Source organism: Neurospora crassa, linkage group III (assembly GCF_000182925.2).
Source record: "Neurospora crassa OR74A linkage group III, whole genome shotgun sequence".
Taxonomy (NCBI): Eukaryota; Fungi; Ascomycota; class Sordariomycetes; order Sordariales; family Sordariaceae; genus Neurospora; species Neurospora crassa.
The window spans coordinates 940854-1042377 of record NC_026503.1 but is presented as its reverse complement, the minus strand read 5'-3'; the positions used below and the strand labels follow the sequence as shown (position 1 = coordinate 1042377).

General features: G+C 46.0%; 24 protein-coding genes and 1 non-coding gene across 27 annotated transcripts; 7 read left to right on the top strand and 18 right to left on the bottom strand.

Moving 5' to 3' along the window:
* Positions 1-856: 856 nt before the first annotated feature.
* Positions 857-4909, bottom strand: NCU07839 (ATP-dependent RNA helicase dbp-2). Its single transcript, XM_957867.3, has 5 exons — positions 4090-4909; positions 2732-3951; positions 2083-2211; positions 1870-2019; positions 857-1812 (listed from the first exon to the last, which is right to left on the bottom strand). Exons 1-5 carry the CDS (start codon positions 4203-4205, stop codon positions 1739-1741), a joined length of 1689 nt encoding a protein of 562 aa, XP_962960.3. The 5' UTR covers positions 4206-4909; the 3' UTR covers positions 857-1738.
* A 329-nt stretch (positions 4910-5238) lies between these two features.
* Positions 5239-6109, bottom strand: NCU07838 (hypothetical protein; the record flags this gene model as incomplete). Its single annotated transcript, XM_957866.3, has 2 exons — positions 5627-6109; positions 5239-5290 (listed from the first exon to the last, which is right to left on the bottom strand). The coding sequence occupies exons 1-2, from the start codon at positions 5800-5802 to the stop codon at positions 5239-5241; spliced, it is 228 nt and encodes a 75-aa protein (XP_962959.3). The 5' UTR covers positions 5803-6109.
* A 491-nt stretch (positions 6110-6600) lies between these two features.
* Positions 6601-10919, bottom strand: csb (Cockayne syndrome B ortholog). The gene is made up of 2 exons (XM_957865.2): positions 9164-10919; positions 6601-9105 (listed from the first exon to the last, which is right to left on the bottom strand). The coding sequence occupies exons 1-2, from the start codon at positions 10440-10442 to the stop codon at positions 6863-6865; spliced, it is 3522 nt and encodes a 1173-aa protein (XP_962958.2). The 5' UTR covers positions 10443-10919; the 3' UTR covers positions 6601-6862.
* Positions 10920-11081: 162 nt separating this feature from the next.
* On the top strand, positions 11082-12857 carry pan-3 (pantotheic acid-3). 2 transcript variants are annotated; one of them, XM_011395642.1, is made up of 2 exons: positions 11082-11138; positions 11360-12857. In XM_011395642.1, exon 2 carries the CDS (start codon positions 11365-11367, stop codon positions 12691-12693), a length of 1329 nt encoding a protein of 442 aa, XP_011393944.1. In that variant the 5' UTR covers positions 11082-11138; positions 11360-11364; the 3' UTR covers positions 12694-12857. The 2 variants fall into 2 exon arrangements, with proteins under 2 accessions (XP_011393944.1, XP_011393943.1); XM_011395641.1 differs by having other exon boundaries at positions 11082-12857.
* Positions 12858-20957: 8100 nt separating this feature from the next.
* On the bottom strand, positions 20958-22225 carry NCU07834 (MYB DNA-binding domain-containing protein; the record flags this gene model as incomplete). The annotated part of the gene is made up of 3 exons (XM_957862.3): positions 20958-21092; positions 21180-22058; positions 22199-22225. The coding sequence occupies 3 exons, from the start codon at positions 22223-22225 to the stop codon at positions 20958-20960; spliced, it is 1041 nt and encodes a 346-aa protein (XP_962955.3).
* A 3151-nt stretch (positions 22226-25376) lies between these two features.
* NCU07833 (hypothetical protein) lies at positions 25377-25990 on the top strand (the record flags this gene model as incomplete). Its single annotated transcript, XM_957861.2, has 2 exons — positions 25377-25647; positions 25755-25990. Exons 1-2 carry the CDS (start codon positions 25578-25580, stop codon positions 25988-25990), a joined length of 306 nt encoding a protein of 101 aa, XP_962954.1. The 5' UTR covers positions 25377-25577.
* Positions 25991-27291: 1301 nt separating this feature from the next.
* NCU07832 (pre-mRNA processing splicing factor 8) lies at positions 27292-35291 on the bottom strand. The gene is made up of 2 exons (XM_957860.2): positions 30124-35291; positions 27292-30046 (listed from the first exon to the last, which is right to left on the bottom strand). The coding sequence occupies exons 1-2, from the start codon at positions 34808-34810 to the stop codon at positions 27609-27611; spliced, it is 7125 nt and encodes a 2374-aa protein (XP_962953.1). The 5' UTR covers positions 34811-35291; the 3' UTR covers positions 27292-27608.
* A 571-nt stretch (positions 35292-35862) lies between these two features.
* NCU07831 (eukaryotic translation initiation factor 3) lies at positions 35863-39353 on the top strand. The gene is made up of 3 exons (XM_957859.3): positions 35863-36542; positions 36617-37599; positions 37658-39353. Exons 1-3 carry the CDS (start codon positions 36170-36172, stop codon positions 38918-38920), a joined length of 2619 nt encoding a protein of 872 aa, XP_962952.1. The 5' UTR covers positions 35863-36169; the 3' UTR covers positions 38921-39353.
* Positions 39354-40260: 907 nt separating this feature from the next.
* Positions 40261-41697, bottom strand: crp-2 (cytoplasmic ribosomal protein-2). The gene is made up of 4 exons (XM_957858.3): positions 41467-41697; positions 41338-41392; positions 40962-41122; positions 40261-40906 (listed from the first exon to the last, which is right to left on the bottom strand). Exons 1-4 carry the CDS (start codon positions 41549-41551, stop codon positions 40755-40757), a joined length of 453 nt encoding a protein of 150 aa, XP_962951.1. The 5' UTR covers positions 41552-41697; the 3' UTR covers positions 40261-40754.
* A 55-nt stretch (positions 41698-41752) lies between these two features.
* NCU07829 (60S ribosomal protein L7) lies at positions 41753-43777 on the top strand. The gene is made up of 3 exons (XM_957857.3): positions 41753-41905; positions 42436-42547; positions 42734-43777. The coding sequence occupies exons 1-3, from the start codon at positions 41898-41900 to the stop codon at positions 43358-43360; spliced, it is 747 nt and encodes a 248-aa protein (XP_962950.2). The 5' UTR covers positions 41753-41897; the 3' UTR covers positions 43361-43777.
* Positions 42830-44805, bottom strand: NCU07828 (hypothetical protein). Its single transcript, XM_957856.2, has 2 exons — positions 44230-44805; positions 42830-44144 (listed from the first exon to the last, which is right to left on the bottom strand). Exons 1-2 carry the CDS (start codon positions 44566-44568, stop codon positions 43749-43751), a joined length of 735 nt encoding a protein of 244 aa, XP_962949.2. The 5' UTR covers positions 44569-44805; the 3' UTR covers positions 42830-43748.
* A 497-nt stretch (positions 44806-45302) lies between these two features.
* Positions 45303-48462, bottom strand: NCU07827. Of its 2 annotated transcripts, XM_011395639.1 has the most exons (6): positions 48273-48462; positions 47057-48215; positions 46749-47004; positions 45982-46688; positions 45832-45916; positions 45303-45773 (listed from the first exon to the last, which is right to left on the bottom strand). In XM_011395639.1, exons 2-6 carry the CDS (start codon positions 47213-47215, stop codon positions 45610-45612), a joined length of 1371 nt encoding a protein of 456 aa, XP_011393941.1. In that variant the 5' UTR covers positions 47216-48215; positions 48273-48462; the 3' UTR covers positions 45303-45609. The 2 variants fall into 2 exon arrangements, with proteins under 2 accessions (XP_011393941.1, XP_011393942.1); XM_011395640.1 differs by lacking the exon at positions 48273-48462 and having other exon boundaries at positions 45832-46688; positions 47057-47351.
* Positions 48463-49078: 616 nt separating this feature from the next.
* Positions 49079-50743, top strand: NCU07826 (40S ribosomal protein S19). Its single transcript, XM_957854.3, has 4 exons — positions 49079-49232; positions 49521-49584; positions 49649-49954; positions 50013-50743. The coding sequence occupies exons 1-4, from the start codon at positions 49200-49202 to the stop codon at positions 50057-50059; spliced, it is 450 nt and encodes a 149-aa protein (XP_962947.1). The 5' UTR covers positions 49079-49199; the 3' UTR covers positions 50060-50743.
* Positions 50744-50932: 189 nt separating this feature from the next.
* Positions 50933-53633, top strand: NCU07825 (hypothetical protein; the record flags this gene model as incomplete). The annotated part of the gene is made up of 4 exons (XM_957853.3): positions 50933-51672; positions 51731-51886; positions 51959-52828; positions 53351-53633. 4 exons carry the CDS (start codon positions 50933-50935, stop codon positions 53631-53633), a joined length of 2049 nt encoding a protein of 682 aa, XP_962946.3.
* Positions 53341-55475, bottom strand: mdm10 (MDM complex subunit 10). The gene is made up of 2 exons (XM_957852.3): positions 55206-55475; positions 53341-55133 (listed from the first exon to the last, which is right to left on the bottom strand). The coding sequence occupies exons 1-2, from the start codon at positions 55300-55302 to the stop codon at positions 53788-53790; spliced, it is 1443 nt and encodes a 480-aa protein (XP_962945.3). The 5' UTR covers positions 55303-55475; the 3' UTR covers positions 53341-53787.
* A 230-nt stretch (positions 55476-55705) lies between these two features.
* Positions 55706-56649, bottom strand: NCU07823 (scytalone dehydratase). The gene is made up of 3 exons (XM_957851.2): positions 56363-56649; positions 56211-56308; positions 55706-56156 (listed from the first exon to the last, which is right to left on the bottom strand). The coding sequence occupies exons 1-3, from the start codon at positions 56403-56405 to the stop codon at positions 55773-55775; spliced, it is 525 nt and encodes a 174-aa protein (XP_962944.1). The 5' UTR covers positions 56406-56649; the 3' UTR covers positions 55706-55772.
* Positions 56650-56799: 150 nt separating this feature from the next.
* Positions 56800-58567, bottom strand: NCU07822 (hypothetical protein). Its single transcript, XM_957850.2, has one exon. It carries the CDS (start codon positions 58188-58190, stop codon positions 57165-57167), a length of 1026 nt encoding a protein of 341 aa, XP_962943.1. The 5' UTR covers positions 58191-58567; the 3' UTR covers positions 56800-57164.
* Positions 58568-58990: 423 nt separating this feature from the next.
* Positions 58991-60759, bottom strand: NCU07821 (dimethylaniline monooxygenase; the record flags this gene model as incomplete). Its single annotated transcript, XM_957849.2, has 1 exon — positions 58991-60759. The coding sequence occupies exon 1, from the start codon at positions 60650-60652 to the stop codon at positions 58991-58993; it is 1662 nt and encodes a 553-aa protein (XP_962942.1). The 5' UTR covers positions 60653-60759.
* Positions 60760-61486: 727 nt separating this feature from the next.
* NCU07820 (pantothenate transporter) lies at positions 61487-63182 on the bottom strand (the record flags this gene model as incomplete). The annotated part of the gene is made up of 2 exons (XM_957848.2): positions 61487-62736; positions 62803-63182. The coding sequence occupies 2 exons, from the start codon at positions 63180-63182 to the stop codon at positions 61614-61616; spliced, it is 1503 nt and encodes a 500-aa protein (XP_962941.1). The 3' UTR covers positions 61487-61613.
* A 1025-nt stretch (positions 63183-64207) lies between these two features.
* On the top strand, positions 64208-65650 carry NCU07819 (alpha-ketoglutarate-dependent taurine dioxygenase). Its single transcript, XM_957847.2, has 2 exons — positions 64208-65323; positions 65386-65650. The coding sequence occupies exons 1-2, from the start codon at positions 64338-64340 to the stop codon at positions 65555-65557; spliced, it is 1158 nt and encodes a 385-aa protein (XP_962940.2). The 5' UTR covers positions 64208-64337; the 3' UTR covers positions 65558-65650.
* Positions 65651-65708: 58 nt separating this feature from the next.
* NCU07818 (hypothetical protein) lies at positions 65709-67017 on the bottom strand (the record flags this gene model as incomplete). The annotated part of the gene is made up of 2 exons (XM_957846.1): positions 65709-66518; positions 66697-67017. 2 exons carry the CDS (start codon positions 67015-67017, stop codon positions 65709-65711), a joined length of 1131 nt encoding a protein of 376 aa, XP_962939.1.
* A 983-nt stretch (positions 67018-68000) lies between these two features.
* On the bottom strand, positions 68001-69898 carry ncw-3 (non-anchored cell wall protein-3). The gene is made up of 2 exons (XM_957845.3): positions 69064-69898; positions 68001-68998 (listed from the first exon to the last, which is right to left on the bottom strand). The coding sequence occupies exons 1-2, from the start codon at positions 69214-69216 to the stop codon at positions 68351-68353; spliced, it is 801 nt and encodes a 266-aa protein (XP_962938.3). The 5' UTR covers positions 69217-69898; the 3' UTR covers positions 68001-68350.
* A 1663-nt stretch (positions 69899-71561) lies between these two features.
* NCU07816 (magnesium and cobalt transporter CorA) lies at positions 71562-74480 on the bottom strand. Its single transcript, XM_957844.3, has 4 exons — positions 73617-74480; positions 73251-73557; positions 72119-73192; positions 71562-72058 (listed from the first exon to the last, which is right to left on the bottom strand). The coding sequence occupies exons 1-4, from the start codon at positions 74035-74037 to the stop codon at positions 71908-71910; spliced, it is 1953 nt and encodes a 650-aa protein (XP_962937.3). The 5' UTR covers positions 74038-74480; the 3' UTR covers positions 71562-71907.
* A 66-nt stretch (positions 74481-74546) lies between these two features.
* Positions 74547-74636, bottom strand: NCU15220. Its single transcript has one exon. It is a non-coding gene; the product is annotated as a tRNA-Pro (tRNA).
* A 395-nt stretch (positions 74637-75031) lies between these two features.
* On the bottom strand, positions 75032-76927 carry NCU07815 (hypothetical protein). The gene is made up of 2 exons (XM_957843.2): positions 75595-76927; positions 75032-75461 (listed from the first exon to the last, which is right to left on the bottom strand). The coding sequence occupies exons 1-2, from the start codon at positions 76528-76530 to the stop codon at positions 75228-75230; spliced, it is 1170 nt and encodes a 389-aa protein (XP_962936.1). The 5' UTR covers positions 76531-76927; the 3' UTR covers positions 75032-75227.
* Positions 76928-101524: the final 24597 nt, after the last annotated feature.

Here is a 101524-nt window from a genome sequence, read left to right as displayed (position 1 = left end):
CTTTAAGGATACGCTCGTTAAATACAATTACAAGGAAGGTTAGAGAGGGCTCATAACCTATAGGATCACCAACGAAATCAAGCGGTTGGATACAATTAATTAAGTACTATAGAGAAGAAAGAGGAAGAGGGAGACTGGCCGAATCTGGAAGGCTAGATATGGTGCGGTCTGGGCAGGGCACAGAGTGGGGACTGGGGCTGTGCCCAGTGCTGTGCCCAGTGAATGCCAGAGACCCACCAACATCAAGTCGTTCTCTCCTTACCTCGAATCGCTCCTTCCTCATCATCATTAGTTACTTGACGATCGGACCTCAGCAGACACTCGAGCCCATATGTTAACCTGATGGCCATTCAGCAAAATCAACACCGGAATCATAAGACTATAGTAGTCGTGACGCTGAAGCCCGCAAAACGTGGTTGGAGGTTGCTCATTTTTCTCACCTAATCACAAGACTAACATATCAAAGCACACAATTCATACTAACCTTGGAACGCAGCACAAATCGTGCCAAGCGGCTTCTCTACAGTCAATCAGTACCTCAGAGTGAGAGAGTAGAACAGGAAATACTCTGCGAACATAAAGTACAGAGCATTAAGTCGAATGTTACGAGACACATATATCAGAAAGATGTTCATACTGATCTTCTATATGGAAGTGAAGGACTAACCTCGTAGAGAAGACTCATCGACGTGAAACCTACAGCTTTATCGCGAGCACTCCATAATCAAATCGTTGAATTACCCTAGGAATTCTGGGAAATCGTCACAGGTACACACTTGAGCGAGACATCTACTTGAGCGTAGACCTCAAAACATTCAACCTCAATCACTTAGACAGCGAGCTAGGACAGAGACCTCTAGCGTAAATGTTCTTTTCCATCTAAGCATAAAGGGTATCTGTATCTTTCTTTGGAGACCTACCCAGTTCATTTCTACTACCCTCTCTCGGTGACAATTACCGTAAACATCCCACCCAGCTGGTGAGCAGTAGTCTTGCAGCGCCCAAGGGCGCAAACAAAGCGCGTGTTTATCTCTGACTCTCTTGGTGACTAGACAGATCCTTCGAAAATCTTTCAAGCCGTGATGCTTTGAAAAGGATCCTCTTCCTATTGTACAACACAAAAAGCAGAGGATAGTACCTATCGACTGCTACCACAAGTCTGCGGTAAGATCATCACTAATCAACGAGGATGAGAGGCGAGAAGCCTGCGCCCGTCCTGTTAGGGAAGCAAGAGAGTTGAAATCTCTTGTTCACACCTCGACTGATAAGCCGTCGTCATAAGTCATATAATGCCTTGACGGAGCAATGGCATGACGAGATATGGTGAAGGGTATAAAACCCGGCCATCTTGACCTGGACAGTTTGATGATCTGCAAGTGCAGTTGTGGTGCAACATGACCTGTAGATGAGACTTTCCGAAAAAATGAAGGAAAATTTTGGAACCCCGGCTGACCTCAGTGAAAATAGTAACCCGCAAGCATGACAATAAGGGAATACGAGAAAAAAAGAACAAAGCCACACCCATACCACCTAGACGTCAAGGTGAAAACAGACACCAGTGAGCGTCTGAAAGCAATAAACCAACCTCTAGACCGTATCCTCTACTAAAACGCCGTGATCATGTTCGAGGTCGAAATTGTCGCTGTAATGGGCCATTCGTCGTGTGGAATGACCATGGCGACAATGGATTGGACCAGGAAGGTCAATTGATATGTGCTGATTCGCTTCAAGTGGTGCTTTACCACCGGCGGTTGTTAAGCGGAAGAGCATTAGCACCACCGACGGAGCCGCCGCCACCACCGCCGCCACGGCCTAATGAGGGTTATTAGGATTGGAACTGCCAAATTCACCTGCGTGAAAATGACTTACCACCGCGCCATCCACCGCCGCCACGGCCGCGATAGCCACCGAAGCGGCCACCTCCACCACCACTGTAGCGAGCCATCTCGGCAAGTCTAGGGTCAATCTGCTGCTTAGCTTCTTGAAGCACACCGACGAGCTCACGAGCCTGCTTGGAGTCTGTGGAGAGATAACATTAGAATTTCGTTCGGCTAAGGATGGGCAGATTCAGGTGACACTTACTGTCAGTGGTGAAGAAAGTAATGGCAGTACCCTTCGCACCGGCACGACCAGTTCGGCCGATACGATGGATGTAATCCTCGGAGTTGTTGGGGTAGTCATAGTTGAGCACGTGAGTAATGTTGCGCACATCTTTTTTTAAAGGACCGTGGTTAGCAATAGCAGGGTTTGGAATAACGACATTCCAGAACGGACGGAGAACACGAATATCTAGGTATGTTCTGTGATCCTCTGGTAGTACTTCTCTCCTTGGCAGGTGGGCTGTCCATTGCGAAAAATATGCCGGGTTGGGATCCAAGGTTCCAGAGATCCTTGGGCCATGCATGCAAATCCCCTTGGGAATCTTGGAGACAAGCTTGACGGGAATCAAGAAATGCCTACTCCTCGCTTGTACCACAACTGGGATAAAAAGGTACAATTGAAGAATCACGCGGGCGTAGCATAGTCCACTGTTTCTGCTACGTCACGAACCCAAGACTCCACTCAGATAGACCAAGTCGACACGAGGTCAGGCAAGTTCGCGCAATCAAGAGAGCCCCTAGACATAAGAGTAAAGCACAAGCACGTACGTATGCTGGAAGTCGCCTGAGATGGGGGAGAGAAGAAGGGGGGAGGGGTTTGGGCAGGGCGGAGGGGTAAGATGGATACATACCGATACCACGAGAAGCCACGTCGGTGGCAACCATGATAGGGCTCTTGCCAGTCTTGAACTGGTCCAAAACCCAGTCACGCTCGTTCTGTTGCTTGTCGCCGTGGATGGAAAGAGCGGGCCAGCCGTCCTGGCGGAGGAAGCGGGTGATGTCGTCGGCGACACGCTTGGTGCCGGTGAAGATGAGGATCTTGTTCTGGTTCTCGCGGCCCTCCATAATCTTCTCAAGATGCTTGATCATGCGATCACGCTTCTCGGACTCGGAAACAACCTCGACGATCTGGGTGATACGGTGGTTGGCAGCCAAATCCATGGAACCGATGTTGACCTGGATGAAGTCGGTCAAGAAGTCGGCGGCCAAGTTGCGGACCTCCTTGGGCCAGGTAGCAGACCACATGAGAGTCTGACGATCAGGGCGAATCTGGCCGATGATCTTGCGAATTTGGGGCTCGAAACCCATGTCCAACATGCGATCAGCCTCATCGAGGACAAGGTAGGTGACACGACGGAGGTTGGTCTTGCCAGACTCGAGCATATCGATCAAACGGCCGGGGGTGGCGATACAGACCTCGACTCCCCTGGAAAGATCGCGAATCTGGGGACCCTTGGGGACACCACCGTAGACGCAGGTGTTGCGAATGCGGGACGACTTGCCGAACTTGGAGATTTCTTGCTGAATCTGGACAGCCAACTCACGGGTAGGGGCGAGGATGAGGACGATAGGGCCATCGCCGGGAGCGAGGAGAGGCTGAGCGTTGATGTGAACGATGGCGGGAAGGCAGTAGGTGAGCGTCTTTCCGGAACCGGTCTCGGCAATACCGACGACATCGCGACCAGAAAGGGCCATGGGCCAGCCCTGCGACTGAATGGCAGTAGGAGCAGGGAAACCCTGAGCCTTGACCTCGTCCATAACGTAGCGAGGGAAACCAGCCTCGTCGAAGGTCTCGACAGGCTTGGGAACGTTGTTACCGAAGACGGCAATGGAGTGGTCTGCGCGGAACTTGTCGACCTCAGCAGGAGATCGGTTGGCGACGCTAGGATGCTCTTGGTAGAAGGACTTCTCGAACTTGGGAAGAGCGCTCATGTCCCAGTTCTGCTTCTGCAGACCAGCACCGAGAGCAGACATCCTATCACCGCCGCCACCACCACCGTAGCCGCCGCCTCCGTAGCCACCACCACCGCCGCCATATCCTCCGCCGCCGCCTCCGTAGCCATTCGAGCCACTGTTGAACCAGATGTTAGCAATTTGATCTTGAAATGCAAAGAGAGAGAGAGAGAGAGAGAGAGAGAGAGAGAGAGAGAGAGAGAGAGAGAGAGAGAGAGAGAGAGGAAATGAGCAGGTTCGCGCTAAAACATCATACCCGTGTGAGGAGTAGTTGTTAGAGTAGCCGCCGCCATTGCGATCGTACCCGTTAGAATATCCACCACCACCGCCACCGCGGCCACCGTAGCCGCCGCCGCCGTAAGATCCGGACATGTTTGCTGGTTGTTTAAGAAAAGGTTGAAAATTGAAGATCGGTTGTTATTGGGGTTGCTGAAGGGTAGACCGAAACGACGAGCAAACAAGGCCTAGAGGCGCAAGGGTATCGATTGTCGGGAAAAGAAGACGTCGGAAAAGACAGACGTCTAGAGACAAGAACCAAACGACACGCGTGAAGTGGTTACAAGTAAGCAGTCCGACTGGTTAAAGAAGGATCGCGGATGAAGAATCTTGCAGAATCGCAAGAAGTAGGCGGGAAGGGATATTGGAGATGGAGGGTGGGTGGAAGGAAGGAAGAAAAGGGCTGCTGCGAAGGGTGAAGTGCAAGTTTTTCTGGACGGAAGTCGAAACGAAAAAAACTCTGGGGGCACTGGACAAGGACCCGTCACGTAAGGTTAGTATGGGAAAAGAACCTGACCAAAGGGAGATGTCGATGGAGGATTGGTGGGTTCCGCTGTGCAGTGCTAGTGGATGTGAGATGCGGATCCTGTGCCAGACCCGACTCGCCTCCAAGCGGGAAGAAAAAGTCTTTCTTTTTGTTGGAGGCGGAAGGCGCAACGCGTCCCTTGCGTGCAAGTGCCCCAGAAAAATATTTTTTTTTTCTTCCCTTCCCTTCAGTTCACTGCAGTCGTTACAGCGAAGGCGGATTTGAGGGGACCGGGCATTGCCGTACCTGTCCCCCAGACTTCCATGTAGGGGCGGTCTGGCACCAGAGAAAAAAAAAACTGGACCCGACTGGCAACACTTGGCGGGCCTGCATTCTTTCACTGTTGACAAGCACAGATAAGCACAGATAAAGCGCCGATAAGGCATGTGTGGCCTTATCAATCAGGCAGAAGTCCACCTTTGCGGGAATTGGCGTCACCTGGTTCACCGACTCCGCTTTGCCAGAAGGGTTCTCGTTCTTGCTTCACTGGCGGATTATGCTTGGCAGTCTTTGCTGCGCGTCGCGGTTGTTGGGCAATCATCCGTCGTCGCTCACCTCAGCTGTCAGGGAACGGAAAAGAGAATCTGTAATCTTGACCACATTCTATAGGAGTTGCCTGTTCACATACATGTCCATGCTCGATGCTAGCATGTTTCTACACGTGTATACAGCCGTACTTAGGCCTCATATTGCCATCCATCTCCCACCTCATCTGAAGACTTTGGGAGCAGCAACTTCCAGTCCGTTCCGCAGCCGACCAGGATGTACACTACTGCGTACACAAAGAGTGGCAATAAATCCATCACCACCGCCTGGTCTAGTCCACCACCATCAGCCACATTCTCTCAACACAAACCACCACTTCCATGTCCTGAAACATTTTTCGATCACTACACTACTCACGACCTTCAAGCCCCTTCCCTGACTTGCCCTCTTGGTTTCTTTCGGACAACAGCAATCTCTCCGTCCCCTCCAAACTCCCAAAACTTACTCATCTTCTCCTCTCCGCCCCAACTCCTCCACCTCCTGATCCAAACGCTCCAGCACCAGCAGACTAAACGCTTTCTCTTTGCTCCTGCAATTCTTCAGGTCCTTTTCGAACTGCTCCATGCCCAAGTGAATGGTACGGTGTTGCTGGATTAAATCATGGTTCGCTGCTTCTTCCATGTCCTCCTTTGGCCCCCCCTGATACTCTTCTTCCGTTTCGCTTACGATGCTGATGCTGCTGCTGATAATGATGACGACGTTGACGATTATGGGCCTTGATGGCAGCTCTCAATTGAGGCATTTGCTTTGCTATAAGGAAACCATGCAAGTCTTTGATGGATTGGTGAGCTTTTAGGTAGCGAGTGACGGAGCCCGCATTCTATGGGTTGTCGCTCAGTCAGTGCTGCTGTGCCTTGACTACCGTTGTCACAGGTACAAGCTGTGTCGAGCGTATTCCACACCGAGCGACAGTGATTGTACTTCAATCTGATATCGAGGAATAGAGTGCAGGAAAGGATGAGCACAGACAAAGTAGTCCATTCGCTCGTCTAGTCGGTTGTACACTGTATAGTCTCCTGGTGAGAGCGGTGGTGGCGCCCGATCGGTTGCATTGCCGGCATTGGAAACTGCATCCGGAGTGACAACATTGCCGAGTCTCAGTCCGGCTCCGGCTCCAGTCTCTTGGGCTTGCACATCGCTGTCAGACGTGCTCGATATCATGTTCAAGTTGAGGTTTGTGCATTTGATAAAGGCAGCGAAAAGTCACTATTAATACTGGAGCGTGAAGAGCACCTTAAGTCTGTTGGTTACCAAATCTTTACAGCCATTTATTCACGCGATTGATTAAGCAGGCAAGACTGGACATGAATAAAGCCGACGCTTGGTTTTCGTTTTGTTTTGTTTTCTTTTTGTGTTTTCTTTCTTTTGTTTTTTTTTTTGGTTTTTTTTTTTTTGTTTTTTTAAAAAAAAAAAAAAAAAAAAGTTACATACGTTGGTATCATAAACGCAACGAAAAGGCGACGCGATAACCCATCCACTCTCTTCCAAGGAGGTGTAAGCTCCCAGACATACATACCCCAATAGTGTCCTCCATAATCTTTTCAGACCACCATCTAGATCTTGTACAAATCCATTGATGTAATTCAGGGTTCCAGTCCGTCTTGGCAATTTCGAGATCAAAACCGCCCTTATACCTCTGGCTGCCAATGTGAACGTTATCTGTGTATCGTCCGAAAGAACATCAATGATACTCCGGACGAACAGTCCAAATGCCCCGCATGCTCGACCCCTTCTTCTCCAACTTGGCCACCTTCTCCAGAGCAATTTTGAACATATCTGCCTGCCTCGCTCCCGTGCAATAGTGATTGAAGTGGTCGACGAGCGACTTCGATGGGACCCTGCCACCATGTCGTTTAATGAACGCCGGAATCATTCTTTCAAAGTCCTCTGCTTTCAGGTTCCTTTTATCAGACGGTGTTGCCGGTCTCGATGCTCTCGACGGACCTGCACCGCCTGCTGCACCGCGAACACCTACTGAGCTGAAACCTCCGCGTTCATGACGGGGCGCCGGACGACCAGCTTCGCCGTACTCGCCCGTCCAAGTGACCGTGCCGATGGGCACATTTCTGGCTTCCTCACCCGCACGGCGGAGAGCCAAGGCCGCTTGAGCAGCAACTCGATCCGCTTCTGCTTGGAGAATTCTGCGGTCTGCCTTAACCGTTGGCTTTTTGCCGTTCATGATCTCGTCGTGTTCAAGAGCGCTGTGAATAGAACGTGCAAAGATACCCTCCATCAAACGGTCCTCCTCGTTCGGTGCAGGGGCCGGTCCATCGTCGTTGAATGTTTCCAATCCTGCAACTCCTTCAAGATGACGGAGGTTGCTTGTCTCGTCCTCACTTGTGGATTCGTCCTTGACTTCCACTGGTTTGCTGGCTCCAGGGGCCCGGAGAACCGGCGTGTCGTTACCAGGCAAGACTATCTCCGTGGGTCCTGAAGGCAGGCGTTTGACTTCACTGCCCTTAAATAGCTCTGCTGTCTCGGTCTTCCCGTCTTCATACGAGCTTAGACTGAACAGGTCATGAAGGTCATTTAAGTTGAATGAGGTCTGCTGCTTCGGGTCCTTCAACACCTTGTTTGACAGGAACTGCTTGAAGATCTGGCGGTGGTAGATTTTTTCTTCGATGGTTCCAGCTGTCATAAGCCGGTAGATAGTGACTTCCTTCTTTTGTCCCAACCGCCATGCACGTTCTCTGGCCTGGACATCGGTTGATGGGTTCCAGTCTGGGTCAAAGATGATGACCCGGTTAGCTCCCGTCAGGTTGGTGCCAAGTCCGCCCACTTTGGTGGTTAAAAGGAAGAGATGTAAGTCCGGGTCATTGTTGAACTGGTCGACAAGCGTCTGCCGATCTTTGACGGGCGTCTTGCCATCCATACGTAGGTAGTTGATGCCATCCTGGCGCCTCACAAATGCCTCGATGATGTCCAGCATTTGAGTACCCTGGCAGAACAGCAGCGTTTTATGGCCTAGACGTTTCCACATGGGAAGTAATGACTTCACCACTGCCATTTTCCCCGACTTGCTGGTACTGCCCCACTTGTAAGAGGGATCATCTTTGAGCCGCGGATCAAGCAAATCGGGATGATTACATATTTTACGCAAGATATCAATACCGTAGAGGGACTGGCGCGTCCTGTTGAGAATAGCAGTCATGTCATCCGACTTGAGGAATAGCTCGTACGCCTCGCGCTGGGGCTTGGACAGCTTACAAAATAGGACCTGTTCGCTTTTCTTGGGTAAATCGGCAGCCACGTCTACTTTGAGCCGCTGAAGTAGGTAGGGGCTGATGGTCTCTTTCAACGTCTCTGCACATTTCTGAGCAGTCATGATCTGAAGGTTGGTTGCGTTGGCATAACCGCCAAGTTTGATCGGGATCTCGAACTGATTTCGAAAGGCAACCAAGGTGCCGAGTCGCATGGGGTAGATGAAATCAAAGAGAGACCATAGCTCTGTCAAGTTGTTCTGCATTGGCGTGCCGGAAAGAATCACACGGTTGGGCGTCCGAAGTTCCTTGCAGTAAATGGTGATTGCTGTGTTTGGATTTCGGATTTTATGTCCTTCGTCCAGAACAGCATAGCCCCAGTCGACCGGGATCAATATATCGCCGTACGTTTGCAAACCGGCATAAGTTGTCACCAGCACATGGCCATGCTTAACAACGCGATCGACGATCTTCTTTGCAGCCTGGCTGGACTTTTTAGGCTTTCTCTTGCCGTAGTCATCCTCTCTGTCATCAAGCGCTCCTTCGTTGCGGACATTGAGCATGCCACTGCCAGACGAGTGAAGGATGGATACTCGAAGTGGTGGCCACCAGCGGTGAAACTCGTTTACCCATTGACGCAAAACTGTTGCCGGGGCTACAACAATGACGGGTTTGTCGAGCTTTTGACTGTAGTGTAACGCAGCCACGAAAGAAATCAGTTGCACTACATCCCGTCAGCAACGTTCCGTGGATTCCCAGGGGGGACATCGGAGAGAACATACCAGTCTTTCCTAAACCCATCTCATCTCCAACTATACCTCCAACTTGCTGCGCGTACAGCTCAGCTAGCCACTGTACGCTGGTCTTCTGATAGTCGAAGAGAGCTGGGTAAATGTCACCTGGCAATTTCAGCCCGTTTTCGAACTGGTGGTCAGGCTGGTCAGGCGCTGGCTTGAACCATTCCTCTGTTCCATCATCATCCTTATCAATTGGCTGGCCGAGCCTCTGCTGACGAGCCCGTCGTGCATTGCTCCTACGCGTTACCCAGCCTTTCAGTCTTGCTTGATAGACTTTTTCGTTGCCATCATCGATCCCAGTCAGATCGACCTTGTCATCACCATCGGCTTCTCTGACTGCTTTCTTCCGCTTCTTGAGTGTAGTGCCCGCCATTTCATAATCATCGTAATCGTCGGATGCGTCGGCCTCAGGAGAAGCCGCTTCAGATCCAGACTCTCCCAGCACAAACTCATCGTCGGATTCGGGCGGCGGCTGGACCCTACGCCTCTTTCGGGGACGTAGAGAAAAATCGTCTGCGACAGCTACGGTAGCGACCTCATTTTCGTCGGCAAAGCCAGGGAGACGAAGATTCTGATGGGATCGAGGGCCGTCGTTTTCCTTTTCTTCCAACTCTTCAGCGACAGCCTCGTCTTCTGCATCGACAATGGCGTTGGCGAGATCACCCTCAACCTCGGCAGGTCTGGGTCCACCAAATTTAGCAAACGGCGTGATCTTGCCCGTTCGGATGAGATATTCTCGTTGGGTCTCGTTAGGGAGTATTTTGCCGGTGGCCGGGGCCAGTGTACCCGTCTCGCCCTGCTGGTTGCGCTGTTCGATGCGGGCACGGAAATCGGCAATGTCTTTGTCGCAAAGTTCGATTTCGGCATCAATTCGCGCTATCTCCTGTTGTATGCGTAATCGTGCGGTTGGATTGGTGATACCAGGCCGCAGTTTCTGTTGCTGTGTTTTCTTCTGGTTCTCGAGTCTCGTACGAGTGGCCTCAGCCTTTTCGATGCGTTTCTGATCTCGTTTGTCTTCGGCTTCGATCAAGGCACGGCTGGCTTGCAGGGTGATATCACGTTCCAAATCGTCTTGGTCTCGAACATTTTCAGTAAGTTTCTTGAGCGCAGCCTCTTCGTCGAGCTCGTCAGCATTTGGCGCACTTTGTGTATCAGCGGCCGAGTTTTTGTTGTCGAGTGTCATTGCTTCTGTGTGTTCGACATTGGGCGTCAACTCGGGCAAGGCCTCGGTTGTCTTCGATAATTGAGTTGTATCAGGGTCCATGATGGAAGAAAGAATGCAATGCCATTGACTAAAGCAAGCAAAATGGAGGAAGGAATGGCAAACAGGTATAGATAGCACTTGTGATCGTCGACTGTCTAGTCTAAGATCTCAGCGTTGGCTGGAAATCCTGGCTGGTCCCAAGTGACAAAGAAGCGAGGGACGATGGACAGTGTGGTCAAATACTGCAATGGACGGGATGAATAGGGTAGATGAGCTCTTTCTGGTGGAAGTAGTACAACTTCAGGCGGAATTCAACGAGTGGCATTAGAGAAGCGACGGATTGTAGCGGAGTCTTCCGAACTGGAGGCAAACGGAATGATGGATTGTTGCGATGAAAAGTCAGAAGCCGCAGTTTACGGATCGAAGCTGCAGTGCTGTTGCCTGTTTTCTGCTTTTTGCGCCCGCTTTTGCTCACTGCGGGTGATAGGCATTACTTGCGCAAGTGGCAGGCGCAACAATATTCAACCCTGGCCCCCGATGACGCACTGCAAGTTCAGGGTTCGCGGAAGCGTTGGAGATCCTCTGCTTTTGGCGACGTACTTGTACCGACACGTCGTCATGTGACCTGGGCAAAGTGATTACTAAGCATCCCGATATCGCGACTGCGCGCATTGCATCGATGTTCGACCAAGTCAACAACACATATCGCGGACTCAGGGGCTCGTAGTGCTTGCTCTGTTTCCACTCAGGCTCACGGTATGTAGGTTACAAAGGCGTAGCATATACTTTGTCATTTATCGCGAGCATCTCCTCCGCTTCGATTTCTCTTTTCCGGTTCCCTTATGCTATCACATGAGTTTAGCTGAATCCTTTTCATCATCTCTTCCTTCGGCTCACAACTTTGGTTCCATTTCTTCTCTACCACCACGAGAATCCCTAAAAGACCCATCTTCCTGGCTCTAATCAGGTGCTTTTAGCTGGTATGGCTCGATTCGTCACAAACATGTCGACGACAACACGCCTACTCGCACAATCAGTCCCTAAAAACGGTGTGACACTACCACCATGGCTTCACAACATCACTCAAAGTATTTCAGCTGCGCCCAAGCTCTATGCCTGGACTCCCCAAAACCTACCAAATAGCCGAAACAATGGACAATTCCAGTCGGCAACGCCAAAGGACCTTCAAAGGCGCATCTTTATTCTTGGCATTGGTAATCTCGGTAGGCTCTATGCCAACTCCCTGGGAAAACTGGGTGAAGAAGTCCCGGTGACACTCGTCCTTCACCGGAAAAGTTTGTTAGAGCACTGGGTTTCCGAGCCGGGTATTGAGCTGACACGACACGGCGTTACCGAAAAAATATTATCTTTCGACGTAGAGTGGTGGACAGAGGAAGCACCAGCACATGGGCCTGTGAGGGAGGTCTGTGACGGGCACAAGATCGCTAACCTTTTGGTCGCCACCAAGGCTCCAGACGCTCTGCCTCAGGTAGACAGACTGCGGCGCTATCTCGATGGGAACTCAACTGTCGGGTTTGTTCAGAATGGCATGAACAAGTTGTGGCCGCCTTTCGGCGCCATATATAGTGAGCATCGCTTCCCGCCTAGACAACACCCGAACTGGCTGGTCTGTGTGACGACCCACGGCGTGTTTTCTCTGGGTACCTTCAAGAGTGTTCATGCCGCTCCCGCTGATATCGCCATGGGCTTGGTGTTGCCCAACCCAAACACGGCACACGCAGCAGACTACCTTATGGAACAAATTGGGAGGGCGCCCGAGCTGGAGGCTCGTAAAGTGCCACGGAATGCACTCTGGGTTCTTCAACTGGAAAAGCTCATCATCAACTCACTTATCAACCCCTTGACAGCTGTCATCCGTTGCATGAACGGTCATCTTTTTGACCAGCCAGCACCTGAGCTGAAGAAGCTCATGGACATTTTGGTAGATGAGGCTAGTCAAATACTCCAGGCTTTGGCTCAACACCCGAGTAGCAAAGATATTCTCTCTGGTGCTGACTCGGCCCCGGATGCCGACTTGAGCAAGGAAGCTCTCGTAGAGCGTTTCTCGGCTGTGCGGCTTAACGCAATGCTGCAACGAGTTGGAGAAAAGGTGAAAAACAACAGGAGCTCCATGTGTCAGGATGTTATGGCTGGGAAACAAACCGAAGTTCGAGAGTTCAACGGCTGGTTGGTACAGATGGCGGAATATCTTGGCTTGGAAGCGCCCAACCATAAAAAACTCTGCGAGCTTGTGGAAGGCGGTGTTATCGGGGAAACAAGCCTCCTGGAGGCTTACTTTGGCAAGAAGTAGATGCCTTATATCAAGGAGAAGGTCGTCCTGTGCCGAATGTACCATGATGTCGATGAAGTGCCAAGCAACGACATCTGGCCTTTGTTGTCGAGTACAAACCACAATCGCCCATTGGAAGGCTCTCGGTAGCCACAGGGACGGTGCGCCGACTTGAGGCACTGACAGATGCCAGCGTTCTCAGGAACCGAAACACCATTCACCAAGCTGAGGTGCTTGGTTCACCAAGCGGTGCCAGTCGCCTTGTCCAGCAATAGGGTGCTTCTACGGAGGAAGTCCCGCTCGGTCCTGCCTACCCACTGCCCCTCCATTCCTGAATCACTGCTTTTCCGTATCTGACACTGCTCCAGGAGCTCTGCGTCACTTCTTCCACCGTCTCATACTTGTCACCACCACGCCCCCCCTACTCTACTCTCACACCCTCCTTCACATACATGAGTCCCAGCGAGCGGGCATACAATTCCTTACTGGATTGTTTGTTAGCTTGGTTCTTCAAGCATGATTGAACAGGGAAGTTTTGGAGCTCTCATTGGCCTTTCAAGAGAGGTACTGTCTTCCGTTCGAAGCGACATGGGATAACGGCAAGGGTTTTGGGACGCCACAAAGCCTCTGATGGCTGTCCTTTTATACTTGTCTCCATCTCCTTCAAGGCCTTCAGGATTGAAGATATAAATCGTACAGCGTTCACCTTTTCGAAAGCCGAACACTTTCCTTTGTCCAGGAAAGCTTTGGTTTTCTTGTACTAGGGTTCACACACAAACTAGAGCTGGATTGTACTGCGTGGTGAGAAGTTGCGGAAAGCGGGGAGGAAGCGGGACCACCACTTCCCAAGCATCCCACAGACCTGGTTTGCCCTGTCACGCATGCTTTTCATGCCAACTTTCCGAATTGGAGCCAAGCCTGTGACCCTCGGGCGGTGCGAAGGTATCCTCCTTTTTTCTCTTCCATCGAATCGAATACTTTTTCCCAGCTCATCCTATCCTTTCCTGGAGCGTGTCTCCGTGTGTCCCTGTCGTCTGTACGTGCGTCTCGGACTGGAGGGTGGGTGGACGGCGGAGCCTTAAAGCAGGGCCGATATACCATATTAGAATGGTTGATATAAGCCGGGTTTTGCGCAGTATAAAACATACCATTATTGCAGAACTGGACAGCGAGTTAGCGAGTAGCAAGTGCGGAATCATCATCCATCATCACACAGCCATCGCATTCCCGATTATTCTTCCCGTTCCCTCCACCATGACTCCAGCCTGGCTCGTCGCCTCTCTCTTCCCCCCTTCGCTGATTTCTTTCGTTCGATATGATGTGCTTTCCCTGCTCTCTTTCCATTATGTCTCCCTCGTCCGGACCTTCCGTTGTTCGATTTTGTTCTTCTCCACCCCATCGTGGCCGAAGGCCAGAGGTAGTCGTCATTCGAGGCTGTGTTGGGGCAAGAAGCTCATAGGCAGGTAGTCGCATCATCTCGTCATCGTTTCTTTTCGCTTGATTGTCCTCAGGCTAGTGGCCTAGGGTTCTGCAATGTGTCGTGCGTCTCTAGCGTGCTTTCTCGAGAGGCGGCCGAAGGTAACAACAAACCTGCCATGTGAGTCATGCAGGTCATTCTCCTAGTGTTCATCCCCGCGTCGGTGGCTTCGTCTCTTCACCGATAGTGACCTGTATCTGTCAAGAACCGCACTATCGTACAGTCCACCCCGTGCCTTCCTTCCCGGAGGGCAAACACCATCAGACACAATCTGAAGCACCTGTGCCGCCGTGCTTGCCCTACCAACCTGAATCCAAGCCAAATTTGCAGGATCTCCTCGAGGCCACATGACTCAACTGATCTCATTGAGGGTCTCTTCGGTGTGCCGTACCCCGCTCCACGGTCCGGCGTTCGATCCAATTGCACGTCACGATTTCGCATCGAGCAAAGCTGGGATCTCAATTGTCGACACATCCCCCGTAGCCGTTGCTGAGGAAAATAGTAGTGCCCTACTACTGTGGATCTTGTTTTCTGTTTGATTCATTTTCTGTTTACCACCCTTGGTGAGAGGAGGTGAAGGCGAGAAAGGAGCTGAGCTGGTAGTGAAAAGTGACGTCCCTGCTGCCAAACTGTGACAACAGCAAACGATCGATGGTCTGAACAATCATCACCACCAAGAAAAGGAAGAAGGTGTGCACGACGGAGCGAAGCATAGGATCAAAGTAGGGAAGAATGCATTGAAGAGGCAAGAGCCAATAAATTGTCTTGATTCGGACATTTCATTTCCGATTTCGTCCATCGTCCGTGTGAGGTCCCCTCGGACTGCCTCGCTTCTTGTAAGTGCCGGTCTTTCCCGGACATGCAATCAAGACCTAGCGGGAAAAGCTCCGGGCTGGCATCATTGCCTTTTTGGGGACCGCCTTCTTCTTCGAGACAAGAGAGGGACAGACCGAGACTGTATTTGTGGATAGAGACGAGACATTTGGAGATCCTCGACCGCAGTATACGTGGGTACTAGCCTCGTTCGGAGAATCTGTCCATCTGGGTGGCATTCGGCTGCGGAGGGCAGAGTAACAGTCGAGTCATTTCGGGCTGGATGGTCGATCTCGCAAACACCTTTCGCAAGAAACATCTCTTTCCAGACAGTCTTTTGATCCACTCTCTACTTTGGTGTTATTCAAGCCATACATCTTGTAGCGGAGGGTGTTAATCCCATGTGGACTGCAGGGAACTCAGCTTATTAGTTGGGATAGGTACAGGTAAGGTAAGCAAAGGTTATCCATAATGAAAGTGGCTTCCGTATATGTCAGGCTCGTAGAGATTCCTCTTTCACGCCTCATCTACTTATCACCATCTACTAATCTCGCAAAGAAAGTCGTGTCAAACAAATCAGGTAAGCACGCTTTCTGCCAGGAACCGCTGGATCGACGTGACACGAAGTAGGGCTTACTCGGCGAGAAACTTCATACAGGCGCCAAACTTCTTTGTTTCAGATGTAACCACAAAAGCTAGAGGCATGATTCCTGCCCTGCCCTGCCCTGCCCTGTCTCCAGATGTCATCACTCACCCAAGGCTGGCAAGACGCCCACAGAATGTTACTTGGGGGAAAAAAAAAGGGATAGGCTTGTGCTCATTTCTGTTTCCGCCTCACGGTCAAGACTACATGTAGCATCATGTTTAGTGTTGCGTGACACAACGAGATGTGATTACCGAGAGGGCATCCTACGCTACACTGCTTCTTTACAACATCACAGCACGACATCACTACCCGTTGCGGGGCGCACAAGCCGAAAGAAGGGCAGAATCCTCGCTTTCTCGCTCGCTTCACTTCCTACAACGGCTAACGAGCGACGAAATGGGCGAGACGGGCAGGCAGGCACGCAGATAGGTTCCGTTATGTAGGTAGGTAGCGTGACGTGAGATCAACGAGTACTACACGGCAGGGCAGTAAGGCAGGGCATGATACGGTGTACCGTTTCACCGTCCATCTCCCCGCAAGATCCTGGCCCTTGTTCATTCACATCGAGGGTCAAACTACCTAGTTACCTACCTATGTTCACTTTAGTCGCTCAGTGACGACTCTGGAGAGTATTGAGTAAGTACCTGTTAAGAGATGTCTGTTGGATGAGAGCTACCATAGCAGGAAGACTGGCCTAAAAAAATGCGACAGGGGAGCGAAGCCTCACTGTCCAGTTCATCAACTTTACACTAGTAGTCTCGCAGTATCGGCTATGGATGGTAGACGATACGTCATCATGGAAGAAAAGAGCACGACTTCCCTGCGTCAATGTAAAGACCAGACTGGAGACGAAGGGCTTCAATCCCAGCGACAACCCTGCCTAGGTAACGAGAGTAGGAAAGGAACCAAGCTATTGGATACTGGACGTGTTTCAGAAAACGCCGTTGGTTTGAGAAACAGCAACTTAGTCTGTGTAAGGCATGAAAGACGGGAAGTCGAAAACATATCAGATTACTCTTTGCACTTGGCACATACAAGTCGGTACTCGGAAGTTTCGTCATCGTCAAGACCTAGGTATTGTTGGTTGGCCTTTCCATGTCTCCACCCCTGCCTCTCTGTCCAACATTGACTCCCACAGGTGGGTGGTCTTTAGTTCCTACATGTACCTGATGGGGCGGGTTAGATGTTCGAATCTCATTGACTGATTGATCAGTAATGTACCTCTACGTATAAATTGAAGTACCGATGATGTTCCCTTTGATGTTCTTGCACGGTGCTATTCCTGGTACACCGGATCATCTGTCCTGGATCATGGACAGAACAAGGTTGCTGGATACGAACAGAGTGATAAGAGGGATGAACTGTGAAGGACCGACATCAATAGTGGAGCAGTAGTAACCTTATTACCATACTGCGCAGGGACTTTGTTTTCCAAGATGACGCTAACGTTAATTTCCGAAGAACCGTTGAGAAATCGCCTCATTCGGTATGCATTGCAGCTCGGCTCAAGAGACTCGTCTGGATCGTCTAAGCGCAATGCCAGGGGAAAGCGAAGGGCCGACTTGGCGATCGCCGTTCATTACACTAGTCCCCAGAGCCCCCGCTTACACCGCAAACTTACAGCGCTAGTTTAGTGCAGCCTCTTGTAGCGTGCTGTGACGGGTCGTTTGTCTCGATCCGAAACCTCGCTCGCCGTGATTCCGAACGCCTCAACGACCCCCACGGTAGGCAGATTCGTTCCTTTTTCATCGAGTGATACAATGCGCAGTGGAGGAAGACAGACGTGAGGAGGGAAAAAGCAATAACTCACAAAGGGCTGTTTCAAGCTCCGGCGAGCAGGATGGGCCGGAGCATACCAGAGAAGGCAACGTGTCAATAAAAATCCCAATGTTGTGCCTGAAGTACAGTGGTCCGGAGTGAGTGATCATGCAAGGTAGGGTATTTGATCTCAGGAAGCATAGTCAAGTCTACGAGGAGGAGGGGACTAGAGAATCAAAGAGGGAATTGAGCGATTTGATTGACAGACAAGTACCGAAATGTCCGCTAGATCAAAGGTTTCATGACTTTCATCGACATGGCAACTGTATGGGAAAGCGGTAATGTCTTGGCAGTGAGTCGCTCCTCTGGTCTGATATCGAACGCAGAACATGATCTCCACTCGTATGTTAAACACTCGGTGAGAGTGTATCAGGAAAACTTTATTTTTGGCTCTCGTCCCCAGCGTGCCAATCGGTGAGCGGTTGAGGAGGCTGAATACATAGCGCAGGCTTCCTTCAAAAACCGCAGGATAAACATTGTTTGGCCCGATTTAGTGGAGGCGAATTACAAAACTGACCATGGCGCTAAACAGATGTTGTTCGCTTCGCGGCAAACTAACAAAAGATCCCCTGTCCACTCTAGTTGCTGGTGTAGGCAGTTTCGTCTGGCGGCTGGAGAGAACCGAACGAGATGATATGGAACGAAATATAGTAGAGAAACACAACTTGTAAGAGAATGTTTGGAATTATGCAAAGATCAAGCAATCGCAGGTTTCGTATTCACTGAGAAAGGATTACTATCAATCCACATCCTTCTAGCCTTGACGCAACGGGAACCCAGCACGTTGGTTTAAACCACTTTCAGCACGCGGATCTGCGACCGTTTTAGACGACCCTACCGAACCGAACCGAACAACCGAGCGAAATCACAACCAATCGAGCCGAGGGGAGGGGACTGACTAACGGACAGACTGCCGGACCCTTTCAAGGTCCTGGATCGATGCTAACGTTGTACCTTATAGTGGGTAACACAAACAAACGCAACACTGGTCATTTCCTCGTAGAACTCGTACGAACTTATTAGGTCGTTGAACAATAATACGATCGAGGTTCAATCAATAGTCTTGGTGTATCAAACATTTTACTGATACACCAAAATAAGGAATTTGACTGGCATTTTGCTTGAGTACCTAGTGCGCAACTCACAAGGCACCTAACAAGGTTAATATTGAAAGGAGAAGCCAGTTTCCTAACCATGACGAGTCTCTATAAGCCCGCTGTAACTGACATGCCAAGCTAGATACCCTTGGATGATACCACTCTTTCGCCACCATAGACCACCAAGATTGCACGAAACCCTCATGGACATACAAGGGTTTACAGAATATAAACCTGAGAAAATACCTACTTTTGTTTTTAAATATGGTGCTGTGGTCAAATTGAGGAGTGACGAAGGCGACCTTTTTAGCCATTTTGGCGGGAAAATTCCAAGTTGTGCGTTTATTCATGGTGCCCACTGTAACTACCATGTATGACCGTTATTGATATGACCGATCATCGTCAACGGTCGATGCTGGAACATCGGACATGGGGCACGGTGCTTAACTTCTGGGGACAGGGAGGGCATCGTCAATCTCCGTGCTCCTAGACTCCCAACAATGGCGTCAACGGCACATGACAGCCATTCAAACGGTAGCGTACCTCGAGCGTACCTACACTAGGGCCACCCGTCGACGGGCGATGTAACGGTGCCTGTGTTTAGTTCCAAGAATGAAATAAATATCAGACCATTTTTTCACAGTCGCGTTCCTGTTTTGCTGGGTAGGGGACATCACTGCCCAGAGACCTGACAGGCTGACATTGGAACCGGCTAAGATGAACACAATCTTGTGGTTCAAGATAGCGGTCTACTATGTAGTCATTTATCCAACGCCTTTCAAGACGCCTCGTCGCCGAATAGGAAGGTGGCAAAGTGACAGGTTTGGCAGCCAAGAAATCAACCGCACAATGTCAATTGTTGATTGGGATCCCATCTTCCCAGCGGACGGTCAGTTACGCACCGTGAGAATAGCGTCCACTTGGCGTCTTCCTCATTTTCACCTTCATTCTCAAACAGCCCGCTGTATGATGCATCATTGTGTTACACTTGGAGTATCTGCGGTGAGACGCAGCATGCCTCAGGTAGTTCCCCATTCCAACCACACCGTAGAGTACATTGAGCTCGCTTAAGTGGAGGACAAATCGAAAAGACCAGCCCAGTTAAACATTAAACACAACGGTCCGAGACCAAGAAAAAACCTAAGGTTTACATACAAATTATGTGAGGGGAAGCAGCAAGTGTTCTGAAAACCAACGACATAGGGAAAATATGAAACCATATTGTACTGAGTGCTGCACTGTGCTGGGTATCGCGGAATGTGATAGACAAAGGAAAGATAGGTTGAAGTTCGACGATGTGTGCTTGTAATGGTGGTTGGTATGCACGCCCTCTCGAAGGAAAAAAGAAAGCCTTCCGCAACCCAACCAAGTTTCCAGCGTGAAGTGAAGTACCCAACCAACTCCAAGGGACAAGCGGACTAGTGTTTGCCGGTGCTGTTCCTGACATGTTCCGCCCAAGCAACTATTGACCCGCCCAGGTGTTCATATTGCTGTTCTTCGAGTCTTGTCTTCCAAATCCTGCCTCCGCTCTGGCGTCGAAGGGACTATCCCATTGCCTCTTTGACATTTTTGCCTGAATCGATCACCAATTCCTCTTGGGCTCCAAATCAATGCCAGAGTTGTGGGCTTTTCTCGAATCAACAGACGTATAAACCATCCACCAAGCCCTGTTCCACCATGACCGCACGTCGGAGACCGATCTGAATCTTGTGTATATCGTCATCATCCATTTCGGTCGTGAAAGCCTGTATGGTAGCGAAGTGGCTGAGTATCGTTGTATAATGGTCATCCTTTTCCAATCTCATCAAGCCGCCTCCTATGGAAAACCTGAAAAAAAAAAAGAAAAAAAAAAAACACCAGCGCAAGACCCAGCACACCGCAATAGGAAATAAGGAAAGAAAAGGTTACTAAACGTGAATGTCAGATATAATACTTGTTGTGTATGGGGTATCTAGGTGTATAATGCCGCCTTCTCAAAGAATGATATCTCACCAAATGATGATACAACTGATGAATTAAGCCAACAAGAAACTAAAGATTAAAAGAAGGTAGAGAGAGAAGAAATGGAGTAATAAGGGCAAACAAATAGGGAGAGGGGGTAAGGACGACAGATAACTCCTGTGCACCTTCCTATCCCTGAGTGTCTCTGAATTTTGGTAGCCACGAAATCGGCTCCTAACCTGGTCGTTCGCTCTCCACGAACGGAAAGCTTCGCGCGGTTGGTGTATTCGTTTGATTCGAGTCGACCGCGTTTGACTCAATTTTTACCCCGTCAAATCGATTGCCATCGGACATTGGCCGAGTCTTTGACGTTGCGCATGGGGTATTGACGTGGTAGATCTCGTGCACTGCGGTGTGCTGCTCACTGGAGTTGTGAGGAATAGACGGTGTCCCCAGACACAGAAGCCGAAACTCCTGGTGGGGACATTGATTGCTATAAGTCCTCTCCCATCAACTCCGCCGCTCTCTCACGACATGCTACTGGGGTGAATCCTGTCCCAACTTTGTTGGCAATAATCCTCCACTTCTCGTTTTCGTAGTCTTGCAGCGCCGTCTTGAGCTTTTGGTCCTGCATGTAAGAATTAGTCAGAAAGCAAGTTATGTGGATAGCTAAGTCATTTATCTGATAGAAAGAAATACGGCTGATCAGACTTACCGTTTCATCCGTCCATTGTGTTGTTTTCGCCTTCAACTTTGTACAGTATCGCACCTGAAGAGTTCCTGAAGATCGCCCAGGGAAAAAGTCGGCAATCTGCTTCCAGGTTAAGCTCTTGTTTTCCTTCAGGTCGATCAGCAGCTGGTCGTCCTCTGGCGTAAACTTGAGCTTGGGGCCTCTTGGTCTCGGGGCTGGAGGTGGCATTCCTGCTTGTCCAACGACACTGGGAGCTCCACCACCGCCGCTACCTTCCCCTTCCCGTCTTAAAAGCTTGTTTGGGGGGCCGGTGTCTGGTAGGCGGTGATGGTGATGCTGAGGCGGAGCCGCTGCTGCTTGTGCGTACGCTGCTCCCAACGACGTATGTTGCATGGAGTCCAGGTCATTTTGCTCAAGGTCCGATATTCCAGGCATCGTGAGATCGAGATCTTCAGGCCGTTGTCGTTTTAACCCACCGCCATGTCCGTGGTTATGCGTCAAAGGCGGGTAAAGCGGCGCAACTACAGTGTGTGGCGAAGGACCCGGTCCGCCAAAGTGAGGTGGTCCGGAATGGCCCATGTGTCGTGCGCCAGGATGTCCGCCCATGTGGCCCGGATCTGTGAGGATCGGAAGAGGATGATGGGCTTGGGCATAATGTTGGGACAGGCCATGATGGGGTTGGTGAGTGGGCGGCTCGTGCAAGCTTGGCAGGCCGGCATGTTGGAGAGACGGTCGGTGGTGGTGCGCTTCATAGGAGTGCGGAGCCTGGCTCTGCTCGGCCGTATGCGGCTCCTGTGACGAATAGTCGACATGGTAGTCCGGACCTACTCGGTAATTGCCCGCCAGCGTGACCGCTATGCATGAGGTCCGCCAGAGCGGACCGCTCTGGCTGGTCGCCGGGCTCTGAATTGCGAGAATTTGGAAAGATTGAGCCCCGCAGGGCTACTTTGGAAACGAGAGTGGCGTATAATCTGATCTGAGGAGGGCCTCAGATGCTGCGAGTTGATTTTTTGAGGGGTATTTGAGCTCAGTTGAGAAGAGACAGGTGTCGGTATGAACCCAGAGCACATATACCCAAGCGAAGTTTTCGCAAACGAGTCGGTGGCGGTAGAAAGGCGACCGATGGTGATGTGGGGGTATATGATCTTCAGAGGTACGAGACGGTAGGTTGATTCTCGGATAGGCTGGCTGGACGATGACGGCACTCTTAACGATTCCTCCTTCGTAAGCTCATTGCGTGCTGAACCTGGCTGGTATGACCGTTTTCTGTGGATACTGGTACTTGGTGTATAGTTTGTCGACACTCCAGTTCAGCCTAGCTTCCAAAACGAACGGTTTCTTCTTCGTTGGTGAACTTAACGATAAAGCCAAAGTAGAATTAGAGCAGAGGAAAGGAAGCAGCGGGTAACGACCGTGATATATCTTGTGGTGTTTGATACTGAGCAGAGAAGCAAGTGATAGCTGCTTTGGAGGGACGGGGACGGAATGGATATATGGATTTGACCCGCCTACTAATCCAAGGAATAAGCATACAAGCAATGATAAGTACGAGCCGTATTTGTAGCTTGAAATGTGGAGTTCAAGTCGGGTTCGACGACCGATGACGGTGGCATAATTTGAGGATCTTATGCCATGGACTGTCTTCCGGATATAGAACAGAACCCCGGCTTCAGGTAGTGATGCACCGAGCGGGCATGACAGCTCGTAGCTCAGATTGCTGGACAGGGTTGCCGCAGAACTAATTATCGAGGTCCAAGAAATTCCGGGCGCTCTAACTCGATTCAGATATTCAGTGAACTTGACGATCTAAAGAAAACGAAGCTGCGAAAACGCAAAGACAGAGTCAAAACATCAAGCTCGACAATGTATGGGATGAAACAAGCCCTGCCATGCGGCTGGGCCGCAGCATGGCAAGAAGCGAATTAGGAGGTGCTCGTAGCATTGTTCTTCTCTACAGACAACCAAGGACAGCAGCGGCACCCGACTCACAAGGAAAGCCGGTAACGAGAGTCTTACAATTGCAAGGCAGAGGGAGACAGGCAGAAGATGGCGAGCGGGAGGGGAGCTTGCCGGGAGGGGTGGCAATCTGGCCGAGTCCATCTCCGTACACAGCCAGGAAGGTGGATGTAAGTCCCCGCAGTGAACAGTGTGCGGTCAAGCAAGGTACCCGGCCTTTCCAGGAGAGCCAGAAGAAGTCACTCGGAAGTACTAAAGCAGGAACATGATAGCGACAGCATACCTTGGCTGCTGCTGGGGGGGGTGTCCAGTTCTGGGTGTGGTGGAGTGTCGTAGGTGGCAAGCGGAGAGGGCATTGAGGAGTGGGAAATTCCATGGTCTCTGAAAAGGGAAAGATATTAAGACGGGGGGAGCTATAACAGGTGCCCGGAAACAGATCGATGCCCTGACATACGATAGGGTCCCGGGGCTTAAGCCGCCTTGGAGAAGGGGTAGCATCCACCCGTGATGAAGGTAGGAATGCTGGATTGCCGAGCAGGGGCGAAAGAGAGGTTATAGAGTGAGGATACCATGCAGTGACCCTGCCCGCGTGAAATCTGAACCATATCATCTGAGATGTCTGATGTGACCCCAATCCCAACGAGACCAGAGAGCTGCCGCAGGCGGTCTGGCAGGGCTCTCGAACTGAACAGGATGGTTTTGACAGGGTATCAAGTAGTCCAAGGTAGGTACGGTCTGTGCCTGTTCGGCCCGTCGATATATGGCGTCTGTGAAAGTGGGAAAGGTTTGACGAAGCTGCCGCCAGAAATGTAGCCGCATCATGGGGGAGAAAAGGCACACCTTCAACCCGGAAAGAGGCACTAGCCCGCCAAAGGCAGGCATTGAAGCGAGCGTATTTGGGAGACGAAGATAGTTTGGCAGACCGGGTCTAGGTTCTGTCCACTCGGTGACCTTGCTGAGCCTGGTCACCGCATGCCATCATGACGGTCATATGGATGGGTTCCAGACGCGCCAGACGCACAACTTGACGTGATGTCTCGGGCTAGGCCTTGCGAGGAGATGCCGTTCGGATACGGTGAAATTTCGTGGCTACCACTTGGATTATGCCATGGCGATGATTGTCTTCCATATGGTCAGGTGAAGAGGTTGACGTTCGGCAACTCCAAAATTGCGCTTGTTGGGTGTCAATGTGGCTGACGAATCGAGGCTGGAAGCTGTCGCAAAATAGCCCATTACAATTGTCAGCTTCCTGTTAAGCATAGTAAGGCCGAAGTGAGAAGAGCTGCAATGAACAGGGCAAGGCAGCAAGCAGTATGCAGGCCGGAAAAGAGCGATACTCGGCACGACGGTCGTGATGGTGTTGGAGTGAGGGGCAGATGCCGTGGGGAGATGCCGTGAAGGAGTGGACGGTGTAGAATGTAGACCGAAGGAGTGTGGCCAAGATGTGCGCATGAAGGAAAAGTGTTTCATTCAAACCTTGCAATTAAAGGCTGCATTATGCTCCGCGCAAAGGCAGGATGGGCGTGATTTCGGAAGTTTTCTAGAAGGAGACAAAGCTGCTTCTAGCGCAGACCGGGGTAAGCTCTACTACCTAGTGTGTTCTAGTGAGTGTAGTGGCAGTCAGAGGATATCGCCGTGGACATTGATGATCCCTCAATGGGCTGATGCCGCTGACGTTGATATTCCGGTGTCCAAAGACTGTTGGGCACTTGACTGTGGTTGTTACAGGCGAGCAACTTCACGGTGGTAGCGTGCAATTGGTGGTAGTAGTGGTAGTGATGATGCGGTGAAGCAAGGTGAAGGGTAGAACTAGATTGGTGACGGCGGTGAGAGCCACAAGGGTCTAGGGCATTTCGATACAACCTGACCTAACTATTCCCAGCTTGGCGACTGTCGCTAACAAAGCTTGACGCCCAGAGGTTTCGAATGGGTGGGTAGAGACTATGTTGCTGTTAGTGACAAACCTTCAGCTGGGGTTATGGAGATATTATCAAGCAGTTGTGAACAAGGAAAAATGAACAAAACAACACAACACAACACAACACGCAATGCTTCGGTCCAGTGAGCTGTGTTGTGGTACTTGGTGTGGAACTGAAGAGGGACTCAACGAACTGAAGATTTTTCACATCGTTCGATTCTGACCAGTTGTGCCCTGTGACTGGACACCTAGTGTCGTTAAAAATACTAGGGAAAGTGTCGAGGGGCTCCCAAGATCGTCGTCGATGCTGCTTTTGATCTCAGCTGCCTACCATAGTTCTTTCCTTCCCAAAGGCGCAAACCAACCAAACTACCTGAAACTAACCCCCCCCTTCCACACAAACGATGTGGATGAAAGTCGTAGCCGCAGTCGCAGCCGAACAGCTCCTTCCCCTTGAAACTGCGTCATTGTCTCAACAGGGTGAATTTTCAGTCATGATGCCCCTCCCAGTGCGACTCCAGCTCTCCAAAGCGCTCTGACTCTGCACAATGTCACCGCGGCGTCGTCTTCACCTGGGACTTAACCATCCAACTCTCAACCCATCACCAGGGTATGACCGTATGTTGCTATATTGATCACATCAAAATGACAACAGCAACAACGACAACAACAACACCACCACCACCACCGTGTTTCAAACGATCGACACAACGGTATTGATACAGCTGCTAATCCGGGACCGATACAATACCACGCCTTCTTTCGCGCTTCCATCATGCTTCCAAACATGGCAAGCGAAAGTCACCAGATAAAACTTGACAAGCTGAGGCTGCTAAGCTGGATGCCCAATGGAAGGAAGGGTAGCTTGGGGTGGGTTGCAGACATCATGTCATTCTGCATTGACATCTCGTACCTGCGTGAACATGAACTTGCTAAAGCGTATAGGCCCAAGAGGTTGTAGGTAGGTAGGTAGGTAGGTAGGTAGGTAGGTAGGTAGGTAGGTACCTCTAGGTAGGTACCGTAGGTAGTGTAGAGAACGACCGACATTGTGCAATGGCCATGTCCGGGTCTTCAAAACTAAAGTGGTCAGTCAGTTCACAATCCTTTTCGCAGCCTCCACTTCCTTTGCTCAGTCGAGCCAAGAACCGCGGCTTAGAGGTACCTCTACCAAAGTGGGCCAAGGTTAGATTAGGTTGTCATCCGTTATAACGTATTTCCACATCGTGGGGAAGCGAGCAACGTTCGGCTAACTGTGCCACGGAGAGATATCCGGGACTATCCGGTCCTCCCGCGCGGAAGTTACCCGATTCTTCTCCGGCATCCGGACCGATCGCAAGCTTAATCTTGAGGACCGATGACAAGACAGTAGAGGAGTTCCGCAGCCTCCTGTGGGACCGCTGGAATGAGGCTGGAATGTGCCGTGACAATTTCGGATCACGGACGACGTTTCTAGACATAGTCAGGCCTAGTCTTGGCAGCCGTTGCTAGTCTGTCGTTCTTTCAATGCAAAAACCGATGCATGGAAGTCGGGACTCTGCGTCGGCCCATTCTGATCGGCCCCCGTGATTTGGGACTGTGGACTTTCCGAGTTGGGCCAGGTGTGTCCAAGGCCAGCACCCCCATCCGTGATCCATCCCATCCCATCTCATCCCGAAGCAGAGCTACCTCAGGGTTTTTGACCAGCTCCCCCGGCTTATCCGCTTCCCAGTATGACCTTCCTTCCCGGCGATACCCTCCCATGCCATCCCCTTCCCACATCCCACATCTGGAAAGCAGACAGGGTATGTTGTCTTTACTATTCATAGCTAATCTGCCAGTTCCATGTTACCAGGTGATGTCCCTTGCTTGACCCGACACTTCCTCCTACCTAGGTACCCCTCCATCCGAATACACACCATCGCGCCAGCCTCGGAGATATGTCCGCGCTTAGCTTTACAATAAACCCAAGCCACATCGCCTAAAGCATAGATGCATGAAGCGTAATCTCTCGCCAACACCGTCATCACTTTGAATAGCGTAACATGGTTTAGCCTCCAGCATGTCTGGTGGGGGAACAACATGACGTACTCAGGAAGAATCTCCAGCACGGTTATTCCGCTTCCCGATGCTCGGGAAAACCTGAACGGGATGCCATCTTGCATTGACCGTTCCCGGGGGTTCCCGTCGTGTCCAGATACATGGGGGGTCCCAAAAGGTTTGGGTAACCTCCCACACACGTGTCGAAGCTGTTGTCACACTGCTACCTCTACATATCCACAGATTCCACATGTCAACACACGGTGCGTACCAGGAAATACATGCTCATTTTTTATAAAAACTAACCACTATTGCCGAGTCCAAACCAGACAACATCCTGCCTTTATCCATGTCGTAGACTGTAAAACACGTTTTTGTGTCCAATACATATATTGGTGAGACGGCCTAGCCTCAAATGCAAAACGCCGTGCGAAAACATGGATGATAGATAAATGGTACACTCTCGTTATACACTCTGCCCTTTAGTCATAAACTTTAACCAGCACATTCTTCTGCTTGCCTTCTCTCTCACACACACATATACACACACCGTACTGCCTCTTTTAGGCAAAGTTATCCTGCCTATCAACCCAGATATCCTCTAACTCGTTGAAGCTCGAGAAGTGAATAGGTCTGTGCTGGTCGCTGTAAAAGGGCAGCGGCGTATCCAGCTTGACATGCACCGGCTTTTTCTCCAGGCCTCCAAACGCGCTGCCCATGAAGCTGTAGTTCCACTTGCCGCCATCCGGCACCAGGAAAAAGCCCCGGAACTTCTCGCTGAGGAGGAGCTGGCGCTTTTCGCCCATGCTGGTTGTGAACCCCTGCGGCTGGTCGCTGGCTATGTCCTTGTTCTCCACGCCCCACTTGAAGCCCTGAGGCGTGAGCGCCCAGGCCGACAGCGACACGCTACCGGGCGTAAAGGAGACGGCGACGGTGAGTGTGTTTTGCTTGTCCCAATTCGGGTGGGCATCAAGCAGGCGTGCGTGCTCCGTAACGTCCATGGCGGACATGTACGGCAGCTCGTTGCCCGACTGTGTGTGAATGATGCCGAGTGGCTCCATGTCCTTGAGGTACTCGTGCTGGGGAAGCTGGTGAGGCAACTGAACGTTGCGCAGACCACCGATCTGAGGCACCATGACGATGCACTTGATCTCCTTGACCTGGTCGTTGTCGGCGGGCGAGGCACCGTAGAGGTAACCGGCGACTTGGACACGGAGATCGGCAATGGCGATGAAGCGCTTGAGGATGTTCTTGGGCATGACATAGGTCACGTCGTCCAGGTCACTATCCACGGGCGACACGTACATGTTGTTAGCCCTGGTGCGTAGGTTCGAGGTGGCGATGGCTCTGGTGCGCCACTCGGTCTTGGAGGCGAACGTCTGCTGTTCGAACTGCGAAGTGGTCGTCACAATGATCTCCTCGCCGTGCACGTTCTGCGTCTTGGTAGTGACGGCGGTGAGCTGCTGCTGCTCTTGCTGCTGCTTCTCAATCTCCGCCGCCTGCTGCCTCTGCAGCGAGGGGGCTGAGATCTCCATACCAAGAATGATATCACGGACTTCACTGCTAGTTAAACTGGACACATTGACATTGTTCTTCTTGCCGTAGTCGTTGAGGATAAGATCGCGGAGCTGCGTTTCAACCTTGATCCAGTCTTCATCGGAGAGCGAGGGCCAGATGTGATGATCCTGCGTGATGACGGTCTTGTCGGGGCGCAAGATGAGCTTCGTCTTATCCTGGTTAACGTGCAGGGCACGCAGGATGAGAATGAGACGGGAGAAGGCAGTGTAGGAAGAGATGCTCTTCAGCCACTCGTCGTAGAGATTGAACAAGACCATCTGCGGCTCGGTGGCACGCAAGATCATGTCACCCAGTTTTTCGACCTTCATGGCGGCCTGGAAGGGAAGCTGCAACTCGGACGCGCGGATGGAGATGTTGGGGAAATCAAGCAAATTGACTTCCAAAGGATCCAACAGACCCTTTCTGGTGACGATCAGTTGCTTTGGCTGCTCTTCGACGGGTAGCGATCTGATAAGGGCTGCGACTTCTTCGGCAGTCTTCCACTTGGCCAACTGTCCCAAACGCTTCTGACCCGCCCAAACGCTGGTGTGGATAATCTTCAAGAACAACTGACCGGTACGCGGGTTGAAGATGAAGATGGCACCGTTGATCGGCTTGGTCGTCAAGTTACCTTCGAAGGTCTTGTGGATGGTAACACGGTAGACGTTAGTATCATCGATAAAGAGCTGAGTCTGGTTGCTGAACAGCTCCGAGTAGTTCTGCGAATTCAGGAACTCCTGGTTGCTCTCGGAGGCGTAGAGCTGCAGACCCTTGCGGATACGCTCACGAAGAACGTAGAGCGCAGGGTTTGCCTTCATGATCTTGCCCATAGCCTGCTGGATCAAGAGCTTCAAGCCTGGGAAGTATTGACCGTAGGCAGAGTACAAGTTGTAAGCCAGATCGATGCCAATCATGAGACCGGTAGGAGATGGGTAAAGACTCATGCTGTCGGTGGTGTAGTCCAGATACTTGGCCCTGACGTATCTCTCAATATCGTGAGAGTCGTAGTCACCATAGCGAAGCTGAACATCAATCCAAAACTTGTTCGTCGTAGTAGACTCGATGACATCCTTGGTATCGAAAAGGAGCGATGGGCGAGTAACGTTCCATTTGTGGCTGGCAAAGAGCTGGATATCCGCGCAGGAGCTGTTCATCTTGTAAGATTTTCTGGGATGAATGGTTTCCTTTTGAACCGATTCGATGCTTAGAGCCTCAAGCTCCTGATCGAAGACCTGGCAAAGATCCATGACCACTGACTCGTGGATCTTCTGCCACAGATGAGCTCGGAAGATCTGGATCAGGGAGATCTTGAGAGTAGGAATCTTGCCGTGCAAGAAGATACCAGTTAGATCCAACTGCACTTGGAAACCGACGTAGACATTGGCTCTGTTGATGGTAGGCGACCACCAAAGCGTGAAACGACGATTAGGAATCTGGTTGAGACCTGCGTATTTCAAAGTCAGTATTTGTGCGTGCATATGATGATGAATTCATGCTAGAGAAATGGTATGTTGAACTTACCGCTCCTCTGGGCATTTGTCAACTTCTTGAACTTCATCGACTCCTCGAAACCACTGGCCTTCTCCCAGAAGAGACCTTCCCAAGACGGGAAACCAGTTGCCTTGAACAAGGTATGCTCCAAGATGGTTTCGACACCACCAAGCGCCTGGATGACATCGGTACGGTATGCGTTAAGGTTCCAAAGTTTACCGTCATGCCTCTGGCTTGTCCACCAGAAGGGATTGCTCTTCATCAACTGATAGATCTTGAACTCGGAACGGGCACGGAAACCCTTGTCGAAGCTTAACGTGCTACGGTCCTTTTGAAAAAGAGTGTTTATACGGGGCAGACCGCGATCCCAGCTGTCCTCCAGATCCTCTAGGGTCAATCTGCGGTTCTGCTGGTTGGCCTCGAGACGCTTCTGCGAGTATTCCGTCCACACACGCTGGGAGTCGATAAACTCAGCTTCCCACGGGATGATGTAGCGGAAGATGTTGGGGATCAGCGTTTCCTCATCGTGCGACATGCCCGCACGGTAATGAGTAACTCCGAGATCTGTCTGTTTAGACCAGCGCTTGTCGCTAGTAGGGATAAGGATGTGTGATCCGGAAATCATACCCAAGCCACCAAGCTCCTTGGGAGTGTAGAAAACGGCAGGAGGGAAACGGGAAGGCATCTTGGAGTTGAGACCAATTTTGACACGAGTCTGGATTTTGGTTTCACACTTGACAATCGTGTCAAGCAGGTTCACGGTCGAAACAGCAGCCTCGCGGTAGTAAGTAAAGAGGGCAATCAGCGCCGTGTTCCACTTGTTAGCAATCTTGGTGAATGTGGTCGAGCCAGACGACATGAGAATCTGACGGATCCTGTTATTGAATTTCTGAATGTCCTCTTCGGTAACTTGTAGGAAAGCGTGAGCGGTGCGTTCCTTGGTCGTGTTGTCCACTAGTGACCAGACACTGTCTTTCACAGGGAACTCATCGTTCTGGTTGCGGATCTTGGGCAAGATGCGCACTTCGAAGCCGCACATGGAGAACAGGAGGTTCGGGTTATCCCTGCTGTACACGCTGGCGAAGGTGTCTTCCCATTCAATCGTCGTCACGGATCTTGGGAGGCGGTTCTTGAGATCCCAGAACACAGCTCTGCCGAGGTTGACGTCGTGCCTCATGAGACGCATACGCGAATCTCTGGGCCAGCACTTCTTGCTCTTGTAACCAATCACGTTCTCGAAGTTGGGATCAGGCTGCTCTGTCAAGAATCGCTGGATCAGGTCGCGAGATTCATCCGCGGTGAACCTCAAGAACACCCAGATCTTGTCGATGTACCTGGTGTACAACCTAATCGGGTGTCTTGTTTCAGTCTCCCGGTCCTTGAACTGAAGGAAGTCATTGGGTGCGTGGGGAGGACCGGCAATCTCGCTGGCACGCTGCGGGCCAAGCAACAGCAAATCGAGAATGAGACCATAGTACTGGAAAACGAAGGCTGAGAACTGCAGGCCACGAATCATACCATAGCTGTTGACATGGTTCATGTCCTTGTAAGTTAGGGTAACGTTATTCTTGGCCGTGATGTAGTCCGCAAGGTTGTGGTCCATTATCAACCGAAGAAGCGAGTTGAGCAAGGTCAGCTCAATCTTCTCGTAGACCTTGGAGAGCTGCGTCTCGATCATGACATTGCACTCGCCATTCGCGGTCTCCCAAACCCTGTCGAGGTTGTTAATGCCTTGAGCCCACTTGTACACAAGCAAAGGTGGCACCTCCGAATCGGAAGGCTTAATCCAAGCGGGGAACAGATGGCGCTGGTCAGCTTGATACCACAAGTACTGGTCGAGATAAGCATCGCTAATCTTCTCGATCGGTTCAATATCATAGACCGGGTTGATGGTGCTGTAGTTGTCGTTCATATCGATGCCGACTTCCTTGAAAGCTCTTTGAGTGAGTAGGAAGCGTTTGATACGCTCGAGGGTAGTGCCTGGACTGTCATATGCCTGCTCAATCAAGGCCAACTCCTCACGCTGACTCTGGTTCAATCTTCCCTTGGTCGAGTAAGCCTCACGTAGGCGCTCCAGCGCCAAGATAAGGATCTTGGTGTCATGCTTGTAAGACACACTGGGGAAGGGGATGGGAGAGAATTTTCTCGATTCAAGCCAGTGCACCGTAGTAGTGTAAATGGCAACAGCCTCCTCAGAAGAGACGTAGGGACCATCCTTCATGTGGTTGTGCTGGCGTTCTTGCTCGGCCTTGAGCCACAGACGCGTTAGGCGGCCAACGTTCTTCTTAGCAACGGTCTTATCGACGGTGGCACCCCGACGAATACGCTCCCGGTTGTAATGAGCAACCGAAATCCACCAATCGGCCTTGGACTTGACGTAACGCAGAATGATGTTCTCAATAGCTGCGGGAAGTCCAGGAACCTTCCAAGGAATGTTACTCTTCCAGCATCTCCAGGCCTCAGAAAGATGTTGAAGAACCGTGTTGACCTTGCTCTGCTTGATACCTTCCGGCATCATGTCCAGCAGATCAGCCATGACGGAAGCACGAAGCTCGAGATCGAAGTGAGATTCAACACGCTGCTTGGTAACGGTCTTGGCAACTCCCTTGCTGTGGCGACCTTCGAACTGACGGGAAAGGAGGTTGCCAAGCCATCTTTCAAGAAGGGGAATGATACCGCGCATGAAGAAGAGCCACACACGCCATGCCGGCGCCCAGAAACCGCAGCCTGGACCCTTGCCAACCGGGCCGGCGTTGAAGCGATAGTAGATGAGATGCTTGAGATCCTTGCAGGAACGGATCTGGTGCATCAACTTGTACTTGTAACGATACATACCGGTCAACTGTCCGACATGGTTGAAGGCATACAGAATACCATCGGCAAGCTGGAAGGCGTCAATGTTGCCAAGACGGTACTGTACCTGGGCATCGACAATGAGCTTGGTCAAGCGCAGAATTTCACGCATAAGATGGAAGGCATTTCCGAATCTAGACTTCTTTCGCTCCTTGGTTGTCAGCGTCTTGACGGGCTTCAGGTTGAAGTTGTAGTCCAAATGGAGATATGTGAGGTTCTTGCGGTGGATAAGCAGGTTGAGCATGTTAAAGCCCTGTCGGCAGACTTGCAAGCCGGCTTCAACCCAATCGATCGTTGTCTGCTGGAAGAACTTTGTTTGTTTCAAAGTCCGCAGCAAGTTTTGCTTCTGAAGAGATTTTGGATGCTTCTTGTGCAGCTCATTGAGGACGTAGTTCTTGAGAAGCTTCTGGTACGAGACGCGCACCTTAACGGGCTGCTTCGGCGGGCAGTGCTCCAAGTACCAATGCTTTACGAGAGGTACATCCTGGGCACGAACCGTACGTCCAGAGCGGCGGTCGAAGGGGAACGGCGCCCACCAAAGCTCGATGGCCGATGCCGTCTCATCCGTATACAGCGATTCCTCGGCCATGAAAGACTCGACACCAGCGGGCAGCTCAAACGCATCTTCTTCCGGCTCCTCGATATTGCCAGGTCCAAAGATCTCATCTTCATGGCTGACTGTAAGGTTCTTGGGGGCAACAGCCCGCGAAGAAATCGGGTTGATGCTCGTGTCAAAGTAAAAAGCGGGAAGGTTGTAGTCTTCTGTGCGCGTATAGACAACTTGCGGGTATGAGTGGACTGACAACTGGACGCTTCTCGGAAGTGCATTATAAAGATGGGGGTAAGCTACACGGCACTCTGTTCGGATAGGGTTCCTGAAGATGATGCGATCCATAGCATTGAACTCGCCAAAATCCTCATCATTGGGGTCAATGTCCTTGTAAAGTGGCTCGAAGCGAGGCCCGCCTGGTAAAGCCGCATTCAGGGCCTTTGCTGTGAGGAAACTCTTGAGCTCAAAGAGGTAGTAGTAGTTCTTGTCGACAACCTCAGACACCAACGGTCGGCTTAGACGGTATAAACTCGCCATTTGCGGCAGGGTGAGATTCCACTTCTTGTAACTGGGCCCGTTGACGTGGGGCGTGTCGAGAAGCGGCTTGTGGTCATAGAACCACTCATAGATTGCTGCTTCTTCGTCCTCATCCAACTCCATCTGAATGGGTTCAAGTGGCTCGACGTCCTCGATGTTCTCGGACCAGGACAGGGGCGGTTCTTCGTCGTCGAAAGGTGGAAATCGCATGCGCTTGAATAGCCGGCGGTCGCTCTTTTCCTTGCGCATTACCGTCCACATACTGGCCCACTGTGCAAAGAAGACGGGCTCAATGACTCTCGGGATCTCATTCACAAGGGTCAGACAGCCGTTGACGTGATAGAGAACCTTGACCTCTCTGGCAGCCTCCCAAGGCATGGGCATGTTCTCGAGCAGCTTCAGCACAGCATGGGGCATGAACTTGAGCGCCCCAAGATAGCTGCGCTTGTCACTGGTGTACTTTTTCTGCGAAACATCCCCAATATCCTTGACGATCTTCCGCAAGTGCTCTGGTGGCATGTCGGCCTTTTCCGTCTCAACAAATCCGCCCTTCCTCTTCTCGCCGAAGCGATTTCTCTGCATGCGAAGCCATTCCTTCTTCTTCTGGGCGAACTTGGCAACATGAGGGTCGGTTGGTGGAAAGAACCCAGGCGGCGGCGGTGCTGGGAGGGCAGGAGGAGGTGGGAGAGAGGACGGAGGCGGCGGCGGCGGAGGTGCTGATGGCGGCGGAGGAGCGCCCCAGCCGGGGGGAGGAGGTGGTGGTGGCGGATAGGACATTTTTTCGATTTCTGCTTGATGAAGCTTTGTTGACGTTTATGTGGTTGTTTCGTTGTAATCGTCTTCGTCAGAAGCGTGTACCAGTCGGCGTTGGCGACGAGATGGATAGAAGGCTGGATACCGTGAAGTCGCCTGTCCGCGCGATGGCGGTTTGCAGTCCGCGTGCGTCGTTCCAAGGCCTGTCTCGCTGAGGAAGAGAAAAAAGGACTGGCAAATATTAGATTCCCATTGGTTTTAGATGGAAATGGGCGTAGGTCGACCTCGCACCAAATCGCGGCGATGGTCGATCAAGCTGAGAATGGAGAGGTGGATGTTGTATTCGTGAAAGTGTGGTTTGGTGGCGCCAGGATGCTGGCGTTGACGTTGGCAGGTTGGCCTCGTTACGAAAAACTTGAACAGCCTCGCGACAGCTGCGTGGGCGGTCGATAAAGTTCAGAGGTCAGGGCGGGCGGTCCAGGTCCTGGCGCGCAAAACGGGAAACCTGGCAGCGGGATTCTTCGCTGTGCAGGTGCTTGTTGGCAGCTGCAGCCCGGTAGCGTCCCCGCCACTCCAGTTAGTGAAAGAGGGCCTGGGGTTGGTTGCCTGCAGCGACTGGGCAGGCTGGGCTGTCACTTCTCGACTTCGTGGCGAAACGTCTCCTGTTACGTACTGTAACTTTCGATACGCAATCCCCGTTACGTGGTAGATCTGGCTTGACAAGCTCACAGCACGTCTCAGATGCATGTAACCGAGTATAGTGATACATTATCAGTTCAGGTAGCTGATACATTGAAGGTGGGGCATCAGCTGGCTGGCTGTTTGCGCCCAAGTACCCAGACGACAGGTGTTGAATCTCATAGTGAAGGCCTGACAAAGCAATGCTTGATATTGTTCCCTCGCTCCGCTCGCCAAAGTATACACAAAAACCCGTTCCTCTGACAGATCCCTCATGCGAACATCTGCAAGGTTCAGACCTTATCTTCATCTTCTAGGAATCCCGTCCTGCGATCTCCAAGCGGAAGCAGGTACATTCAGCTCATAAGTTCAGCCTCCCCCCCGCGGAGCAAGTATCCTCTCCCCCCACACCCCTTGCTCGGATTAAGTCATACCCAATCATTACAGCGCTCGAGGCCCAAACAGCTCCGCTCGATTCGCTAAGCCCCAAATCGCCCCCACCAAAACGGCCTTTCAGTGAAAATTAATTCTTTGACCCCTCTGTCCGCCTCGCCGCAGCCGGGTTTTGCTTTGCCAACCATCCGGACCATCACCACTTCCGTCCACCACTCCAAGTACCCATACCGGTAACCCGGACTTCTGCATCGCGCCCATACCCCCGGAACCCGCATATTTATTCCGAGTCTATCGAAAGAGACCGCAACCATGTCTCGTTTCTTCCGCGGCGGTGACGACAGCTCCACCGACAGCAGCTCCGAGGAGGAGGAGGTCTACACTTCGGAGGAGGAGGAGGAGAAGGTTCAGGCCGAGGACGAGTCTTCGTCTGAGGAGGAGTCTGACGAGGAGGAGAGCGACGAGGAGTCCAGCAGCGACGAGGAAGAAGGAACCAAGAAGAAGGGTGCCTCCCGTTTCTTGCAGAGCGACGACGAGTCCGAGGAGGAGGAGGAAGAGCAGAGCGACGATGAAGCCACCACCAAGGTCAAGAGCGCCAAGGACAAGCGCTTCGACGAACTCGAGTCCACCATCAGCCAGATCCAGAACGGCCAGAAGATCAACGACTGGAGTCTTATCGCCAACGGTTCGTATATCTTTCATGCATGCATACACCCTCGATATGTCCTGCACCGATACTTACTCCCCTCCCCGCTTTAGAATTCGACAAGCTCAACCGTCAGGTCGTCAAGCTCCAAGATGGCAGCAAGGCGCCCAAGTCCTACATCAAGGCCATTGCCGATCTTGAGGACTTCATGAACGAGACTCTCGCCAAGCAAAAGGTCACTCCCAAGAAGATGAACGCGACAAATGCCCGTGGTCTCAACGCCGTCAAGCAGCGCATCCGCAAGAACAATAAGGAGTACCAGACCCAGATCGATGCCTACAGGAAGGATGCGGACGCTTTCATGGAGTCGGATGATGAGGTTGCCGCGCCCAAGGTTGTTTCCAAGGTCCGGTTCGAGGCTCCCGTCGTCAGTGCTGAGCAGCAGGAAGAGGACGACAAGGGCTTCTCTACGGTCGATTCGCGCGGCAAGGTTGTTCAGTACACCCCCGAGAGCATCCTCAAGCACCTCCGCGCCATTATCGAGTCTCGCGGCAAGAAGAACACCGACCGCCTCGAGCAGATCAAGGTTATGGAGACCCTCAACAAGGTCGTCCCCATTACCCCTTACCAGAAGATCCGTGTCCTCCAGACCCTTATTTCTGCCCGCTTCGATCTTGGTGCTGGTGGCGCCGCCCAGATGCCTTTGGACCAGTGGAAGGCCGCTGAGCGTGACCTTGCCTCTCTCTTGGAGATCCTCGAGAAGGAGAAGGACCATGTTGTTGTTGAGGGCGCTGAGGAGTGGGATGATGATGACAAGCTCCCCACCATCCCCGAGGGTGAGAAGTACCTCAAGGTTCCCGGCAGCGTTGTCTCGCTCATTGAGCGTCTCGATGACGAGCTCACCCGCTCCCTCCAAGCCATCGATCCTCACACCTCTGAGTACATCGACAGGCTAACCGATGAGGGCTCTCTTTACAACACCATCTTCCGTGGTCTTCTTTACTACGAGCACCTCCGCAAGGATGCTTCCCTCGAGGTTCCCCAGGAGAGCTTGAACCGCATCATCCAGAGGCGTCTGGACCATGTTTACTACAAGGTATGTATAGAGCTAATGCTGGAATACTCAGCCGTCTTTGCTAATCATCTTCTTTCAGCCCGCCCAAGTCGTCAAGATCCTCGAGGAGAACGCGTGGAAGCAGGTTTCTGCTGAGGCCGATTCTGAAATTACCCCCCGCAGCCAATCCGGCGATGCTGGCAAGCTCATCAACATCCTTTCTAACTACCTGTTCGAGAACAGCGAGGGCATCATCCGCGCCCGTGCCATGCTTTGCCAGATCTACTTCTTGGCTCTGCACGATGAGTACTACAAGTCTCGCGACCTGATGCTCACTTCCCATCTTCAGGAGACTATCGCCAACTTCGACATCGCCACCCAGATTCTCTACAACCGCACCCTCGTTCAGGTCGGCCTTTGCGCTTTCCGCAAGGGTCTCGTCTACGACGCCCAGAACACCCTCCAGGAGATCTGCGGCAGTGGCCGTCAAAAGGAGCTTCTTGCTCAGGGCGTCATGATCCAGCGTTACAGCCAGGTCACCCCTGAGCAGGAGCGCCTCGAGAAGCAGCGCCAGCTTCCCTTCCACATGCACATCAACCTCGAGCTCCTTGAGTGCGTCTACCTTACCTGCAGCATGCTCCTCGAGATTCCTCTGCTCGCCCAAACCGGTTCTTCGCCCGATGTCAAGAAGAGGATCATCAGCAAGACCTACCGCCGTATGCTCGAGTACCATGAACGCCAGATCTTTACCGGGCCTCCGGAGAACACCAGGGATCACGTCATGCAGGCCTCCAAGGCCCTTGCTGCTGGTGAGTGGAAGAAGGCCACCGACTTCATTCACAGCATCAAGATCTGGGACTTGATGCCGAACACCGAGGGTATCAAGACCATGCTCGCCAAGCAGATCCAGGAGGAGGGTCTCCGTACCTACCTCTTCACCTATGCTCCTTTCTACGACACTCTCGCCATTGCTACCCTCAGCTCCATGTTTGAGCTCGACTCTCGCAAGGTCTCTGCTGTCGTCAGCAAGATGATCAGCCACGAGGAGCTCGCGGCTGCTCTTGACCAGGTCACCGAGACCGTCATCTTCCGCAAGGGTGTTGAGCTCAGCCGTCTCCAGAGCTTGGCTCTCACTCTCTCCGACAAGGCCAGCTCCCTTATTGAGACCAACGAGCGTACGCTCGAGCAGAAGACACAGGGCTCCGCCAACGCCTTCTCCAGGAAGGACAACCGTGGCGGTGGCCAGCGTGGTGGTGGCCAGCGTGGTGGCAGAGGTGGCGCGAGGACGGGCGGCAACCCTCAACGGCAGGCCGGTGGTACACAGTTCACTGGTGGTGCTCTGGGTAATGCGGTCCGTGGTTAAAGCTCTGTGGAATAGGGAAATTGGTGGTTTTCGTTTTGCTATTGCATTGGGCTTTGGTGTGTGACTAAAAAGCAATTCCCCAGGTCTTCTAATGGTGCTATCCCCTTGAATGTGTTGCCCCATGGTTAGACCCAGCGAAGTTTAGTCTAGAATCATAGGTTCTCTCGGTTTAATTTGTGTTTTTGGTTCGGGCATAGCTTCACTCAAAATTGCGCGTTTGATATTTTCTTCATGATGTGTTAGTTTATCATATGGAAATTGTCTGAACCTGTGTATAATGTACACCATGTCAACCTGAGTATTCTTACAGCCAACCCGAAACGAGTAGTATTTGATGAAAAGGTTTGCTCTATCTCTCGTATGAACAAGACTTAGTTCCACGGCTACTAACTTACGTAGTACCTGTGTATAGGATGAGCCTGTTGGAAAATCGTGATCATTATTCTGGGTGAGCCACACGGGATACATCCAACCGACGTTTGATGAGGCGCTATGATTTGCATTGGGCCGCTTTATCATTACTCTAGGTAAGCTCAAGAGACCGAAATTTCGGGATAATAACAATGTTGAAAGGCTTCATTACCAGACCGAAGTTCCCCCAGCTTAGCCCATACACAAGACAGCATCTGATGAGGTTACATGCCAGCATGATAATAGTGAGATCTTGGGTCTCAGCCAAGTAGAAATGTTTAAATATACGATATATGTCACAGTCAACGACTGTCAAGTTGTGAATGAGGCAGTTCGAACAAAAGCGACTCTCTGTAGAGCCAGCCGCTCCGAGCGAAAACATCTGTATGACTTGAGAGTGCAGCCTGATCTTGGTCATAAGGCAAGCTGAAGATCTGTGTGTGTCAAGCATGACGCGGAGAGAGATGGAGAGGACCACGGAGAAGCCCTTGTGAAAAGTCTGTTCTCTTCCTACAGGAACGGGTGCCGCACATGAATCGTAAGACGGTTTAGTACTGGGTAACTTCGCTCCATTATCATCATGTACCTATTGCGGTCAAGTAATGGTGCCAAGCAAGAATGTGAAGCAGACAGAAAGAGTGTTATGTACACTTAGATATGCCGATTTCAAATGATATCATGGGGGAAAACTGCGCGAGTAGTGATTTGGGTGAGTACTCCTCAAACCCAATCGGAAATGGAACGGAAGGGTAAGAAGCAACAGGTTTTCTGGTCAATGTACGAGCTGAAGCGAGAAGCACTCATCAATGCTCGTGGCTAACAACCCAACATTTACCGTTTGTGTGAAGTACCTATCGTGGATATCCTTAGCTGACTAATTGAATGCTCATTTTCGCATGACCAAGTCGTTTGAGTTGGTTTGGACAAACAACACGGTGACCATGCGTGATGCATGCACCAAATTGCTATATGGCGGCCGAAGGCCAAGGTTCATCTCAATTGGATCTAAGTATTAATGTGCATTGATCTGCCAATTCAAAGATGAACGACAACCAAGTAACACCTCACGGGTAAGGTTGTATTGATGAGTCAAGAAGCACTCCCGGGTTCCTGGGAGCAAACTACACGAATACGACCCGCGACTGGATTCACAAAGACAAACATACATGGAAAGGATCACATTGAACACACACGAAAGCCAGGCTGCGATCTGAGCTGCCGGTGGCAGCGAAGGGGGTTTTTTGACTCCCATCTATATTCATCTGCTGCAGTTGTGCCAAAAGCAACATGTGACAAGCCAGATCATATGGAGACCAGGCAAATTAAGGCCGTTCTCCTCGTAGTTGTCAACGCCACAGAGAAAACCAGATGATAACCGTTTTTTCTTTTCCGCCCAGAAGCCAGGCAGCCACTCTCTGATAGATCAGAGACGACGACCACGGCGACCACCCTTGCGACGAGTAGAGTCGGAGGGGGTGGGGGTGACGTCCTCGATACGGCCGATCTTCATGCCAGAGCGAGCAAGGGCACGGAGAGCAGACTGGGCACCGGGGCCGGGGGTCTTGGTGCCGTTACCTATGTAAATTGTTAGGATCAATCATGTGTTTAATGTGTAAAGGGGAACACATACCACCAGTGGCACGGATCTTGATGTGGAGGGCAGTAATGCCGAGCTCCTTGCAGCGGGCAGCGACGTCCTGGGCAGCCAACATAGCGGCGTAGGGGGAGGACTCGTCACGGTCGGCCTTGACCTTCATGCCACCAGTGACACGGCAGATGGTCTCGCGGCCACTGGAATCACCCAGGATGTTAGCCTCAAAACCGTCGTAATGTTTGTCTTATCGCCGTCAAATTCGAATTCCGGGAAATGGAGCCGGGATCCAGGAGTCGCAGGATATGGCATGGAATTCGCCAAGTCCACTCCTTCCTCTCTCCCTGAACACCGCCGATTCCATCCGCCAAAATCGATTTCTCGTCGCAATTGTTTATTTCAATTGGTTACGAACCTGAGATCGGTGACGTGGACGAAGGTGTCGTTGAAGGAAGCGAAGATGCGAGCAACTAAATTGATTGTCAGCCTCCGAGTCTCGCCTAATGTCGCTGTTGGAGAATCGCAATTGCAGGTCGCAACTTACCGCCGAAAACGAGCTCACCCTCACGGATCTGAGGGCCAAGGGAGATGTTCTCCTGAGCGGGACGGGCGGCCTTCTTCGGGGGCATCTTGACGGTTGATCTGGTGTCTTGGACGTGTGGTGTTGATACTGTCAAGTGGACGATCTCCAGTTTTCCAGCATAAAAATTCGGCGGGGGTAGTTCGACTTCGTGCGGTTGAGAATGCCCTATCGAACTTGGCGGGGAAAAGTGGCAGAAAGCGGAGCGCAGGGCAGGCACCAAACCTGTCGGACAAACCCTAAATCCCCTTGGCGGCTGAGCCCGGGCTCCGTGCAGCCCCACTGTTGTCAAAATTTCGCGGGCCCTACTTAACGATCGATCAACGCCTTTTTTTCTTTTCTGCTCGTACTTCGACATCGAATTCTGGCATCGTCGCAGATCGACCACCGGCACCATGTCTACGTATGCCAACCCCGATCCTTCCCCTTGACGCCAGAGGAATGGTATCGTCGCGTGTTCCAGGAACAATCTGCAGATAGTCGTGGTCCTCTCACTGGGTGTCTTTGGCCTGTCTTCTCGCGGAGCAGCCATCGTCCCAGCTCGATCCCTCTCATGATTCTCCCTCTTTCCTCTAGGCCTTGGACCGACCAGGCTTGCAGACTGAGAGATGTCTCGTGGGGTGTTGGGGCTGAAGGTCTCCTGGCTTTCTCCCTTAAATTCATCGCTGCTGCGACAGGAACTTGGACGAAAGTGTGAAATCTCGAGTCTTTGCTCTCGGTCGCAGTTAGCTCACCTTTTGGGCATTTGTTGTCCAGGTTGTACATGGTTGTGTGATCCTCGTGCTGAAAATGCCGAGGGCATTTCTCCAAAGTTACACCAAGCAGCCAATCGAGTCAGCCACGAGAGAATGCCGCACTTGAGCAGCAGTTCTCCACCGGCGCTCTACCACATACCTCTGGTATGCTGGACCCGTACTAATCTGAGATGTTTAGTTCCGTCCCCACCAAGAACGATGTCCTGGTCCCCGAGACCCTCCTGAAGAAGCGCAAGTCTCAGGAGAAGGCCCGCGCTGAGCGCCAGGCCGAGATCGAGAAGAAGAAGGCTGTGAGTATAACCATCACTTGAGCTGCCCCCTTCCAGAGGACAACATGATGCACAACATACCATAGCGACTAGGTTCGCCGATGCTGTTGCTAAATACCATCTTTCGGGTCTGACATTACACCTCAACAATGGACTATTTGAACTTGCTTGCATTGTTCTAAATCCGTTACTGACTTCAATCAATAGGCCAACAAGGAGAAGCGTGCCGTCATCTTCAAGCGCGCCGAGACCTACGTCAAGGAGTACCGCGACGTTGAGCGCGAGAAGATCCGCCTCCAGCGCGCCGCCAAGCAGGATGGCTCTTTCCACATCCCCGCTGAGGCCAAGCTCATCTTCTTGATCCGCATCAAGGGTATCAACAAGATCCCCCCCAAGCCCCGCAAGATCCTCCAGCTCCTCCGTCTTCTCCAGATCAACAACGGTGTCTTCGTCCGCGTTACCAAGGCCACCGCTGAGATGATCAAGATCGTCGAGCCCTGGGTTGCCTACGGTTACCCCAACCTCAAGTCCGTCAAGGAGCTTATCTACAAGCGCGGATACGGCAAGGTCAACAAGCAGCGCGTTGCCCTCACCGACAACTCCATCATCGAGGAGAACCTCGGCAAGTACGGCATCATCTGCATGGAGGATCTCATCCACGAGATCTACACCGTTGGCCCCAACTTCAAGCAGGCCTCCAACTTCCTCTGGCCCTTCAAGCTTTCCAACCCCACCGGTGGCTTCCGTACCCGCAAGTTCAAGCACTTCATCGAGGGCGGTGACCTCGGCAACCGTGAGGAGCACATCAACGCTCTCATCAGACAGATGAACTAAATGCAATTGGGGTTTCGTTGAGATCTCACGAACCTGGTCTTGGTCGTTGCGGATGCATGGTGCTCGGCGTTAATTGGGAAGCCATAAAGGCTGGATGGGAATGAATGCAACTTTGTCGTTTTCCGATCACAAAATCTGGTTCACCGGTGGATTCGTGATCCTAGCCTGCTCCGTAACTGGCCTTGACTTGGGCCCAATTCTATCAAGTTTTGTGTCTACCAACATTGCTTCTACTCGTGATCGTATCCCCTAAAGTGACGTATGAACAAGGAAACGCTTGTTGCAGCTCTATTATGTATACCCAGTAGACGAGGCCTCCTATTCTATAGTCACATAACAAATACACTCAACCGTGCTGATGAGGTCCTTCGTTCCATTACCTGGTTCCTCATATCTTGATATCAAAACTCGTACCACAACCACAGCTACTTGTCGCCAACGGGTTATCGACAATCTTGAACTGGGAGCCGATCAACTCCATGGTGAAGTCGACCTTGCTGCCCTTGAGCAACTCCAACGAGGGCCCATCCAAAATGATCTTCGGTAGCGTCAGATCGGGGGAGGCCGGCGCTGGGCTGTCATCGGGGTAATAGCTGAATATCGTATCGTCTTCACGAATCTCTGATTCCTCCGCGGCCCCTTCGGCAAGAGGCAACTGGGGAAGTTGCTCTGGGAGAGTGACCAGTTTCATGAGGTATTGAAAACCGTGGCAGCCGCCGGACTCGACTTGAATGCGCAGCGCAAGGTAAGGGTTGGAGTCTTTGGTCATGATTTCTGAAAGGCGCTGTTTCGGCAGGAGGTTACCCATGTTAGTCGGTCTGTCCGCTAGCACAATGAAAAGGAGGAAGGGGCCTAAAGGAATAACGAGCCTTCGCTGCCCGCTCGGTAATTTCCAACACCATCTCGTTCCCATCCTCGTCGTTCTGGGGGTTGAATAACGTGTGTGTGGCCTTGCTCGGGGCTGTGGTGGTGAACAGGCGCATGTTGAACTGGCTTGAAGATAGGGATTGTCTGGCGCGCCATGGCGTCTTGGAAACCGGAGTGGTAGTGGAAACAGTCGCTATTCTCCTGGCGACGTTGTGGTGAGCGCGCGCACGCAGCGGGAGCAGGATATCGGCCAGAACAGAGAACGGGGCGGTTCGGCGCATGCTCATTTGGACGAAGAGGCTCGCTGGTGCGGGCGCATTGGCGCAGCGGAGGGGCGGCATAACGACGGCGGTCGTGTAGAGGTACTAGGTGTAGGTTGTTCGCAAATTGCTAGGTTCGTCAGCGTTGCCGGAGATGGCGCTTGGTCGTGGCTTGGTGTAAAAAAAATGGCCGTTCCGGGAGCAACTGGACAAGAGCGGGTGCGTCGGCGCAGGTGGTGACGGCGGGGGAGATGCGGAGTTTCGGCTTTGGGAATGTGTCAAAGCCGGTCACTTTGGCAGCGAATTTTCGGGGCTGCGCATGATGTCAGGCCCGCCTGCGAACGGTCTCGGGAACCGCTGATTGCGTTGAAAGATGCGACGGGTGGGCAGGTGGCTAGCAGCTGACAAATCAAGGGATCTCCTTGTCCCAAATAACTTCCGCTTCAGGAACCACTGCAGTACAGTCCAGTACTGGTTTGTTTGTTAGCTCGAGACCTCGTGTCAACTTTCCTATGCGTTTTCAGGGCTAACTAATGTATAATCTTACCTTGAGCAGGCCATCTCTAATATTTAAAATGCCAAATTAAATCTAACTGATACCTTTTGATTTATCTACATAACCTTTAGGACTATTCGAAATAGATTTTGTCTAGTATACTATGTTTATTGTACAGTAGGAGTGCCCGGCGTACCAAGCTAACAATCAGACCAGCATTAGACTGTAAACGACCTCACTGGCAACATTTCTCGAGGAAACTACACGCCTAGACAGGAATGCCGTTCAAACTGAGGAACAATCATCCCGATCGAATCAATTTAAGGGCAATGTTTGCATGTGGAGATTTGGTAATGATCACTAGGCTGAACATCACTTTTCCCAAAGTTTCGTGTCTGCTCAACCTCTGAACCATAAAATGCCAAGCAGTTGCTCTTCAACAAACGTCAAAACTCATTCCTGTTGGAAATTCTCAGAGACATGTAACAAAAAGTAGTGGTACAATCCAGCAAGCGACAGTACTGGCTTTGCAGGTCACCGATGGACACAACCCCTGATCTCTTCTCCCCAGAAGCTGTTGGTTTCAAGGATCATCATGAACCAACTTGAAAGCCTCCCTTCAAGTTCTAAAAGATGGAAAACAGTTGGCTTCCATCGTCGGGGCATGCTCCTGAGTCCACCCTCTCATCGCCAGCAATCAGGCAAATTGAGCCCTTCTCACTGGCCGGTGCAAGAGCAAAGCTGGTTGCTCCGTTGAACGGGAATTGTTGTCCGGTGCTGGTTTCGCCCTCTGTGTGTTCGCGGTCAGAAATCCATCATCTCGGCAAAGCATTGGTGATTCGACTCACCACCAGCGGCACGTCCACCACAGGAGAAAAGCATGACTGTATCACCAGCCGCTCGGCGGCCGTCAAAGTTGAGACAGCCCTGAGTCTGCATAGACCACGCTCAATTAGCCCGACGTCGCTCTTCACCACGTCATAGATGTGCAAACAAACCAAAGTGCTGACTATCAAAGCAGCCGGTGTCCCATTTTTGTCCTGTTGGTTATGCTTTCCCGAGGTAAGAACGTCCCATTTCTCGTTGGGGGATCCAGTACACTCCACCAGTTGAATGGGGATCAAGTTCTCGCGAAAGTCGCCAGCTGTCGGATCAACAAAGAGACACCGTCCGTCGGGGGCCCGGATCGAGACATTGCTGAAAGTGCGGGTGGCCGTATCATCTCGCTGGTGAGACTCTGCAACTGCTGTGGACTGTAAAGTACCACCTGCCCGCGAAACCGGTACAGCTTCGGTCGGGTTGAAGGTGGGAATGCCGCCGTTTCCGGAACTGCTTCCTGGACCTGAACCCGACCCGCCGTTCGGGAACGAAGTGACGGACGCCGTGGCCGTAGCATCAGCTGTCGTGGTGACTTGAGTGGCGAAGGTTGTCGGCTGTTGTGAAGTGGTGCTCTCTTGTGCGTCGGTATTTCCCCTAGTGTTGGTGTCCCCTCCCGTGTCAGCGTTACCTCCTCCATTGTTGTTTCCACTACCGGCGCCGTCTCCAAAGGCGAACGACTGGCTAGAGTCGCCCGGGTTGCATGGTGCAACGTCAATAGTGTCACCCGAGACCGTGAAGCATGTGTCCTTTGCATTTTGAGGCTGGAAGAAAAGAGGTCCAGGTGAGCCGTCAAAGGCAAATATCTGGGAGTCAGTGACCTCGCCACCTGGAAGATGTCAGTGCCAAACATCTCTGTTGTAGGGTACTTTTGCAACAAGTTACTTACCACCATCAGCTCGGCCACCGCATGAAAAGAGAATGACTTGGTTTCCAGCCGCCCGACGGGGATCGTAGCTGAAGCAGGCTTGTGTCAACGTGCTCACCACGAGCATACCACCGTCCCCGGAGATATGCTTGCCGCTCGTGATAACATCCCACCCCTGACCATCGGTAGAACCACAGTCGGCAACCTGAATAGGGGTCAAGTTTGCCCGGAAGTCGCCGGACAGTTGGTCAACGGAAAGACATCTCCCGTCCGATGTCTGTCATTCAGTTAGCATTGGTTGTTTCAAACCTTGTACTTTGTTTCAGTACCTTGATTTGGACATTGGAAGAGGCACGGGTAGCACTGTCGTCCCGCTGTTGGGCTTCCGCCGTAGCCTCTTCGTTGAGCGAATCGACTGCTCTGGGAAGCAATGGACTGGCTCTAGCAATCGCTGCTAGCGCGAGCATAGAACCAAGAGAGGCAAGCATAATGAAGGAAGAGGAGAGTCACCACTTGGTTGACTAATGTCAAGGTGTTCAAGAATGATCAGGGTAATGAACGAAGGAAAGAAATGTCCGTGTAAATGAAGGTAAACCTGCCAGCAGGTAAAAGAGAGAATGTCTGCAACAGAGACTAGAACAAAGTACACTTTAACAGAAAAAAAAAAAAAAAAAAAAGAAGCGATGCCAGTCACAAATTAAGGGTAAAATCGCGAACGCTATACCGGAGGAAATAAGAACCTATTTATTCCAGGCCACTCGGGCAAGAACCAAGACATTGTTTATGACAGACGCAGTGTGAGGGCGTTAAGCGCCTGTGGAGTGATTTGGCGTACTGGTCGTTGTGCCCGGCCCAGTTCGGGACTGATACTTTGCGTAGAGTTTCAAGCCGCTCTAGCGCGTCCTGCAATGTCCAAGTACTCGAATAGAAGATCTCTTCGCACGTGGCTTTGACAGAATATTGTGACATTCGCAGGTATTTTCAGCCGTAAGCCCGGAGAGCGGGAATGTCGTTTCGGTGAAGACAAAATCAAGTTTACGGGGCCTGTGACCGGCCGCTCAAAGCGCCGAGGCTGGTAATTGGGACATGGTTGTGTCGGAGGACTGCAGCGACCTGGTCATCACCCGTTGTGAAGCTAGACGGCTAGTACCTGAAAAATGATCAGTATCCGTGATGAGGTTGACAGAGAAATCGATATTATCGTGATGAAACCGTGTCTGTCAGAGATACCACGAAGCTGGCGTTAACGAATGGCAGCTATTCCAAGTCTTCCAGACAAGCACTTCACTCATTGGCAAGAAAACCTTCCCGAGCGACGAATTGTTGTGTAACCCAGTCCTCATCCATCCCTACCATTGGTTCAATGATGCAGGAGGTATGGCTGTGGCGGCATGGGAGGCTAAGTCTAGAGGGCGGCTCGCGGATCTGATAATCTGAAGATCTCCGGAGGAGACAACATCATGCGTGTAGGTATCGTGATAGTCCAGCCTATACGAGAGATTAGGATGTGGATATCTGAGGATGTAATTTTGATATAAAGCGTACTAGGTTTTCGTCTTCACCCTTGACTATAGCGTAGAGGTAGACAAGCAGACAGGCCACGGCGCAATGCAGTAGGAACCCCTGTTAATGTAAGCGATTTCAACAACCCGATTTCTTGGCAAGAGTGAGGGTGTTTTGCATATTGGGGATCTTGTATACAAACCCTGTGACCACTACACTACACACGACCGCCACTAGGTCTGCAAAGGGTACCTCCGGTGTACAGCCAGGTATAAGAAGGCTCATCCCACCAGGATCAAACCCGTTGATGTAGATATGGGGACGGTGGTGTTGCAAATACGCATCACAAGGATTGGGTTTAGCCAAAATTCTTGGCAAAACGGGGTGTTTGCATTAACAGAGGTTCCTACCTTGCTGTATCAGGCTGGCTCAGAATTTACGGAGGTCATTGGCCAATTATAATCTATCAGGTACCTCGTGGTGTCATCAATGATGAGCAGCCTATGCTGCTGAAGAATGAGTGAGCGAGTGTCCATGATGAGTGATTATGAGCCCCAGACTTCACATGCGGAGATGATGGATTGACACAGTAGATGAACGGACTCTCTTTAAAGTCAACAAGGTTGCAAAGTGGAGTGAATGGAATGCGGACTTCGTGACTCGAGCCGGGATGATCCCAAATCAATCCAGACGCTGCAGGTGTTCTGCCAAAGCAGCATTTCGGGGGTTAGGGTTGATATAGCCGTGATTTGGAGGCGCTCCCACTATGTAGGCGAGCACAACAGGCAAGGTGCAGAGGGCGGAAGGGCCACAGCCCTAATCGCCGCCGCGGTGCTGGCCCGTGCAGTCGTAATGCCAAGACTTCCATCCACCTAGAAAATTTCCACCGCCGGCAGCTATCGCGACTCTTTGCACCACCGAGCGAGCAACTTCAATTAAGTCGGCTAATCAACCCAACCAACCGTCAAAATGCCTGGAGGTGTCACTGTTCGGGACGTCGAGGTAGGCCACTACAGATCTCCGTCTTGAGATCTCCTCTGCGGCCGAACCAGAAACTTCAAATCGCAAATCGCTGTCCGAGTCCGAGTCGATCGGCTGGCAAACGCAATTCTGAGCCCTCGAAAGATGAGCTGAGCTGGAGCTTGCCGAGCCGGCCGGCGATCACGACGACGAACCACAACCAGCGGGCACGACAACAACGAAAGAAGAAAATGGGAGCAGGCGCGAGGGGGTCGAAAGACTTCCGATGACGGAATCATTGCTAATACGGTACTTCTATGTGATATGTAGCCCCACAAGTTCGTCAACGCCTATGCCGCTTTCTTGAAGCGCCAGGGCAAGCTGCCCGTTCCCGGTACGCTTTGCATCCCAAAATATCTCCCTTGAAGAAGAGGCTGCCGGCTAACTCCTGATACTAGGTTGGGTTGACACCGTCAAGACCGGCCCGGCCAAGGAGATGCCCCCCCAGGACATCGACTGGTTTTACGTCCGCGCTGCCTCCGTTGCCCGCCACGTCTACCTCCGCAAGACCGTTGGTGTTGGCCGTCTTCGTCGCGTCCACGGCACTGCCAAGAACCGTGGCAGCCGTCCCTCCCACCACGTCGAGGCCTCTGGCTCCGTTGACCGCAAGGTCCTCCAGGCCCTCGAGAAGATTGGTGTCCTCGAGCACGATGAGGAGAAGGGTGGCCGCCGTATCACCCAGCAGGGCCAGCGTGATCTGGACCGTAAGTTTGCTTCTGGAAACAATCTTGGACGAAACGGACGCTAACGGACATGGTACAGGTATCGCCCAGACCGTCATTGAGGCTGATGAGGAGGATGACGAGTAAATTCGTCGCTAGATATCATGAATAATATCTAAATCTTCCCCCATTCACGAATACGATACCCCCAATCTCTGGAGTGAAGGTTTTGCGTCGCATGATTTTGTTTTCCCGGTAGCATATCAGGTTTCAGGTGTCAAATGGATTGCTTCTTGGTCATGCGTCAGGCTACTGGTCCTCCAATATCGTAAACATGCCAGTGTGAAATATCACCACTATACATCCAGACCCCGATTGACTTGCCTGTGCTCAGTGCCAATGCCCTGGCTCAGCCTGGTTATATGTCATTTCACCCATCGTATATACCCCTCACTTTGTCGTCCGATCTTCAAAGTGAGGCTTGCGAGTTTGCTAGGGAACGTTTGTTCCCTTGCGCGCCCACTCCTGTTACTTATCACGCCGGAAAGAGATGGTTGACAACACTCTTGGACTTCGCGCGTTTCCTCCCAAATCACAATTGATACTCTACCGCCCATCCTGTCTGCGCGTCACACTCCACTCATACTTTGAAATTGGGAGAATCTATCAGCAAGATATAGATATTCTCTCGGAGTCAACCGTCTTCATTCACTCCATCACCGCCTTCGCGTTGGAGCACTACTTTCTGTACCACGTCTATTCTTGTTATCTATCGGCGTTCATAAAAGCCAGTACCATCAACAGATTCTTTCTGTCCCGCGTTTATACCCAAAACAACTTCGTGAGATCCTCATCTCGTTCTGCTGTTACCTTGAGCTCACCTCGAGGTTGGTGGTCCAGACGCAGGATTGCGAGTTCCATACCAACTGTGACATCCAGAGTCGCACCCCCTCACAGAACGACTTCACAAGTCATATCAACACAAGATCAAATTAAATATAGGTCACTACATCATCCAACATGAAGCCCTCCGAGTTCATGACAAAGGCGCTTGGCCTACGCACAATACACGAAGCTATTCTAGAAGGAGATCTCAAACGGGTTAAGCGGATCCTTCACCAGGACAAGAGCGCCGTGAATACTCAGACCATCAGAGATCAGGTCACCCCTTTGCACTTGGCTGTGCTTAATGGTTCCCTCGCGACGGTCAAGCTGCTTCTGCTATGGAAGGCTTCCTTTAGTATCAAAGACAAGAAGGGATACACCGCGCGACAGTACGCTCGTTCAGCAACTATAAGGGCAAAGAAGTTGAAGCACTACGAGCGACTTGGCTGGCAGCCAGCCAAAAGGAGGAACAGAAAGGCTCGGTTCATTTCCACCATATTTCGCGAACCGGAAGCCCTTCGCGCAATACTTTCCGCGAATGACCATCCTCTCTCAGGATCCACGATTCTGACAGACGGGAAGAAGCTGACAATTCTACAGAAGGTTGTCATTACGAGTCTGACGTTTCCTGTCCAAAATTCTACCTGTGGCTTCATCGCGTCATATATGTCGGCTGTCCCGCAGATGATGGCAGTAAGCGGATGGAAAGGCGAGGGGCGGTCCTCCACCCAAGGGGTCCTTCCCAATGAAACAATGACAGCTTTGGTCAGATATGCATGCAATATCATGGGTTTCCGGCTCTACATGCAACCATACGATTGCCCAGGAGCGAGTGTCGTGCCACCGGAGCATGTTGGGAGGTATATGGCTTCACAGTGAGTTCTTCAATCATACCTATGCCATTCATTTTCCCCTTATCCTAACTTATGACAGTATTGAGAAGCAATTATCAACAGCTTGGGTCCTGAAGCTGCTCCAGGACTTTCTCCAGACCAGTGATTTAGCCCGCATGGGTGAGCTGAAACACATCAAGCTACCCACCGAGCGATCCGAAGCGAAAATATTCTTGAATCACAATCCATGTGGCAGGTCAGTCTATTTTCACAACTTGATGTTGAGCTTCGCGCTATTGAATCCTTCGCTAACGGCCTCCTTTTGTAGTTGTTTGGGCTATTTAGCCAAGATTCGTCGGGTGACTGGCATCACCTTTGCCGTTGAAACCATTCCGTTCGCAGTCCCCGGAAGTCGAACCAAGTCTACGGTATGCTCCAATTGCGGCGACTGCAATATAACAGCTGTTTTGCAGCCAATCCCGCCATCGGGTGCCCGAAATTCTGCACCTGCCGCCGAGGCAGAGACAGATTTAGTCGAGAGAGACAACGATTACGGAGAACTCTGCCGACAACATGCGTTCGACGAGGATGGACCCATGGTCGACTCCGGATCGCTGGTTAGCGTTGAAGATAATGAGCTTCAAGATGATCTCCCAGTAAAGCCGAGAGCCGACGACGAAGATCAGGTGGAAATGCAAGAAGAATTTATAGCCCCGATCGAGCCGAAGACCGCCACCGAACCAACTCGCCGGCAGGTCGTTGCTTCTAGACGGCTCCAAGGATTGCTAGGCACCTCTCCTCCGGGTCACTGGGAGGTGTTCCAAGGGCAAAATTTCTGTGCCAAGCCGTTGAAGGGTGCAAGAAAACGGCTAGGGCTCAACGAAGAGGAATTCAACCAATTCCTCGAAGCACAGTCTCCTCGACGCTTTCTGGGATCGCCAAGGGTTCCGTTGAGATCAATCAAATTTCGCACAACTCAACCCACAGCTCGCCTAGAGGTACTTGGCAGCCCTCTTGCGGCGCCGAACGCACAGGGACGGTCTGGCCAAGCGGTGAGAGAAGAGCATTTCGGCCGAGTATACAGCCAGTCTCAGGGAAAGGAGGAAAGGCGTAGCCTGCTAGAAGGGAGCGACGGGGCCTGCATCATACAGAAAGGCAGCGAACAACCCATTGACTCGACCCAGGCCACCACCATTTCGTCAGTGTGTGCTTCTTTACTCGAGCCTGTATCAACCGTAAACGGCCGTTCGGTTTATTTCCAGACTCCAGTTCCCGTATCGGCCCCATCACCGGCTACAGCTCTGGATCCGTCGTGTTTACCGTCGATAGCAGCCTCAGTGCAAGGACCTCCAGTACAGCATTCCAAACGTCTAGATCGGACTGTACAGCAATCTTCCTCACCGCCGCCTCGCTTGGAAGTGTGTCTTCCACGCCTAGATTCATTGGCAAGGTCGCAACATAGGATGATACCAGACGACGAACCCGAACAGCTGAACTTGAATCGGTTCAGCTACCGCGGAAGTGCGCCTCATAAGGATGTCTATCCACATCTCTTTGGACCTCCGGCTTCTTCTCACTTATTTCAGCGTCTCAAAGCGGGACAGTCAAGGTGGTTACAAGCCAGCAGTACGCTAAGTGTAAAAAGCGCTATCAAAGACGCATCCGCTACCACTATAAAGCCTAGTATAGCAGAAAAGCATATACGGCCCAGTAAGATTAGACGTATTCAGGAGAGGAGCGTGTTCGCCAAAGTTGTCAGGCAGTGTCAGGAGAATCGGCAGCATCAACAGCAGGCAAACAGCCAACAGCGGGATGAGCATGAGCTACAGCAGCAAGAGTACGTGAAAGAGTCGATGCAACATGGTGGGCACCCTGTGACTTCAAAGGAAAGATCCCCCGATGATACAGAGTCTCAACAAGTCTTGAGATCGATCGAGAGACCTGTCTCCGCTGCTCCATCCAGGGACGGCCTTAGTCTTGAGACCCCGATTTACCTGGAGTAGCGCGGCCTAAATTTCCGTATCATTCATAACGGTGGTCCAGTATTTACCATTACGACCATTTCAGCCACTTGGTTTACATTGTACGAAGCTTGGCCTGTCTGAAGAACAGCTGTACGAATGATGATGTTGGATTAGGATGTTTGTCGTTCGATGATCAAGAGGAGTACTGAACCTCAAGGCCAAGGCTCCTAAAGGGCTCACCCAATTTATGCAGATCGATGCCCGTTCCTATACTGAAAATAAGGGACTTGGCTCTTCCTTCCCACAGCAACCCCATGCGAAGGTTGTTGTCAAGGCGAGCTTTCAGGACCCCCTTGTACTCGTCGTTCTTTCTAGTTTTGGGAGTAGGCTGGGGTTCGGGTTCAGGCTCAGGATCATCAAGCCGCCATTCCATTTTCGCCTGAAAACTCCTCTCCTTCTTCCTGGGTGGGTGTGGTTCCGGCTCAAAATCATTGGAAGGGCTCGCGCCGAGCAGGAAGCCGGCTGGTCTACGATTACTCCAGAGCTCCATACCTACCGCCCACTCGCTTTCATAACTGTACACGTTGAAATCGACCCGCGTTGCGAGCGAACAGTATTCTCGAGCTAGAAGGGCATACGTGGCATTGATGTTGCCCATAAGTGGGTTTATGGTTAGGGTTGCGGTGAGGGGTGTCCCACGGTGTGCTGGTAGGGTGGCAAAACGTGCGCCAAGCGACATGCCGCCGGATTTGTTGAGGGTTCCGTAGTAGAGCTCTCCGCCGACGCTGAAGCGGCCGTAGATGCGCTCCTTCTCGCCGGCCTGGGCATTTCCGTTGTTGTTGTTGTTATTGTTGTTGTTGTTATTGTTGTTCTCTCCTGGCGTAGGTGTCCAGGGATCACAGGTCGAGGAAGAGGCGTCGCCGCCAAAGTTATAAAGACCACGAAAACCCAGCAGACCACCGTCGGTCGAGTAAAGACCTTCAAGACCATACTTGCCCTTGTCATACTGCACCAAGCCCAGGATGGTCCCGCCATTCCTTAAGGACTGCTCACTGACGGCTCTTACTTGGACCTGAAGCGCCTGGGTAAAGCGCTTGATAATCATACCCTCGAGCAGTGATTTGGGCAGATACAGACGGCCGTATAGAAGAGAGTGTGTGTATATGCCTAGATCCTGATCTGTATTCCCTCCATCCAGCGCCCCACCAGCCACAGCGGCGTCAGATGCTGCGCCTAGTAGTGCTCGTGCGCTTTGTGGTGGTGGCGGCAGTCCGGACAACGGGTCGGCATCGAGTATGTAGTGTTGTTGGCCGGGCGAGCGAAGGTCGTGTAGACGGCGGTAACATCGTAGGAGAGCGGGGAGCGGGATCTTGTCGGACTGGGCGGCAATATGGGTCAGGGGAATGGAGCTATGTAGGTATGATATAGAGCCGTCGACGACGCCAACACTGCCGAGTTGGTAGCTTGTCGCAAAATGGGGTGTTGCGAGCGAGGAAAGGGTCAGGCGCAAGCCACGGGGAAGAGGAAAGTCGATAAGTTCTAGTTCATGAGTCTTTGTATTAGTCTCCAGGTACCACTGCAGGAGGTCCACCGACACTGTTAGGATCGCACCTCTAGATGTCGCATTCAGCTCGTTGTACTTGTTGTCTTCGTTCCACCCCGTTGCTCCGTAGAAGGCATTGGTGATGTAGTTCATGAACTCGCGCATAATGGAGTGCTCCCCGTGTGGTTAACGTAGTCGCGAGTCTATCGCACCTGGTCACCTCTGGAGTTTCATTGAGACGGTATCTAAGGTAGGGAGGAGGAGAAAGAAGAGCGGTCGTTGTTGTTGATGTTGTTCAGTTGATTATAGTTGGAAAATCAAACATTTCCACCATCGATCGCATTTCCACTTGTCATCGAGGTACGTACCGATGCACCTAAGTGTTTGGGGCTGATGGCGCCTTGGGCTGGGCTCCACAGACCCGCTTACTAGTGTAAGAAAACATCCACTCACAGTGATCGACAACAGCGATGAGTGAACAAGGGAACTTTACATTTTACCTCCTCTGATATTCCCACACACAATGTTCAACACCGACTCTCCTCGTTCACGTATCAAATCATTAGGCTTCTAGGTTATACTTGATTCGAATTTGCTACCAATTCTGCTAACACAACAGCGCCCGTGCTATCGCTTCAGTTGACTTCGCCCAGTTCCTCACGCCCGTCAGCAAAGACCTTGTCAAAGTCACCCTCGGTCCAACGAATATCCGGATTGAGACCGGCAAACTTCCAGACGCCATTGATCTTCTTGTAGTAATGGGTGTTGTGACTGTGGGCGTGGCCCGTGACAGCAACCTTGGTGCAGCTCGAGTCGGTATAGACCTGATGAGGCACGCGGAGTTGGTGGTAGCCGATAATCTCGGTGTCCGACACCTTCTCCCACTTGCTGATGCCGCTCATAAAGTGCTGCGTCCGCAAAAGGGGGTTGCCAATCACCTTCTTATCTGACACCATCTTGATGAACTCCTCAGCCGGCATGGCCTCCCAGAGCTTGTTAAGGAACGAACGGTAGTCGATCTAAGCCCGGGCGAACATCAGCTAAAGTTAGTTGGAGGGGATGTCTCATCTTACCCTCAGGGTCGGAGCGATGCACTTCCTCAGCCGGTCAAAGTCCTTGGTGTCATAGCTGTCCGCCCACTCGAAGCATGCCTCGGTACAGCCGAGGTACTCTGCTCCTCTTTTCAGCAAACATTATGGAGCTTGGGGGACAAGAATGTACGAACCCTCAAAGGTGATCCGTTTCTCGGGGTTTGCTGCGTTGGCCATGGTTGACAGTGAAGTTGATCAGGCTTTGGAGAGGAGCCAGAAACGAAAAGGGGTCAGAACAAGTCCCCAGAGATGGGCATGAAGGCCTTATCACTCGTTGTGGTCTGTCTCCCTTGCAGTTCGCAGCACCTCGTCCAAGCTCGTCTCACTCCAAGGCTACACAGTCTTCCAAGGCTTCGGAGGACCGCATGTAATGCCCCCATTCCGGAGTCCGAGACGTGCATGGTGGGAATGTGCGGCTGTGTCCCGCAGCCCACCGTCCCGGTACCTGTATCTGGTTCGCTTTGGGAAACGCAAGGGGTGTTGGTATGGGGGCTTCCGATGCACATGCAGCCTCTCGGCTCTTTAGACGTCCCATGCTTTCCCGCGGTCCAGGATGGCTGGGTCTCCTCAGCCAAAAGCATAATGTTTTCTTCCAACAAAGAATATTACTCAAACAAGACCGTGCTACCCCATTATGGGTGAGACACGCTAGATGTAATGTGTGGTTTCAACAGCAGGACCGTCGGCGCCAGAATTTCGGTCTGCGTACAAGTATACCAGGCCTTGGTCCAAACAGTAAAGAGGGCGCAGACGCTTCTGTTGACTGCATACTGACGCTGCACGACTTCGTGCCATCAAGCGTAGCCCAGGCACAGGTCGCAGGTTTAAATGTTACAGAGATCATGGAATATGCATGGTAAAGTTGGTCTCGTGGCAGCTACCGGCATGTTGTTACGTTGGTCAGCCATTGTGCAGCGACTCAGCATAAACCATCAATCAGGTCCGGCATGGCTTTGACCAGTGATGGTCGTTCTGCTGCGACCTTTTCCTAGTGGCGTTGCCAAAGCTGATGTCGCTCCAGTTGCTCCAGTCCGATTCATCGCCGTCGTCAAAGTCAGAGTCCTCGCCTCTAGTAAAGACAGCTTCTTGTCCGTCGCTATCGTCAATCACAATCGGTTCTTCCTCGGTACCTCCCAAAGGTTCGATTCCTGCCCTGGCCATACGACGAGTCTGAACACGCAAGCCAGATATCTTTGATTTCCTGCTTGCCTCAGCTAGCGATCTTCTTTCAACGACGGTCAACTTTCTGCTTTGTTTTGTCTTTTTGTGTCGCACGGTCTTTGCATTGGTAGCTGCAGTTTCGAGTGTTTCCTCCTTCTGTTGTCTCTTGTGCAATTCGCTCCTTTCCTGAGCTGTTCTTGTGTCGCTTCCATCGTTTCCGGCCTTTCGCTTGAGCCCAGTACTCTTCGCCGGCCGTCCACCCCACAGCCTCGCAACCTCATTAAGCTTGCTGAAGACCTGCAATCTGGCTTTCTCGCGATTCGTGCCCTGTCTCAGTAGCTGTTCATACTCCGTATGCTGGTGCCGGATATGTGCTCGCACCGCCAGCTTCACCTTGTCATCTAGCTGTACCGTCCCGCTTCTTCCCACTCTCCTGCTACGCTTCTTGAGCGCATGGCTCACAATCTTGGCGATGGACTCTTTGGGTGCGTTGGGGAACAGTCTCTTTAGTGCCTCTTCAAAGTCGCCTTCAATAGCTGCATCTCGCTTCTGTACAGCCTCTGCACGTTTCGCAGCTGTAGCCTGGTTCAAGTCTTGGACGGCTCTGAAAATGGAGGCAGGACAGCGAAGGCCGATCGGTTTCCGACGTTTGTTAACCACCACGTAAACGGTCTGGCCGGCCGAATATGTCTCCTGGCGACAATTTTTAGTGATGTATACGTCTCCCTTGGGAACGAAGACGTATCCCGATGGCATGGGATCGTGAACTCGCACTTCTGGCTCGTCTTTGTCGCCTGCCATGGTGAGACGCGTCGGTGCTCTGGTGACTATATTGGTTTGCGGTCAAGGTGACTTGGGACTGAGGGAGATTGGGAAGTGAAATTTCAAATCGAGACTGGGGAAGAAGTAAACAGGGGAAGCAGGTAAAAGAGATAACAGTGGTACTTGCAGGCTGCTTTCCGCCCTTCGAGTGTTCCGCGACTCGATGACCTTTTTGCTAAGTTGCCTGATGTTTTTCCGCGAAAGTGGGTTTCCTGGTGTGCGAATGAACGAGTTTTCAACAATGACAGGAACAAAAGATGAGGACTGAACTGTCCCACGTTTCAGAGGACCCATTAACGTGTGGCAGCTGGCTGGGCTTTGTTTGCTTTGTTTGATTTTGTTGACTTCGTTTGAATTCCCACTTTCCAACGGTAACTTACGATTTCAGGAGTTTGCACCTTCCTCCACTGTTATGTGCACGGTCCACATGGGGGAATCCGAGAAGGTCGTTGAATTTCTTTTTATTTCTTTCATCTTTTTTGTTTCTTTCACAATTTTGGGTTTCTTTTCATTCTTTTCCAACCACATTCTCGAAGCCGCATACATAATCGTCATCATTCTCATCGACTCACTGAAAAGCACCTCCCAACAAGCGGCCGACATGGCGTCATTCCCCCATATCGAGCATCTTTCATCACGGATACATCGAACCAACCAGGACATGGTGTACACTGAATCAGTGGCTGCACAAGAGACAAAAACAAAGATATTCCCATCGTCTAGTTGACAGTGAAATAAACCAGCGATGGACCCCAACAGCGAACATTACTTTCAAGCCGTTATTCCTGCAATTCCCCATCATTCTTGGCAACTTCCGGGTACAGGCCCCTTAACCTGCTTTTCAACACTTGATATTCGTTCAAAAATTCCTCCGAATGAACCGGCATGGGCTCGCCGCCCGTTTCCTTTACGTAGCCGTTTACCCATTCCGCGAGATCTCTGACATACGCGATCTCATGCCCAGGTGTTACCAAGGAATGGAAGAAACGTCCCCGCCCCTTTTCCTCCACACGCTTCTCATATTCTCTTCGCATGTCTTCTTGCGTCGGCAGTTTTGCCCTACCAGCGAACACCCTCGCCAACGCCTGGGCCTGGAAGTCGAAAAGTGAAAAGGTCGCGACGTGGTAGGGAACACCAATGAACGCCAGCGTCGGGTCGTTGATGTAAAAGATATCCTGATGGAGGTTATGCGTCATAATGCCGTCCGATGTCACAACCAGCTCGTTGTCAGGATCGGCATCAACAGCCGTGTCGGAGTGCAACTGCGGGAGAAAGGGGTAGGACACAATGTATCCAGTGGCTAATACTATTTGATGAATATCTTGTAGGATTGTTCCGTCCGTGAGAACAACAGACCCGGGTATCGGCTGATTATTCCCGAGTGTCGGCTCTTCCCCTTCAATCTTTGCCTCTAGAGGGACAAACTTCTCCACTGACGCTACTCGGACGGCGTTTGGAGGCAGTACACTCGCCGGAAGGTCAAAGCGTCCGTTGCGAGTGCTCTGGTACGTTTTATGAGACACCTCGCCGAGTTCTTTACAGACGTCTGTAGCGGACACGCCGGCTCCAATCACGAGCACGTTCTGGTTCCGGTACTTCTCAGGATTCCGGTACCTCTTCGAGTGAATAACCCTATCGGGAAAAGAGTCCTTCCACGTTTTCAAGCCTTCGATTTGCGGAATACGCGGCATATTGTAATGCCCCGAAGCGACGACAACCAGATTAAAATCCCTGACTTTCTCTGTGAACCGAGCGCTAAGGGTCCCGTCTTCAATTTCCAGCGCGAGGGTAGTGATCCTCCATTTCGAACCGTCGCTTGTCTTTCTGACATCCTCAACTCGAGTGTGGAACTCCGTCACTGCATCCAATCCGGATCTTTTGGCTAGAGACCGGATGTATTGGAGAGCAGCGGAATGGCTGACCGATGCCGGACTCCCCTCGGGCCAATTCCCTAACGTAGTTCCCATCAGTGGTGTTGGGACATTGGTCTTTAGACCGACATAACATGGGCTCGGTGGCGCGAATCGTACTTCAAGATTCGACAACTTCGCGTCCCCACCGTCAAAAACGGCACCTGGGGGGATGTGCTGCTGATCTCCGATGGACGGTGGACGGTAAATATACGGGGGGTCTTCCGGTGGGCGTTCGTCGAACTTCCATACACCGCCGGCGCCGTTGGACCGTTCAAAGACGGTCACGGAGAGTCCATATTTGAGAAGATGAGCAGCAGCACAGACTCCGCTGATGCCTGAGCCTATCACCGCCACCGACTTGTGCTTCCCAAATCGAGATTCTGCATTTGGTGAACCGGATTGGAAGTCGGTATCCACGATGAGAGGCATAGCTTGGGGTATTTGACGTCCAAGATGGGTCGGTCGGTCGGTCTGTAGGGACAGATGGGGAACACAGGCATGAGGGAATCCCGCTGTTGCGGCGGACATGATATTGATGTTAAAGGCAAGACGATGTGATGGCCAACAGGGAGAATGATGTCAAGTCGTAGACTGCTTTATTGGATACCTAAGGACATTATCTACGCGACAACCCCCGAAGTGTTTATTGTCATTATATCTCCTTAACACCATCGAGGTATCCCGCGGCCGAATGTGTTCCTCCGTGCCGTCAAGTCGTCTCATTCAGTAAGGATTGACAGAGCACGCCATCTTTGATCTGATTGCGTATCAATAGGCGACAGATGGTTATCACAAATAAAAGCCGACATTGGTACATCTGACTAGTGACCCCCGCACGACGACAACCTTACACCATATCCCCTTGGATGACGAGATACCATTTCAGCTGCACGTCAGTCAACATTACAATCCGCCTCACTCGTTGACAAAAGTTCAACACCGAGACGACCAGGATTCTCGCGTACAGTCCAGTACTGGTGTGTTTGTTACCTCAAAACCTCAGGTCAACTTTCTCATGCGTTTGAATATCCAACAAATGTGTGATCTAGGTACCCTTGGAAATGGTGTTCAGTAGGTCACATCAAATTTTGTCAATGGCTTTATGATCCGTACTCAGCCATTTTAGCTTTTCCTTGTAAGCTTTGGGACTATTCGGGATACATTTCGCCCAGTGCACACTACCAGAAGTACCTAGTGCACCAGGCTGACAAACAAACCAGCATCGGAACGTACCTCTACCTGACTACGCAAGGGAGATATTCTGGAGCAACTACCTCTAGACGTCTTCAGTTCGTCTAGCACACTCAGTTTTTGAAGCTTGCGCGGCAACATCCCGTTATCAACGCCTAACTATCATCGGTTCAAGTTCTTTAGTTTTGTTCATGCGTTACGGGAAACTCGGGGTGCCATCGGGATAGCAACATATTCGTTTCTACCTGCCCGTATATACCTGTACACAGTCTCTTACTATCAGCCGCTATCGGCCACTTCAAGCATTTGGCTCTTCGGCAAGCAGCTTTCTTGCTCGTTCCTTGTGATGTAAAAACCTGACCAAGACCGCAGTGAGTATCATTGCCACGGCAATAAAAATAGAGGTCATATACCCCTTGTGGTACACCGGCGCCTCCACTTGTTGCCAAATCAGCAAGGGCAGCCACGCCTGAATGACATAGGCCATCTCGTTCATGGTGCCCGTCACCAGCGCTCTTTCCTCGTTGTCGTCGCCGCAGATTTCATGCGCCCAAGCAAACGTCAGTCCACTGATACCTCCGCCGAAGCCCGCCAGAAAAAAGCAGGCCCATTTCCAACCGTCGGGGATGTTCCAGGCTGCTAGACTGGAGTAGATCACAATGTTCACCAGACCCGAAAAGACAATGGGCGGCCATCTAGCACCGCGGAACACAGTATCAGACGTCCAGGCGTAGATGAGCGTCGTGATCACAGTGATGGCGGCCGTGATTGTCGGATTAGTGTTCACTTCGGTGATAGGGTGTCCCTTCGACTTGAGCCACAGCTGGAAAGCTGGCTGGCCGGAGGCTCCGTTACCATTGTTGAAGAAGATGTAAAGTGCAGTGAGGAGGTAGATGTGCCAGCTGGAGAAGATCTTTTTGAATTTGGCCTTGGTGTATGGCGCTCTAGGAGCACGACCTTCGAGACGCATACGCTCCTTGGCCAAGGTAATCTCGTCCGCAGAGAAGTACCACGCTTTGGTGATCTCGGGCAGGTCTGGCATGAGGAAGAAGCCTGAGATGGCGATGGGCAGGGAGATGACCGTGTCAATGATGAACAGCCACTGCCAGCCTTTGAATCCTCCGACGCCGGCTAGTTTCTTGTGGACTGCCGCCATAAGATACCCGGAGAACATGGTGCCTATGGCGCCACTGGCATGGAAGACGCAAGATCGCTTGGCCAGTTCATCTTTGCGGTACCATGAGCCGATAATGTATTGCATGCCCGGGTAGAATACACTTTCGGCGAGACCGATGAAGAAACGCAAGACGTAGACTTGAGTTGTGGTCTTGCATTTGGCGAGCAAAATGGTCAGAATAGCCCATACAACTTCGCAAGCCGGGATCCAGATAGACGGCCGGATACGAGTCAACAAGATGTTGCTATGAGATGATTAGCATTGCTGGGGAGTAAGCGGAGAAAACGTCATCGGGGGAATCGATACTCACCTTGGAATCTCGCCAATGACATATCCAACCGTCCAGCAAGTCTGCATATAGTTCAACTCATTGCCAAACAGCTTCAAATCTTCCTTCATTCCGGACACGAAGGCATTTGTGATGTTGACTTGGTCAAGATACTTGATGAAGTATCCGAGGGAGGCCAGAGTCAGAATCACCGCGTCAAGCTTGAAGAGGAAGCGCCTTTCTTGAGGAGACTTGTCCAATGTATCCCAGACGTAAGAACGCCAACTTCTCTTGGGTTGTTCTTGCACCAGTTCTGTTGTTTGTGAGTCTGAGGTGTACTCGTGACGGGAGCTTTTGAGGGAACTAGATGGGCCCCGAAGATCGCCCTCGGTAACGACGCCAGAATCTGTGCTTTTCGACATGATGTTTGAAGGACAATGCTGGTGTTGTCATAAAACCGACGAGTACGACTCCAAGGGACTTGATCGTTTGGGGCTCTTTTGTGTCCATATTGACAATCATGAGTGGCAGCCATCGCCATTGAGTCTAAGAAAGACGCCATGAGCTCCAATGTCGCCATGGCCGGTCCATCACTTACTCTGCGTGGGGGTGAAGTCAAGTCTAGACTCAAATTTGATTACTGTAATGCTTGACCCACGGATATTTTGAATGGTCGACCCAATGATGTTGGGAGTGATACAGGCCAATACAAGTTTGCTAGCTAGCTTGGTACCTACTCCTGGTATACTGGATAATGTCCGTCCCGAATTGTCCTAAACCTCACAAGGATGAGTCGAGTGGCTACCTCTAAGGACGGATCGAAAAGGCATCTACAAGCTTCCTCTTAAGGTTTCAGAACTTCGGAAATACATATTCGAGGTAAAACACTCTTTAACCGTGAAGCTAAATGAATGTCTTGAGCTAACAACCAAGCCTGTGTTGAAGTGTAATTGTTGGTGGTGCAATAGTTCAAGTGCAGCAAAGCACACAATCCACCCCAGCGGATGGCGCAAGATGACATAAAAAGAGGGCACCAACCATCTGGGCATAACAAACATCCCAAACGCTTCTTATCATCTATGCAGTGAATCCGCTGATTGGACATCAGTTCATACTCTTTGTTCGTTGCAACACATTGTAATGTCGCTTTCCCAACTGGTGTACCTGAGGCTTCAAAAAGACATCACTCTGGAGGTAACCCCTCACAGCAACCGCGGCCGTAGCTCCAATCCCGCAATTACACAGACAGATTTGACCATAGATAAGGGCAAAGGTCAGAATTGTAATCAAGTTGCTGTGCTTGATCATCATACCTCTAGCGGCGCGATACTCGTTCCGGTTCAACAACCACAATGGAATGACCTCTGGAAGAAAAGTTATACGGTGGCTAATGGAATGACTCTGGACTCTTGGCCTTCTCGAGACATATAAACGTGCACTTTATCCACCGAGAGAAGGGGGAAAAAAAACTGTACCTCAAAACAAAGTCGACACTTGACTTGCCAAGGCACTTACACTTACCACTTGTCACAATATATATCAAGCAAGCTATAACATTTACCAAGTCCATCCACAACATGGCGCCCGCACCAATTCTTGATTCCATCGTTGACACGATTGAGCCCAGGAAGGAGACCCTCCCTCTTCCGGAGCCAGCACGTCAACGTCTCCTCAAAGCTGGAATCGACCTCTCCAAGGGGTACCCATACCGCCCATCTGTGCCTCTTTACCTTCAGGACGTTTACAAGATTCGCGACGAGGAGCGGCTTTACCAGGACGCAGGTGCTCGAGCTGACAAATCAAAGAAGAACCTCTTCTCAGCAGCAACCAAGGTGGCCGACTTGACCACACACATCGGAACCGAGATCGAGGGTCTTCAGCTCAAGGACCTCACCCCCCAGCAGCGCGATGAGTTAGCCCTCCTTATTGCCGAGCGGAGCGTCGTCTTCTTCCGTAACCAGGACCTTACTCCCCAGCAACAAAAGGAGCTGGGCGAGTGGTTCGGCGAGGTCGAAGTTCATCCTCAGACTCCCCAAGTCCCTGGTGTCCCAGGCGTGACCGTTATTTGGCCAGACCTCTTCACCCTGGAGAGACCGGCCAACTTCCGTCGTCCTGGCGGTGCCTCAAACTGGCACAGCGATCTCGTTCATGAACGCCAACCGGCGGGTATCACCCACCTACACAATGATACGGTACCTCCTACTGGCGGAGACACGCTATGGGCGTCTGGTTACAGCGCTTATGAGAAGCTTTCGCCTGAATTTCGCAAGATCATCGATGGCAAGTATGCCGTGTACCGCTCTGCACACCCATATCTCGATCGGCAGGACCCCAATGCAGGACCCAAGTACATCGAGCGCACGCATCCGCTTGTGCGAGTTCATCCGGCCACTGGATGGAAAGCATTGTGGGTGAATCGATCAATGACGGTGCGGATTGTGGGGCTCGATAAGGCCGAGAGCGATGTGATTCTGAACTACTTGTATGATGTCTACGAGAAGAACGTCGACATACAAGTGCGCTTCAAGTGGACACCGGGGACGAGTGCGTTGTGGGACAATAGGTCAGTAATTTCTTGATGTTGAGCGTGAGGTATGGTAACTTACCGCGAGTAAAACGTCCCAGAATTACCATCCACAACGCCAGCTGGGACTATGGTGGCAGGCACCCCCGTCACGGAACCCGAGTGACGTCTTTGGCTGAGGTCCCTTACTACGATCCAAACGCCCCAACACGGCGCCAAGCGCTGGGGCTGCTGGATGATCAAGAAAGGAGTGACTTGGGATTGACTGAGTAAGTAGGTTAGAGTCGCCGGTGAGTACTTGGAAAGTCCATATTCAGCTCAATGTGAAAGTGTTTCTCCCTGAAAAAGAGCAAGTTTAGACCTCCCCCTTCAATCTTCTGGTAATTGAGGTGTGATATTGGAATGTGAATGATGTACATTCTCTTCAACATAACAACCTAGCCTCAACCAGGCTATCCATCCTCATTCGTGGCTTCCCTACCATGTCGGTGATCTCGAGCCTGCCATCGGCGCTCGCAAACAGCTCCTTCCACCGGTCGAAAGATCTTTCTTTAGCGTTGAACATCGATAGCATAGTCAAATCAAGTGCCCTGGTCACTGCGTCCTGCGCCTTTGGCACCGAATTTGGCTCGGGCAAAACAATATCGCAGTTGACGATCCTACTTTCCGGCCCCATAGATTCGGCAATCGGTTTCAAGATTCGCTGGCAGTACAAGTCAGGCCAATTGTGAACAATGTTCCTCATGAAGTAAACGGCGGCTCGTCTGGCTGGCTCTGGTTGGGGGTCAAAGAAATTATGCGACACAAACTCAACTCTATCCTTTACTCCCTTACTCTCCATCAATTCCTCGGCCGCGCCTCTCAAATGTTCAAAGTCCTGCACCTGAAACCGCAGATGAGGATGTGCCTGCGCAAGAGCAGCAGAGATATGTCCGATGCCACCGCCAACATCAACGACGAGCGCTCTGTTCGGTAGTGTCTCCCAGGGGTAGGCTCGCGCAATGCTTTCGGCCGAGTCGGCGGAGCTACCACCGGAAAAGGCATCAACAAATTGTCCAAATTTGACCATGTTTTCGGGGTATCTCTCTTTGTACCCGAAGAAAGTGTCTCCGAATTCCAGCGAGAAAGCTGTGTTCTGTGGCTCAGGGGAGTCGGGGTACCGCTTGACCATGTCGACGAGCTTGGATACGGCAGGGAGCATCTCGGCATGGCGGAGCCAGATGCAGGCGCGCATCTTCTAGTCAGTAGCGAGTGGCTTGGACCAGGCTGAATGGGCGACCAGACCTGGTTCAGGTTCGGCGAGCGAAGTAGAAGTTTGCTATGGCCATACGCAGAAAGCGTGGAAGAAGAGCTTCGCTTAAGCCGGTCTTGGAGGCAAGGTGATGGAAAGTGATGGTTCCTTGAAGCGGGACGTTCTGTGGAATCTCGAAATGACACAGGACTTGCATTGCGCCGAGGAGATAGATCTCGTTGAGACAGAAGTGCTTTGTAGTTTCAACTGGCCCGACGGCGAGGGCGTGGAGGGTTCTAGTGGCTTCAATGAGAGCAGTGCGTGCCCGTGAGACTTCTTCATTGTCCTCGCAGATTGGCTGCCGGGGGCCATCGGCGGAAAAAGATGGCCATGGTAGTCGCCTGGATTCGATATGCGAAGATAGGAGAGTCGCACTGGACGAGATCTCATCTGCGAGCGTAGTGAGAAGTGAAGCAGAGGTGTCGGCCGGGATGTCAGACATTGCGACCATTGTATTGAGATTCTACGAATGGAGAGTTGCAAGTTATATGATGAACATGCTCGAGATGTCTAGGTATGGACATCATGGCTTCTTGGGAATGGAATTAGTACGCGTGTATAGAGAGTGACGAGAACAAGAGCGTGTGACTTCTACAGCAGTTGGAAGAACAGCAACCTGCAAGCAAATGTATGGCCTAGTTGTGATGTACTTGGTGGAAGAGGATGATGGCCTGGAAATGGCAGCCTAGTATTGACATGCTTCGGCGATTCACGTCGGCGGGGTTTCACATGGTGCGTTGGCTTGAAATGCCCCTGGAGGGAGTCGGTTGGTGACGCTGCCTAGGTACCTGTCCATACCCACAGCAATGTGCCTATCTAGTAAATGCAGCCCGCTCTAGCAGGTCCCGTCATTTCCCACGCGTGCATTTACTGGGTCCTTGCACCTGGGCTATTTATGAGTGTTCTTCTTGTACCAAAAAAAGAAAAAAATCCAGATGGAGGCACACAAATCTCTGGCAATAAATGGTTCGCTACCTCTACATTTACACTATAAGTGACTAGCATTTACAAGGCGCATTGCTTTACACGTGTACTATAACACTACGTACCTATTTATACATACTGTAGGTAGATTAGCGGGGGCTCGTGAGTCCCGCGGGCTGTAGGGCTGTTAGCGCCTTCTCCAGGTTTCGGGTGGGCCCTTGCCCTGGGTACATACGTATGTACACTATAGGTAACTGGACGGGCATTTAGCATCTTCCCCGCCGTCGGGCGCAGTCTTTTCACAATTGTTAGGTTGGTTTCACTTCTTGACTCTTTTCTTCCTTGCCGTCCCTCTGCCTTAATTTTTGACATGGCGGCCCGGCCTCGAGAGTTGCGACATCTACCCTTCACCAATGGCAGGATCCTGCCCCACCGAGGCTTGGCCCCTACTTTGGCTTGATTTCCAGTGTCTCAATCTGATACAAGACAGTATAGGAGATATGTGGCGGTGAGAGGAGAGGAAGAAATTAGTTGTCTCAACTCCTTCGCGTCTATACTGTAAGTCCAAGAGCCATTCGTTGCGAGACTATCAAAACATTCGAACCGTCACTAATGTTCCGTCCTCTCATCGACAGTTCCGAGACAGTAGCGAGCTCGGTGTACGTATGTATGCTACTATATGCCGACCACCACGCGTCGTGTCCGTAATCACTAACTCCACGAGTAACATTACACGAACACAATCGTAGATCTCGTGGTACAGAATGACGTATTATTACAACTATCTACACGGCCCCTCCGTTGCTCAATCAGCGTTCTTCCCCTATAGGACGGCATTCGGGAATCTACACTCAGGTATACTGCCAAGCACCAACAGTTCCGGACGGGAGAGGGTTGATCTTGAGATTGACAGGAGTGCAGGCGGTCAAGCTAGCCGCGTTCGTTTCGTTTCTTCCCACCAGGTTCCACGCAGTGCCGCCACCGCCAGAGGCCTGAGGAGGGCAAGCAACCCAGCCCCAGCCATTACCGTTCAGATTGACGAAGCCACCACCCTCGTACGCACCGAAGCCCTGGGTTAGGCTGCCCGCAGGAATGTAGGCCGAGTGAGCTTGGGTGTAGTGCATGTTCCAGTCCGGTCCAAGATAGGCTAGCTGTCCGCCGGGAACCATGGTGTCCATGGAGAGGCCACCGTTGCCGGCGAAAAAAGCCGTGATGTTGCCAGGAGGACACGCGGCACCAACCACCTCGACGGGGCAGTAGGTGCTAGTGTTGCCTGCAAGGCTCAAGTGCTGACCGCTGGCAGTCACAGGCTTGCCGTCGATAGGCAAAGTCGGGTTCGACACGCTGAGGGTGAAGGGTGTCCCAGTGTGAGCGGGCAGCAAGCTCAGGACGTTGTTCTCGCACTTGTACATGAACTTGCTATAGCACGCTCCGTTGCAGAAGGAGAGGGGCTCGCCAGCCGTGATGGGGCAGAGGAACTGATCGCTCCAGCAGACGTACTATCACATACGTGTTAGTCATATGGCTTCCTCCGGCAGCACCCGTGTCTCGACATCAGACATACCTGAGCAGGATCGTACTGTGACTGTCCACAGCTACTCAAGGCGTTTACGGCGCTGTCGCCGAAGGCAAGAAGAGCCGCGCTGAGGAGAGTGAGTTTCATCATGGCTAAGATCGATGAGTGAGATTCTGGTGATGATTTCGGTTCTACCACCATCGGACACAAAGCAGAGGGCAGCGACCCGACATTTATATCACTAGGCGGTTAACCTGTCTTGCTGGTGTCACTGCAGGATCGTCAAGATCCTCACCTAGCACCTCAGCCGAGGGCCCATCTTCACAGCAGCGTGCCCAATGGGTAAAGTCTTTTAGTGGAATGTCTCGTATCGTATTCCGTGGCACCGCTTGGCTGATAGACTAACGTTGGTAGCAGCGATCTCAGGTAACCTTTCCGAGGCCTTGGTCAGCCTCTTTTCTCCATAACCAAGCGCATGATTGGACCACCCAGCACATGTTTCTCCGCGCTGACATCGATCAGCATCGGCCCATGTGGTTAATGTCGTGGTTGTGCAGTTCTCCATCCCGAACAGGCCGATTCTGCACGATTCCACTGGAGGCCCTTGCAGGGTCGACCACACCAGCTTATCCGATCATCAGTGACCCAATAAATGGGAAATCCGGTTATGGTCGCCTGTGGCGACAGATACAGTCTGTTAGTGTGGTTCTTGCAACGGAGGTCTGCAAAATTCACAGAAAAACGGCTTGACAACACCAGTAATAGCTGACAGTTGAATGAAGTTGGTATATGCGCGTCCAAGAATATCTAGTTGATACGAGCTCCTTCTATTGAATTTGGTGGAATGGTGGTTGAGTTGCGTAGAGTGCGTCTTGAAAACCTGCGCTAACTGACGCACTAGGGGTTAACTGTACAGCGCCGCCGGTATGCGCCGCCTTTGATGGAACCTGAGTAATCCAAGCACCAATATTTACACCACAGTACCTCACTACACTAGCCGAGTCCTCGTATTCACCAGAGTCAGGTGGTCGGCTGAAGCGCTAGTGTAGTGTAGAGAGCATGGGAATAGCCTGGGGGATGATTAAGCTTCATGATAAGGCCGAATTTCCCTCAGCTTCTCGATCCGGCACCGCACTTCCGTAAGCCTAGACAATCATTTCTACGTATTGTCGTCATGGATAGCCAATCGTCGGAGTTACCCATTCTTCACATTTCACGCTGGGAGATAGAGACCATCAGCCCATTGTAACGTTGATACCGTCATATAGAATGAGGTCAAGAAGTCATGACTCGCACTACGTCAGAAAGTATATCTCAGCTTGGAGGTGGGGACGTAACAATCTTCCTATCCGTGAAGGCCCTAACCCCGGCCGTGCCATCGAACAGACCATAGCCACTGCTTCCACCAGTCCCTTTTGGGGCAGAGTTGCCTCGACATACACGGCAGGCCCGTTGATCTGACAAGCACCTGCCCGAACTGCCTCGCAATGTCCAATGCTCTGATAAACTCCCTCAAGCCAACGCTTGCACAAAGCAAAAACTCACTATCGTGGGTCAGCGCAGCTGCTTCCTCATCGGGTTCGAATTTGAGGAGGATCATGACGAAAACCAAACGACTCTGATTCCGTCTTCATGGGGCCTCAGAATGATCTTGTTGGGACCCGTGATTTTAAGGTCACCCGCAAGCAGCTTCGTGCCGCCGCCATGAACCGCTGACTTGACCAGGTCAATGACACGTCTTGCTGGTGCCGGCTTTAAAGGCTGGACTCAAATGGCTTCAACACGATTGTGTTCCCGCAAATGACAGAACGGGCCACCGCTTTTGCCGTGGAAATGACCTATTGATACTTATCAGCGCTTGAAAATAATCACAAGCTTGGGGCAAGCTCCACATTAGTTAGGTACTGGGGCGTTCCAAGGAGCTGTTCCAAACACGACCCCGACCAGCCGTCTCTCATGAATGCCGTCGTCCAAGGCCGATCCGTCTGGATGATTTCGTCTCGTATCTGAGCGGCCCGACCGGCAATTTCCCTCAGTGTCCCGGCGATGGAGTGATTGTTGATTTTAACTCGTCAACCTGGCGCGCGCCGAGGTCTCCTGGGATACTATTTCACTGCTATACTAGCAGTGTAAGTACAACTCGAGTATGTCGGCAGCCTCCAGAAGACCGTCGTTGAGCAGTAGGACCTGTCTTCGACCGTGACCGGTATACCTCGTAGGCAGTTTTGATGGCAAGACTGTAGTCATCGACAGAGGCTAATGCGCAAATGTATATGTGCTGACCCGTCATCGGGTTGTTGATAGGGAAGGTGGCGCCGTCCGGGCTCAGTTGGGACAGTCTATTGATGTAGTATGTATATCAGCTGTAGTTATTCCATGAATTTGGCAGGCCAGGGCTAGGTATGTTCATTAGTCTCGGTCGTCTGTAAATTGACTCACGTTGCTTGTTCTTTTTACAACTCAGTGAGTAACTGTCTAATTGAGTTGTCTAAAAGTTGCAAACACGACGAATCCGGCTGGGAAATCCGGTACCACAACAAGGGTAAAGCGCTTTAAGGCTTGAGTGTCGAACAGGGCCGAATGCTTCATATGGGTATCTGCCTGCAAGAAGAGCTCCCAGCGTAGCACTTGTGACGCCGTCTAAATAACTTCATCGGCTTTAAAAGTATTACGCCCCACACAGTTTTCGAGGTCCAGTCAGTACGTACATCCATAAGAACTTACGCAGAAATACAAGGTCATAAACTGGAGGCGATAAGCTTCCCAATGATGCCGAACTCAGAACAGGTAACCCGCTGTTCTACGCAGCGTATATCAATACAATGTGACCAGGGACAGTAAGATCTCAGCTACCTGACTGACGACCTTGAACGGAGAGCTAGCTCTACACATCTACACCTGCTTCTTTCCTCGACGCCTCTTCCGCGCCCTTTTCAACTGCCCGATACGGAGCTGTTGCACCCACGATCTGCAGTAATCGTGTATGGCCTGTGCCAGTAGTAGGAGCCCAGTGGCCAACACCACAGGGACCGCAATTTTCCAGCTACAGTTTCGAGATTAGCAGAGAAGTGACTAACAGAGGCATGTAGGGAGGGTTACTCACAAGTAGTCAATCGAGTGATTTGGCCCGGGAAAGTGTTCAAAGTTTTGACCAAAGTACCCGGTAAGGAACGTCAGGGGAAGGAAGATGATGGTGACTATCGTAAGTTGCTTCATCGACTCATTTTGGTTTGCCGATATCGTGTTGAAGATGAGATCAATCATGCCCTCAGCCGAGCCCTTCAGCTGGGTCAATGTATCAGTGATCAAGAGGCAGTGATCAAGAACATCTCCAAGATAGATGTAAGTTGTCGGTGTGATGATGACGCCATGACTCGGGTCTTGGAGATTTCTGGTTGCTGCTTCTTGTGACATATTTGTTTTGTGGTCGCGTAGAGCGCTTATGAGAGTAATCACTGGGTTTATAAAGCTCAGCATCTTGTTCATCTCAGTGACGAGAATGTAAAGGCTTTTGGTGTGCTTGATATTGGGTTTGGTAAGCACGTCGAGCTCGAGATCGCCAATAACTTCGGTATAGCACGTCGTCACTGGCATCGCTAGGTCAATGATGGCGTCAATGATAGCCTGGCAAACCATTGAAGCGTCGCAAGACTGCCGGATGATGGTATCCTTGGTTTGGAGACGGCGAATGATGGGAGCCTCGACGTCTTGAGCCGAACACTCGAAGAAACTGATAATAGTGTTATCTTGAGTAACGAACATAGCTACCTGTTCGCAGGCAACGGCAAGATCCCTAGACATTAAGGCTGAGTGTTGTTCCATGTAATGAGTGCGTGGCTCATCCCATCTCGAGTGGTATGTCTGTAGTGTCCGAAGCCCGTGAAGATTTAAATTGCGGATGGAGCTTGGTGAGGAGCCGGTCTGGCCGCGAGGACTAGGTGGTAGATTGGGATTCCCACTCCCGAGCTTCCGGTCCAGGAAAACATTTCTTGCGCGGGTGTAATATTCTTTCAGGCGGCTATAGAGGTTAGGACCGCCATCGCCACCCAACTCACCATTTCTCCCATTGTTCGCTTTATCGCAATCAACATATTTTGATTCGCTTTCTTGTGCATCTAAGTTCTGTATGCGAACAAGTTTCTGGAGAGTCAAGACAATAAAAACATGAGTTGGGAACCTAAATTCGTCGTCAGATCATGACCGAGTTGATGAAGGGTCCGCACGCATATACACACCATTCAGCTTTGGTTCTGTTGCGCGTGTTTAAAAGATCTTCGACAGCAAGTCGATGCAGGTTCTTGTGCCGACCCAGTAGCTGGATGACATCCCAGCTCAGACCATTGACGCTGATCCAGCGGCATTTGATCCATTCCGGCGGGGGCAGGCTTATAAATGAAGCGAGCGTTTCGTTATTGCGCCTATATGTCGCAAGGCAATCGTGTGAGAAATCGACCACGGTAATATCACATGGTACACTAAGAATAGGCATCGAGGCATGTCCTCCATCAGCCTTCCTCGGATCCAGCCCTGGTTCTGCGCCAGCTACATAGAATTACAATTAGCATGCGACTTGGGAAGCCGGGTGTAGGATATCAGCGTACGGTGCCAGCCAGGCCCACCAACATCAAAGTCCTGGAAGTCGTCAACGGTCTTGAAAATACCAGAGCGAACAGTCGAACGACGGCGGACGTTGGGAAGATCCGCGGTAGATACGGTGGACGGAATGTCCATGCGGACCGGGTTAGTGCCCATTGGGTTGTCAAATGGATAGTATACGTGAGGCCTCGACCATTGGTCGTCACTTAATCTACCACCCTCCCCATCTCCAACCGCTCCTTCCAGGGTCATGGACGGTGCTGGCCGTGTTTCTAGTGCAGCGAAGTCACGGGCGTTGTGATATTTTCCCACATCCGGGATTGCCTCGTTGTTTTCAGCAACAAAATCGCGACTGCGACTGCGATCGCGACCGGCGTAGTTTTGCACCCCGAGGTTATCAACATGACTGGGCGACCTGGATCCCATTGTGCTCCGATAATTTCCAAGAGACAAAGCGTCCTATCGCGCTTTCGACCGAAACGTTATCGGGTGCAGGGTAGCTGACATGCCGCTGATGGAGAGTACCCACGGTTCGCGAGGAAGGGATGAAAAGAGAGACAAATGAACAGGGGAGTAGCTTGGGAAGGAAGATGCTATTTGTGATAGAGAGCTCGAAATCCTTGCATATGCGAGACCTATTGGACCCAACGATGCAGTGATCTACTCGATATCTTTTTAGTTGTTTGTATAGGTCAAGCTGTTGCATTGAATCCAAGGAAGTAGCAGATCATCCAACGTCGCGTGGGTTTTTCTTGGCAGTTAGCTCACGAAGAGACGAACCAAGCCATGGAAGCGAAGACATAGTCAATGAATGCTATACAACTCATAAATATCAGAGCAACCGGCATACACAGCGAGACGAAAAGGACAGATGGAAGATGTATGAAAAATGCTACAAGGAAAAGGAACAAAAAGAGCACATCGGAAAAAATGATGGGGCCACCCGGGGATTGAACCCGGGACCTCTCGCAAGAATGCTCAGGATTGAACCCTAAGCGAGAATCATACCACTAGACCAGCGGCCCTGATTGGTTATTAGAATTATGCTTCGCAAAAAAAACCTATATTCTGGAGGAGTGATTCTTTGCTCGTCGGAGCAGCTGTAATCGCACCTTATTCCACTCCACAAACCTCCTCCATCCATAAACTCATCTCAATATCTGCAGGTCTAAACTAGGCATTATTTCTTGTTCCTAAACTTTGCTATAGGTAGTGGATTGGGTTGTCCCTAGATACACTACTATTTGTTGTAATTTTGCCCAACTATACTAGAAGTTTTCATCACTTTAGAGCCTGTGACCAAGTTCACTCCAGTCATCTACAACTGAAGACCGCATTAATGCAGCTAACGCAGTGTCGGTCGACAGAGTCCAGTAGCAGTCAACAAAGTAAGACCAGAGCGCGTGCAAAAAGACGCAAATCGAATTATCAAAGCCGTAGCCGATTTGAATATCAAAAACCCTACCTAGGTACGCGAACATCTATTGGGTATGTTAGGTACTCTCCAGCTGAGAAATCACGTCTCTAACACAACTACCTCTATGCATCTTCTCCCATGCCTTGAGTCTGTACTTTCGCTTATGGAACATCTTTCAATACTCTTATTCTTATCTCCCCTACTCCGGCTTTTGACCGTACACCACCTTCCACCTTACATATCCGTGTATGCTCATATCTTTCAATTCTCTGCGCGCATAAGCAGCAAATACCGCGATTTGCTCCTGTGTCCATCCCAATACATTTGCGAACATATACTGCATGACACCTTCAACATCAGACGAGATCGCCGCGTAATAATAGAGACCAATTTCCTTTTGCTTCGGGTCTTTTGGCCAGGGCGAGGTAGGCATCTATAACACCCAAATTAGCCTTCAACTTCCGCGTGCCAGTGCAACTGCTCTTAGGCACAGTGGTGAGGGGCTTATTTCACCGACAAGCTTGTTGGGCCCCGCCGTCATGAATGGGGATCAAATATGACCATACCTTGAAATTCTTTACTTTGACGTTTATAAAGCCGGCATCCCTCATCGCCCTCTCCATCAGGCCATTGTCAGCCATCGCCATGATTTTCCCGATTTTTCTGCCCGCCGCATCGAATAATTTACCCCACTGACCCCATGCAGACTCGGGGAGAACACTGCCATCGTCAGACTTGATCATTGTCGAAAGATCAGAATGCTCGAGCCAGCCGCCAGGCTTGCAGCACCGGTACGCCTCTTTGTAGACTTCTGTCAAATCTCCAAAAGCCCCGTTCAAAAACTGCATATGGATGAAATCGAAATGGTTTTCCCTGAAAGCCCACTCTTTGGTAGCGTCATTGATTTCGAACTGGAGATTGGGGGGAACCCAGCTAGGCTGGACAGGCGAAATGTCGGTACCGATCACATTGCAGTTGTTGTATTCGTCCGCAAAGTCGATAGCCCATATTCCTGAGCCTGTACCGATATCAACTACATTCCTAAGGTTGCTCTCTATGAGCGGTGCCTGATGTAGTTTGCCACCAAACATCAGATCGCAGGCGTGGTAGATAATATCGAGGGCTTCAATGTGTTTGGGATCGTTAGGACCCCAGTATTCCCCGTCGGTTACGGAGTCGCTGTGGTAAGTTCGGCCATTGATAGTACGGTAGTTCAGGATGCTTGAAGAAATCGAAGCAGTTGAACTGTCGATATCGCTTCCCAAGGCTGAGTCTGTATCCTCATTTTTGCCGGGCCTCGGAAGGCCTTGCTGAAGCCAATGTTCGCCAGAAAGGACACCAATCGGTTCGGTTGCCGGAGCTTCGGCGGCAGATGTCGGCAACTTTGCCCTTCCAGCAGAATATGATGCCCCAGGAGATGCGGGACCAGGGGTTGATATCTTCGCTTTAGTCACGCTTGGAGTTTCAAGTGCCGGCGACTGGGGCTCCACGGGAGTACTCATGGCTGGAAGCTTTTATCTCCCAAGTCCAGTGGATGTAGGTACGTGTTAGATCGAACAAGAGGAGAAAAGATACCTGGAGTGTCAGGCAAGGACGCGGGGACGTGGCTGCTTGAACACCAACTCTTACGCGGCCGGGAATGCTCAAACGAAACAGAGTCCCGTCCCAACCACGCCAACCAGATGCTTCGGTGTCCTTAAGCCTAGCTAGGAATCGGTTACGCTAATGTTACGAAAAGCGTGTTCGAGTCGCCCGGAAATGAGTCCGGAAATAGGCTTTCAGAAGAGCTTCTTATGTGGAATAGTATAACCCATTTGGAACCAAATTTGGATGGTAAATTCCGACGTTCAAGCTATTACTGAATTTATTGTCAAGATCGATTCCGGAGGCCCAATTTTCAAAGGGACTCTGTCGGCTTGTAGTGTCACTTTTCTCTTATGTGCAGTGTTGCTACTACAGCGGAAATATAGGGAGAGTGTCAAGGCTTGAGAGGGGGTTGCAAGGGTAGTTCCAAATCTTAGAGCAGATAACTGGCCTAGCCTTGTTGTGAGATCTAGCACTGTTGGTTGAGGGAGGCCCCTGATTGGTCGGATTTAGGTGCAAAATGATGAAAGCTAAAGACCTCTATAGTAGCCTTCTGTAATAGCTACTACAAGGGGTTTCCTTTCTTCTTTTTTTTTTTTTTTTTTTTTTTTTTTTTTTTTTTTTTCTTTTTTTTTGCCTACTTGGGGGTGGGCAGGGGCTCGGATGAAGGTATTCACACTTTCACTTCGGCGAGACTTCTCGCGCGACGGAAAACAAGCTGCCTCCGATTGGAATTGAACTAGCAACCACAAGAAAAAGAGCAACGATAGAAACCATTGAGCCACTGGCCCAAATAATTAATGGAGCTGTTCGTTATTGCCTTTAATATAGGGAAATAAGAAGGTGGAAGAGGAGGGGGGGGGGGGGGGGGGGGGGGGGGGGTAAAAAGGAAAGAACGGAGTAGTTCAGCCAATAAGAGCCCTTCCTTAAACAATAGTGCTAGGGAGCCAACAGTGCTAGATTTCACAACAAGGCTTGTGAAGATTGCAAGCGTTGAACCCCCCCAACAAGGCTTGATGCGCTGGTGATTTTCCCGCTATGGTACTTAGCTGTCTTTACCCCATGTTAGCCAACCTTGTGTAGAACGCTTATCAGAAGTTAACCTCCCCACACCTCCTAGAAAGTTACCCGCACCCACTTTTGCAGCCTAACAGCTGACATGTAAACTATGGCCTTTATATAGTCTAAAAAATGATGATTTTCCTTATTTTAAAGTAGGTTGACCTAGTAAATGTCATGGGGCTAGCGCCCGGGTTATAGACTCTAGTCTCTAGGACCAGAGCTACTGTTAGGTAGTTATAATAGCGTAGAGCGCGCAGGTATAATAAAAACCTCTCAACGCTAGTAGATCAGTATTTTGAATAGACTTTTCCTCCTTTATAGAACCTTAATCACGCTATACAATTAGTACCTATATTAACCGTACTATCCCTATTATATTAGGTTCCATTACTTAGAGAATGGTAAATCAAAATATACCGCTACTATAGTAGCAACTGTTATGGGGCTAGCGCCCGGGTCCTGGACTCTGGTCCTTAAGACTAGAGCTACTGTTAGTTATAGTGGTGTAGAGGGCGCAGCCCCAATAAAAATCTTCTAACGCCGGTAGATCCGCATTTTGAATGAATTTCCCCTTTTGTATAGAACTTTAATTAAGTTATATTATCAATACCCGTATTAACCGTACTATCCCTATTCTAGAGTTAACCTGCCGACACACACTAAAAACTTATAGGCACGCACCCCCACTAGAAAACTAGGGCGGTTCAGCTAATAACACCTAATATTATAAATCCCGTTTTTACCTACAAAATTTCGTCTTTCCAATATACGCAATATCGCTATACCTTAGCTATTTCTTTTTACTCTTTTTTATACAACTATTTACACTAGTACTTTATACTACATTATACTATATTATACGTAATTATACTATACCTATTTATCTTATTTATATTAATTATATTTACTAATTTTATATATATTTAATAATAATCTTATACCCTATTCTATATAACTATAGAGTTATTGAAACGCCTATTCCTTTACAGATTCGTTGTCGGGCCCAAAAATCGTGGCAGAAATCCACACTAGAGGTCGTAGTACTAGAGGCCCACTTTAAAGCGAGGAAGGAGCGGCGGTTCTATTTATAGCGGTCTAAATACTATTAATTGCGGAGCCTTCTATCCTAAAGAGGAAATTTGGATATCGAGCTTAACTCAAGGCCCGTACTTTCAATTACAAAAAGCCACTTTTTCCTTTGTAATTGGAATTGCTCCTCGACCGTTGTATGTATTAAAGCGTATAGGGTACCAAAATAACGAGAAAAATAAGACAGTCATTTTAATACTAGTCACATTTTGATATATACTCTAATTATTAAAAAGAAGGTAAAAAAAGATAAAAAGAAGAATTTTAGTTGCAATAGCGCTTTTTACCCTAGAATCTTGAGAGGGGGTTAGGGTTAGGGTTTAGAATTGAAAATTTGGAAAAAGAAAAAAAAGAAAAAAAAGAAATTTTTTTTTCAAAATTTTGTATTCGAGTTTTTTTTCCTTTTTTTTTCTGTTAGCCTTTTAATAATATAAATAAAAGAAAAGGTATTTCTTTTTAATAATTTAAGTTAATCGCTCAATAAACTTAATAGCTTAATAGTTATTATATTACTTTAATATTAGCGAAGTTTAAGGTTCAATCCAATTTAGAATTACGTTTTTACTTTATTTTAGAATATAAAGAATTTAAAAATAATAATTTAAAGTAGTTATAAATTAAAATACATAAAATAGTTTAAGTAGGAATTCTTTAATTATTATTTTAATAAAAAGGAAGTTTTTAAAATACTTTTTTTTTATTAGTAAAGAGAAGTAAATCCTTAAGTTTTAATAAAAATAATTTTTATAATAATAGTCTTATTCCCTATACTATAACTATAGCGCCTTATTGGCATGGGGTCCTTCTCCAGTTCTTTAGAGGGGAAAACCGTACGGTGTTAAGTACCGCCGGATGAAAACCCCTAGCTCCATTTCGGTTGTAATTCTCTATACCGCTCCTACTTTACTTACAATTATAATAGTTTTTACCCACCGCCATAGCGAACTAATCTCGTCTCTCCTACTACTATATTATCCTAATATTAAAATAATAAAAATAATAGGAATAAGATTAGATTAGGCGTACCGCTTCTTTTACTACCTTCTTTCTATTTTACTCCTTACTACTCCTTCCTCTACCCTCTTCCCGCTTCTCTATCCTATCTCTTCATTTATTACTTTACTTCTCTACCTCCTTATTCTGTTTATAAACACCTCTTCCCCGTTATTTATTTTATTACCCTATAGATCTACCTCTATTTATAATAGTATAAGGACCCCTTTTCCTATTTATATAATCCTTTATATAGCGCCCCTTCCTAATCCTTCTTCTCCTTCTTCCCTATTTCGCCTTTTAATAAAATAATTTCCTCCGGCTATTATTACCCTAACCCGATTAATTTAACCTTCGACGTAGAGGGTCCTTCCCTTAATATATCCCCGGGCCTTATATCCCCTATAGTTGTACTTTTAGAGTTTATATTTTTTATTTATACCCTTCGTAACTTCTTTAATAGTCGTCCTCCCCCAAACTAATATAGTTTCCTTCTTCGTCCTCCTCAATCCTTATATTAATTTAATTAGTATTATTTGTAAAATTCTTTACTTTTACTATACTCTAAATTTCGCCTCCGTCCTTCGTAGTAATAAATTTAATTCCCCTAATAATTTTTATAAAACTATTACTAAAAAGGTTTACTTTATTTCGGCGATTAGTAAATTTCTTATTTTCTATATTTCTTTTTCTTTATTACTATTTAACTTTTATTTTAATCAGTAGTACTTAGAATGCTACTTATTCCTATACCTATAAAATATATATATTAAATATTCCTATAGGCCTATATAATACCTATAATATTATTTAGGTAATAACCGTTATTATAGTATTAGGTAATTAAAATAGGTTTAAATATAATTTAAATACCTTTATTTATATTATTAATAATTTCGTTTATTGTATATATACGCATTTAGAGCGGAACGAATTGCCTACTAACTATAAGTATTTTCCTTATACTATTAGTTATAGTATTATTGATTTTTAGTAAAAAGGTTATTATAAATTAATTATAAAAGATATTTATTACAGTTGTATCCCTTTTTTTCCTAGCGGTAATACTATAAACCCGGTTCGGATTACGTCTAATTCTAGTAGTAGTACTATTACTCCTACGTATATTATATCCGGCGGTAGTAATTTCGCTACTTTTATTTATATAATTTCCAATCTTAATAATAGTAATTCTATTCCTAGTAGTCCTATAATTATTAATATTCCCGGCCGCCCCCTTATAAATAATGATTGAATTTAATAGCGTTATAAGGTTATTACAAATTAAATTTATATAATAAAACTATTCGAATAATTTTTTAAGTGCAATTAAACGTTTGTTAAATAGTATTTTTCGGTTTTTATTATAATTACAATTTAAATAGCTCCTATAATTAATATAATTATCTCTTCCTTATTCCTATCCTTTTATTCTAATATTATTAATATTTTATATTCTTCTTAGGAGTATTTTACAATTTCTTTGCACTACTCCTCCTCTAATTTAATTATTAAATAATATTCTTTTAACTTCTCTAATTTTAACGCTTATAATAGAATTCTTTCGGCTTTAATTCCATTGTTTAGGAATTTTTAGAATTCCTCCTTTATTAATAATTGAGCTTTTGGGTTATTCTAGAAGTTAGTATCTATATTAAAGTAATTTAGGATAATATAAGCGAAGGTTTCCTTTTCGAATTTATAAATATAGATAGGGGTTAAGATATTTAATATCTTCATCTTATAGAGGAAAGTTTAAAAGCTAATAATTTCTATTTTAATTTAAATAAGGAGGGAGTTCTTCGTTTTAGTTAGTAGGTACGGTTCTTCTTTATTTTCTCCTAATTTTTAGTATTTTCCTTTTTTCTTCTTTATACTAATTATATATCGCTAGATAGCCTCTTTATTAAATTTAAGGGTAAGGTCGGCGATAGTAAATTTATATTATTACTTTAATTTTACTACCGCCGCCGTTAGGTAGTAGTTGTAGTACGATACTTATTTCTAATTTATTGTATTTTTTAATTATTTCTCCCGGTTAGCGGCTATTAGTTTTAGGATTTATAATAATTAATTAATTAATAGTCTTATTCCTTATGCTATAACTATAGCGCCTTATTGGTATAGGGTCCTTCTCCAGTTTTCTGGAGGGGAAAACCGTACGGTATTAAGCACTACCGGATAAAAACCCCCCAGCTCTATTTCGGTCGTAGTTCTCTACGCCGCTCTTACTTTGCTTATAGCTATAACGGTTTTTACCTACCGCTATAACGAATTGATTTCGTTTCTCCTACCGCTATATTATTTTAATATTAAAATAATAAGGATAATAGGAATAGGACTAGATTAGGTGTATTACTTCCTTTATTACCTTTCTATTTTATTCCCTACTGTTCCTTCTTCCGCCTTCTTCCTATTTCCCCGTCCTATCTCTCTATTTATTACTCTACTTCTCCACTTCCTTACTCTATTTATAAATACTTCTTCCTTATTATTTATTTTATTACCCTACGGATTTATATTTATTTATAACAGTATAAGGACCCCCTTCCCCTATTTATATAATCCCCTACGCAGCGCCCTTTCTTAGTCCTTCTTCTCCTTCCTCCCTATTGTACCTTCTAATAAAATAGCTTCCTCCGGCTATTATTACCCTAGCTTAATCGATTTAACTTCCAATATAGAGGGTCCCTCCCTTAGTATGTCCTTAGGCCCTACGTCCTTTATAGTTGTACTTTTAGAATTTGTATTCCTTATTTGTATTTTTTATAATTTTTTTAGTAGTTATTTTCCTCTAAATTAGTACGGCTTCTTTCTTTATTTTCTTCGGCTTTTATACTAATTTAATTAGTATTATTCGTAAGATTCTTTACCTTTACTATACTTTAGATTTTATTTCCGTCCTATACAGCGATAAGCTTGGCTCTTTTAATATTTTTTATAAGGTTGTTACTAAGAAGATTTGTTTTATTTCGGCGATTAGTAAGTTTCTTATTCTTTATATTTCCTTTCTTTTATTATTATTTAATTTCTATTTTAGCTGGCGGTGCCTAGAACGTTACTTACTCCTATATTTATAAGATATATATATTGGATGTTTTTATAGGTTTATATAACGTTTGTAATACTATTTAGGCGGTAATTATTATTATAGTATTAGGTAGTTAGAATAGGTTTGAATTTAATTTAGATACCTTCATTCGTATTGCTAATAATTTTATTTATTATATATATATTCGTTTGGAATATAATAAGTTACTTATTAATTATAAGTATTTTTCCTATACTATTAGTTATAGTATTACCGATTTTTAGTAGAAGGGTTATTGTAAATTGATTGTAAGAGATGTTCGTTATAGTTATATCTTTTTTTTTCCTAGCGGTAGTACTATAAATTTGGTTTGGATTACGTTCGGCTTTAATAGTAGCGCTATTACTCTTATATATATTATGTTTAGTGGTAGTAGTTTTGCTATTTTTATTTGTATAGTTTTTGGTTTTGGTGGAGGTAGTTTTATTCTTAGTAGCTTTATAGTTATTAACCCTCCTAGCTACCCCTTTATAAACGATAATTAGGTTTAGTAGTATTATAAGGTTATTATAAATTAAGTTCGTATAATGGAGTTGCTCGAATAATTTTTTAAATATAATTAAACGTTCGTTAAATAGTATTTTTCGGTTTTTATTATAGCTACAGTTTAGATAGTTTTTGTAATTAGTATAATCGTCTCTTTCCTGCTTTTATCCTTTTATTTTAGTATTATTAATATTTTATATTTTTTTTAGGAGTACTTTACAATTTTTTTATATTGTTCCTCTTTTAATTCGATTATTAAATAGTATTTTTTTAATTTCTTTAACTTTAATATTTACAATAGAATTCTTTCGGCTTTAGTTTTATTATTTAGGAATTTTTAGAGTTCTTTTTTTGTTAGTAGTTAGGCTTTTAAGTTGTTTTAGAAGTTAGTATTTGCGTTAAAGTAATTTAGAATAATATAGGCGAAGGTTTTTTTTTTGAGTTTGTAGGTGTAGATGGGGGTTAGGACGTTCGGTATTTTCTTTTTATAGAGGAAGGCCTAGAGGTTAATAATTTCTATTTTAGTTTGGATAAGGAGGGAGTTCTTTATTTTAGTTAGTAGGTATAATTCTTCTTTATTTTTTCTTAGTTTTTAGCGTTTTTTTTTCTTCTTTTTTATATTAATTATATATTATTGGATAGCTTCTTTATTAAATTTAAGGGTAAGGTCGGCGATAGTAAATTTGTACCGTCGTTCTGATTTTATTATTGCTACTATTAGGTAGTAATTGTAATATGATATTTATTTCCAATTCGTTGTATTTTCTAATTATTCTTTTTAGTTGGTAGTTATTAGTTTTGGGATTTACAATAGTAGTAGTAGGGTCCTTAAATTTGGGGGGGGATTAGTTACTATTATTAATAGTTTTTCTATTAGTACTTATTCTTCGGCCTATTGTATTTTGGTTATATTGTTTTCTAGTTTGTTAGTAGGTAGCCGACCTTTTGATTATTATATTTAGATATAGTTGGAGATTTAGGTTATTATCCTCTGTACGAATTGGGTTTGGTCTATCTAAGCGAGCCTTTCTTTAAAGGTTCGGATTTTTTTATTAAGGTAGAAGTTGAGTGGTAGATAGAATATTTTTATTTTTAGGTTTTTTATTAGTATAGTTTTATATACCTTAATAATAATTTTTAAGTATTTGGTTTAGTATTTCGTTAATTTAATTACGATTTTTTGTAGTTTCTTATTAATTTTAGTTAGTTAGTAGAATATTGAGGTTCTATATATAATAGCGTTACAAATATATTTAGTATATATTTCTTTTATCCGAGTAAAGGAGTAACTTTATATCTTTGTTGCTAATTTTGTAAGTATATTTGTTTGGGTTATTATTTTTTTTTTATTACTTTTATATAAGCCCTATAATTGAATTTATAGTTTAATTATACCCTTAGGAATTGTATTAATTTTATTGGTTAAAGTACGATATTTTTGAGTTAGAAAGTTTCTGTCTTTAGTACTTTCGTTTGTGTAAAATATATTAGCTCCGTTTTAATTGCTTTAAATTCTATACTTTTCGCCTTTACTTATTTTAAATATATTTCCTATGCTATTTATAGTATCCGGTAGTTCTCTTTAGTAGTACGGGCTATTACTACGATATTAATATTATTTATAAAGTTAATTGTAATTATATTTAGGATTACTACTAATTTCTAGTATAATAGGGTAATAAAGAGAATAAATAGAATAGGGGAGAGGGAGGAGCTTTATAGTACGTTAGTAGTAATTATATAAGGGTAGGACGTTTTATTATTAAAGAAGAAGGAACTTTTTTTATTGGTGATGAAGTTTATTACTTACTTAATAATCTATATTGGGAGTTATATTTCCTATAGAGTATATAGAAGTTACTTATAGTTAATTTTATTGAATATTCTTTTTAAATTAAGGAGTATAAGGGATATTACGGCTCCGAATTTCTAGGTTGTATATATTATATTAGTAACTACCCGAATTATAAACTTTATCGAACGGCCTATCCGGTTATTTATTTAGCCTTCCGGTAGGAGGTTGAACTCTTTAGCTACCTACGTAAGTTTTTTAGTTATAAGTGCCTCGAGGATTTTTCTTATATTGTTGAATAGCGATATCGGTCTTTATACGTTTATTAATTTTTATTAGGTAGTATTTTTTTTAAGCTTTTTAAGAATAATAATTTTTACGTCTTTAAATTGCTATAGGAAGTAGCCGAATTGGAGGTTAGCGGATATTAAATATACTATAGCTTACTAGAATAGTTATTTATATAATTTTAGAAATTTATTTAAGTACTAATCGACCCTAGGGGTTTTATTAAGCGTTATTTAGGAGAGTACGTCTTAAACGTCCTTTTTATTAATTAGGTTATTAATAATTATTAGGTTAATACTTTTTAGTAGTTTAATTTAATTTAGTAAGTGATCTATTAGGATTTTTACCTTCGGGAAAAAGCGGTTGGCGAAGATTTCGGCTTTACTATTGTAGTTTCCAATTTTTACTACTCCTTCGTAGGTTTAAAGGGTTAGTAGTTTGGGTAGATTTATTAGTCGGTAGTTTTAGGTTTAAGTTTATTATTTTAGTAGTTAAAATCAATTTAGGTTTTTTAAAATTTTGGCGATATTATTATACTACGTAGTTTATTAGGCCTTTGTAATAATTTTCTTCTTTTTTATTATAATTTCGATAAACTTTTTTTAGTTTAATATTGTTCGGTATTTGAATTATTTTTAGTATATCTTCTATATTTCTTTTGTAATTATTTTATATTTTAACGTTTATTAGTTTACTTTCTTCTTTCGACCTTTTTTTTAGTACGGAACGAATTCCTTTGTAATATTTGTAAATTTTTTATTAAATTTGTAAAAGGCGAGTTTAAGGTTTTTTATTATATTAATTCTTTTTAGGACTAATATTTGTTTTTTTAATGCTTTTTTTACTTTCTTTGTATTTATAAGATTCTAATTATATCTTCCTTCTTCTTTAGTTTTTTTATTTTTTCTTCCTACTTGGACTTAGATTTTTTGAGGGTAGTGGTCCGAGTTGGTTTATTCGTATTATTGCGTTCTCTAATATTCGGCTTCGATTTCGGGTAATAGTTATATATAGTTGATCGTCCTATTTTTCTCTCTTCGTATTGCGTTCCTAAATCTAATCGGTTTACTACGGGGGGTAAATAGATTAAGTTTTTAGTATTATACTTATATAAGGAGGCGAATAGCCCTTAGGTTAGTTTTATTCTTTAAATTTTAATTAGGATAATAGAGGTTAAAGTTTTTAATAGTAATTAGGTTTTTCGTTAGAGGTCCGGCTTTAATAAATTTGAGGAGCGGTGACCCTTATTAATACTCTAGTATTCCTTATATAAGGATAGGAGAGTAGATAGAATAGATAGTCGTTAGATCCTTTAAATTTTTAAATGTAATTGCGGTTTAATTTTTTCCGGTTTAGAAGTTTAAGTCCTTTAAATTCTATTTTTTATTTATATATATTATTGCCCTTCCCTTCTCTAAATAATTAACTTTGAAATACCTTTTGCCTTTAGGACGATAAATATCCCTATTTAGATTTTTATTTAGTTTTTAGATTATTATAATATTGTAAGTCTCCTTTTATTCGAATAGAAGTTTTTCCTTCTTATACGACTTCCTTATATTCTAATAGAGTATTTTTAGTTGGATTATTAATTACCTTAGAATGGGGTTCCTTTTAATCCTTTAGCGGAGGATAAGGGTATTGCTTCTTTAGGGGGGGTTATAATTGTATAGGCGTTATTACTATTATATAGCCAATTTCCTCCTACGCTTTATAAGTATATATAGTATTTATTTATTAGACTTTGTACGGTTATAGGCTTCGGCCGGTTAGATAGGCCGATTAATTTTTTTAGCCGTCCTTTCTTTGTGCTTCTTCTAATATATCTCTTTAGGGTAGTAATAGTACGGGAGTTAGGGGGAGTGTTTAGTAGGATGCTTTTATTTATAATCTCTATTATTAGCTCTAATACCTTTTTGGTTAGGTTTTTACGGGGGGCGAATACTTATAGCCTTTTAGTATACGCAATAAACGCCTTTATAATTACCTTCTAGAGAATAGGGTATTTTTTGCGGTTATACGTATAATACCCCTTTTTCCTATATAGTTTATAATAAATAAGTAATTTATTATTATTAGATAGATAATTTATTTTGTTAAAGCGGTCTCCTTTGTGTTTGGCTTCGTTATAGTAGGTATAAATATTATTTTAATAGTAGAATTTTATTGTATATTTAATTCTTTAATATTTAAAGTATTATTAGACGTTGTTCGAGGTTTGGAATAGTTCGTATAGGTATACGCTGTTATCCTAGAGAAAGAGGTTATCCTGGAGGAAGTATATTGTTAATACGGTAGCGATTTCTATAAGGAGTAGGCTTCTATTTTCTTTATCTCTTCTTTTCTATAGCCGAATTTTAATAATAGATGCCTCCGGGTTTTTCTCCTTTACTATATTCGAAATAGTTTCTATTGTAGTATAGTTATTAATGTTGTTTTAGGGTACGTTCCGAATTAATATATTTACAATACTTATAGTAATAAAAATATTAGGGTTGAAAATTTCTTTAGCCTACGCTTGGTTTTGCTAGTATTAAGTATGTATAGGCTTATTAAATACAATTATATAGTTTTCGGTTATTAGTATCCTAATAATTGCGTAGATTATTAGGTTGGGTTTCTTTTTACTTAAGTAAGTGGCTAGGGTTGTTTTTATATTTTCGTTCGAATAGTTTACGAATTCGGCGGTAATTATTGCTCTTTTAATAGTAAATTGCTGTTCGAAGTTGAAGGAGATAAATTTTTTAATAGTAGTAGGTAGTTATTAGAAGGTAATACCGATTTTACTTGGGTTGGTTTTTACTACAATATTAGTTTAATACTTTAGCGCTTTTTGGGCGCCCTTTTTAATTTTTTTTAAAATATCCTTCTTTAGGTTGTTGAAATCCTTCTTAGTAATAAATTAGTCGGTTTTAGCCTTATTAGCTTCGGGTTGCGTAGACCTACTTTTTCTAATATATATTTTTACAAATTCGAAAAGTAATTCTCGAGTTTAACGACGGTCCTTAGTTAAAATAGTATTGTAGTCCGTAGACTTATTCATTCTAGCGATAAACTTCTTTAATATTTTGTCGTTTTTTTCCGTTTTATTCGAGGTCTTCGTAGTGAGTACGGCTTCGGGATTATTGTATACTGAGATTTCTGCGAGCGGGTTGTAGATACTATTTTCGAATCTACAAGTACTGCTATCGATAGCTATCGGCAATAATAATATAATACCGTTGCTGCGTTTATTATAGGATATTGTAAGGGACGTAAATAACCCTCCTGAATCGATTGCTGTTGTTAGTTTTCGTTTTGGAGTACTCTTCGACTAGAAATTGGCGTTTCCGGTTTCAAAGTAGTTTTCTTAGTATACTTTAGGATTTATAATAGTAGTAGTAGAATCTTTAAATTTTAGGGAAGATTAGCTACTATTATTAATAGTTTTTTTATTGGTACTTATTTTTCAGCCTATTATACCTTAACTATACTACTCTCTAATTTATTAGCAGGTAGCCGACCTTTCGATTATTATACTTAAATATAATTAAATACTTAAGTTATTATCCCTTGGACGAACCGGGTTTAGTCTATCCGGGCGAATTTTTTTTTGAAAGTTCGGACTTTTTTATTAAAGTAGAAGTTAAGCGGCGGATAGCATATTTCTATTTTTAGGTTTTTTACTAACATAGTTTTATATATCCTAATAATAATTTTTAAGTACATAGTTTAGTATTTTACTAATTTAATTACGATCCTTCGTAGTTTCCTATAAATTTCGGTTGGTTGGTAGAATATTGAAGCTTTATATATAATAGCGTTGCAAATATATTTAGTATATATTTCCCTTACTCAAATAAAGGAGTAACCTTATATTTTCGCTACTAATTTTGTAAGTATATTCGTTTAAATCGTTATTTTTTATTTTACTACTTCCGCGTAAGCCTTATAATTAAATTTATAGTCCAACTATACCCCTAGGAATCGTATTAATTTTATTAATTGAAGTATAATATCCCTAAATTAGAGAGTTTCCGTCCTTAGTACCTTCATTCGTATAAAATATATTAATTCCGTTTTAATTACTTCGAATTTTATACCTTTCGCCCCTATTTATTCTAAATATATTTCCTACATTATTTATAATATTTAGTAATTCTCTTTAATAGTATAGACTATTATTATAATATTAATATTATTTACGAAGCTAATTATAATTATATTTAGGATTATTATTAATTTCTAGTATAATAAGGTAATAACGAGAATAAATAGAATAGGGGAGAGGGGGGAGCCTTATAGTACGCCAACGGTAATTATATAAGGGCGGGACGTTTCGTTATCAAAAAAGAGGGAACCTTTCCTATTAGCGACGAAGCTCGCTACCTACTTACTAATCTATATTAGGAATTATATTTCCTATAGAATATATAAAAGCTACCTATAGTTATTTTATTGAACGTTCCTTTTAAATTTAGGAGTATAAAGAATATTACGGCCCTAAATTTCTAAATTATATATACTACATTAATAATTACCTAGACTATAAATTCTATTAAACAATTTACTTAATTACTTATTTAACCCTCTAGCAAGAAGTTAAACTCTTTGGCTACTTACGTAAATCTCTTAATTATAAGTACTTCAAGGATTTTTTCTATATTATTAAATAGTAATATTAGTTTCTATACGTTTATTAACTTTTATTAGACGGTGTTCTTTTCAAATTTTTTAAAGATAATTACCTTTATATTTTTAAATTACTATCGGAAGTAGCCGAATTGGAGGTTAGCGGATATTAAATATATTATAATTTATTAGAATAATTGTTTATATAACTTTAGAAAATTATTTAAGTACTAATCAACCCCGGAAGCCTTATTAAGTACTATTTAGGAGAATATATATCCTAAATATCCTCCTCGGTAATTAATTTATTAATAATTATTAGGTTAATACTTTTTAATAATTCGGTCTAATCTAATAGGTAATTTATTAAGACTTTTACCTTTAAGAAAAAATAATTAACGAGGATTTCGGTTTTACTATTGTAGTTTCCGAAGCGATTCAAAACTGCTTTGAAACCGGAAACGCCGATTTCTGGTCGAGGAGTGCTCCAAAACGAAAACTAACAACGGCAATTGATTTAGGAAGGTCGTTTATATCCTTTACAATATCCTACGACGAGCGTAGCGATAGCGTTGTATCGTTATTGCCGATGGCTATCGATGGCGGTGTTTGTAGATTCGAAAATAGTATTTATAACCCGTTCGTGGAAATCTTAGTATGTAATAATCCTAAAGTTGTATTTATTGCGAAGACTTTGAATAAAATGGAAGAAGACGACGAAATATTAAAGAAGTTTATTACTAGAACGAATAAATTTATAATAATAGTCTTATTCCCTATGCTATAACTATAGCGCCTTATTGGCATAGGGTCCTTCTCCAATTCTCTAAAGGGGAAAACCGTACAGTATTAAACACTGTCGGATAAAAACCTCTAGCTCTATTTCGGTCGTAGTTCTCTACGCTACTCCTACTTTATTTATAGCTATAACGGTTCTTACCCACCACCACAACGAACTAATCTCGTCTCTTCCACTACTATATTATCCTAATACTAAAACAATAAGGATAATAGGAATAGGACCAAATTAAGCGTACCGTTTCCTTTACTACCTTTCCGTCTTACTCCCTACCACTCCTTCCTCCGCCTTCTTCCCGCTTCCCCATCCTATTTCCCCGTCTATTACTCTACCTCTCCGCCTCTTTACTCTATTTATAAATACCTCCTCCTTATTATTTACTCTATTACCCCGCGGATTTATATTTATTTATAATAGTATAAAGACCCCCTTCCCTTATTTATATAATCCCCTACGTAGCGCCCCTTCCTAATCCTTCTTCTCTTTCCTCCTTATTATACCTTCTAATAAAATAGTTTTCTCCGGCCATTATCGCCCTAGCCCGATCGATTTAACTTCCGACGTAGAAGGTCCCTCCCCTAATATATCCCTAAGCTCTATATTCCTTATAATTATACCTCTAGAGTTTATATTCCTTATTTATACCCTTCGTAATTTTTTTAATAATTATCCTCCTCCGAACTAATATAATTTCCTTCTCTATTCTCTTCGGTTCTTATATTAATTTAATTAATATCGTTTATAAAATTCCTTATTTTTACTATATTCTAAATTTCGCTTCCATCCTACGCAATAATAAATTTAACTCCCCTAACGCCTTTTATAAGGTTATTACTAAGAAGATTTATTTTATTTTAGCGATTAGTAAGTTTCTTATTCTCTATATTTCCCTTCCCTTATTATTATTTAATTTCTATTTTAACCGGCGGTACTTAGAACGCTACTTACTCCTATACCTATAAAATATATATATTAAATATTCCTATAGGCCTATATAACGCCCGTAATATTATTTAAGCGGCAATTATTATTATAATATTAGGTAGTTAAAATAAGTTCGAGTTTAACCTAGATACTTTCGTTCGTACTATTAATAATTTTACCCGTTATATATATATTCATTTAGAGTATAATAAGCTGCCTATTAACTATAAGCGTCTTCTCTACGCTATTAATTTTAGTACCGCCGATTTCTAGTAGAAGGGTTACTATAAATTAATTATAAGAGATGTTTGCTATAATTATATCCCTTCTCTCCCTAATAATAATACTATAAACCTAATTCGGATTATATCTAGTTCTAATAGTAATACTATTATTCTTACGTATATTATATCTAGCAGTAGTAGTTTTACTATTCCTATTCGTATAATCTTTAATTTTAATAATAGTAATTCTATTCTTAATAGTCCTATAGCTATCGATTTACCCGGCCGCCCCTTTATAAATAATAATTAGGTTTAGTAGCGTTATAAAGTTACTACGAATTAGGTTCGTATAATAGAGCTATTCGAATAGCTTTTTAAGCGTAATTAGACGTTCGTTAAATAATATTTTTCGGTTCTCGCTATAGTTACAGCTTAGATAACTCCTATAATTAATATAATTATCTCTTCCCTATTCCTATCCTTTTTATTCTAATATTATTAATATTCTATATTCTTTTTAGAAATGCCTTACAATTTCCTCGTACTACTCCTCCTCTAATTCGATTACTAAATAGTATTCTTTCAACCTCCCTAATTTTAATACTTATAATAAAATTCTTTTAGTTTTAGCTCCGTTATTTAGGAACTCCTAAAATTCCTCCTTTATTAGTAACTAAACTTCCGGGTTATCCTAAAAATTAATATCTATATTAAAGCAATTTAAAATAATATAAACGAAGGTCTTCTTTTTAAATTTATAAGCATAAATAGGGGTTAGGATATTTAATACTTTCCTCTTATAGAGGAAAGCCCGGAAGCTAATAACTTCCGTCTTAATTTAAATAAGGAGGGAGCTCTTTACTTTAATTAGTAGGTACGGTTCTTCTTTATCTTCTCTTAATTTTCGGCGTTTTCTTTTCTTCTTCTTCGTACTAATTATATATTACTAAATAGCCTCTCTATTAAATTTAAGGGTAAGGTCGGTAATAGTAAATTTATATTATTATTTTAATTTTACTATTACCGCCGCTAAGTAATAGTTATAGCGCAATACTTATTCCCGATTTATTATATCTTTTAGTTACTCTTCCCGGTCGGCGGCTATTAGTTCTAGGATTTATAATAGCGGTAATAAAATCTTTAAATCTAGGGGAGGACCGGCTACTATTATTAATAATTTCTCCGTCGGCGCTTATTCTTCGGCCTATTGTACTTTAATTACACTGCTTTCTAATTTATTAGCAGGTAGCCAACCTTTTAATTATTATACCTAAATATAATTAGAGACTTAAATTACTATCCCCTATACAAACCGGGCTTAGTCCGTCCGGGCGAGCCTCTCTTTAAAGGCCCGGATTTTCTTATTAAGGTAGAGGTCGAGCGGCGGATAGAATATTTCCGTTTTTAAATTTCTTACTAGCATAATTTTATATACCCTAATAATAACTCTTAAGTACTTAATCTAATATTTTATTAACTTAATTATAATCCTTCGTAGTTTCCTATTAATTTTAATTAATTAGTAGAATACTGAGGCTCTATATACAATAATACTATAAATATATTTAATATATATTTCCCTTACCCGAATAAAGGAATAACCTTATATTTTTACTACTAATTTTATAAATATATTTATTTAAATTATTATTTTTTATTTCACTGCTTCCGTATAAACCCTATAATTAAATTTATAGTCTAACTATACCCTTAGGAATTATATTAATTCTATTAATTGAAGTACAATATCCCTAAATTAGAGAGTTTCTATCCTTAGTACCCTCGTCCGTATAAAATATATTAGCTCCGTCTTAATTACTTCGAACTTTATACCTCTCGCCCCTATCTATTTTAAATATACTTCCTATATTATTTATAGTATCCGGTAATTTTCTTTAGTAATATAGGCTACTACTATAATATTAGTATTATTTATAAAGCCGACTATAATTATATTTAGGATTACTACTAACTTCCGGTATAATAGAATAATAAAGAGAATAAATAAAATAGGGGAGAGGGGGGAGCTTTATAATATATTAATAGTAATTATATAGGAGCGGGACGTTTTATTATCGAAGAAGAGGGAACCTCTCCTTCTAGCGACGAAGTTCGTTACCTACCTAATAATCTATATTAGGAACTATATTTCCTATAGGGTATATAGAAGTTATTTATAATTAACTCTATTAAATACTCCTTTTAAATTAAAGAATATAAGGGATATTACAATTCCGAATTTCTAAGTTATATATACCGTATTAGTAACTACCTAGACTACAAACTCTATTAAATAGCTTGCCTAATTGCCTATTTAACCCTCCGGTAGGAGGTTAAACTCTTTAGTTACTTATATAAATCTCTTAATTATAAATACTTCAAAAATTTTTCTTATATTACTAAGTAGTAATATTAGTCTCTATACGCCCGCTAACTTTTATTAAGTAGTACTCTTTTTAAGTTTTTTAAGAATAATAATTTTTGTATTTTTAAACCGCTATAGGAAGTAGTTAAGTCGGAGATTAGCGGATACTAAATATATTATAATTTATTAGAATAGTTACCTATATAATTTTAAAAATCTATTTAAATACTAATTAACCCTGGGGGCTTTATTAAGTACTATTTAAGAGAGTATATCCTAAATATCCTCTTTATTAATTAGGTTGCTAATAATTATCGGGTTAACGCCCTTTAGTAATTTAATTTAATTTAATAAATAATCTATTAAAACCTCTACCTTCAAGAAAAAACGGTTGGTAAAGATTTTAGCCTTACTATTATAATCTCCAATTTTTATTGCTCCTTCGTAGGTTTAAAGGGTTAGTAATTTAAGTAGATCTATTAATTAGTAGCTTCGGGTCCGGGTCTATTATTCTAGTAATTAAAATCAATTTAAATTCTTCGAAACTTTAGTAATACTATTATACTACGTAGCCTATTAGGCCTTTATAATAATCCTCTTCTTTTTTATTATAACTTTAATAAATTTCCTTTAATTTAATATTATTTAATACCTAAACTACTCCTAATATATCCTCCGTACTTCTTTCGTAATTATTTTATATCTTAATATTTACTAATTTACTTTCCTCCCTCGACCTTTCTTCTAATATAGGACGAATTCCTTTATAATACTTATAAATTCTCTATCGAACCTACGAAAAGCGAATTTAAAGTCCTCTACTATATTAATCCTTCTCTAATTAATATCCGTTTCTCCGACGCCTCCTTTACCTTCTCCGTATTTATAAAACTCTAACTATATTCTCCTTCTTCTTTAACTTTTTTATTTTTTCTTCCTACTTAAACCTAAATTTCTTAAAAGTAATAGTCCGAATTAATTTACTCGTACTACTATATTCTCTAATATTCGGCCTCAACCCTGGGTAATAACTATATATAATTAATTATTCTATCCCTCTCTCCTTATATTATATTTCCGAATTTAATTAGTTTACTACGGGGGGTAAATAAATTAAATTTTTAGCGTTATACCTATATAAGGAAGCGAATAGCTCCTAAATTAGTCCTATTTTCTAAATCCTAATTAGGATAATAGAGGTTAAAGTCCCCGATAGTAATTAAATTTCCCGCCGGAAGTCCGGCCTTAATAAATTTAAAGAGTAGTAATCCCTATTAATATTCCGGCGTTCCCTATATAAGGATAAAAGAATAAATAGAATAGACGGTCGTTAAATCCCTTAAATTTTTAAATGTAATTATAGTTTAATCCTTTTTAGTTTAGAAATTTAAGTTTTTTAAATTCTATTTCTTATTTATATATATTACTACCCTTCCCTTCTTTAAATAATTAACCCCGAAATACCTTCCGCCTCTAGGATAATAAATATCCCTATTTAAATTTCTACTTAGCTCCTAAATCGCTATAATATTGTAAATCTCCTCTTATTTAAATAAAAGTTTTCCCCTTTTATATAACTTCCTTACGTTCTAATAGAGTATTTTTAATTAGATTATTAGTTACCCTAGGATAGGGTTCCTTCTAGTCCTTTAACGGAGGATAAGGGTACTATTTCCTTAGGGGGGGCTATAATCGTATAGATATTATTACCGCTATACGACTAACTTCCCCTTACGCTTTACGAACGTATATAGTATTTATTTATCGGACTTTATAGGGTTATAGGCTTTAGCTGGTTGGATGGGCCGATTAATTTTCTCAGTTATCCCCTCTTTACGCCTCCTCCAATATATCTCTCTAAGGTAGTAATAGTATAAGAATTGGGAAGAATATTTAATAGAATACCTTTATCTACAATCTCTATTATTAACTCTAATACCTTTCCGACTAAATTCTTATAGGGGGCGAATGCCCGCGGCCTTTCAATATACACAATAAATACCTTTATAATTACCTTCTAGAAAATAAAGTACTCTTTACAATTATATATACAATACCCCTTCTTCCTATACGGCTTATAATAAATAAGTAATTTATTATTATTAAACGGACAATTTACTTTACCGAAATAGTCTCCTTCGTATTTAACTTCGCTGTAGCGGGCGTAGATATTATTTTAATAGTAGAATTTTATTGTATATCCGATTCCCTAATATTTAAAGTATTATTAAACGTTATTCGAGGTTTAGAACGGTTCGTATAAGTATACGCTACTGTTCTAGAGAAAGAGATTATTTTAGAGGAAGTATATTACTAATATAGTAGCGACTTTTATAAGGAGTAGGCCTTTATTCTCTCCGTTTCTTCTCTTTTATAGTTGAATTCTAATAATAGATGCCTCCAAATTCCTCTCCTTTACTATATTTAAAATAACTTCCGCTATAGTATAATTATCAATACTATTTTAAGGTACGCTCCAAATTAATATACCTACAATACTTATAGTAATAAAGGTATTGGGGCTAAAAATTTCTTTAGCCTATATTTAGTTTCGCTAATATTAAGTATATATAAGTTTATTAAATATAATTACGTAGTCTCTAATTATTAGTATCCTAGTAGCTACGCGGACTATTAAGCTGGGTTTCTTCTTACTTAAGTAAATAGCTAGGGTCGTCTTCGTATCTTCGTTCGAACGGTTTATAAATTCGGTAGTAATTATTACTCTTTTAATAGTAAGCTACCGTTTAAAGTTGGAGGGGATAAATTTTTTAATAGTAGTAGGTAATTATTAGAGGGTAGTACTAATCTTACTCGGGCTGGCTTTCGCTATAATATCGGCCTAATACTTTAGTATTTTTTAGGCGCCTTTCTTAATCTCCTTCAAAATATCCTTCTTTAAGTCGTCGAAATCCTTCTTAATAACAAACTAGTCGGTTCTAGCCTTATTAGCCTCGGGTCGCATAGATTTACTTTTTTCGATGTATACCTTTATAAATTTGAAAAGTAATTTTTAAACTTAACGACGGTCCTCGGTTAAAATAGTATTATAGTCCGTAGATTTATTTACTCTAGTAATAAATTTCTTTAATATTTTATCGTCTTCTTCCGTTTTATCCGAGGTCTTCGTAGTGAGTGCGGCTTCGGGATCGTTGTATACTGAGATTTCTGCGAGCGGGTTATAGACGCTGTTTTCGAGTCTACGAGTACCGCTATCGATAGCTATTAGCAACGATAATACAATACCATCGCTACGCTCGTCGTAGGATATTATAAGGGACGTAAACGACCCTCTTGAGTCGATTGCCGTTGTTAGTTTTCGTTTTGGAGCACTCCTCGATTAGAAATCGGCGTTTCCGGTTTTAAAGCAGTTTTTGCGTCCGAATAAATTTATAGATTATAATATTATTTCGATTAAAGACCGTCGTTAGGCTCGAGAATTACTTTTCGAATTTACGAAGGTACGCGTTAGAAAAAGTAGGTCTATGCAACCTAAAGTTAATAAGGTTGGAACTGATTAGTTTATTATTAGGAAGGATTTTAATAATTTGAAGAAGGATATTTTAAAGGAGATTAAAAAGGGCGCTTAAGAAGCGTTAAAGTATTAGGCTAATATTATAGTAAAAGTTAACCTAAGTAAGATCGGTATTACCCTTTAATAATTATTTACTATTATTAAGAAATTTATTCCCTCTAACTTCGAACGGTAGTTTATTATTAAGGGAGCGACGATTACCGCCGAATTTATAAATTATTTAAACGAAGATACGAAAATAACCCTAATTATTTACTTAAATAAGAAGAAACCTAGCTTAGTAATTTACGTAGCTATTAGGATATTAATAACTGGAGATTATATAATTATATTTAATAAACCTATATATATTTAATATTAGCGAAATTAAGTATAGGTTAAAGAAGTTTTCGGCCCTAATACTTTTATTATTATAAGTATTATAGGTATATTAATTTAAAGTATATTTTAGGATAGTGTTAATAATTATATTATAGTGGAAGTTATTTCGAATATAGTAAAGGGGAGGAACTTAGAGGTATCTATTATTAGAGTTCGGCTATAGAAAAGAAGAGATAGAGAGAGTAAAAGTTTATTCTTTATAGAAATTGTTATTATATTGGCGGTGTATTTCCTTTAGGATAACTTTTTTCTTTAGGATAGCAGTATATATTTATACAAATTATTCTAAATTTCGAATAATATTTAATAATGTTTTAAATATTGGAGAATTGGATATATAGTAAAATTCTTTTATTAAAATAATATTTACACTTATTACAGCGAAGTTAAATACGAAGGAGATTATTTTAGCGAAGTAAATTATCCGTTTAATAATAATAAATTACTTATTTATTGTAAGCTATATAGGAAGAAGGGGTATTACGTATATAATTATAAGGAGTACCCTATTTTCCGGAAGGTAATTATAAAGGCGTTTATTATATATATTAAAAGGTTATAAGCGTTCGCCCTTTATAAAAATTTAATTAGAAAAGTATTAGAGCCGATAATAGAGATTATAAATAAGGGCGTCCTACTAAACGCTCCCCTTAGCTCCTATATTATTGCTACCTTAGAGAGATATATTGGAGGAGGCGTAAAGAGGGAATAGCTAAGAAAATTGATTGGCCTATTTAACTAATTAAAGCCTATAATTCTATAGGGTCTAATAAATAAATACTATATATATTTATAAAGCGTAGGGGGAAGTTGGCCGTATAGCGGTAATAGCGTTTATATAATTATAGCCCCCTTTAGGGAAATAATACCCTTATTTTCCGCTAAAGGATTAGAAGGAACCCTATCCTAGGGTAACTAATAATTTAATTAAAAATACTTTATTAGAACGTAGGGAAATTATATAAGAGGGGAAAACTTTTATTCGAATAAAAGGAGATTTATAATATTATAGCGATTTAGGAGCCGGGTAGAAATTTAAATAGGGATATTTATTATCCTAAAGGCGGAAGGTATTTCAGGGTTAATTATTCGGAGAAGAGAAGAGTAATAATATATATAAATAAGAAATGGAATTTAAAGGACTTAGATTTTTAAATTGGAAAGGATTGGATTATAATTATATTTAAGAATTTAAGGGATTTAACGACCGTTTATTCTATTTACTTTCTTATTTTTATATAGGGAATACTAGAATATTAGTAGGAGTTACCGCTCTTCGAATTTATTAAAGCCGGATTTCTAGTAGGAAATTTAGTCGTTATTAGGGATTTTAACCTCTATTATCCCGATTAGGATTTAGAGAATAGGATTAATTTAGGAGTTATTCGCCTTTTTATATAGGTATAATATTAGAAATTTAATTTATTTACCCTTTATAGTAAATTAATTAGATTTAGAAATATAATACGAAGAAAGAGGAATAGGATAATTAATTATATATAATTATTATTTAAAGTTAAAGCCGAATATTAGGGAGCGTAGTAGTACGAATAAACCGGTTCGGACTATTACCTTTAGGAAATTTAGGTTTAAGTAGGAAGAAAAAATAAAAAAGTTAAAGAAGAAGGAGGATATAGTTGGAGTTTTATAGATATAGAGAAGGTGAAGGAGGCGTTAGAGAAACGGATATTAGTTTTAGAAAGGATTAATATAGTAGAGGATTTAGAGTTCGCCTTTTGTAGGTTCGATGGAGAATTTATAAGTATTATAGAGGAATTTGTTTTATATTAGAAGAAAGGTTAAGGGAGGAGAGTGAATTAGTAGATATTAGGATATAAAATAATTACGAAAGAAGTATAGAGGATATATTAGGAGTAATTTAGGTATTAAATAGTATTGAATTAAAGGAAGTTTATTGAAGCTATAATAAAAAAGAAGAGGATTATTACGAAGGTTTAATAAGCTATATAGTATAATAGCGTTATTGAGGCTTTAAAGAACTTAAATTAATTTTAATTATTAGAATAATAGGCCCGGACCTAAAGCTACTAATTAATAAATCCGCCTAAACTACTAACCCTTTAAATTTATAAAAGGATAATAGAAATTGGAAATTATAGTAGTAAGGTTAAAATTTTTATTAATTATTTTTTCCCGAAGGTAGAGGTCCTAATAGATTACCTACCGGATTAAATTAAGCTATTAAAGGGTATTAATCTAATAATTATTAGTAATTTAATTAATAAAGAGGACATTTAGAATGTACTCTCCCGGATAGTATTTAATAAGGCCCCTAGGGTCGATTAGTATTTAAATAGATTTTTAAAATTATATAGGTAGCTATTCTAGTAAATTATAATATATTTAATATTTATTAGCTTCTAATTCGGCTATTTCCTATAACGGTTTAAAAATGCGAAAATTATTGTTTTTAAGAAGTTTAGAAAAAGTGCCGCCTAATAAAAGTTAGCGGGCGTATAGAGACTAATATTATTATTTAATAATATAGGAAAAATCCTTAAGGTATTTATAGTTAAGAGATTTATATAGGTAGCCGAAGAATTTAATTTCTTGCCGGAGGGCTAAATAAGTAACCGGGTAAGCCGTTCAATAGAATTTATAGTCTGGGTAGTTACTAATATAGTATATATAGTTTAAAAATTCGGAGCTATAACGTCCTTTATACTCTTTAATTTAAAAGGAGCGTTTAATAGAGTTAATTATAAATAGCTTCTATATATTCTATAGGAAATATAATTCCTAATATAAATTATTAGGTAAATAACGAACTTTATTATTAATAGGAGGGGTTCCTTCTTCTTTAATAATAAAATGTTTTACCTTTATATAATTATTATTAGTATACTATAAAGTTCTCCCTTCTCTCCTATTTTATTTATTCTCTTTATTACTCTATTATATTAGAAGTTAATAGTAATTCCAAATATAATTATAATTAATTTTATAAACGATACTAATATTATAGTAGTAGCTTATATTATTAAAGAGAATTATTAGATATTGTAAGTAATATAGGAAATATATTTGGAATAGGTAGAGGTAAGAAGTATAGAGTTTAAAGTAATTAAAATAGAGCTAATGTATTTTATATAAATAAGGGTATTAAAGATAGAAATTCTCTAATTCGGGGATATTATACTTCAACCGACGGAATTAATATAATTCCTAAAGATATAGTTAGATTATAAATTTAATTATAAAGTTTATATAGAAGTAGTAAAAAAAGAATTCCACCACAGTGGCGATGCTGT

What these genes read in the sequence shown, in the direction of transcription:
- NCU07823 (XM_957851.2), bottom strand. Translation starts at nt 56,405, where the DNA reads ATGGCCAACGCAGCAAACCCCGAGAAACGGATCACCTTTGAGG. An exon ending in GAAACGGATCACCTTTGAGG is followed by an intron (nt 56,309 to 56,362) that starts GTTCGTACATTC and finishes AAAGAGGAGCAG; the next exon opens with AGTACCTCGGCTGTACCGAG. An exon ending in GCATCGCTCCGACCCTGAGG is followed by an intron (nt 56,157 to 56,210) that starts GTAAGATGAGAC and finishes GCCCGGGCTTAG; the next exon opens with ATCGACTACCGTTCGTTCCT.
- NCU07839 (XM_957867.3), bottom strand. Translation starts at nt 4,205, where the DNA reads ATGTCCGGATCTTACGGCGGCGGCGGCTACGGTGGCCGCGGTGGCGGT. An exon ending in AACAACTACTCCTCACACGG is followed by an intron (nt 3,952 to 4,089) that starts GTATGATGTTTT and finishes CTGGTTCAACAG; the next exon opens with TGGCTCGAATGGCTACGGAG. An exon ending in TACTTTCTTCACCACTGACA is followed by an intron (nt 2,020 to 2,082) that starts GTAAGTGTCACC and finishes ATCTCTCCACAG; the next exon opens with ACTCCAAGCAGGCTCGTGAG.
- crp-2 (XM_957858.3), bottom strand. Translation starts at nt 41,551, where the DNA reads ATGCCCCCGAAGAAGGCCGCCCGTCCCGCTCAGGAGAACATCTCCCTT. An exon ending in GTCCACGTCACCGATCTCAG is followed by an intron (nt 41,123 to 41,337) that starts GTTCGTAACCAA and finishes GGGTGATTCCAG; the next exon opens with TGGCCGCGAGACCATCTGCC. An exon ending in CAAGATCCGTGCCACTGGTG is followed by an intron (nt 40,907 to 40,961) that starts GTATGTGTTCCC and finishes CAATTTACATAG; the next exon opens with GTAACGGCACCAAGACCCCC.
- NCU07829 (XM_957857.3), top strand. An exon ending in AGATCGAGAAGAAGAAGGCT is followed by an intron (nt 42,548 to 42,733) that starts GTGAGTATAACC and finishes TTCAATCAATAG; the next exon opens with GCCAACAAGGAGAAGCGTGC.
- NCU07828 (XM_957856.2), bottom strand. Translation starts at nt 44,568, where the DNA reads ATGCCGCCCCTCCGCTGCGCCAATGCGCCCGCACCAGCGAGCCTCTTC. An exon ending in TTACCGAGCGGGCAGCGAAG is followed by an intron (nt 44,145 to 44,229) that starts GCTCGTTATTCC and finishes CTGCCGAAACAG; the next exon opens with CGCCTTTCAGAAATCATGAC.
- NCU07819 (XM_957847.2), top strand. Translation starts at nt 64,338, where the DNA reads ATGGCGCCCGCACCAATTCTTGATTCCATCGTTGACACGATTGAGCCC. An exon ending in AGTGCGTTGTGGGACAATAG is followed by an intron (nt 65,324 to 65,385) that starts GTCAGTAATTTC and finishes AAAACGTCCCAG; the next exon opens with AATTACCATCCACAACGCCA.
- csb (XM_957865.2), bottom strand. Translation starts at nt 10,442, where the DNA reads ATGGACCCTGATACAACTCAATTATCGAAGACAACCGAGGCCTTGCCC. An exon ending in GATGGGTTTAGGAAAGACTG is followed by an intron (nt 9,106 to 9,163) that starts GTATGTTCTCTC and finishes GACGGGATGTAG; the next exon opens with TGCAACTGATTTCTTTCGTG.
- mdm10 (XM_957852.3), bottom strand. Translation starts at nt 55,302, where the DNA reads ATGCGCGAGTTCATGAACTACATCACCAATGCCTTCTACGGAGCAACG. An exon ending in GCTGAATGCGACATCTAGAG is followed by an intron (nt 55,134 to 55,205) that starts GTGCGATCCTAA and finishes CTCATGAACTAG; the next exon opens with AACTTATCGACTTTCCTCTT.
- NCU07832 (XM_957860.2), bottom strand. Translation starts at nt 34,810, where the DNA reads ATGTCCTATCCGCCACCACCACCTCCTCCCCCCGGCTGGGGCGCTCCT. An exon ending in GACAAATGCCCAGAGGAGCG is followed by an intron (nt 30,047 to 30,123) that starts GTAAGTTCAACA and finishes TGAAATACGCAG; the next exon opens with GTCTCAACCAGATTCCTAAT.
- NCU07822 (XM_957850.2), bottom strand. Translation starts at nt 58,190, where the DNA reads ATGGCAGGCGACAAAGACGAGCCAGAAGTGCGAGTTCACGATCCCATG.
- pan-3 (XM_011395642.1), top strand. Translation starts at nt 11,365, where the DNA reads ATGGCTCGATTCGTCACAAACATGTCGACGACAACACGCCTACTCGCA.
- NCU07816 (XM_957844.3), bottom strand. Translation starts at nt 74,037, where the DNA reads ATGGGATCCAGGTCGCCCAGTCATGTTGATAACCTCGGGGTGCAAAAC. An exon ending in TGGTGGGCCTGGCTGGCACC is followed by an intron (nt 73,558 to 73,616) that starts GTACGCTGATAT and finishes AATTCTATGTAG; the next exon opens with CTGGCGCAGAACCAGGGCTG. An exon ending in AATCACTCGATTGACTACTT is followed by an intron (nt 72,059 to 72,118) that starts GTGAGTAACCCT and finishes TCGAAACTGTAG; the next exon opens with CTGGAAAATTGCGGTCCCTG.
- NCU07815 (XM_957843.2), bottom strand. Translation starts at nt 76,530, where the DNA reads ATGAGTACTCCCGTGGAGCCCCAGTCGCCGGCACTTGAAACTCCAAGC. An exon ending in TCAAAGTAAAGAATTTCAAG is followed by an intron (nt 75,462 to 75,594) that starts GTATGGTCATAT and finishes TGGGTGTTATAG; the next exon opens with ATGCCTACCTCGCCCTGGCC.
- ncw-3 (XM_957845.3), bottom strand. Translation starts at nt 69,216, where the DNA reads ATGGTGGTAGAACCGAAATCATCACCAGAATCTCACTCATCGATCTTA. An exon ending in CACAGTACGATCCTGCTCAG is followed by an intron (nt 68,999 to 69,063) that starts GTATGTCTGATG and finishes CGTATGTGATAG; the next exon opens with TACGTCTGCTGGAGCGATCA.
- NCU07826 (XM_957854.3), top strand. Translation starts at nt 49,200, where the DNA reads ATGCCTGGAGGTGTCACTGTTCGGGACGTCGAG. An exon ending in TCACTGTTCGGGACGTCGAG is followed by an intron (nt 49,233 to 49,520) that starts GTAGGCCACTAC and finishes TGTGATATGTAG; the next exon opens with CCCCACAAGTTCGTCAACGC. An exon ending in GGGCAAGCTGCCCGTTCCCG is followed by an intron (nt 49,585 to 49,648) that starts GTACGCTTTGCA and finishes TCCTGATACTAG; the next exon opens with GTTGGGTTGACACCGTCAAG.
- NCU07827 (XM_011395639.1), bottom strand. Translation starts at nt 47,215, where the DNA reads ATGCTTGCCTCTCTTGGTTCTATGCTCGCGCTAGCAGCGATTGCTAGA. An exon ending in CTTTGATAGTCAGCACTTTG is followed by an intron (nt 45,917 to 45,981) that starts GTTTGTTTGCAC and finishes TGGTCTATGCAG; the next exon opens with ACTCAGGGCTGTCTCAACTT. An exon ending in TGGTGGACGTGCCGCTGGTG is followed by an intron (nt 45,774 to 45,831) that starts GTGAGTCGAATC and finishes GCGAACACACAG; the next exon opens with AGGGCGAAACCAGCACCGGA.
- NCU07831 (XM_957859.3), top strand. Translation starts at nt 36,170, where the DNA reads ATGTCTCGTTTCTTCCGCGGCGGTGACGACAGCTCCACCGACAGCAGC. An exon ending in CTGGAGTCTTATCGCCAACG is followed by an intron (nt 36,543 to 36,616) that starts GTTCGTATATCT and finishes TCCCCGCTTTAG; the next exon opens with AATTCGACAAGCTCAACCGT. An exon ending in TGGACCATGTTTACTACAAG is followed by an intron (nt 37,600 to 37,657) that starts GTATGTATAGAG and finishes ATCTTCTTTCAG; the next exon opens with CCCGCCCAAGTCGTCAAGAT.